Below are 144,179 nucleotides of genomic sequence, written 5' to 3'. Positions count from 1 at the left end.
CAATAGGTCGCTCTCCCTAAGGGCTATGAACCAAAATCCCGACCCAAAACACCTGGTGCAAAAACACGTAGGATGTCTGGCCGAAACCTGCAGGTCTTCGTTTCCGAAATCTAAAGTGCCTAATGTGTAGTTCTACTCAATGTGAACGCGTGGATATGCTGCAATGCAAAATCGGACAACGTATGCTCACCCAAACACCCGATGAAGCTCGTAGAAGGAACTCGCAAAACCGGACCGTACATGCGCAATGTAGGTATCGGTGCGTAGCTCTCGTCGGGGGTAACACGCTGCACTTCTCCGAACTCGATTCCGACCACCGAAGCACATGTAGCATCAAGACGAAGCTCACACTCTCTCTCTCGTACACAGTACGCTCAATCACAGACTTCAAAACTTTTTTTAAAATGACAAAAGGTTCTCCATTAAGGTCAAAAAGTGATATATATACCTTACAATTTCTCAAACCCTAAAGTTCCAAAATCAACCATCTACTCAATCTAACTAATCAAAACTGGGATACAATCTAGAAACTTCTGTAAGTCCCAATAATTACAAGGTGAAAAATCAGGTTTTCCTCAATGAATGAATAATTACAAAAAGAATAATCTTCCGAATAGTTAGATGCCGTGGGGTGTGTCTAGCTTCTAACACTCCCCCCCTACTTGCTCATGTCGTCCCTGACATGGCCTTGATCTGCTGCTGCATCGTATCGTTTCCCGCATCTTTAGCAGTGATTCGTACCTGGCATGTAGGTTCAGCATTGTTGGGCCAAAAATGTTAGTATTTATGGTGAAGAAACCTGTATAGAATGCTTCTTCAAAATCCTGGAGGTGATAGGATGGGAGAAACATTATCCTTTGATACAACGCATGTATCACCTCCTTGGAACGCTGACCTGACAGATCATAAGCGCATCTGTATGTATCTTGGAAGAAAAAGATGCTGTTAGTCACCTAGCCTGGCTTGAAGGTCTCGAACACTGCTAAGATGGTTCTGCAGATTTTCCTCATCATAATGCATGTAAGGTCAGGTGAGCCAGTGAACAACTTTATGGTGCCCGTTAGGGTTTTCACCATGTATTGGACACTTATACTCTCACCTGCCTTCAAGCCCGACAGCTTGGGGTAGTTCAGCCAAGTGGGTTGGCTTCTTTGCAAAATTTCCTGCGCCTTCCACGTCCTAATCCTTGGTAGAGGACAGAAGCTGAGGTTGTCTTTGATATTTTTAGGTGCCTTTACCAAGTGGATTAGGTATTGTGGGTACTTTGTAAGCTAGGCCTTCCTCCACTTTGGTTGAGAATCCACAATAAGCTTGACCCCTTCTGGTTTTGAGGTATCTGCATTGTAGAGAGGTACAACTGGCTCTTCTGTGATCCGCTTGTTTATGGTAGCTGCCTCATATTTCAGCAATGGATATGGGAGAGAGGGTTGAAGCCACTCGCGCCTAAGGTTGTTGGCATCGATCTTCTGAATGGTCATAGATTTGAAGACCCTCTGCTCCCACTCCAAGGCTTCCTTTGTGGTTTCCCTGAGCTCCACCTCTATTGCTTTACACAATTTTTCTTCCTCTTCTTGTGTAAGATCCTGTGGCTCTTGAGAGGATCCTGCTAGGATTTCCTCTTGCATAGGCGTGTCCACAGGATCTGCCACATTTTCTAGGTCAATGCCCTCATTGGCGGCTGGCCCTGTGCTCTCTGCCTCTCCTCCTTGCTGGCCTTTCAACTCCTCAATTTGCCCGAGGAGTTTTTGCTTTTCCGTTTCAGCTTCTCCGCCCATATTCACGAGGAGGTCATTAAGTTCAGCGTTTATTCTTTCCGCCTCCTCGAGCTTTTTCTTCATGCTTTCTACTTCTTCTTGGAGGGAGTTTTGGCCTTCTTCCATTCTTGTTTGCATGACTATAGAGCCTTCTGTCATCATCAATCTTTGCTTTTTCTCTAGAGTCAGCTCTTTCTGAAGTTCTTGCATTTGCTCTTCATAGAGTTGACTCTCAGTCATGATTTGAGTCAAGCTAGTAGCTCTGACTCTAGCAGGTGATGCTCGCAGCCTCTGGATGGTCTGATCTTTGACCTTGAGTTGGTCTTTGAGCTCTAAGACCTCATCTTGGCTTGCTTCTTGATCTATCTCTGCTCTTTCCTTGGCGTTCCTCATGGCTTCTACTTCTTTCGATTCTTTTGCCAGCTGTAGTGTCAGATTATCTCTTTCTTTCTCGGCATCTAACAATGACTTGCTGAGCTGCTGACACTCTTCTTCAGCTGCTTGCATTCTTTTTGCTGCTGCCTAATTTGCTTCTTTCATTGCTTGGCAGTTTTGTAGTGCCCTTGCCAAGCTGGCCTGTAGGTTAGATTCTCTCTCCTTTTGCCTTTGGCTTTGTGCCTGCAGAGAATCTACTTCCATTTTGATCTTTTCTTCAGTGGCCTTGAGAGTTGTCATCTCTTTCTCTGAAGCCATGGATTGTGTTCTCAATCCGGCTAGCTTTGTCATCACCACGTCCCAGTCATTGGAGGGTGGGTGCAGGTCCACTGTGTCTGTAGCAATTTCTTTTAACTCCACTAGCCTGATGCCTTGCATCTATTCTTTAGGCCCTGTCCTCGCCAAGTCGAATGCGACTGTGGCGGCTTCTTCCTTCGTATATCCTGCAGCTAGCAGGTCCAAAAATGCATAGTAAGAATCATCTAATTATTTTTGCTCAGTTTGAAGCTTGGTCTCTTCTTTTGGCTCAGGATCTTGTCTTTGCTCTTGCTCTTCTGCTTGCCTTTCTTCTTGTTTGTCCTCAGCCTCCTTATCTTCTTGTGGAGGGCTGCTAGGAGGTGGTGAGGGCGGTGGTGATGGTTGTGGGCTGGGTTTAGGGCTGGCTGGTAAAGATGCAAGTTTGCCCTTTAAGTCCCTGTCTGCTTTTGTTTTTCTTTCTCTTTCTTGGCTCTCTTGCTCATCCAGCAGTTTCTGCCGTATTTGTTGTACTTCTTCCTCTGTGAAAGGGACATGTGGAATGTTCTCTGCTGTAGCATCAAGAATCTCAAAATTCTTGATATAATCTTCAAATCGGTCCCTTTGCACTCTTCTGGACGATCCGGACATAGACTCTAGAGATGGCTTCCAGAGTTCGCTTAAATCACCCTTGAGGGCTCTCTCCACTCGAAAACTCTCCATCAGTCTCTCTAGTCTTGCTGCTTTCTGTGACCTCGTTTCTTTGGCCGGCACTTGAGCAAACTCCTTCTTCCCTTTCTTCTGCTCGGGCTGCTCCTCTTGGACTCGCTCTAGCCGTCTTTTCAGTCTTGTTGCCACCTTTGGTGCTCTTTGCGGCTCATCTGCCTTGTCTTCTTTTACTCTCAGCAGCCAATCATTCTGAGATGGGGGTTCAGGCCACCTTCCTTTTGCGTGTAGTGCCCCATAAATCACCTTGGTGATAAGTTCTCCTGGCACTATATAGGTTGGCTTCTTGTTGCCCATCTTTACTAGGGTGTCATGTATATATGCCACATAGTTGATTATCTTTGGGGTGCCTTTCGTCATTGCCAAAGTGAACGTTGTGGCAATTGCACCTGGCGACATCCTGTACTTTTGTGGCCTCTTCGTGCACATGTGGAAGTACTAGTTGTATAACTGGCTCATTATTGCCACTCTTGGGTTGGCAATGTCTTCAAAGGTGTAATTCCCCTTCTTCTCTTTGTACACCTTGACCTCATCCCTTCTTTTTGTTACACTATCCCCCTCGTTGGAGAGATCTAGTGCATCGGCTACAACCCGCTCAGTGATGATTATCTCTGTTTCTGGTCTGCCTTGTAAATCTGTTACCTTGGCCACTCCATCCTCTTTGATTCTTGTCACAAACTCCCAGACTCTTTTGATGTCCACCCCTGCCGGTATTGCTTCAAAGTAGTTGTGGAGATCAATCTTCTCCAAGTAGCTGGCCATCTTGCTTCGTACAAACTCATTGAGTTCTCTCGGTAGCATTGGTAGCTCTATAACATTGCCTTCAGTGTCTTTGAACACTCCTTGGTAGATTTTTAGGTCGTTGGACTCTAACAGATCCTCTTGTATCCATGTGCTAGTGGGCTTTAGTGTTCCTTCTGGAATGATGAAGGGTTCCACTTCTTCCAGATAATCCTTGATGGTCATTCTTTTCCTCTTTGTCGGTGACTTCGAGGCTACCATAGATTCTGTTGCACTCAGTAGTCCGAAGTTAGCGTTTTTTCCATATGAGCTGCGAAATTGAGTTTTACTTATCCAAATGACTTGAAAATTGAAAATAAACTTAAAAGGAACTTGTGAAGCTGTGCATGTGCTCACAGTGCAAATCTGGCCAAAAATTTTCATCTAGACATTCTACGCGTAGGATGTCTTTTTCATCAGAATTGGTTCATACTTGACATGGAGGTAGTGTAAGGCTCATGGAACATCAAAAAGTGGATTTGAATTTGAATTTGAATTTGGATTTGCTTGGATTTGAATTTGAATTTGAATTTGGATATGCTTGGATTTGAATTTGGATATCAAAAAGTGGATTTTTGGGCTGATTCAAGCTTTAGATCACAATTTGGGTAGAATGTCCATCATAGGTAGCAATTGATGTCCAAATGGGTTGAAAATTGGTATATGGGCTTATTGCACCATGGTATTGGCTCTCATGATGTCATTCCTTGCACAGAAGGCTAAATTTATGCTGGAGACATCCTACGCGTAGGATGTCTTTTTCATCAAAATGACATGAAACTTGTTTTGTGGGTTGTCTTTGGCCTATGGAACATGGCCATGTTCTTGGATTTGAATTTGGACAAGATTTGATGCTTATAAGGCTCTGTGTGGTGTTTTTGGGCTTGAAAAGTGTATCTTGAAGGTGTTGGGGGTCAAAAGTGATTAGAATGGCTTCAAACTTGATATATGGGCTCCTGATGATGAGGTGATTGGATCTGGAATGATAAAAATCCCTTACATGTCAAAAAAGTCAAATAGACATCCTACGCGTAGGATGTCTATTTCATCATTTTTCCCTTTTGACCACACAGATTGGTTGTTGATGTGTTAGTGAATGTGTTGTGAAAGTTCCATTGGATTTGGACAAGATTTGGTAGGTCTATGGCCCATTATTTCCTCTATGCCCTAACTTTGCGTTTTTCCATGCATATGAAGTCAAACTTGGTCCAAATGTGATGAATCTTGGTGGATAGCTTGTAAATGTCATTCAGAACATGTGCATGATGAAAAATGTGGGAGTTTGTGCCCAAAAGTTCCCTTGAGACATCCTACGCGTAGGATGTCTCCTGGTGATTTTTTTCATTGCTGGTGCTCCCAGTGCTTGCCCTTGGCCCCCTAAGTCCCTTTTGAGCCTAATTTCAACAAAAAAGTCAAATGGATAGAGAATAACTCCCTGTGTGGACTTCAGAGCCTCTGAGCCATTTTCTGACTTTTGGAGTGCTTTTTGGCGATGAAATTTCTTGATGTTGGTCTCCATAGCTTCCCGATCCCTTGGGGATCCTTGCTGTATGGTTTTTGTCGACTTTCGCTTCACCGGAGCTCCATTTGGAAATTTGTCGCTCTAGAAGCACCAATGGTTGCGTTTACATACCTTTGATGATTTGTGGTGGTCTACCACCATAGAACTTGGTTGTTGATGGTCTAGGAAGGCCACTCGTGAAGTTTGGTGGCAAACGGACTTGCGGTTTGGCCGCAAGTGCAATTTGACGCTTTGTGTGTCTGATGCTGTTTCTGAAGTTTAGTGCCGCTTCGGGTCACTTTTTGGTCATGCGGGTCATATAGACTTGTCGAGCATGTTGAGATGGTCCTACCCTGAATTTTGGTAGCATTTGGTCGCCGTTTCGCCGATTTCCCATTTGGTGGCCTCTCGTGAGTTTCTGGGAATTAGGGTTTTTTCCGATGGTTTCCTACTGCCCTTGAACATCCAAGACTGGTCTCCTAGACTAGGGTAAGCTGCCGATGAAGTCTTGTTGCTAGCGGGTTAGCCGTTAGGCCACCGTCTCTATTTGTAGGTCTCTACCGCCCGCTTTGTGTGTGACCCCTACGCTAGTTTTCACGACATAATGACAAACATGCGCGAAAAGCTCAAGGTGGTGAGCCTACCTCTCATGTCTGGAGATCGTCGGGTAGTCGTGCGCGTCGTAGAAGCTGCTGGAAGGTCGGTTCGCTCTAGGTGGCAGAAGCTCTCTCCACAAAGTCAATAGTGAGAATGAGCCAAAAATGAGGTGAAAATTTCTTATAATGGAGGTCCCCGAACCACTTTTCATGAAATTCGACATGTGCTCCTATCTTCTTGCGAGATGCGGTTTAAGCTCAAAAATTTCTTGATTTGGACTCCATTTACTATGTTTACCAGAAATTTGGCATTTCGGTCAAAACTTTGTCAAAACACGCTTTCCGCTCTAGTCTCATAATTGCACCCCCACTGTACCATAGGTTGTCCTATAGTCACTGATCATCCCCATATTTTTTGTTTTTCATTATGATTGTTTTTTACTTGCTTTTTGTATTTTTGAAGTTTTTTTTTGCCGAAAATTAGCAAAATTAAAAGGAAAATAGAAAATCAAACCCAAAAAATCCCCAAAAATCATAATAAATCAAAAACATCACCACAAAACATTATATACACTTGCATGCAATTTTTATGGCCGGATTTCTCCGTTTTATCAATATTTTGCCCGAAAAAATGGCTATTTCTACTTATATACACACACCTAGGGGCTTGATTTGGCGTTTGGCCCCATATACCTGTAGATACATGCTGTATAAGGGCATCTATACTTGGGTTACTCCATAAAATTTTGCAATCAAACAACAACCCTTAAAATAGTCAAAAATCATGTCCTTTTTTGCTGTTTCTGTTATTGGTTCCGCATTTGAGAATGCCTCCTCCCCTCCTAGTCGGAGTCCTCCCGGACGACAAGGTATCGCCTCGGAGTATGTGCCGTGCATAGGTTGAAAAAGTTGTGCTAATGCCGGTCCGATTACTGTGGCCCTACTTTATGCATACTCGGTCAATGCATGGAAAAAGTAATGCTGTGCAAGAGAAGGGAATAAGCAAGATGCTTATTGGCATTCGCCATCGAGGTTTCCTGTTCTCTTTGCAAGTAATAGCTGTAACTCTACTGCTCTCTGTTTAATTGTCTTTTTTGCAAAAGTACTTGCTTTGCCGACACTGTTGATAGAGCCGTAGTTGTGACTAAGGAGAGAATTGGCTGGGCCGTAATGATTATGGGCCGTATTGCTTTTGCTTTCCATTGGTATTTAGTTGCTGCCGGTTTTTGTAGATGGTGTGGCACTTGATTGTTTGCCACTGGTTTGTTGTTGATTGGCATCCACATAAGTCGATTTTCCTTTTTGAAATGCAACTGTATGCCTTCCTTTGTTGCTTGTACTGAAGGGAGTTCCGTTTGCTTTTGCTTTTGTATCCAAATGTGAGTGACATTTGGGTTATGGCTAAGCATTTTCTTTGGGATCCATATTTGTTTTATGCCCTTGGTTTGTGTTTGAACCATCTACTTTGTTGGAATTTTTTTGGTGCATTGTTGTTTGTCCGCCATGGCATTTCTATCCTTCCGCATCCATACTTGTTTTCTTTGTTTTGCTAACCTAGATCTTTGAATTGCGGTCGGTTACTTCATATGTCTGTAATTAGCATGGTTGGCTTTTACCTGATTGTTGGTCTCGGGTATCATGTCGTTCTTTGATGGCATTTTTGCTTTTGGCTTCTGTTCCAGTGATTGCATGGCTTGCAGCTGATCATTCTGGTATTGCTGAGCAAAGGCTATCACCTGTTGTTCATATTCATGCTGAATTTTGATTGCCATTGCTTTCCAATCTATCTGCACATTGTACACTTTTTGCCAAGGTTGCCCCAACATCATTGGGTGTTGTGTGCTTTCATCTGCCACCACATAGATTTGTGTGGCTAAATATATTGATGTATCTGTACATACAATATAGTCCATCCCAATGTTTTCAATGGGTGTGATGTGCTACTTTCCAGCACTTAAGGAGTAGGATGAAGTTGACCCGTGACTTTGAGCTGTAAGTATAATCCATAAGAGATCGAATTTGCTTGAGCCCCAGAATCAAGCAAGGCTGTTGATTCAACTTGATTGCTGTCCACTTGGACCGCAATTATTGGCTCCACTGTTTCTTCATCCAACTTCGTCAGGTCGAATGGCATTGATTCGCAATGGTGGTCCATTTTGTCGTTGTTGTCGCAGAAGTTTTCTTTTTGCAATGCGTTCTTGTGCTTCTGCTTGAGCTTCCTCTCGTACTCTCTGTTTTTCCTTCATTCTTTGTTTTCCTTGATGAATCTGTTGGAGCTTCTCCTGTGTGAGTGGTAGATGATATCTCTCCAGTCTACATCCACTAATCCAGTTTGGCATTTCTTCACCTGCTAATGTAGCAAGCTTGACAGCTCCACTTTGTGATAATTCACTAATAAAAAATTGTCCCATCCCTCGCTTTTTAAGTTTCTTGGCATGTTGCTTCAAGGTATAAACAAGTACGTAATCACCTGTTTTGAACTCTTTAGTGCGCGCATGTTTGTCAAAAAATTCTTTTTGTCTTCTCTTTTTAGCATAGATTGAAGCGACAGCTCGTAAGCGAAGTTCATCTAGCTTTTCAAGATCATCAATTCTTGAAGAGAGCTCATGCCCTGTCCATTCTAAGATTTTTGCTACTTGTAGAGTTGGAATTAAAAGCTCTATGGGTAGTATAGCATTTAGGCCAAACACCATGTTGTATGGTGTTGTTCCGATTGATGTTTTGTAAGCTACCCTGTATGCCCATAGTGTTGAGTGTAGCTGCTGATCCCAATCTGTTCTTGATTCTAACACTATTTTCGTGAGAACCGTGCATAGTGTTTTATTTGTGGCCTCAGCTTGCCCATTGGCCTGTGGATGGTATGGTGCAGATTTCCTATGTATGACCATGAATTGCTCTAGCAAGTATTCAATCACTTCATTGAGAAAATGTGTCCCACGATCACTGACAATTTCTATTGGTAACCTGTAACGTACAAAAACATTCTCATACAAAAATTGTGCAGTGGTGCGTGCATCAGCTTTTTGTGTTGCCTTGGCTTCGACCCATTTTGCGAGATAGTCTGTAGCCACAATGATATATTGGGTATGGGTGCGATACATAGGGGGTGATATAGGTCCCACAAAATCAATGCCCCATTTTGCAAATGCTCTTTCTCCGATCACAATTGGTAACATAAGAATGTGTGTCCGCATACATAGTTGGCAAATAAACCCCTAACTGTTTTAGTCTCTGGTGTGTCTTCACTGTTGAACAATGAAATGCACAACCCTGGACATGTGCCTCTTCAAGGTAGCACTTGAATTCATTCGGATTTATACATAATCGTAGGATTAGGTCCGATCCAAGATGATACAGCCGTCCTGCTATCAACTAGAAGTTTTTTGTTTGTCGAATTGTTTGATGTTTGGATCTACATTCCGTATTATCAAACCCACTTCCAAAGGAAAGAATGCTAACAATCTCCTGAGACCATTTCGGTACCATTTCAATATTAAAAAGATAAGCATCTGGTATGTCATCATCTACTCCTTCAGGAGCTTCCCCGTTGTGTATCCTTGAAAGATGATCTGCTCGTAGATGGGTTTTACCCTTTTTGACCACCACTGTGAAGTCAAATTCTAGCAATATAATAAACCAACGTACGATTCTCCCTGTATTGCAAGATTTATTTACTAGATACAAAAGAGCTTGATGATCTGTGAAGAACACAAGTTTGTTTGCAAGCAAATAATGCCGAAATTTCTTTATAGCATAAATCATTCCTAACCCTTCCCGCTCGGTTGTTGTGTAGTTCTTTTCCGCACTGTTTAACTGTCGGCTCGCATAGCAAACCAGAAAATCCATTGTCCCGTCTCCAGGTTGAGCTAGAATACTTCCAATGGCATATACTGAAGCATCAATGTGCACATGGAATATCTTTTCTCAATCTGGTGCTTTTAGTATAGGTGCTGATATAAGGTTTTCCTTCAGCTTTTGGAATGAAGTTTCACACTCCTCGGTCCACTCGAAATTGACTAGCAAACGATACAGAGGTTGTGCGATAACCGCATACATGTATATGAATCTTCGATAATATCCGCAGTGTCCCATGAAGGATTGCACTTGTTTCGCATTAGTAGGCCTGGGTAGGTCCACAATGACTTTGACTTTGTCTAGGTATGTGGTTATGCCATTTCGTGAGACAATGTGTCCTAAGATGTGGCCTTGCTTAACCATGAATACACACTTTTCCGGGTTAAGACAGATTCGATACGTCCTGCATTTTTCAAATACCTTTTGCAAATGGTCGATATGCTCCACTGGTAGAAGAGAGTGTACACAAAGATCATCCATGCAAATTTCTAAGAATATTCTTAGGTATTCCTTGAATGCGTGAGTGTGGCTGGGGCATTAGTTAAGCCAAACGGCATGAATCGATACGCATAAATCCCCCATTCTGTGGCAAACGCTGTTTTGTGTTGATCCTCCCTTGCTATTGCCAGTTGGTTGTATCCGAAAAACCCATCCAGAAAGAAATAAGCCCGTTTTCCGGCCACTCGCTCAAGTACATGTTCTGTGATTGGTAAGGGATAACTATCCCTTATGGTGGCCGCATTTACCTTTTTGAGGTTTACACACACTCACAGTTTTCCATTCTTTTTGGGAACTACCACAATGGGTGACACCCAATTTGTATGTTCGATTTCATAGATGAATTCAGCTTCCATCAACTTATCAATCTCTTCTTTGATTCGTTTAGCAAATGTGTCATTATATGTATAAGGACATTGTTTGCTAGGTTTTGCATCCGATTTCAAAGGAATTGTATGTTGGCATATCGATGGATCAACTCCTTTGAGGTCTTTATAGGACCAAGCAAATACATCTTTATACTTCTTGAGAAGTTGTGTTAGCTGTTCTTCCTCTTCAGGCTCTAAATCGTTAGCTATATAGACCGGCTGAGGCTTTTCACCTGGTTCTGCGAGGTCTATCTTTTTTGCATTTTCAGGCCCATCGTAAGATTCTTGGTTGGTTCTTTCCCTGACTGGTGGTGTTATGATGATTTTTCTGTCCTGGATAGTAAATTTCCGATAGTGTGATGGTACGTTCATGTTCCCCTTTTCTGACTCCCCTTTACTATCACTATCTTCTTCAGTAGTCCATATCTCTCTCAAAGACCGTTTTAGTTCTTGGTTTTTCTGTTTACGCTCCAATTGGTCCCGGGGCGGTCACTTTTTAGAATGTGTATGATATCACGTGAGTTAACCGGAGAGGATTAATAAAAGACCAAAATGTATAAAAATGTATACATACAGAGGGGGGTGCGGGTTTTTTAAATAGGCTCACAGTGTAAGTATAGTATGTGTATTGGGGTATTATTAATTACCTCTTGAACGCACGTGATATAGGGGTATTTTGATAAGTGACTGCCCCGGGAGTTTGGTCCACTCTTGGTCTTTTGTTGTTTCTTTTTTTGATTTTTGAGATTTTTGTGATTTTGTTTCGGTTTTAGCTTTTCGTACCTGTTTTATTTCCTCTCGCGTTCTTTCTTTTCGATCTTTTAAGAATCTTCCTGATATTTAATCTTTTACACAATCTTCTGCTTTGACAAGCATCAGATAGTGAGTTTTACCTTTTATCCGGAGCATCAGGTTCTCTCTCGCTTTCTTTCCTGCTCGTTTCCTCCTATAGCGTTCTTGGCGTCTAGGGTGTTCATTAGCAAAATCATAAAACTTGATATTCTCGATTTCATTTCCACGCTCACTTGAGGTGTCTGAACACTCATTATCTGCATCATCATTTAATTCCAAATGTTCAGAGGAGTTGTAAAACTCTTCTTGTTCTGGTGGTTCTACCGTCTCTTTTTCTTCTGGTATAACGCTTACCATGTAATAGGGTAATACATCATAGCCATCCTTATCGCAAAATTTTGTTGTTGGACTGTCGATAATGGCACAAATATCCAATGTTGCTAGTATGTGTTTCCATCTAGAGGTTCCAAGGAATCTTCAGGGAAAGGTTTCGAAATATACTCCTTGTCCTCAATTGCTCTTTCTAAGACGCATTCCTCTCTTCTTAAGCTTCCACAATGTGAAGCTCCGCACATCCATAGATCTTTTGGTTGCCCTAACCATGCTGGTAGTTCTGATCCTACTACTCTAGCAGAATCAAACTCTTCCACAGGTGTTTGGTTCACATCTTTGTAACTATGATCTTTCAGGTGTATTTTAGTTGTTGTCTCACCATGTCTGAGGTTTATGTGGTCATAACCCCAATCTTGGACCATCTTCAATTTTTGCATGAATGGTCGTCCCAAGATGATCTCATAATTGTTCTTTTTGTCGAAATCGACTATTGCAAATGTATGCTCATACTCGATCCCGCACGAAGTGACAATCACTTTTTCTAAGAGTCCTAGAGGCTTCTCCATGAACCCATCTACCAATTGCAGTTTCATTCTGGTAGCCCCCAAAGCTGGTTTTCCCCATTTTTTTCAGATTTCCTTGGTGGTGATAGCAACTCCCGCTCCACTGTCAAGAATAGCTTTGGAAACTACTCCTTGGAATTCTACTGGTAGCGTGGTGTTTCCATCTTCTCCCTCGCAATATTCTCCAACCTTGTTCAATGGCACTGGTCTAGTGTTTAGTTGAGGCCTGTCCAACTCTCTGATCCCTTCCTGTAGCTTCAAGGTGGGGTCTTTTACTCCCAATTTTTCTAGGCATTTACCTACTGTGGTCCACATGTTTGGCCTTAACCTTAGGAGTTCTGCTAACGTGATCGTGCATGCCACTGGAGTGGACAACAACTCAATCAATCCTTGTGAATCCATCACCTTGTTAGAAGAAAGTCTTTGAGATGGGATTGCTCTCACTTCCGATTTAGCTTCATAATCTCCTAGGTAAGAGGGTAAAGTTCTCAGCGAGTCTGGTTGGCTGTGCCCCGAACTAATTGATCCTTGGTCTCCCCCTTGTGAATGTATCTCAAAGTTCATTTGCGATCTTGCCTCAAATTCTTCAATAGGAGGTAAGGTTACATTCTTTTCTTTTCTCGTGCTATTCATGTGGTCACTCATCCTATTAGCCTCGTTGGCCTCACGAATTTGCTTCCACAGATCATGTAGACCGTTACAGTCCTTACCCATTTCTGCCAATATTTTAGGCTGGAACCCGTCACTTGTCCCATCGATGGTATTTGGCACTATGATAGGCTCCCCTCTGGATTCATAGGCATTAGTGAGTCTTTCCTTTGTTCCACATGTTTCTCTAAAGGTGGTTGGATAGGGGTTGGAGCTGGTGCCTCATGCCAATTTGCAAGTTTACCCAGTGGGTCTTCCATTAATGATTGAGCCATCTCGATCATCTTTTTACAAATATCCAACCTTTGTTTTTCTATTTCTTTGTATGGATAGGTCATCCACCTTTGCTCCTTGGTTTGGTTATTTTTAAGTCGAGCTTCATAAGCTTTTAGAAGCGCATCCAATTGCTCATTTACCTTGTCTGCCAGTACAGATCCTCCTGATCCTGCACTTTTGGGCTCTGCTATTTCCTTAGGTGCTATGGTTGCCGTGGTGTGTGAGCTTAAGCTAGCTAGATCCTCTAACCGCTCCAATCTGTCCTTTGTATGTTTCAACTCCTCGGATAGGGCTGTTTGCTCTCGTTCCTTCCTGGCTTTCCTACGCGCCTTTCTAGCTTTCCAAGTGCTTCTCTGATTTCTCATATCTGAACTTTGGGCATCGGTTTTTGGCTCTTCAACTATGGGTTCGTTCGTCCTTCTTTGAACTTGGGCTCGTGTTACCGCCTGAATAGGTATGATTGTTTCATTTTCCGATCCTCCACTGGAAGGTACTGTTTCTAACATGTTCAAGGTGGTTTTTGCTCCTTTGCTCGGGTTTTTAGGGCAATCGGGAATCAAATGAGTAATTCCACATTTTGGGCAATACACATTGACTCTAATGATTTCATCATGAGGACAGTCTCTCAGCCAATGGTCTCCACCACACTTGTATCAGGGTCCCTTGGGTTGTTGAGGTGCTCCTTGAGCTCCTCTTTGTTGGTAAGCATGTCTCTATCTGCCCATGCCTCCATTGGCTATGAACAACAATGTTCGTTCATCTAAGCTATATCTTCCTTCTCCTCCTGCCTGTGCAGCAATTGGTGGTCCTGTATTTCCTATCATGCTCCATGGTTCTTGTGTCGAGGGTTCTTCCGGTGGATAATAGACAGGGTTTGCCGCATATCCATTGGGATCTTCATAATATGCATGCATTGGCACCAAAGTCTTATCCTCTGATTTAGTTACTGTTGGTGTGTATCTTATACCAACTGGTCGTAACCCTGGTAGGGGTGGTTGTTGCCCCAACACCGGTTGCGGTCTTTCTACACCAACAGGTCCTGGTAGGTTGCCTGCTTGATATCTAGGCATCGGTGGAACTTGAGGGGAAGCTACCGGAGCTTGGGGAGCATAAGGTCTCTCTCTCACATATCCCTTGTTATAATAACATTCCTCGGTCCCATGGTTTGTCCATTTTTGTTCAATAGCACACCACTTGGGCTGTTTAGCCTGGGGTTTTGGCGTACAAGTTAATCTTTTTTAGCACTTCATCTGCAAGCTGCTCCTGGTTTACCGCTACTTCTCCTTTTGGTGCTATCTTAGAAGGCTTGCTTCCACTTTGTTGTGAAGACGAATCGTCATCAAGGTCCTTGAACTCTCCCTCTTTGTAGACCGCACAATTGTCCACAAGGTAAAAAGCTTCCTTGGTCAACTCATTCAACGTAGTGCTCCTCTTCATATGTAAGTCTTTCTGGAGATCTGCATTCCTTAGTCCTTGGATGAATATCAGCATAAGTTTGGACTGAGTTGGCAGTTCTTCAACAGGACAGAACTTAACATATCTTTTTAGTCTTAGGGCTGCCTTTCGTACAGATTCTCCATCTTTCTATTTGAATTTATGGATCTATGAGACGGTATTATGAGCTATTACCCTTTGTGAGAATTCCTCGATAAACTCGTCAAACACTTCCTCCATAGACTCAAAGTCTCTACGCTCTACAGAGTCAAACCAAGTGGCAGCATCATCCTCTAGGGTTAGACCAAACCCTGCAAATTGGGTGGGAAAGTCTAACGCCTCTTCGGCTCTTATTACACGCACAAAGGCTACTACATGATCTCTTGGGTCTCTGCTTCCTGTGTATTTCTTGTTTACCCATTTTTGCACTTGAGAAGGTCTAATTCTTCGATGGTCTACAAACCTCATCATTGGATCTCCCCGTCCTAATCGATATACCTCGTCAGGCCTTCTGTAATAGGCTGGTTCCTCTCCCAATGGTGCTCCTAAGCCATAGTTTCTAACGGTTCTCGCTAGAGGTGGTTCTTCTCTTCGAACTCGTTCTATGGTTGGTCCTCCAGGCTCTGTCGACCCTTGAGTCTTTGGCTTACTCTCTGCCTGATACCTTGAATAGAGTGGTGGTTCTTGCAAATCCCTTAGCCCTCGTGCGGCTTAATAACCATCTCGGTTTCAGTTTTGTTCCAATGTTGCACTCTGTCGAAGCCATGCCTGCAATGATGGCTGGTTTGCTGGTTGGTCTTGGCTGTTGAATGCTTGCGGTTGGGGGGAATGTGAGGTAGCTTCATACTCATCTGAAAAAGGATTCATTGACTTGCTTGGGGTGTAGGTGGCTCTTGTCACTTCATCAGGGGCATATGCTGATGCTTTTGGACCTGTTGCCCTTTCTACCTCCTCTGGAAGAATACGTTGGTATTCTCGCCCGTATCTATCAACAAAAACTATACCCTTCCCCGTAGCAGTTTCATAAGAGAATAAGTAAAGAACCTTGTCTTTGCTTAATTCCTTTACGTATGGTTCTTTACTGCAAAAGTAAGAGACTATACCCTCACTCTCATGTTTGTATATTCCCACGTTCTCGTTATAAGTTGGAACCCTGGTTGTTTTCTTATCATACATAAAAATAGCTCCGGGCCGATCAATGTTTGGTGGCGGTTCTTGAGTTTCTGAAACCATTTTCCCTTTCACCATGTTATCTCCATATCTGTTGTAATCTTCAGGGTTACTAACTATTAGATAGTGGTTCCCCTTTTCGTCTCGGAATCTATCTCCATCATCATATACTTGGATTATCTCCAATCTTTGAGCTGGTCTCTCTTCGATACAAATGCACTTGCATCCTCGATAATCAGAATAGACTAGGGCTCCCCTCGAGTTTGTTCCCTCTAAGAAGATCACAATGAACTTGGAATCATTCAAAGGATTTTGGGAGGTGCTTCCTCCTCGCATAGGTCCATCATAGGTGAAACCTCCTGGCTGTTGACTACCCATCATGAAGAAAGATTTGTCTGACGAAGTGTCAGTATCACTACCTTCCTCAATAATCGGTGCTACCGGATCTAGCCTTGCCTGAGTTACACTCTCTTCGGTGGATACTAAGCTACCTTGGTCACCTGCCACCTTCTGGTCTCTAACAATGTATCTTTCTGATCTTAAATTCATCAAACTTATCAATGCAATTTATCACAAATCCAACCACTCAACTAGCAAAGGGTCAGTTTTCGCACAACTTCTTGCTTTGTTGCTGAATATACCTGTACACAAGTGTTTTAATTTTGGAAATCGAGTCAAAACATTTATCTGCTAGAGGTTATCTTAGTAATGATTGGTATAACTGGAGAGTTAATCTCAACCACTACTATATTTTATACAGTGCTGATGTTCTGGATTAGGTCTTTGCTTCGTCAAATGGGAACACAAGGTCCAAATTCACTTCTGAAAGAAGTTCTGGAACCCTTAAGCCAAATAGAATCTCACTGTCTATGCCAGGTCAAATTTTCTTTGCAGTATGCCTCAATAGACATCCTACGCGTAGGATGTTTCCTGCTGTGTTTTGCCTGGATTTTTGCATTGTGGTTTTCCCTTGTTGTGATGAGCTTACAACTGCTTTTACTTTTTGGTTTGGACACCTATTAGCTGGTCAATGAGTCAGAAATCTGTTCCGACAGCCTGTTGATGATCTTGATCAGTCTAATCAACTCCAATTTAGACCAAAATTGACTAGGAGGCTTGCCTTAGGCTATACAACACCTGGAGATGCTCACTATCAAATTCTGGCTTCAATTTCTTGCTCCAGACATCCTACGCGTAGGATGTCTTTTTCATCAGAATGGCTTCAAACTCAAAGCCCAGGCTCCCCTTGAGTTGCTGGTATACTCAAAATTTGGTTTGGAGTCCAAAATCACTCAGAAGACATCCTCCACGTAGGATGTCTTTTTGGCGTGTTTGACCCCAGACTTGTCCCACAGCTTCCCCTTGATGTCAGTAACCCAGTGGTATGCTTAGATTTTGGTTTGGATTTCAAAAGTCCCAAATTTCAGCTGTTCTTGCCTTTTTCAGTCAAAAGTGCTAAAGTCCGCTTTGAACCCAATTTTCTCACCCAAATGAGGTGAAACCCCTTTCGGTCACTCAATATATCATGCAAGACATGCTCATGCAGCCATCTTATGGTTTTGGTCTCAAAATAATATTTTGGCACTATTTGGGTAGGAAGTCTGGCAATTTCAGTCTATCTGATCTTCTCCTGTCAAGATATGGTTAAATTTCCACTTTCCAGTTGAAATTGGGGTAAACCCTACCTTTTGAACACATTGGTCAACTCAAAATCCCAAAATTCCTCCCAGATTAGCCTGTAGACATCCTACGCATAGGATGTCTCTTGGCTTGAAATTAAATTTTTTTCCTGACATAAATGCTTCTGATGCTCTGTAGATCTACCAGAAACACTCACAGTAACTTTTGGACTTCAATTAGGCTTTCAAACACACTTTTGCGTCTTTTACAAACTTGTGATGACTTTACCAAGCAAGTGTATATGCATGAAATGCTCTAGATCCTGAATCATGATGTCCTACTTACTCTACTCCTACTTATCATGTGAAATGGTGTTAATGGTGTTTTTGGTTGCTTTTTGGCCTCTCCGGACTCTCAAGCTCTCCTCTCACCGCTTCTACCACTCCAACTCCTACTCCAGAACTCGACTACTTACCTAAAACTACCTTGGTCTACCTAATCTACCTAAGCCGAAGGATCTAGGCCAAACACACGCTTCCTAGACTCCCTCTAAGACCTAGAGAGTCCTCCACCCTCTGATCCTATCTAGATGTAAAGCAAGACTCTTGGCAGGCCAAAAATCCCAATCCTCAAGGATTAGTCTCGGTCACCTACCTAAGGTTTTCGTCCCCGGCAACGGCGCCAATGTTGGACGGATACGCCGCGACGGACGTCAGCACATCGAGAACTCACCTAACATGTAATGTCATCTAAGGACGAAGCTCGAACCGCAGGCGCGTGGAAGCAAGCATAAGGTGTCAACTTACACTCGACCGACTCCTAACTAATTCCTACAGAGGTCTCTACGAATTGTCTAAGTCACAGGCTTCAAGAATGCATAAGAGGAAACTTCCTACAATGCTTTCTAGAGTCGAACACCCATCAAACAATCTCAAAAAACCATAGAACTTGAAGGCGAACCTACTAATACCAATAGGTCGCTCTCCCTAAGGGCTATGAACCAAAATCCCGACCCAAAACACTTGGTGCAAAAACACGTAGGATGTCTGACCAAAACCTGTAGGTATTCGTTTCCGAAATCTAAAGTGCCTAATGTGTAGTTCTACTCAATGTGAACGCGTGGATATGCTACAATGCAAAATCGGACAACGTATGCTCACCCAAACACCCGATGAAGCTCGTAGAAGGAACTCGCAAAACCGGACCGTACGCGCGCAATGTAGGTATCGGCGCGTAGCTCTCGTCGGGGGTAACACGCTGCACTTCTCCGCGCTCGATTCCGACCACCGGAGCACACGTAGCGTCAAGACGAAGCTCACACTCTCTCTCTCGTACATAGTACGCTCACTCACAGACTTCAAAACTTTTTTTAAAATGAAAAAAGGTTCTCCATTAAGGTCAAAAAGTAGTATATATACCTTACAATTTCTCAAACCCTAAAGTTCCAAAATCAACCTTCTACTCAATCCAACTATCAAAACTGGGATACAATCTGGAAACTTCTGTAAGTCCCAATAATTACAAGGTGAAAAATCAAGTTTTCCTCAATGAATGAATAATTACAAAAAGAATAATCTTCCAAATAGTTAGATGCCGTGGGGTGTGTCCAGCTTCTAACAGTAGACCTATCATATAGATAGCCTAAAAAAATTGGGATCATTTGGCCATTGTTTGCTACTAGAAATTGAGTATTTTGAAAATGAAGGTTGTAGATTGGCAACTTTGGTAGAATTGAAGCTAAAAATTTTGACCAAGAGTCCTTGAATATACTTAGAAATTAATAAATTGACTTGTATACTTTTGAATGTACAGGAGCGATCGAGATCAAGCTCGAGCATTAGCCAGGTTAGAGTCTACAAGAATTAAAATGTCTTGGTACTGGCTCTAAAGGCCAGGTATTCCATTTCATTGACTATAGTGGAAGAAATGTCTGACACTTACTTTGACTCTAGTTCAAAGATGTCTTCCTTCTCTACTGACTTGGGGACTACAACCTCTCTCAAGTTCAAACACATATTGGCCTTGTATAAGATCAACACACATGGGGCTCAAATTTAGTTGGACTCTAATGAAGAGTTTGAGGTTAGAGTTACTTGAATGCAAGAGGTAGGTCCAAGCAAACAGGAAAACCTGAAAATAGAAAGGCACGCAGTAAATCTTGTTCCGGAAAGGTTGTAGAGTGCTATCATTGTGGCAAGAAGGGACACTATAAGAGGGAATGCTATGAAAGGAAAAAAGAGAAAACAAGAACATTGATGACAGCAACAAGGATAAGGACACATGAGTATGAAAGGAATGCAAACTCTGTCTAATTTTGGGTATGTGTCATGTTTGAGATTTTTAGATTTCTCATTGTGAACATTGTGTTTATGGGAAACATGCTCAAACACCGCACAACAAGTCTATGTCTTTGAAGTCATCACCTATAGATCTGGTACATTTCGATGTATGTGAAATGCCAGAGCTATCTTTAGGTGGTAGAAAGTATTTTGTCACTTTTATTGATGATGCATCACATAAAGTGTGGGTGTATGCAATTCATTTGAAAAGTGATGTTTTCGCATTGTTCCAAATGTTTCTTTCAAAAAGTTTCTTGCATATGCTGAAAATCAGACCGGCAAGACACTTAAAGGCTTACACTTTGACAATGGTGGCGAGTACACATCAAACGCATTTAATGCCTTTTGTGACTTGAAGGGAATTAAGAGAGAGTTGAATGCTCCTCATAATCCTTTCCAAAGGGGTGTTGCAGAGTGCTTGAATTGCACTATTCAAGTGAAAGTGTGAAATATGTTGTCACATGCTGCATCACCCCATGTTTTTTGGGTAGAAGCTATGCAAACAATTGTTCACATTGTTAATCGGTCACCAAATAGGGCTTTGGATGGAAAAGTGCATGAGAAAGTGTGGTCCAGCAAGCCACCTTCACATTTGCACTTGAAAGTTTTTGGTTGCGAAGCTTATGCGTACGTGCGGCAAGAAGATCGCAACAAACCTGAACCAAAGTCATGTAAATGTATTTTCCTAGGATATGGTGAGGATGATGAAATGGGGTATAGGTTGTGGGTCCCAAAAAGAGACAGTTTATTTACAGTAATGACGTAATCTTTCGTGAGGATCGCATGCACAAACAACCTACTCCTATTGAGGAAGTAAAAAGGGTTGTTTTTAGGGAAGATATACCTTAAGGACAACCGAGAATGCTCGTTGAATAGCATCCTGTTTGAGTTGGAAATGATGACCCAAATGGGGAAACTGAAGTTGCCATTGATGCAATACATGTTGAAGGGCATAATGGGAAAGCAAAGCAACATTTATAGGAGGAAAGAATGGCTGGAAAACCAATTTTTCATGATGATATGCATGATGATTTGCAGGTTGAGCAGCCTCTAAATGTTGATCATTGGGTGAAAAGATCCACCCAAGTCACTCGGCCATTTACAAGTGTGATGGACATGGCCTATGAAGTTTGAGAGTAGCAAAATTAGAAAATTAGATAAAGTACTTTTGTGAGATTACGTTGTGAGCATAGTGGGTGAACTTAATTGATGGTAGCAACATAAACATGGTACTTAGTTAACTTGGCATAAACAATACTTTTGCAAGAGAGAGAGAGTTTAGAGAACATGACAACTGTTGAGGACCGGATTTATGTGGAGCCGGTCCCCCCTCCAGTAGGCATTTGCATTATAGTTTCTCCCATCAAGAGAGACTTGGTACAATAGGGGGTTTCTATTTGACGAGCTAAAAAAACCGAGCATAGATAAATTTTGAGCATATCTGAAGACAAATTAGAGCAAGTGCAACAATTTTGGAAGAAAATAGTTATGCCATGCGTATTGTAACCACCACCATAAATCAACAAGTCTTCGTGAGAAATCAAGACTTTAGAACCATTGCCTTAACCAATAACCAATAGTTGAGATATGGGAAAACTCATCATCTCCATAAACTAAAGGGACTTCCATACTATGCTCCTAGCCCTCATGAAAGTATCAATATACCAAGGCAAAAAAAGGCATACCAAAAATTTGGCCCTAAATAGCGGACTCCCTTTCCTCCAAGGCTACCAGCTTAGCTTGATTTTCTTCAAAATTTACCCTTAAGCTTGAGCCCTTAAAGTATCAATCTCATCAAAAGAGTGCTTTTGTTGCTCACTCGGCTCAATTTTGTTTCTCTTGAGCTCTTTGATCATTTGTGAGACCTCCACAGCTACCATCAACTCCTTTTCAGTCGCCCATCACTTCTAATTTGGGCCTTTCAAAATCCATCCATACCATGAGCTCTACACTTCCCACATAAATCAATTTGCTCCTTTGGTTCAATCATTTTCCATTGTTTCTTGCAAAACAACACTAGTAATGCCATATGGAATCCAACATAAAAGAAAACAACATGACTTTATGCACTATTATCTACATAAATGATGAGCCAAATTACACAAAGCTATGTACTTTCACCTTATATGAGCTTCTAGTATGCTTTCATACTTGTGGTACCTGTGTGCCTAAGGGCACATGCACTCACATGCTTCCATATACAGTTTAAGCACCCAAGAATATGTTAAAGGTTGCAGGCAAGAGAGAGTTGGGCCACAAATTGAAGTGTCCGCCCACATTTCAAGGTAAACTAGGCACGCAAACAAATTGTAGACATCCAATGGCAGTCATGAATGGTTGTAAGCATAGTTCATTCATATGGCTGAGATGGCACTCCGATGCTTGAGATGCGAGCAAATTGAAGTGTCCGCCCACATTTCAAGATAAACTAGGCACGCAAACAAATTGTAGACATCCAATGGCATTCATGAATGGTTGTAAGCATAGTTCATTCATATGGCTGAGATGGCACTCCGATGCTTGAGATGCGAGCAAGGTTTGAATTCACTTTCCAAGGAAGATCAAAACAGAGAGGGGACTCCGAGGTGGGAGGAGGGAGGAAACATCTTGGGGGGGGGGGGGGGGGGGGGGGGGGGGGGGGGGGGGGGGGAACGCAACAATATGCACCTCCAATGAAGAACCAAGTGTATGTCATCTTCTTCCTGCTCTTTAATGTGAGCACATGCGTGACTTGATCAATGCATCCATATGTTTAAAGCCAAGCATTTAGAAGGTCACTGATGGTGGCGTTTGAGGCAGTTGTACTACTCTAGGAGGAGTATTATTCTTCAAGCCGATTACATTGGGTTTGTAGGCGGGGCAGGGGGGGGGGTTACAAGCATTATATGGTGTAGAGTGCAAAGATGGTTGTTGATGCCATGTCATACCATGCCATGTAGAAAAGTGTGGAGTGAAGGTGGTTTTTTTCAAGCGAGCTCAAGCTGGCAGGTCCAAGTGTGGGACAAGGGACCAAGCAAGAGTTTTTTGAATCAAGTGGAAAATAGCTTAGAGCTATTAATATAAGAAAAAGGAGGTGTCAAGACTGTCTCTGCATGAGAGAAAGCACCGACTACAATTTTTATGGAAAGGGGAGCAGCCAGTTGCATACAAGAGACACAGTTAAGGAGGTGACAAAGTGTATATAGGAGATAACGTGCTGGCTTAGAATAAGGGGTGCAATGTGCATAGAGCCACGCAAGTAGTACAGGGGGGTCTGATTGATGGTTGTAGAGTTGGAAGGGCCAAATGATGGCGCTACAGAAGGAAAACTTGTAACAGTTTTGGGGAGGATAGAGAGGAGGGAAACAGGCATCAACGCCCCCCCCTCCCTTTCTTCCTACCACGTTTTATGATGCAGAAGCAACCTTGCTTCGGACCAATTGGAGCTTGACGCCAACTTGATGCGCAAGTGGTTTTATGGTGTCCATAGCTTCAACAACGCCGACTGTGTAGAGGCGGATTTGCGGCTGGACATATATAGTCAACTCAGCAATGACTAGTAGTCCAACAAAACTCAACAATGCCCTTGCCATACAAATGCAAGTTGGAACTCGTGTTTTGCAGAAAAACTCAGTAAATGTTTTCATGCAAAACACGACATTATATACTAGTCTACTGCTGGAACCAGTCCGCACCGGTGCACAATGGTTGTGCAGCAATAAACCAGACATAGGCCACGTTGCCAATTCTAGAACAAAATGATTAAAGTGGATTTTTTTTTTCAAATGATATCAAGTAGCTTCCTCTCTCTCTCTCTCTCTCTCTCTCTCTCTCTCTCTCGGATAGTTAAACTCTCCACGTCGAATAGATCTTTAAGGTCTCTTGGGATCAATATTTTGGAAAAATCAGTTTTCCAAACATACAAAATTCCTTTTCTTGAATTTGCCAAGAGGACATTTTTTAAAATTAGGTTTCTTTTTTGGATTTTTACATTATTTTTCTCTTTTTTGGGGTGGAATTTCTCCTTTTTCCCTTGCCCTCAACCGGCATTTTCAAAAATGAAAACAACACGATATTAAGTTGAGACACATTTTTCCTGAACACTGCTTGGGATAGTTTCCTATGACATTAAAATTCTCTTCTTCTTCTCTCTCTCTCTCTCTCTCTCTCTCTCTCTTTCTCCCCCCCCCCCCCCCCCCCCCCCCCCCCCTCTGTAGTCAGCAACAACACCAACAACTATCTGTTTGTCTTGATTTCAGTTATTGCAGGCAATAGCAAAGATAACTGCTTTTACCAATGTGGTCCCTTTACCTCTCTCCCTCTCTCTCGCCGCTCCTCTGTTGTTTCAGGTTTGAAGGCTGCATTCGCTAAAAAGGGTTACATAAAGAAAAAAAGGGCCATTATACTCTCTAAGAAGAGGTGTCATAAAGAGATGGCATTAGTTTCAAATTTGTTTGACTAGTAGTGACATTTTTTTAAAGACTTGCTTGTTTATTTTGTTGCTCAAAAATACATGCTCGCCATCACGTATAACCCGGTACAATACAATCTTTGTGTTCCTTGTGACCTAGGTGATGCAATGAAGATGGAAAGCTTCATGCATCACGAGCATATCATAAAATTTGTAGAAATCATTAACTATTCCAAGGCCTCAAACACCTTCAAAGGTGGAGAAAGTTAGCAGGAAATGAGGGTAGGGAAGAGGAAGAAGAAACATTCCATGGGAGAAAGAAATAGTTCCTCACTTATCATCACTCTTCTTGTTAGCAATAATAATAGCACAGTAATGAAGGTGGAGAAGATGGCAAGCTTAAGCATTGAAGCATGTCTCTTGGTTGGATTTTCACTCCATAGCCAAGAGTGTTGGTATAGGCACTCAACTTCTCAACGAGCTTGGAGAAGGAGATGGAGTTCCTCTACTTTCACCAAGTGAGAATCTTTAACAAATGAGTGTGTATAGCCCGAAGCACATCCCTTGCTTGCTTTGGTTGACCCCTCCTTTTTGCTCAATCTTGAAGCTCATTGGACACCTCTAAGGCTAGCCAATCACATGCATAATGCATTTCAAGCAACATGGGTAGCATAAGGACAAGTGTCCTCCTTACCTCTTTGAGAGAGAGAGCTTGAAAATATCTAGATATTTGTTGAATTGAACTAAAATCTCATTGGACCCCGTTTAGCCAAGCCAATAGGATTCAAGCACACCATGTGGCTAAGCATAGGGAGAGCTTGACATGTGTCCAAGTGTCCCTTGAGAAAGGGGGTGGCCCTTGGATGAGTAGGAGGTTAAGTCAAAGATTCTTCTAACTTTGGGGATTTCCTCCTCCTTTGTAGGGTCTCTTTTTTACTCAAGCACCTTACCACCCATGCATGCGAAGCTTCTCAAGCACCTTCCTCATCAAGCATGTGAGGTCCCCACCCCGTCGTATCAAACAACGGATCTGATGGTAAACCTGGTGGCCACTAGATCTATAGCGGAAGCAAACAAAATGGTTCAGGGTTCAACTAGCGGACGACCTCTCATCACAAAGTGAGTCGAGTTCGAGTCTACTAGCAACGAGATCTAGCTCCACCTCGCAGGGGAAGCGTACTTAACTATCTAGCGATCCTAAGACCCACCTTCCAAGAGGAGAGAAACCCCGAGTGCCTTTTTCCCCATGTTTCAGAGGCACGTACTCTCGAGGATTCGCCGCTCTAGGGGCAATGAGTAATACCAATATCGAGTAAGCACTATGGGGACAGAGAGTTCCCGACCAATCAGGACCACCCATCTCGTAGGCTTTGGCAACCCGAGCCAAGCCCCCACTTTCCACCCCTACACTCACACTTCCTCGTGTGACCTAATTACTACCACAAAGATTGTTCAACATAGATATTCCTTGTTTAATTCCGAATCACATGGTTCGTTAAAACAGCCCTTCAGCCAGTATTGCAAACGACACCAAGACAGAATTCTAGTAAAAATTCTACTCAAACTTATTCATAAAAATTCCAATGTCCTGGAGGTACAACATCCCCCCTCCAGCGAGAGTTCACTCCTCCCGTTGTCGCCTAGATGCCCATACAACTAGGTATGTCCACCGCATAGAAAGCACGTCATGGACACTCCCACCCCATAGAAAGCAAGACGTGGGTTCCCACCGCATAGAAAGCATGTCGTGGGTATCCACCGCATAGAAAGCAAGTCGTGGATTCAAGAGTCCTTAACGAGGAACTCTGCCCCCTATGATCAATAGGGGGGTCAGGACTGATTCAACATTGGAAATAAAATGAACATGCCGAGCTAAATTTTTCCTAGCAGGCATTCTTTCCTATTGCAAACAGCATACCCATCAAACATTACCTTCCTACTTTAGAACTTAATGTACAATGATTTCAATGCCGAGGTTTCCGTCGGATTTCTCCAACATGTTTGGGGATATGAGCATTCCTAACTAGCGTATGCAGTGTTAATTTACACAACTTGAATAAAAATATGATCTACCTCTTCCACTTCTTCATCGATGGCCCGTGAGATGGCCGGTATTTGTTCCTCCATGGGAGCCTTCCCCTTCCCGTTGACATTGCTCGTTCCTGCCTCGCGATCATGGGCACCACCGAAGCGCGTCCTCTTAACCGGGGCCATTTCTCACTACTTTAAATGATTAGCTTGGAGAAAGAGCTAAGGTTCACAAGCATCATAACAGTCCAATGGGTAGATTAGTGACATCAATTAATCCCTCCTATATGAGAGTCTAGATTTCTTTCATAAAGCAATCATTAAGGATGGCACATAATCCTATGGGAACCGGCTCTAAGATAATTATTCGGCTTACATGATCAAGAATAATTAGCAGGCTTGGCAGCTTTCCCAAGACTCCCACAAAGCAAGAGGGCACCCCCTAGCTGCTAAAGCAGGTCTGGAGTGGGCTGGGACCTGTTCCCACACAGCCTCGGGCCCCCGGTGCCTCCCGGACAATTTTGTGAAAAATTGGTTTTAGGCTAAAACGGGCCATACGAGTCGGATTTTGATGCCATAAATTGCTATACTAAGCTCTAACTAAGACATACGGGTCTGAGTACCTGCCATATTTAGCAGCCCCCCGGGGTCCGAAAATGCATTTTTTTCAAATTCGGGGTACGGGTGCAGATTTTCGAGATGGTCGAGACTGGACGGGTCGGGTGACCAAAAACTTACTATTTTTAGAAAATTTTCACAAAAATTATTTTAATTCACATTTTGAAGCTTTATAACATTCTAAACATCATGGAACTGACAGAATCTGAAAAACTGCTAAAAATAGTAACTTATTCCATTGTATTCATTTCGTGGTAAAAGGGTGCTCTTGTGATCGGGTCAGAGACCTTACAAAGCAGGACAAGCACCTCAAGCACCTTAGTCATCAAGCACGACAAGCACCTCAAGCACCTTAGTCATCAATCATGACAAGCACCTGAAGCTTGGTCGAGGTACCCACCTCAACCACAACCCTAGCTTGCCTAAGGTCTAAGGAATTTTAACACTTACCTTTGGAGGTCTTTAATGAAGCTAACCCTAAGGTCTTTTAAGCTCCATTAGATGCACATTGCTCTTTGATAGAATACCTCCTTTTGGACCCCTCTTGACATGTAACCATCTCTCCTCTTGGTTCCCTGTTGACATAAGTTTAGAAGCACTTATTGCACGTTGCTCTTTGGTAGACCGTTGTTGAGAAATTTGCGGTCTTTCCAGGAAAGCACCGGGATTTTGGCTGTGAGAGTTTGTGAGAGAACTCCAAAAACTATATGAAGGATTTAAACCATAGATGCCGTGAAATCTAGGGTTTGGAAGGAAGTACAATCAAAGAAGCCCTACTCTTTCTCTCTTGCACTCACACACACAAAGAACGAACATAAAAGAGAATATGAAAACAACACAAAGATGAAAACATCAAGGCGATGGTCATATCGTATCATGGGTTATATGAAAGGGTTAATAGATGAGTTAATGGAGTTCAATATTTGCCAACCAAATAGGCAACGAATTGTTCTTTGGAATTGTAATTTTGTGCTTACCATAATATATATGTTTTGTCTAGTGATTGGGATTAATTGTGTGTACAAATCCTCTTGGTTCATAGCAAGATAACTACACTTACGTCAAAAGAAAAGTTATAGTCTACAAGGGTTAGTATGATGGGATCCGGTGAAAGAAGTATTTCATTGAGCCATTTTGGGCCAAAGAGAAACACTATATGTTGTTGAAAACCCTTACTTGACAAACCCTTCGGGAGTTATTCACCATTTTTTATGGAGAGAGAAGAACAGGGAAGACTTAAGGCCTTGATTGATGCACCAAGTTCAAGTCCTTCTTTGATTAGAGCTTATATTCCAATGATAGCTTACAAGATTGACTAGTCTTCCTCTAGGAGTAAGTGTAGGCTTACGCTTATCTTTATGGCTAAGTACAATTAGGCATTACTACTCTCACTCCCTCATGAATTCATCTCATGAATGGCTTGAATAGTTTTCAAGGAAGAAGAGGTCCCCTTTAATAGGTGAAGGGAACCCCCAAGGGTTTACACAACAAGAGAAGAGACAATGTGAATTCCGAAAACACTCTACTACCTTGAAAGGGCCTTCCCACTTAACTTGAAACTTCTTTTGGAAGGTGTTGTCCAGCTTCCTGTTATAGCGCAAAACCAAGTCATGATTCTTGATACCCTTACTTTTGACCTTTTCATTTATCTTTGCCAAAGCCTTATCCTGCATCTGCCCGTAATGTTCCAATGCACTCATCCTATCCAACTGAACCTCTTGTAACTGTAAGAGCCTCTCTTTGAATGCATCAGTAGGCGGCCCAATCAACTTCTCTAACATCTTTACTGCAAGCAACTCTACTTCCACAGGCAATAATGCTTCCTTTCCATACACCAAACAAAATGGAGTAAACCCTGTACCTGTCTTCACCCCCGAGGCAGTCACTTTTTAGAATGTGTATCATATCACGTGAGTTAACCGGAGAGGATTATTAAAAGACCAAAATGTATAAAAATGTATACATACAGAGGGGGTTGGGTGTTTTTTAAATAGGCTCACGTGTAAGTATAGTATGTATATTGGGGTATTATTAATTACCTCTTGAACGCACGTGATATAGGGGTCTTTTGATAAGTGACTGCCCCGGGTCTTCACCGAAGTACGGTAAGCCCATAATGCACTAGGCAATTCCAAATCCCAATTCTTTCCTTGGTGCTCTGTCACTTTCAAAAGAATTTTTACCAACTCACCATTGAATCTTTCATTTAAGCCATTACACTGCGGATAATAAGGAGTGGTATGCTGATGCCTAATCTTCATCTTTGCGTATAAAAAGTCTAGCAGACTAGCTCTAAACCCTGGTCCCTTATCCGAAAGTAGCTCTAGTGGCACCCCAAACTTGCAACATATTTCATCGTACACAAATTTTGCCACATCCTTTGCAGTGATCTGTTTTACTGCTATAAGCCTCTGCCCATCTAGAGAGATAGTCCACTGTAGTCAAAATATAGCTTTTACCCCTGCTTGTGATAGGTAATGGGCCTATTGCATCAATCCCCCACTTTTCAAACACATCAAACGTCATGGTTTTTCGTAGCTCTGGCTTCAACACTCTCTTCCCAAATGCTTGACACCTATTGCAAGACCTACACCAATGGTGAACATCCTTGTGCAAACTAGGCCATACATACCCCTCTTGCAAGATCTTATGCAAGGTGATCTTTAGAGCAAAATGGCCGCCACATGCCCCTTCATGATTCTCTTCCAACACTCTATAAAGTTCCTTCCGCCAAGGTACACATCTCAACACTAGATCAACCCCTTTCATGTACAAGAAATCACCAATCAATTTGTACCTGGATGCTCTACACACAAAACCATACTTCTTAGACTTCTGAATGTCTTTCGGAATGATTCCTGTTAGCAAAAAGTCCTCTTCTTGAGCCAAACTTTACCGGCCATGATAAAGAGGTAAAGTGGTCCTCAACACAAATAGCTCCCCAATCATGCTTTGAGCTGCTTAATGTGCCTCTCCATTTAGAGCATGCTCAATGTGTCTGATGCTCCATGCTTTGAACTTTTTTAACATGCCTTTAATTCTGAAACACATTTCCTTCAATGAGGTGTTCTTGCTCTTCCACACACCCAACACTTGCTTTGCACCTAACAAGGCATCACCTTTTATGCTCAACCTTCTAATCCCATTCTTCAAACAAATGTGTAATCTAGCTTCTAAAGTAGCATATTCAGCCTCATTGTTACTATGAGCATCCAATTTGAACCCTCTCTTGCATACTAGCTTCCCCTCTGGATCATAAAGTGCTATACCCCCTGAAGCCGCATCATGGCTCTTTCTGTATGAGCCATCAAAGAACAAAACATGTGCATTGCTGATCTGTGGCACTTCTTCGACTACCCTTCTCACTACCTCTTCCTTAACAAGAAGGGGATTCTCCTTATAAGTCAACAAATCAGCTAGTGTAGCTCTTGTACTGTCTTCCACTAGAAAAGAGAACTCAAACTCTTGCAGCTCAATTACCCATTTCTTGACCACATTTGACATGTTAGTGCCATTAATTATCTGTGGCAAAAAGGCATACTCCTCAAGAAAACAAAAGGTCGTGGTAGCAAGTAATGATGAAATCGTCGACAAGCAAATATTACACTGGCCATCACTAGCTCTACGTCCGAGAACTTTCTCTTTGCAACCAACTTCACTCTGCTTACACAATACACTGGCCTCATATAATGACTACCCTTCCCCTTTTGCAATAGCATTGCTCCAATGGCATCATCCCCTACTGATGGATTTACATAATTTTTTTTTTCCCAATCAGGAGCTTGAATGGCTGACAACCCCCCTAACACCTCTTTTACTTCTTGAAACACTTCTTCACACTTGTCATCCCATTGCAATGAATCATGCTTTGCCACCTGTTGTAATGGATAAAGAAGCTGAGAAGACAATGGAATAAACCGCGCCATGTACTTCACTTTGTGTATAAAAGTTGCCAATTGCTTCGTACTCGTAGGTGATGCAAGAAGAATAATAGACTTAACCTTTTCTGGATCAGCCTCAATGTCATTTTCTGACACCATATGGCCCAATAGCTTCACCCTTGGCTGTGCTAGATGACATTTCTTGGGATTTAGTTGTCCTCCACATTCATCATATCGAGCCAATACCATCTGCAACTTCTCATGGTGTTCAACTCTACTGCTGAAGACACAGAAGTCGTCCATAAAAGTTTTAACATAACTACCAATGAGTGGTTCCAATACCCAATTTGCTCTCTCTTGATAGAAGGATGGTCCATTTGACAATCCAAATGGCAATAGTTGTCTTTGTGCCTTCTTTAAGAGAAATCTTCAATTGAAAATAGCCTGAAAAACCATCACACACTCTGTACCTCTCATAACCAACCACTGAATCCAAGATTTGATCGATGAATGGAAGAGGATATGGGTTCTTCTTAGTGGATGCGTTTAAGGGTTTAAAGTCTACACAAATCCTCCATTTTTCATCCTTCTTTGGACTGACTACTACTTGACTCACCCATTCTGTGGTCTCCACTGGGACTATGAACCCTGCCTTCAATAACTTGTCCACCTATTCCCTCAAGGATTCCATTTGCTCTTGACCCATCTTCTTAACCTTTGCCTCACTGGCTTAGTACCTTCTTTTAGCTCTATATGCATCTCTTCACCCTTGAACCCTCTGATCTCTTCATATGAAGTAATGAACAAATCAGGAAAACTAGTCAGCATGTGCAAATATATCTCCTTCTCCATAGCTGAGAGGTCTCCACTGATCATTTATGTCATCAATTCCTGCTTCTTTGACAATTCAACCTTGGTTTGCATCAGCCCTTTAATCACTTCATAAGGCCCTTCACTTTCATCTTCAACCTCATTTGCAAATGCAACTAAACCAGACTCCTGGATTTCTTTATCCATCAAAAGAAATGCAACGTCAGCATCCTCATCACTACTGGTAGTGCTATCACTGTCCTCATCAGTCACTATGGAATAGTCTTCATCACTAGACTCATCCTCATCTTCAAAAAGCTCCTCCAACCATTTTCTTGTGTCCATATTATAAAGCCTCTTGGCACCCGTCTTTCCATAGAGGCTAATCGTACCACGTCGCCAATCTTGAACATCTCCCACTGCACGTAACCATGGTCTACCAAGTATAATAGGATATGCTCCCAACCCTGCTGGCATCACATGAAAATCTACCACTGCCTTTGCATCATACGCCTCCACTTCTAAGCTCTTTACAACACCCAAACATTTTACTTTTTGATGGTTTGCCAATCTGATTTGGAAGCCCGACACCCTAATCACTGTGAGATCCATCTTCTCAACGCATGAGTGTGTTATGACACATATTTGGGCTCCACCATCCACATAAACTTGTCCCAGATTTTTTCTTTTGTGCCACACATCTACTATTGGGAAAATGTCTGGTAGCTCATCCATCGCCAATACCTTTACTGAACCTCTCTCTGGCTCTTTCTCCATTGGGTTAACCATCCTCTTCCATTGTCGCTTTAGCTTAGGCACCATCTCTATAAGCTGCCCAAAAGTAACATCTACTTTCCTGCTTGTCAGATCCTCCTTCAAGTCATAGCTTAATTGCCCATCCCCTAGTGGAAAATCTGAAACATGAAACTTGCGACGACGAGCCCTTCTTTTCCTCTTGGCCTTGACATCCTCACTTTCATGGCTCTTTCCCTTCTTCTTACTAGGACCTGGGGCACTTCTTCCTTCCTTGTCCTCTGTGGTCCTCTTCCCAATAGGCATCACTAATGTATCCTCTAGCTTTGATGCCTTCTCCAAGGTGACTATACTTATCACTTTTGTCTTTCCCTTCTCCTCCTGGTTTAATCCATTGGTTCCTTCATCTCCCTTAATTTTGATGCCATAATCATTTGACCTAGTTAGCACCTGTCTTGGCAATGGATACATGTCTCCCCCCATCCTTGGTGGCTTATCACATTGTGGGCTGATGTGTCCCAACTCTCCACAATTATAACATGTGGGCGACTGCCTCCAAAACCTACCATTGCTTTGTCCAACACCATTCCTAGGTTTTTCTTCACCTCCTGGCTGATTTGCAAACCTCCCTCGACCTCGATTATTTCCCACTTGACCTAGCATGTTTAGGCTGAGATTATTCATTAAATCTACCACTTGCCTCATGTCTTGCCTAACCCATCATCTTGCACTGCTGTAGTGACCACTGCTGGCATAACCTGAGGAGTAACAGCAACCACTGGTTCATGATGAACCCCTGGCATGCGACTTTGCGAAGAATCCATAGGCTGAAATTCAGACCTCATGGGCAAAGACTCCACCCCTAACTAGCTCATTTTTCTCAGCTTCTACTCTTTGTTCCTTGCCACATCTAGTGCATCTTCATATGTCCTAGGCTTCTTTAGCTCCACTCTCCAACGTATATTCTCCCAAAGACCAGCCAATAACTTGTCCTTCATCATGTTAGGTGGGGGTACCTGTGGTGCTAAGGCCTTGCACATCCGCTCCCATGCCAATGAAAACTTACGTATGTAGGCATCTACTGGCTCACCTTCCTTTTGCACTAAAGCCTATACTTCTTGCCACACTTTGTCAGGATCTTCTGTCTTCACAAACTCCACTTCCAATCCATGCATTAGATTGTCCCAACTCAATCTTACAGGTAGATTAGCCACACGCAAATCCTCTTCAAATGCTTTGGACCAAACTCGTGCATCACTATTCAAACAAATTTGGAGAAGATGTAACATCTATGCTGGGTCATGAATCTAGTTGCTAATGCAGGCAACCTCCATCTTTTCCAAAAATTCTTCTACATCTTCATCACTTCTTCCATGAAACTCCAGATAAGAGAAAGCCATGGCTACCCAAGTTCAATGCTTTGAGAACCCCTTCAAACACACGTGCAAGATCCCAAACTTTTCACTACCCAATCCCCAGAAACTTCAATGGTGCTCAACTTTAGATAAGCACAAACACATGCACATCAAATGAGTTTTCATAGTTAATCATCGGAATTACAACACGCAAAGGGCATTCCAGTATCTCTCTTAATCTTCTTGGCCCGAACATAAAGACTATGCGAAGCTGAAAAAAAATCTTACTAGACACATGAACATTTGTCTGGATTCTTTGAATTAAATGAAAAGGAGTGAATTGAGGGCCATTTTGATCATCCATTAAAGTCAAAAATGCAGCTCCCAAGAAAGCACACCTGACTTATCCTCTGATTTTGCCAAAATTTCAGTAGCATAACAGCATAAATGGCTCAAAAGACCAAAAAAGCATCCATCATAACTTGGAAAAATTTTGGTAGAGTTTCCCCAGAAGTAGATCAGTAAGAACCCAAAATATAGACTGTATATGTATGCATAAACTGCCAACTATAGAACCCGAGCATCAATTAGGAATCACTAGTACATAGCCTATGGCGAGGTTACGAAAAGGGTGCTCCAGCTACCTATATCACCGAAAGGATCTCCACATTTGAGAATCCCCCAGCTCAATAAAACCTCACGCTAGTGACCCTCACACGAAGGCTTATGCAAATCTCGTATAGTCAAGTCTCAGAAATGACTATCTTCTAGACCAAGTCTCAGAAATGGCTGGGACTGCCAAATAAAACCAAATATGGCTCCAGAAAGGCATACAATGGCAGTTTCCACAAGTAACGTACGCTCCAGCAGACAATGCACTCAAACAGGCGCCAAATGATGCATACCCACAACAACTGCAAGTGACACCACTGCTAGTATATCACTGTACCTCAACTACCTGTACCTGTGTGAATCACTTGTACCTGTACCTGTCCCTGTAACCTATAAACTATAACCTATAGTCTGCAACCTATAATCCCGAATCTCGAAGCTTGAAGCTCGAAGCAGAAGGTACTCAAAAAAGATTCTCAGTGAGGGCACCAAAAGAATGTGAGCGGGATGGAAACACATAGAACGCCTCTATAATGACCCGACACACACACACACACACATACTCTTGGGATGATACACACACACACACACACACACACACCCACACACACACACACACACACACACACACTATGGGGCACAACTCGGCTTACACAACCCACCTGGCCGAGACAGGGAACACACCTATGGAGTGAGAGAAGAGAGACTACCCATTTACCCATTGTGGCCACACAGAGAGACACTCACACACACATACACACACAAAAAAATCAGCTCAAAAGAGGATAATTTCTGATGTTTAGATACAATTGAGCTTGGGCCAACACCAATGGGGCAAATAGCTCACACAAAATGGGTAAAATATGCCAGATATAATCACAAACTAGAGTAGAAGCTTCGCTCATAGGAGAAACTTACACAGCCAAAATAGTAAAAAAACAGTGAGGAATTTGGCAAAATGGATAGTGCCATCGCGTCCGCAACCGCCCAAAACCCCAATCTACAAATCCGACCTTGGATGAGCAGTTTACGGCCAAAACAGGCTCCAAAAACATCAAAAACACAGTTGCGGCTGTTCCTCCTCTTCTCTCCATGTTTTTCTAGTCTTCTCTCTGGTTTTTCAGTTCCCACACTTAGCTTTACTACTTGGGCACCCTTGGCCTTTTAGTTGACCTCAAACAGACCCCGAACAAGCCAAAAATTGACCTCGTAGTACTGCATAGTTGTCACCCTGCTACATCCATCCGCACACCTGGCACTCAACTTTTACCAATAATGCATCCTGCCACCACGTGAAGTGGCCCCAAAAGATGGTCCTCATGATAACATTTTTCATAATTCATCACAAGAAAACGCCCACGTTGTGTCTGTACTTATCCACGTGCAAATATTGACCCCATTCGACCTCCTGACGCCACTAGATGCCATCTGACGCACCTACTTACCTCATGTCGTCGACCCACGGATAGCTTCCTCGAGAAGTTTTACGCGCTAACACTCCTCATTATTATAGAAAAACCACACTGGTACTGGTAATCGTGAAAATCAATGCACTATGTACATGATGTCCTACCTATACACATGTGGGCCCCACGTAACCACTTGGCTCTGGAAAATGGGAAATCCTTTATTTTATGCACCATGCATGTGTATATACATATGCACAATCCCTTGCTCCAAAAAACTCTTGACAACATATAATGTCAAGGTGCTAAAAACTGAATGATATTTCATATGTGCATAGATTTTATCATGTACATCATGGATATATGCCTGAATTTCAGTTTGGATGTGATTTGGACAAGTTGTGACCATTAGAACTCCCTACAGACTTTGAAGCTGGATTTTGGCTTAGTTTTGAGTAAATGAGGCTCAAATGCGGTGAAATAAAGTAGATGCTCTTATAATCATGTGGTATAGGCTTAGAAGGGATCAAGTTAATCTCCAAGTTCATCTTTAGGATAGTGAGACATCATACGCGTATGATGTCTACTTTGTCAAAAATGGCTCAAACCTGTATTGTAAGTGGGCATTAGCATGGTATAGACTCCTGTGATGTTAGAATTTGATTTGGGGTGAGTTTAGGTAGATGCTCTTATAATCATGTGGTATAGGCTTAGAAGAGATCAAGTTAATCTCCAAGTTCATTTTTAGGATAGTGAGACATCATACGCGTATGATGTCTACTTTGTCAAAAATGGCTCAAACCTGTAGTGTAAGTGGGCATTAGCATGATATAGACTCCTGTGATGTTAGAATTTGATTTGGGTTTCTCATCATGTGCTTGGAGCCAGTAATCAATTATAGAGCTTTTGATTCCAAAACCTGGGTTTAGATGGGGATACACATGCAAAACTTGATGAGACTTGGGTCTTGGGCTAAGATTGATGGGGTAAAGGCATTGGAAGTGAGAAATTTACCTAGAATTATCAATTGGCCCTCATATACGTCTAATATCTCTCTTGAGATTTTTGGCCCAAACTTCATCTGTAGCATCCCCAGGTGGTTGGAAATCCTTTGATCATCTTAGATTTTGATTTAGGGATTAATCATGTGTTTGGGGGCATATAATGTTTCTTTTGCCCGGATTTTTTGCTTTTGGGCTCCCAGTGGTCACAACCTTGCTCAAATTTTTCCAAATTGAATGCATGGCTTTTATATAATATGGTGAACATGCTTCTAATGAAAAATGTGGAGTTTGGGATCTGTATAAGAGATGAGATATTATATGTGTATAATGTCTACTGATGCAAAACAACTTGAAACTCCATAGGTAGGTTGTGTATGGCTTGTGCATGATGTCCATGATCTCTGATTTGAATTTGAGCTTGTGAATTAGTGTCAAAGAGCGAGGTTTTTGCATATAGAATTCTGCTTTTATGAGTGATTGAAGGTCAAAAGACATCCAAATGTGATGAAAACGTGTTGGGGAGCTTATAATGATGTGTATAAAGAGTTAGAGTTTCCAATATCACAACATCCTGTCAATTCAAGACTTTCAGACATTATACGCGTATAATGTCTACTTTGGCATTTTTGGCTTAAACTTGTGGTAGAGGTAGCTCATGATGTGTGTATGGCTCTGATAGGTGTAAATATGAAATTGGGCTAGTGCTCATAAGCTCAAGGTCATAAAAATAGTTTATGCCACTTTGATTTGAAATTGACGTGACTAGTGATCAAACCATGCCCAAAGTTTCCCAAACTTGGTGTAGAGGCTATATGCGATATGCTTCACAAAATCTGGATGTTCAGAGTGTTGGCAAATTCCTCTGTGATAGGTATAGACATTATACGCATATGATATTTATTTTTTCAAAGTGTATTTCTGAGCATAGGCAGATGATGTATAGGCTATGTGCATGCTGTGTGTAAAATTTCACTTGATTTGAAGCACTTTTGATAAGTCCAAAGTCAAATTATGGGATTAGGATGAGACTTTGCATTTTTTGGGTCTTGAGTACCCTAATTGGCTCCAAATCTTATGAAATCGTATGTGCTCCATGTTACGGTATGCATAATAGGTTGGTGAAGTCAAGTGAGTGATTTCTGTGCAAAATCTGACTGTGAGACATCATACACATATAGTGTCTTCCTTGTTAAAAAGTGAGATTGATTCCTTGGGATGTTTTGTGCTTGTGCCCTAGGCCCTACGAGGAATTCCAAAGACCGAGCAAGATTTGTCGAGCGAACAAAAAATCGATCAAAAAATCTAGTCAAATAGGATAGCATATATAGCATTGTCAACTCTCGGTATATTTTGACAATACTCAATTTCATGTGAGGTTTCTTAAATTTAGCAAACACTATCTCTGCACTTTTTCTTCAACTACACTATCTCTGCATTATACTATCTCTGCATTATACTAGTGATGGTTGAAGTTGCTAGAATGTTTTTTGTAGTTGTATAGCTTCCATTTTGGTGAAGTTACAATAATTTTTTAACAATTGTGTAGCTTCCATTTTGGTGAAAAATGTTGTGATCATATAGACCAAAGAATGTGAAGTGTTTTCTTTGAGAAAATTATTGTTTGGTTATTTTCCTTGGTCATGTGATATGTTTGCTTGATTATCTGCATAGGTACCATTGAAAGCTCATGAAAATGATTGCCTACATTATATCACCTTCCACAATATATTTCTTTGAATATGAAATATATTAAGAGTAACTACACTCTTCAAACATGGGCTTTTGATATTGGTGAGTGATGCTCTTGATCACTTTTGAGGAGGCCACAGTCAATGGAGTCGGTGCCCCCTCCTATCAATACTCTTGATCGCTTTTGAATATGAAATATATTAAGAGTAACTACACTCTTCAAACATGGACTCTTGATATTGTTGATCAATGGCACTCTTGATCGCTTTTCAAGAGGCTAGGTTCAATGGAGTAGGCGGCCCCTCCTGTCAATACTTCAATGATATTAGCTCACCTACACTTAAGATGTGGGTCTTATCTTCATTCTTTCCCCAACTAATTGCACATCTCCATTACCTTTGAGTGACCATCCGTGGTTTCTCTCTCTCTCTCTCTCTCTCTCTCTCTCTCTCTCTCTCTCTCTCTCTCTCTCTCTCTCATTGCAAATTGGAACATTTTGTATCGTGAATATACCCCAAACATCTATTGTATAGAGAACTCTCTGGCTCTTTTTATCATGAACAAAGCCATCTTTGTGTATATATCCCACATTATACATAGCATGTTCTATGATTCTAAGATTTTGAGAGTTGTGTTTGCCAGAGCACTCATGTGTGTGCCTTCTTATGTGAGTACTCTCCACGCATGCATCCCTCATGAAAGGAAGTTCCTTGCATCTCTAAATATTTATTTGCATGCAGACTTTTCTTCCACAACCACCCATCATGCATAATGCAAGGATACATAGGTGGGCATCAAATGGGTTGATTATTTTTTTAGGTTCCATGGTCAACTAGGGCAAAGTCGTTGGTACTTGTCCTGCATGTATGTTTATTGGGAGGCTGAGTATATTTTGCAATATATGCTTGCTAGCCTTGAGCAAGACTGATGATGGGCAACAGGCATGTAGGCTCTAACACAGAAGTAAGAGAAGATACCCACCGTCACCAACCTATCAAATTTTTTTATCTCTCTCTCTCTCTCTCTCTCTCTCTCTATATATATATATATATATATATATATATATATATATATATATATTCAAAAACAATGCCATAGCATACCAAATGGGATCTTTAATGGAGAAAATCATGGGCACCCAATGATTCTAGATAGATACATTCAAATAAAGATGGAAATGGAGGCTGATGATGAGATATAAGCACAAACCTATAGCCACATTATAAGGAGAGTGGGAGGCAGATGAAAGGAGGGGGGCAGAAGGCTAGACTAGTTTAGGGTCCATACTAAGGTCCGCCATGTCATCTGCTTCTCGCAGATCCTTTTGAGAATATGAAAAACCCCCAAATTAGAATGCGGTGTCGCGTCTTGATTTGAAGGGGTTTCTACTTTTGTTTCCTACGATGGCATTGGCAGATGGCGTGCACACCACGGTCTAAAGGACCAAGAGCATGAGTTTGAGAATCATCTTCTTGGAAACTGCCATCCTCAAATTCTTTGGAGGCAATGTAGGTACTATGCTACAATATTCTCTCTCTCTCTCTCTCTCTCTCTCTCTCTCTCTCTCTCTCATCTCAAACGAAATGAAACAAGTAGATTCGTAGTTTCACATTCCAAATACTCAAAACAAACCAACTAGGCGTCCATCCCTAAGCATCCCACAAAGACAAGAGGAGAATTCATGGAAAAAAAGCTTGGTCCCATAACATCATTTCATACTGAACAATAGAACCCTTATAATCATAATTAAAACTACATGTATATAAAGTCCTTCTACATGTTGAAAACACCTTTGTTGGATATTCCAAGCCTCAAGGTTGCTGCAGCTGAGCCTACGTCCATTAAACTAACCCAAGGATACTTCACAAAGCCATAGTCTTTGGAATGGACGCATAAGCACTGCTTACAACACATCAGATTGTACTTTCGTACAACCCATGAACATTTCCACAAACACGACATGTGTGGTTGCATGAGATCATGAGCCATACTTCTTTGGGTGGGAATTCGTGAGTTCCATGGCCGACCGGGAAGCCTACCACTAGCACGAAGAGAAGGCAATGCTGCTTTACGATGGGTGTTGAAGAGCTCCCTCCCTCCCTCCCTCCCTCCCTCTCTCTCTCTCTCTCTAGTTTGTATGGAGGTCCGCCAAGTCAAAAAAATTATGAATATGAAAAACCCTCAAATCAAGGCGCGGCGCCGCGCCTTGATTTGGAGGGATCGTTTGGCATAGGGAGGAGCAAGCCACTGCATTGGCTGCCATCTCTCTCTCTCTCTCTCTCTCTCTCATTTTGAGGTCCACCAAGTAGGATATGAAAAACCCCAAAATGATTACACGGTGCCATGTATTGATTTGGAGGAGTCTATATGGATTAATTTTGACTCTAATGTAGTACTCAGGCATCCCACTTTCAATATACTGTAGGAGGAATCAAAGAAGGCACCTGCACAATTGGAATGTTCCCGAGGTACTTGCAAGCCACGGGCGTTGATGATTCTTGAGAGTTGTCTCATTCAGCATGCCTTGCAAAATGAGACGTTGGGATTAGCTAGTGATGAAAGAGCAGCACTCGTTGTCTTGTGGCGCCAAGGGCGGATCCTCCCCGGTCACATATTCCTAACAGCTGCCAAACCAGCAAGCTCAACATCACAACCACTACTAATGTAGCCTTCCTAATGCTGTTGTTCTGCTAGTTCATGATATGGATGCAAGGAAATTAGTCTCAACAAGATCTTACGACTAGTGCTCACTCGCTCGCTCGATGCTCATAACGATTTAGGATTAATCACAATTTATATAAGAGCACGTGTGTGTGTACTCTGTGTGTGTGTGTGTGTGAGAGAGAGAGAGAGAGAGAGAGAGAGAGAGAGAGAGAGAGAGAGAGAGCGCAACAATGCCTCCCCAATTATATAGAACGATGCACGCGATCTTTGTTCCCTGTCTGTGTGTCGCAAGAAAAAACATGTGCGCGCAAATAGAGACCACGCATACCCTCTCCCAACAGATGCGGACTATTGGAATCTCTTCCTCGCTCCAGAATAAACCGTCCACCCTGACACACTGCATTTGTTGCCCGCTTCACGTCCCTGCTTGGCTCTGCCATGTCCCAAATACTCTGAATTTTTGAACGGAGCAAAAACCCCTCAGATCAATCCGCGGTGACGCGGATTGATTTGGGGGGGTTTGAGATCCACGTTTTGAAGTACCCAATTGTAAAATAAAAAGTTAATGTAGAACCTACGACGTTAAAATACTCTTTTTCTTCTTCTTCTTCTTCTTCTCACTAAAGTGGGGTTCTTGACTTGTAATGAATCTTTAAAGAAAAAAGCTAGTAGGTGCCCAAAACGCTTTTTTTTGCAGTTTGTTAGGCAGTATCTTGTGAGATGCTCCCTCAGAAAAGATTAAGGAAAGGAAAAGAAGAGTGCTTCTCACACAGAGTAGGCTAGGTGTCGGCCAATTGAAAGGTAGGGGAAATCGACATGTGGAAGTGGCTTAAATGTTTGTTTTGGGTTAATTAACTTAGAGAGAATCAAAGTCCATGCGTTAGGACCTATGGGGTGCAGACGCAAAGATTTTTTGCAGCCATACAACAAGGCGAACATGCTCTCTCTCTCTCTCTCTCTCTCTCTCTTGCATCCCTCTCCAAGATGAAGAGACATAGGCTTGCCTTAGGCAGAGCAAGATGAGGTCTGAGTTTACGGTAGAGAAATGGTGGTAAGAAGGAGTTGAGGTGTTTGGCCACTGAGCAAGGAGCAGAGCTGCATAGGGAGATGGAAGTGAAGATACAGAGGGGTCAACCTTTGCAGTAGACAAGCATGCAAGTGGCATTGTGGTTTGTAGATGGTGCTTTGGTACCCTGCAAGAGCTGCAAGGCATGGGGATATCGTGTCGTGATGCAACTAAGAGGGGTGAAGGTGGGATGGTTGCAATGAGCAAAGGGCAGGGTGGGAATGTGCATGGGGGACTGCACCATAGAAGAGGTAGGGAAGGCAGGAGTGAGGGCTACTTGCTTCTCTATCTCCGCCACACAATGCTAAGTAGAGCATCGAAGATGCAAGGAAGGCAAGGGCAAAACCATGCTCTACTCTCTCCCTGTCACAACCAGAGAAGGAGTTGTGCAGTGAAACGAGCAAGTGACAATGTGTTTTCCTTGCGATGGTGAAGGTGTTATGGATGCAGAGGAGGGCATTCTGTGCGTGTTGATGCAGACATGGCAATAATGGTAGTGGGGGGCGATGATGAAGACAGGAGGTTCTTTTCCCTATGAATTCCCAGATATGAAAGGAGAACAGGGGATAAAGTAAAAGGTTTGGTTTTGGAAGCTAACTAAAAGGTATCTCGAGCACTAATTAATTAATTGGGAGCAAAGTGGAGCCAGTAGCTAGTATGTGGCCACGCTTATTTCAGCCTTAAGATTCCCTCTCCTTGGCTCGATGGAACTTCAAGCTGGTGTTTGTCCCTATTCCTTGTGCACATGCACAATAGATCCCTCCTGCCCTTACCCATTTTCTCTATGGCTATCTATCGTGCTCCCATTGCACATACATGCTCTTGGTCTCGTGATCTCGTTATCACCATCTCTATATAGCAACGCCTTGCAAAACTCTTGAACGCCACTCACCACATGCTCCTACCCCTCCTCCATTGCATGAACTTGATCTCTAACTGACAAACTCTCGTCAAGAGCCTCCACGTGCATGCGAAATAGCCTTGCACCCCTCACCTCATCACTATATGATATGGGGGTATGGCTTAGAGGGGACCTAGGGCCCAAATTTTGGGGGGGGGGGGGGGGGGGGGGGGGGGGGGGTGAAGGGGCTTTGATATCAACCATGAGATCATCCAATGAACTATGGGTTAACTAGGGCCAAGTGAACTAGGGGCGAGCTCGGGTGAACCATGACAGAGTAAACTAGGATGTGATTGCTTGCCATGCCAACATGGACAACGACATGCGCTAGCTCAATGGTAGTAGGGATTTTGTGTGGCTACCGAGTTCACCCCTAGTTCACCGGGCGATCAAACGGCTGATATCAAAGCTGCTCTAAGCCCCCAAATTTGGGCCCTAGACCCCCCCCCCCCCGGGGTGAAATTGTGTGAGATAGTGACAAGGCCTCACCTCATTGAGTTGATGTAATGCACACTTCACTCGTCATGTGAAAAATCCACCACCCTCTCTCTTCATTCCCACATTCGTCTCCACTTTTTCTCTTCCACTCACTTTTGCTCTAGAAGACAGAGCATCTTCAAAGATTTTTGTTAATCAACCTCAACCCAACATGCCCTACTGAATTGACACAGAGCTAGCATCAGTCTTGTGATGCCCCCCCCCCCCCCCCGACGCGCAGTGCTACTCATGTCCACATATGCAATTGAAGCATCTCTCCTCCCCAACACTTGTACAATGTACAACATCTACTATATATTAGGTAGGACATAGATAGCCCAATATTGTGCACGGCCCACGACAGGAGATGACGTGGGAAAGCGACAACCTAGTGTACATTATTGATTCTCTTATTTATTTTCTCGTTCATCAACCATGGAAGGGATGTGTTAGGTGAGACACATAAACCGTCTCTTCTGCCATCTGCAAACGTGCATATGAGAGAGAGAGAGAGAGAGAGAGAGAGAGAGCTCTTGTGGCGCCAACACACCTACAACAATGTGAGAGAGAGAGAGACATACACCAAGACCCAATATCTTCCCACACGTGGAAGGAGCAAGATAGAGAAAGACATTTTTTTTCTCTTAATCTTTTCCTTCTCTTTGAAACAAAGGGACCTTGTGAGGTTCCTCTTTAAGAAAAATTGGGTCCGGACCTACCTTAGCCCTACTTGAGGTCCTTCCATTTGTAAGAATCTACAAAGATGCTCACATGTCTCCCTAGGGAAAACTCTAGAGGGTGGCACCTTGGGGGGGGGGGGGGGGGGGGGGGGAGAGAGAGAGAGAGAGAGAGAGAGATATCATCTGTGACAGTGAGGCAAGACAGAGAGAGGGATTTTTTTCCATGGTCGACGTTGACTGTTTCTTTTTATTCCATCAATGCTCTACGACTTATGGGTCCCTACTATGCGCTTGGTTGATTGAAAATGGAAATTTTGCTTGGTCTATTGCAATGATATCATGAGATGGCCATTTTTCATCAATGCTTTGCAGCTTATCATTCTGACTCGTTAGTTTGTGCCTGGTTGATTGAACATGGCAATTGTGCTTGGTTCATCACAATGTTATCATGGGATAGCCATTGCCCTACGACTGTGCGTTTCCCTCCTATGCAAGAGCTACAAGGCATGACACAAATTAGACCAAAGGGAGTGCATAAACATCTGTAGAATTTGTGAGCTAGATTGTTATTTTTTTTGTTGAACTCTCTCTCTCTCTCTCTCTCTCTCTCTCTCTGGTCTTGCTCGATTTTTTGACTCGCTCGGGAAACCTTGCTCGGTGAATGGTAACACTCGGCCCTACTAGCTAGTTTTCAACTCAAAAAGTCACGTGTGCAGTTTAGAAACTCCTTGTTTGAAATTTCAGTCTCCAAAAGAGATTTCTTCATTTGAGGACGTCTTTTCGCAAAGATTCTTCTTGAGCTCCATCTCCCATGCACGTGGATGCAGAAGGGAACCTTTCCATGGATTTGATGTATCATTTAAACTCACAAATACCCTTTTTGGTGATTTGTTGCTCAAATAGTGTCTTTTGATGAGGAGATGGTCTGCGACAATTTTTCTTGATGTTTGACCTTACATGTTGGTTGTCGATGATATGTCGATGATGCATGTGAAGTTTGGTGGAAAAGGGACACCTTGCTTGGCCGTGATGACCAAATGACGCTTTGCCTATTTGAAGCCTAGCTCAATGTTCTGGTCCACTTTTTGATCATAGATTTGGAACGAGGTTACCTTGGCTTATAGACATGCTTGAGACGTAACTTCTTATGAAGTTTTGTGTCATTTCAATGATCCCTTCTCAATCAGATTCTATCGTGCCAAAGAGGTTAGGGTTTTCCTGGTTGACCTAAACCCGCATTGGAGGTCATAGAGGTGCTCTCTTAGGTTAGGGTTAACTTCCTGTTAAGTTTTGTAGCGACCGGGTCAGTGATTGAAGCGTTACGGCCCCGTTTTGATTTCTTTCCCGTGATGCCAGATTGCTGTTTTTTTGGAGTTTTTCGAGACAAAGAGAGTATAGAACAAGAAGAGTACATACTAATGTCTACCTCTCATGTCTGGCTCTGGTCGATGTATCGTGTGCGTCGTACGGAGTCGCAGAAGGTCCGTTCGCTCTAGGTCTCTCAAGCTCTCGCACACTTGTGAATAGTGAAAATGAGCTAATAAGTGGTCCAAATAAACGTATATCACGGTTTTCCGGACCACTTATTACCAAATTTAACAAGTGCTTTTATCTTGTTGTGAAATGTACTTTAGGCTAAAAAAATTCTTCATTTGGACTCCGATTGCTCTGTTTTTGAAATTTTTTTCATACCGTCCAAAAACTGGCCAAATCGGCTTTTCGCAACTTTTCTCATACTTGCACCCCGTCTTCACCATAAGCTGTCGTTCACTTACTGATCACTCCCGAATTTTTCTTTTGTCACCATGTTGCTATTTCATCTGCTTTTTCTATTTTTCTTTTTTTTTTCTAAAAAATAATAAAAAATAAAGAAAAATAGCTAACTTGATCCGAAAAATATCCATAAATCATAATTAAATAATAGCCAAATAAACCACTATATACATCTGTTTATAGTATTTTTGGACGGATTGATCCATTTTCTCACTTTTTTTGCATGAAAACTGTAATTTTTACATACACACACACACACACACACACACACCAAAATTCTTGCAACCAGACACAAAAACCCGCAAAGTCATGGAAAACAATGCTCTTTTTTACAGTTGGATTTGCATTGAGAATGCTCTCCCCCTTCCTAGTCGAAGTCCTCCTGGATGACGGTGTATCGCTCGAGGGTAGGTGCTCTGTATGGGAATCAAGAAGGTGCTAATGCTGGCGATGTAATGCAGCCCTATATGCATACTCAAGCAATGCATGAGAAAATTAATGCTGTGCAAGAGGAAGATATAAGCATGATGCTTATTGGCATTCGATGTTGAAGCTTCTTGTGAAAGTCTGATCCTGGTGAGATCGATGAAACAATAAGCTCTCCAATATTTTTGCTCTTTCTTTGATAGACAATAGAGTTGGTGAAACCTTGCGGTTCTTCATCATCTTTGTATCTTTGGCTGTTCGTTGTTTAAGTATCCATATCTGAGCTGTGGGTAATGTTGGATTGGAACATGTTTTTGGTTGTCTGATGAAGAAATGTACTTGAGACAGTTCGGTTGTTGTTTTGGAATCCATATTTTTGCCTGCCACTTTGGGCCATAAGTAATTGCTTCGGTACCCATATCTGCTTTTGGAGGAACTTTGGTTTCAGCTTGCAGTTTGTAGTGGATGTCTTTGGAGAGTTATCGGAAAATTGACCTTGCTCAAACCTTGCAACTTGATCCTTCCTAATCCATACTTGTTTGATAGCTTTGTTTTGCAGGGTATGTGGGGTTCATCGTGGAATGCTTCTGTGAATTCTCAATGATTGTTTATGACTCGTCGCACTCACGTCGTGGGTAAGAGTATTTGCCATACTGACCCTTTCTTGCGTTGTAGGTCTCTTTGGAACCCATTGTTGGACAATGGGCGTTTGTAAGGGCTGCTTACCTTTATCCACTTGGTGCATGTAACATTTAATGGCCTAATAACTTATGTGTAGCGGAAATTAGCATGAACATAGTGGGAATTTCATTAGAATAGATTCCTAATGAGAATTACAAGAGTGCTTGGGTGGAGAGAGCAACAAAAAGCATAACACCTAGTTAGATAGCATCAACAATACTTTCAAAAGAGAGAGAAATTAAGCTATTGACAATAGTTGAGGACCGGATTTTCATGGAGCCGGTCCCCCCTCCAAAAGGCTTTGTATTATGGTTTCTCCCATCAAGAGAGACATTGTACAATACAATTCTTTGTGCTCCTTCAAGACTAGCTAGTGCAATGAAGATGGAAACTTCATGCACTAAGCAAAACACTTAACAAACACAACTTGAATTATCCCCGTTCTCAGACCCAAGACCTCACACACCTTCGAAGATGGTGAGAGCTAGCAGGGTATGAGAGTAGATTGAGAGGAAGAAGGAGTATCTTACGAGAAAGATGTACATCTCCTCACATAATCACTCATATGTAGCATAGCTTAGCTTAGTAATTAGCTTGGTAGAGGAGATGAGCATGCATTGAAGCTTGGCTCTTGGTTGGATTTGCATCCACATGCCAAGAGAGTGCTGATGTAGGCTTCTATCTCACAAGCTTGGAGTAGGTGATGAGTTCTCCATTAAAACTTGGGAAGAGATAGTCTTCTCTTTCTTCACACATGAGCTTGTGTGAGTGTGTGTGTGTGATAATGCCTTGCAAAAATCAGCCCCCTCTCTCTCTTGGGCGAGCCCTCTTGCTAATTGCTCTTGCTGAAGCCTCATTGGCCCTCCCCAAGTCAAGCCAATTACAATTAAGCAGCATAAGTGATAGCCTTCTGACATGTGTCCCCCTTTCCCCTTTTGTGAGAGCTTTAGGTAATTAAATAATTAAACTAAACTCTCATTGGACCCCTTTGCCTCCTGGCCAATAGGAATCAGGCAAGCCATGGGGCTCCTGAATGCTCATTGGACCCCTTGGGAGACTGCCCAATAGTCTTCTAGGAGACTTAATTCTCATTGGTTTCTTTTATTAAATGTTTTTAAATTAATTAAACTAGATTTACTCTAGCTTAATTCTCATTGGTCCACTTCAAGGGTCATCCAATAGAAATTGGGCACACCTTGTGGGCATCTAGCCTAGGGAGCTGACATGTGTCCCTCATTCCCTTTGTGTAAAGGGAGCCTGTGTGTGTGTGTGTGTGTGTGGCTTTCTCTCTCATCCCCTACCTTTAGGGCTCGCCTCCTCCCATGTAGGGATGTGCAAAGACTTTTAGGGCACACACAAAGCATCCAATTTTCCCTAGGGTTGACCTTTGGACACAACCTTTGAATTTTGGAACCTTAGCATTTTGGAAGTCTTAATGGGCTGAACCTTAGGGTCTTTTTAGCCCATTGTTGCACATGGCTCTTTTGCAGATGGCCCCCCCTTTGGATACCTATTTTCCCTCCTTTGGATCCCTACTGTGGCCGGTCTGCTAGCTTAACCAATATTCTAGCTTTTTCTCCCCTAGCCTTCCCCACATTAAATGATCAGTTTAATATGAGAAAATCATTTAGGAGAATTAGATATTGATTATTATGACAGTGCACCAGTGATGGTTTGTCTGTAGCTATTGTAAAAAATGAAACTTGATGTTTTCCTGAAGCAGATTGGATACTCACTGTATTGTAGCTCTAGTCAAGTTGTACATTATACCTTCGCTGCCAAGGTTGCCCTAGCAATCTTCTACTACATAATTTTTTGGCGGATAAACATATTGGTTAACCTGTAACATGAGCACTATCCATCCCATTGTTCTAAATAACTGTGGAGATTTTGTTTTGTCTCCTGTAATTGATTGTCAAGTTGAAGTTGCTTGTAAAGGCTATAGGAGATCAGGTTACCTTGAGCACCTGAATCAAGCATTGTTGTCACCTCCACAATTTTGGGATCTTGCCTGTTCTCTGTGTCAAAGGCTGTTACTTGAATGGCATTAACCTTCAGAGGTGGTCCATGTTGTTGTTTTCAAAGAGGCCTGCATTTTGCTATTCATTCCTTGGCCTCTGCTTGAGCTTCTGCAACAATGTGGTGTTTCTCTTGTGTCTGTTTCTTTTCCTTGTGGATTTTTAGAAGCATGCTTGGGGTCAATGGTAGATGGATTTGTTTTTAGTCGACATCCATAAATCCAGTTGGGCATTTCTTCACCGTCCAATGTAGCAAGCTTGACAACTCCACTTGGTGATAAATCTTTGATCACAAAGGGTCCTGTCCCTCGCTTTTTACGTTTCTCAACAGGTTGTTTTAAGGTATAAATCATGAAATAATCATAGGTTTTGAATTCCTGTGATCCCACGTGCTTATCAAAAAACTCTTTCTGATTTCGTTTTTGCGCATAGATGGAAGCTACTACTTTCAAAGGAAGGTCATCTAGCTTTTCAAGGTTATCTATTCGTGAAGACATTTCATGGCCTGTCCACTCTAGTTTCTTGGCTAATCTAGTGTTGAGATTAGGAATTCCATAGGAAATATAGCATTAAGGCCGAACACCATTGTTGGATGGATACACCGCGACGGACGTCAGCACAGCGAGAACTCACCTAACAAGATTTGTCAGCTAAGGACGAAGCTCGACCCGCAGGCGTGTGGAAGCAAGCATAGGGTTTCAACCTACACTCGACCGACTCCTAACTAATTCCTACAGAGGTCTCTATCCAATGTTTAAGTCAGAGTCTTCAGGAGTGCATAAGAGGAAACTTCCTACAACGCTTTCTAGAGCCGAACACCCATCAAACAATCTCGAAACACCACAGAACTTGAAGGAGACCCTACTAACACCAATAGGTCGCTCTCCCTAAGGTCTATGAACCAAAACCCCAACCCAAAACACCAGGTGCAAAATCACATAGGATGTATGGACGAAATTTGCAGGTCTTTGTTTCCGAAATCTAAAGTGCCTAATGTGTAGCTCTACTCAATATGAACGCGTGGATATGCTGTACTGCAAAATCGGACAACGTATGCTCACCGAATCACCAGATGAAGCTCATAGATGGAGCTCGCAAAATCGGACCGTACGCACGCAATGTAGGTATCATCATGTAGCTCTCGTCGGGGCAACACGCTGCACTTCTCCGCACTCAATTCTGACCACCGGTGCACACGTAGCGTCAAGATGAAGCTCACGCTCTCTCTCGCACACAGTACACTCACTCACATACTTCAAACTTTTTAAAAAATGACAAAAGGTTCTTCATTAAGGTCAAGAAGTGGTATAAATACCTTACAATTCTCAAACCCTAAAGTTCCAAATCAACCATCTACTCAATCTAACTATCAAAACTGGGACAATCTGGAAACTTCTGTAAGCCCCAATATTTACAAGGTGAAATGTCGAGTTTTCTCAATAAATGAATAATTACAAAAAATGATAATCTTTTGAGTAGTCAGTTTCCGTAGGGTGTGTCCAGCTTCTAACACTCCCCCCCTCCTTGCTCATGTCGTCCACGGCATGGCTGTTGAGCTGCTTCTTTATCTTATGGTTTCGCGCATCTTGAGCAGCGACTCATATCTTGCATGTAAATCCAGCAGTGTTGGGCCGAATATATCAGTGTTGATGGTGAAGAAGCCGGTGTAGAACCCTTCTTCAAAGGCCTGGAGGTGATAGGATGGTAGAAACATTATCCTTTGATACAATGCATGTCACCTCCTTGGAAGGCTGACCAGACAGATCATATGCACATCTGTAAGTATCTTGAAAGAAAAAGATAATGTCTGTCACCTGGCCTGGTTTGAACGTCTCGAAGATTGCCAAAAGGGTTTTGCAGATCTTCCTCATCATTATGCAAGAAAGGTCAGGCGAGCCAGTGAACAATTTGATGGCTCCCATTAGGGTTTTCACCATGTATTGAACACTTTTTCTCTCGCCTGCCTTCAAGCCTGGTAGCTTTGAATAATTCAGCCAAGTGGGTTGGCTTCTTTGTAGTATCTCCTGGGCCTTCCACGTCTGTATCCTTGGTAGAGGGCAGAAGCTTAGGTTATCTCTGATGATTTTGGGTGCCTCTACCAAATGGATTAGGTACTATGGATACTTCGTCAGCCACGCCTTTCTCCACCTGGGCTGGGAGTCGGGCTGGGAGACGACTATCAACTTGGCCCCTTCAGGCTGGGAGATATCTGCTGTGTAGAGTGGCACTGTCGGCTCGTCTCTAATCCTCTTGTTGATGGTGGCGGCTTTGTACTTTAGCAAAGGATATGGGAGAGAGGGCTGTAGCCATTCCCGCGGAGGTTGCTGGAATCGATCTTCTGAATGGTCATGGATTTAAAAACCCTCTGCTCCCATTCCAAGGCTTCCTTGGCCGTTTCTCTGATTTCCGCCTCTATGGCCTTGCGCAACTTCTCTTCCTCTTCTTGTGTCAGATCTTGTGGCTCTTGAGAGGGTCCTACTAGGACTTCCTCTTGCATGGGTGTGTCCACAGAATCTGCCACATTCTCTAGGTCTATGCCTTCCATGGTTGCCGGCCCTGTGCCTGCCTGCTCTTCTGTCTGCTGTCTTCTCATCTCTTCTATCTGCTTTAGGAGTATCTGTTTCTCTGCTTCAGCTTCTTCTCCCATGTTCACGAGGAGGTCGTTCAACTTGGTGTTTATCTTCTCTGCCTCCTCGAGCTTTCTCTTGATAATTTCTAGCTCATCTTGCATTGCTTTCTACTCTTATTCCATGCGTGTTTGCATAACCACTGACCCTTCAGCCATCATCAACCTTTGGTTTTTCTCTAAAGTCAACTCTTTCTGAAGCTCTTTCATCTGTTCTTCATAGATCTGGCTTTCTATAGTGGTGTGAGTCGAGCTAGTAGCTCTGACTCTGGCAGGAGATGCCCGTAGCCGCTGGATGGTTTGCTATTTAACTTTAAGCTAGTCCTTGAGCTCAAGGACCTCATCGTGGCTAGCCTCCTGGCCTATTTCTTCCTTTTCTTTGGCATTTCGCATGGCCTCAACTTCCTTGGACTCCTCAGCAAGTTGTAGGGTTAGGTTATCCCTTTCCCTCTCTGCATTTGTCAATGACTTGCTGAGTTGTCTATACTTCTCTTCGGCTCCTTGCAGTCTTTGAGCTTCTGCCTGATTTTCTCTTTCCATTTCCTGGCATCTTTGCAATGCCTTTGCCAGACTGGCTTGCAGCTTTGCTTCTCTCTCTATCTGCCTTTGGCTTTGTTTTTGTAAAGTGTCAGCTTCCAGCTTTATCTGCACTTCAGTGGCTTTGAGAGTTGCCATTTCACTTTCTGATGCCATTGATTGTGCTCTTAACCTGGTTAGCTTTGTCATCCCAATCATTGGTGGGAGGGTGCAGGTCCACTATATCAGTGGTTATCTCCTTTAGCTCTACTAACCGTAGGCTTTGCATTTTCTCTTTGGCCCCCGTGCTTGCCAAGTCGAATGCGACTGTGGTAGCCTCTTCTTTTGTATATCCGGTAGCTAGTAGGTCTAGAAATGTGTTGTATGATTCATTTGGCTCTGGCTGCCCACTTTTAGGCTTAGCCTCTTCCTTTGGTTCTTGCTCCTGGCTTTGTTCTTGCTTTGACTCTTCTTGGTCTTCTGGTTTGTCTTGCTCCTCTTTCTCTTCTTGTGGAGGGCTCCGAGGAGGTAATGAGGGCGGTGGGTTAGATTCAGGGCTGGCCGGTGGAGTTGTTGGCTTTTTCTTGAAATCTCTGTCAACCTTTGTCTTCCTTTCTCTCTCTTGGCCTTCTTGCTCTTCTAGCAATTTCTGTCGGACTTGCTCCACTTCCTCTTCTGTAAAGGGTACATTCTTTGCTGTGGCATCAAGAATCTCAAAATTCTTAATGTAATCATCGAATCTATCTCTGTGCACCCTTCGGGATGATCCCTACATTGCTTCTAGAGACGGCTTCCATAGCTCGTCTAAATCTCCTTTGAGGGCTCTTTCTGACCTGAAGCTTTCCATCAACCGCTCTAGACGTGCCGCTTTCTGTGATTTCGTCTCTTTTACTGGCACTTGGGCAGATTCTTTCTTTCCCTTCTTCAGCTCTGGCTGCTCTTCTTGCACGGTTTCTAACCGGCATTTCAAACGGGTTGCTACCCTTGGTGCTTTGGGCTGTTCGTCTTCCTTATCTTCCTTGAGCCTGAGCCAGTCGTTTTGTGATGGAGGGTCGGGCCATCTTCCCTTGGCATGCAATGCCCCATAGATCACCTTCGTGATTAGCTCACCCGGAACGATGTATGTGGGGTTCTTGTTGCCCATCTTCACCAGATTATCATGTACATAAGCTGCATAATTGATGATCTTTGGCTTGCTTTTCTGCATTGCCCAGGTGAATGTTGTGGCAATTGCTGCAGGCGGCATCCTATACTTTTGGGGCCGCTTTGTACACATATGGAAATATTGATCGTACAGCTGACTCATGATTGCCACTTTGGGGTTGGCAATATCTTCAAAGGTATAGTTGGCTTTCTTTTCAGTGTACACTTTTACTTCGTCTCTTCTTTTGGTTACACTATACCCCTTGTTGGAGAGGTCTAGTGCAGCTGCCACTACTCTTTCTGTGATTAAAATCTCAGTGTCTGGCTTGCCCTGCAGATCTATAACTCGGGCCACTACATCTTCTATTATTGTTGTCACAAATTCCCATACTCTTTTTATGTCAATACCTGCCGGCACCGCTTCAAAGTAATTGTGGAGATCAATCTTCTCTAGATACTCTGCCATCTTGCTTCTGACAAACTCATTGAGTTCCCGCGGTAGCATTGGTAGCTCTATCACGTTTCCTTCGGTGTCTTTGAACACGCCTTGGTAAATCTTTAGATCATTGGACTCTAGCAGATCTTCTTGGATCCATGTGCTTGTTGGCTTTAGAGTTCCTTTTGGTATGACGAAGGGCTCTACCTCTTCTAGGTAATCTTTTATGGTCATCCTTTTCTTCTTTGTCGGTGACTTTGTGGCTGCCATAGATCCTGTTGCACTCAGTAGTCCGAAGTTACCGTTTTTTCCATATCAACTGAGAAACTCAGTTTTAACCATCCAAATGACTTGAAAATTGAAAATAAAGCTTAAAAGGAACTTGTGAAACTATGCATGTGCTCATAGTGCAATTCTGGCCAAAATTTTTCATTTAGACATCCTACGCGTAGGATGTTTTTTTCATTAGATGGGTGATACTTGACATGCTGGTGGTCCTTGGCCTGTACAACATGGCTATGTGCTTGGATTTGGATTTGGGCATCAAAAAGTGGATTTTTGGGCTGATTCAGGCTTTAGGTCAAAATTTGGGTAGAAAGTCCACAACAGGTAGCAAGTGATGTCCAAATGGGTTGAAAATTGATATATGGGCTCATTGCACCATGGTATTGGCTCCCATGATGTCACTCTTTGCACAGAAGGTCAAAAATATGCTGGAGACATCCTACACGTAGGATGTCTATTTCATCAAAATGGCTTGGGATTTGTTCTGTGGGTAGTCCTTGGCATGTGGAACATGGCCATGCTCTTGGATTTTGATTTGGACAAGATTTGATGTTGGTAAGACCCTGGGTAGTGTTTTTGGGCTCAAAAAGTGTATCTTGAAGGTGTTGGGGGTGTCAAAAATGATTAGAATGGCTTCAAACTTGGTATATGAGCTCTTGAAGATGATGTGATTAGATCTGGAATGATCAAACACCCTCTGTAGGCCAAAAATGTCAAATAGACATCCTACGCGTAGGATGTCTACCCGGATGTCTACTTCATCAATTTTTGCAGGTGACCACACAGATTGGTTGTCTATGTGCTTGTGAATGTGTTGTGCAAGTTTCATGTGACAAGTTTTGGTAGGTCTATGGCCCATTATTGCCTCTATGCCCTAACTTTGAGTTTTTTCATGCATATGAGGTCAATGTTGGTCCAAATGGGATGAAACTTGGTGGCTAGCATGTAAAGGCTATTTAGAAAATTTGTGTGATGAAAAATGTTGGGTTCTGTGCCCAAAAATTCCCTTGAGACATCCTACGCGCAGGATGTCTTCTGATGATTTTTTCATGGAATATGTCACTAGTGCCTGTCCTTAGTCCCCCTGAGTCCCTTTTAAGCCTAATTTCAACAAAAAAGTCAAATGGATAGAAAGAAACTCCCTGTGTGGATTTCAGAGCCTTCGAGCCGTCTTCTGACTTTCAGAGTGCTTTTCGGCGATGAAATTTCTTGATATTGGTCTCCATAGCTTCCCGATCCCTTGGGGATCCTTGCCGTATGGTTTTTGTCGACTTTGGCTTCACCGGAGCTCCATTTGGAAATTTCTCGCTCTAGAAGCACCCGTGGTTGTGTTTACAAGTCTTCGATGATTTGTGGTGGTCTACCATCATAGGACTTGGTTGTTAATGGTCTAGGAAAGCCGCTCGTGAAGTTTGATGGCAAACGGACATGCGGTTTGGCAGCGAGAGCTATTTGACGCTTTGTGTGTCTGATGCTGTTCTGAAATTTAGTGCCGCTTCGGGTAACCTTTTGGTTATGTGGGATACATAGACTTGTCGAGCATGTCGAGATGCTCATACCCATGAATTTTGGTAGCATTTGGACGCCTTTCCGCCGATTTCCCATTTGATGGCCTCTTGCGGGATTCTACGATTTAGGGTTTTTCCCGATGGTTTTCTACTACCTTGGACATCCAAGACTGGTCTCCTATGTTAGGGTAAGCTACCGATGAAGTCTTGTTGCTTTTGGGTTAGCCGTTAGGTAGCCGCTTCTACTTGTAGGTCTCTACTGCCCAAATGTGTGTGAACCCTACACTAGTTTTCGTGACAAAACGACAAACATGCACGAAAAGCTCAAGGTGGTGAGCCTACCTCTCATGTCTGAAGCCCGTCAGGTCTTCGTGTGCATCGTAGAAGCTGCTGGAAGTTCCGTTCGCTCTAGGTGGAAAAAGCTCTCTCTCAAATGTCAATAGTGAAAATGAGCTAAAAATGAGGTGAAAATTTCTTATAATGGAGGTCCCCGAACCACTTTTCATGAAATTTGACATGTGCTCCTAACTTCTTGCGAGATGCGGTTTAGGCTCAAAAATTTCTTGATTTGGACTCCATTTGCCCTCTTTACTAGAAATTTGGCATTTCGGTCAAAATCTGGTCAAAACATGCTTTTCGCTCCAGTCTCATAATTGCACCCACACTGTACCATAGGTTGTCCTATAGTCACTAATCATCCCCATATTTTTTTGTTTTTCATTACGATCATTTTTCACCTGCTTTTTGTAGTTTTGAAGTTTTTCTGCCGAAAATTAGCAAAATTAAAAGGAAAATAGCAAATCAAACCCAGAAAATCCCCAAAAATCATAATAAATAAAAAACATCAACGCAAAACATTATATACACTCACATATAATTTTTATGGCCGGGTTTCTCCGTTTTACCAATATTTGCCCAAAAAATGGCTATTTCTACTTATATACACACATATAGGGCTTGATTTGGCATTTGGCCCCATATACCTGTAGATTCATGCTGTATAAGGGCATATGTACTTGGGTTAGTCCCGAAAATTTCACAATCAAACAACAAACCTTAAAATTAGTCGCAAATCATGCCCTTTTTTTGCTCTTTCTGCTATTGGTTCCGTATTTGAGAATGCCTCCCCCCCTCCTAGCCGGAGTCCTCCCGGACGACAAGGTATCGCCTAGGAGTATGTGCCGTGCATAGGTTGAAAAATTTGTGCTAATGCTTGGCCGATTAATGTGGCCCTATTTTATGCATACTCGGTCAATGCATGGAAAAATTAATGTTGTGCAAGAGGAGGGTATAAGCAAGATGCCTATTGGCATTCGCCATCGAGGTTTCCTGTTTTCTTTGCAAGTAACAGCTATAACTCGGCCGTAGACCGTATCTCTTTTGCTTTCCATTGGTAGCTTGTTTTTGCCGGTTTTTGTAGGTTTTCTGCTACTTTCTTTGTTGCCACTGTTTTGTTGCTTATTGGCATCCACATAAGTTTGTTTGCCGGTTGCAAACACAGCTGTCTGCCTGCCGATGTTGCTTGTACTGAAGGGACCTTTTGCTTTTGTTTCGGTATCCAAATGCGAGTCACATTTGAGTTATTGCTGAGAATTTTCTTTGGGATCCATATCTGTTTTATGCCCTTGGTTTTTGGTTGAACTTCCTGCTTCGGTTGAATTCTTCCGTTGTATTGTTTTTGGTCTACCATGTCATTTCTATCCTTCCGCATCCATACTTGTTTCCCTTGTTTTGGTAACCTAGAACTTTGCACTGCGGTCGGTGACTTCGTATGTATGTAGTTAGCATGGTTGGATTTTACCTGTTTGTTAGCCTTGGGTATCATGTTGTTCTTTGGTGGCACTCTTGCTTTTGGCTCTTTTTCCAGTGATTGCATTGCTGGTAGCTGATTATTCCGGTATTGTTGAGCAAAGGCTATTACCTGTTGTTCTTGTGCATGCTGAATTTTGACTGCATTCGCATGCCAATCTATCTGCACATTGTACTCTTTTTGCCAAGGTTGTCCCAACAACATTGGGTGTTGTGTGCTTTCATCCTCGACTACATAAAATTTGTGTGGGTAAATATATTGATGTACTTGTACATGCAATATAGTCCAGTCCAATGTTTTCAGAGAATGTGATGTACTACTTTCCAGCACTTGTGGAGTAGGATGAAGTTGACTTGTGGGCTTGAGTTGTTTGTATAATCTGTAAGATATCAAATTTGCTTGAGCTCCAGAATCAAGCAATGCCGTCGATTCAACTTGATTGTTAGCCACTTTGACTGCAATTATTGGCTCCACTGTGTCTTCATCCAACTTCGTTAGTCGAATGGCATTGATTCGCAATGGTGCTCCACTTTGTTGTTGTTGTCGCAGAAGTCTTCGTTTTGCAATGCGTTCTTTTGCTTCTGCTTGAGCTTCTTCTCGTACTCTCTGTTTCTCCTTGATTCATTGTTTTCCTTGATGGATTTGTTGAAGCATATCTTGTGTTAGTGGTAAATGATATTTCTTCAATCCACACCCACTAATCCAATTGGGCATTTCTTCACTTGCTAATGTAGAAAGCTTGACAGCTCCGCTTTGTGATAGATCACTAATCACAAAGGGTCCCATCCCTCGCTTTTTAAGTTTCTTGGCATGTTGCTTCAAAGTATAAACAAGTACATAATCACCTGTTTTGAACTCTTTCGTGCGCACATGCTTGTCAAAAAACTCTTTTTGTCTTCTCTTTTTAGCATAGATTGAAGCTACAGCTCTCAAGTGGAGTTCATCTAGCTTTTCAAGGTCATCTATTCTTGAAGAGAGCTCATGCCTTGTCCATTATAAGCGTTTCACTACTCGTAGAGTTGGAATTAAAAACTCTATGGGTAATATAGCATTTAGGCAAAACACCATGTTGTACGATGTCGTTCCTATCGATGTTTTGTAAGCTACCCTGTATGCCCATAGTGTTGAGTGTAGCTGCTGATCCCAATCTGTTCTTGACTCTGACACAATTTTAGTGAGAACCGTGCATAGTGTTTTATTTGTGGCCTCATATTGTCCATTTGCCTGTGGATGGTATGGAGCAGATTTCCTATGTATGACCATGAATTCCTCTAGCAGACATTCAATGACTTCATTAAGAAAATGTGTTCCACGATCACTGACAATTTCTATTGGTAAACCGTATTGTACAAAAACATTCTCATACAAAAATTGTGCAGTGGTCCGTGCATCTGCTTTTTGCGTTGCCTTGGCTTCCGCCCATTTTGTGAGATAGTCCGTAGCCACAATGATATATTGGGTATGGGTGCGATATGCAGGGGGTGAAATAGGTCCCACAAAATCAATGCCCCATTTTGCAAATGCCCTTGCTCCCATCATTGGCCGTAGTGGCATCTCATCTCTCTTTAACGGCACCTTGGTGCGATGACATGTATCACAACGCTTTACAAACTCTTCAGCATCCATGTGCAATGTAGGCCACCTAGGCCACCATATTCCTGCGGTTAAGATAATTTTTTTTGTCTTATCGCCCGAAAAACTTCCTCCACTTATTCCGCTATGTGCATGTTCTAGAATCAGCATGTATTCACTTTCACTTGCACAGATTCTAAGTTGACTGTCCTTTCCTTGCTTATAGAGTTGGTTCCCAATTAACTGAAAATCGCGAGCCTCCAGCTCTATAGCCCTTTTCGGTGCTCTTGTTATGTTTTCAGGAAATGTCATGGTGGTTAAGAAATCAATGATATATTGACTCCATGCAGGTGCAATGTTTACTTGAAACAATGTCGCGTGATCCACTGGTCGTTTGGCACTACATATAGTACAATTGGTAACATAGGAATGTGTGTCCGCATACATAGTTGGCCAATAAACCCCTAACTGTTTCAGTCTCTGGTGTGTTTTCACTATTGAACTATGAAATGCACAATCCTGGACATGTGCTTCTTCAAGGTAACACTCGAATTATTTCGAGGATTTATACATAATCGTAGAATTTGGTCCAATCCTAGATGATACAGCCATCCTGCAATCAACTGGAAGTTTTTTGTTTGTCGAATTGTTTGTTGTTTGGATTTGTATTCCGTGTTATCAAACCTACCTTCAAAGGAAAGAATGCTAACAATTTTCTGAGACCATTTGGGTATCATTTCAATATTGAAAAGATAAGCATCTGGTATGTCATCATCTACTCCTTCAGGAGCTTCCCCGTTGTGTATCCTTGAAAGATGATCCGCTCGTAGATGGGTTTTACCCTTTTTGACCACCACTGTGAAATCAAACTCTAGCAATATAATAAACACGCGTACAATTCTCCCTGTATTGCATGGTTTATTTACCAGATACAAAAGAGCTCGATGATCTGTGAAGAACACAAATTTGTTTGCAAGCAAATAATGCCGAAATTTCTTTACAGCATAAATCATTCCTAACCCCTCTCTTTTGGTGGTTGTGTAGTTATTTTCCACACTGTATTACTGTTGGCTTGCATAACAAACTGGAAAATCCATTGTTTCATCTCCAGGTTGAGCCAGAATACTCCCGATTGCATATGGAGAAACATCAATGTGAACATGGAATATCTTTTCCCAATCTGGTGCTTTAAGTACAGGTGCTGATACGAGGTTTTCCTTCAGCTTTTGGAATGAAGTTTCACACTCCTTAGTCCAATCGAAATTGACTAGCAAACGATACAGAGGTTGTGCAATGACTGCATACATATATATGAATCTATAATATCCGCAGTGTCCCATGAAGGATTGCACTTGTTTCGCATTAGTAGGCCTGGGTAGGTCTACTATGACTTTGACTTTGTCTAGGTCAGTGGTTATGCCATTTCTGGAGACAATGTGTCCTAAGATGCGGCCTTGCCTAACCATAAAAATACACTTTTCCGGGTTAAGACATATTCGATATGTCCTGCATTTTTCAAATACCTTTTGCAAATGGTCAATATGTTCCTCTCGTAGAAGAGAGTGTACACAAAGATCATCCATGTATATTTCTAAGAATATTCTCAGGTATTCTTTGAACGCGTGCATCATTAACCTTTGGAAGGTAACTGGGGCATTAGTTATGCCAAACGGCATAACTCGATACGCATAAATTCCCCATTCTGTGGCAAACACTGTTTTGTGTTGATCCTCCATTGCAATTGCCAGTAGTGGTTGTATCCTGAAAACCCATCTAGAAAGGAATAATCCCGTTTTCCGGCCACCCTCTCAAGTACATGTCCTGTGATTGGCAAGGGATAATTATCCCTTATGGTGGCTGCATTTACCTTTTGGAGGTTTACACACACTCAGTTTTCCGTTCTTTTTGGGGACTACCACAATGGGTGACACCCAATCTGTATGTTTGATTTCATAGATGAATTCAGCTTCCATCAGCTTGTCAATCTCCTCTTTGATTCGTTTAGCAAATGTGTCGTTATATGTATAAGGACGTTGTTTGCTAGGTTTTGCATCCGATTTCAAAGGAATTGTATGTTGAAATATCAATGGATCAACTCCTTTGAGGTCTTTGTAGGACCATGCAAACACATCTTTATTCTCCTTGAGAAGTTGTGTTAGCCGTTCTTCTTCTTCAGGCTCTAAATCGGTTGCTATATAGACTGGCTGAGGCTTCTCACCTAGTTCCGCGAGGTCTATCCTTTTTGCATTTTCTGGCCCATCGTAAGATTTCTGGTTGGTTCTTTCCCTGACTGATGGTGTCATTATGATTTTTCTGTCTTGGATGGTGAATTTTCGATAGTGCGATGGTACATTCATGTTTTCCTTCTCTGACTCCCCTTTACCATCACTATCTTCTTCAGTAGTCTATATCTCTCGTAAAGACCATTTCTGTTTACGCTCCGGTTTGTTCCACTCTTGGTCTTTTGTTGTTTCTTTTTTCTATTTTTGAGATTTTTGTGATTTTGTTTCTATTTTAGCTTTTCGTACTTGTCGTTTTTCCTCTTGCGTTCTTTCCCTTCGTACTTTTGAGAATCTTCCTGATATTTGATCTTTTACACAATCCTCTGCTTTTACAAGCATCAAATAGTGAGTTTTACCTTTTATCCTGGGCATCAGGTTCTCTCTCGCTTTGTTCCCTGCTCGTTTTCTCCTATAGCGTTCCTGGCGTCTAGGGTGCTGATTAGCAAAATCATAAAACTTGATATTTTTTGTTTCCCCCCCATGCTCACTTGAGTTGTCTGAACACTCATTATGTGCATCATTTTTTATTTCCAGATGTTCAGAGGAGTTATAAAACTCTTCTTGTTCTGGTGGTTCTATCGTCTCAACTCCTCCTGGTATAATGCTTACCGTGTACTAGGGTAGCACATCATAGACATTCTTGTTGCAAAATTTTGTTGCTGGACTATTTGTAATGGTACAGACATCCAATGTTGCTAGTATGTGTTCCCATTCTAGAGGTTCCAAAGCATCTTCAGGGAAAGGTTCCGGAATATACTCCTTGTCCTCAATCTCTCTTTCTAAGACGCATTCCTCTCTTCTTAGGCTTCCACAATGTGAAGCTCCGCATATCCATAGCTCTTTTTGTTTCCCTAACCATGCTGGGAGTTCCAATCCTGCTAATGTAGCTGAATCAATTTCTTCCACTTGTGTCTGGTTCACATCCTTGTAACTATGGTCTTTCAGGTGTATTTTGGTTGTTGTCTCGCCATGTCTGTGGTATATGTGGTCGTAACCCCAATCTTGGGCCATCTTCAATTGTCGCATGAATGGTCTTCCCAAGATGATCTCATAATTGTTCTTTTTGTCGAAATCGACTATTGCAAATGTATGCTCATACTCGATTCCGCACGAAGTGACAATCACTCTTTCTAAGAGTCCTAGAGGCTTCTCCATGAACCCATCTACCAATTGCAATTTCATTCTGGTAGCTCTTAAAGCAGGGTTTTCCCATTTTTTCCAGATTTCCTTGGTGGCGATAGCAACTCCCGCTCCACTGTCAAGAATAGCTTTGGAAACTACTCCTTGGAATTCTACTGGTAGCGTGGTGTTTCCATCTTCTCCCTCGCAATACTCTCCAGCCTTGTTTAATGGTACTGGCCTAGTGTTTAGTTGAGGCCTGTCCAATTCTCTGATCCCTTCCTGAAGCTTCGAGGTGGGGTCTTTCACTCCAAATTTTTCTAGGCATTTGCCTACTGTGGTCCACATGTTTGGTCGTAACCGTAGGAGTTCCCCTAATGTGATTGTGCATGCCACCGGGGTGGACAATAACTCAATGAATCCTTGTGAATCCATCACTTTGTTAGAAGAAAGTCTTTGAGATGGGATTGCTCTCACTTCAGACTTGGCTTCATACTCTCCTAGGTAAGAGGGTAGAGTTTTCAACGAGTCTGGTTGGCTGTGCCCCGAACTAATTGATCCCTGGTCTCCCCCTTGTGAATGTATTTCAAAGTTCATTTGCGACCTTGCATCAAATTCTTCAATAGGAGGTAAGATCTCATTCTTCTCCTTTCTCGTGCTGTTCATGTGGTTACTCACCCTGTTAGCCTCGTTGGCCTCACGGATTTGCTTCCACAGATCATCTAGACCGTTATAGTCCTTACCCATTTCTGTAAATATTTTAGGCTAGAACCCGTCACTTGCCTCATCTGTTGTATTTGGCACTATGATAGGCTCTCCTCTGGACTCATAGGCATTCGTGAGTCTTTCCTTCGTTTCTACTTGTTCCTCTAAAGTTGGTTGGATAGGGGTTGGAGCTTGTACTTCATGCCAATTTGCAGGTTTACCAAGCGGGTCTTCCATCAATGATTGAGCTATTTCAATTATCTTTCTACACATTTCCAACCTTTGTTTTTCTATTTCAGCATATGGATAAGTCATCCATCTTTGCTCTTGGGTTTGGTTCTTTTTGAGTCTGGCTTCATAAGCTTTTAGAAGTGCATCCAACTGCTCGTTTACCTTGTCTGCTAGTACTGATCCTTCTGATCCTGCACTTTTGGGCTCTGCTATTTCCTTGGGTGCTATGGTTGTCGTGGTGTGTGAGCTTAAGCTAGCTAGATCCTCTAACCGCTCTAATCTATCCTTTGTATGTTTTAACTCCTCGGATAGAGTTGTTTGCTCTCATTCTTTCCTGGCTTTCATATGCGCCTTTCTAGCTTTCCAAGTGCTTCTCTGATTTTTCGTTTCTAAACTTGGGGCATCGGTTTTTGGCTCTTCAATTATGGGTTCGTTCGCCATTCTTTGAGCTTGGGCTCGTGTCACCGCCTGAATAGGTATGATTGTTTCACTTTCTGACCCTCCACTGGAAGGTACTGTTTCTAGCATGTTCAAGGTAGTTTTTTCTCCTTTGCTCGTGTTTTTAGGGCAATCAGGAATCAAATGAGTAACTCCACACTCGGTGCAATAACTCGGTGCAATATGCGTTAACTCTAATGATTTCATCATGAGGATAGTCTCTTAGCCAATGGTCTCCACCACACTTGTAGCAGGGTCCCTTAAGTTGTTGAGGTGCTCCTTGAGCTCCTCTTTGTTGGTATGCATGTCTCTATCCGCTCATGCCTTTGTTGGCTATGAATAACAATGTTCATTCATCTAAGCTATATCTTCCTTCTCCTTCTGCCTGTGCTGCTGTTGGTGGTCCTGTACTTCCTATCATGCTCCATGGTTCTAGTGTCAAGGGTTCTTCCGGTGGATAATAGACAGAGTTTGCTGCATATCCATTGGATATTCATAATATGCATGCATAGGCACCAAAGCCTTCTCCTCTGATTTGGTTATGGTTGGTGTGTATCTTATACCGACTGGTCGTAATCCTGGTAGGGGTGGTTGTTGCCCCAACATTGGTTGTGGTCTTTCTACACCTACAAGTCTTGGTAGGTTGCCTGCTTGATACCTAGGCATTGGTGGAACTTGAGGAGAAGCTACTTGAGCTTGGGGAGTGTAAGGTCTCTCTCTCACATATCCCTTGTTATAATAACATTCCTCTCTGTCCCATGGTTTGCCCATTTTTGCTCAATAGCACACCACTTGGGTTGTTTAGCTTGGGGTTTGGCGTACAAGTCAAATCTTTTTTAGCACTTCCTCTACAAGCTGCTCTTGGTTTACAGCTACTTCTCCTTTCGGTGCTGTCTTAGAAGAATGGCTTCCACTTTGTTGTGAAGATGAATCATCGTCAAGGTCCTTGAACTCCCCCTCTTTGTAGACCGCACAATTGTCCACAAGGTAAAGAGTCTCCTTGGTCAACTCATTCAACGTCGTGCTCCTCTTCATATGTAAGTCCTTTTGGAGATCTGCATTCCTTAGTCCTTGGATGAATATAAGCATAAGTCTGGACTGAGTTGGCAGTCCTTCCACAGGGTATAACTTAACATATCTTTTTAGTCTTAGGGCTGCCTTTCGTACAGATTCCCCATCTTTCTGTTTGAATTTATGAATTTGTGAGACGGTATTATGAGCTATCCCCCTTTGTGAGAATTCCTCGATAAACTCGTCAAACACTTCCTCCATAGACTCAAAGTCTCTACGCTCTACAAAGTCAAACCAAGTAGCAGCGTCATCCTCTAGGGTTTGTCCAAACCCTGCAAATTGGGTAGGGAAGTCTAACACCTCTTCAGCTCTAATAACGCGCACAAAGGCTGCTACATGATCTCTTGGATCTCTGTTTCTTGTGTATTTCTTGTTTACCCAATTTTGCACTTGAGAAGTTCTAATTCTACGATGGTCTACAAACCTCATCATTGGATCTCCACGTCCTAATCAATATACCTCCTCTGGTCTTCTATAGTAGGCTGGTTCCTCTCCCAGTGGTGCTCCTAAGCCATAATTTCTAACAGTCCTTGCCAGAGATGGTTCATCTCTTCGAACTCGTTCTATGGGTGGTTTTCTAGGCTCTGTTGACCCTTGAGTCTCTGGCTTACTCTCTCCTTGATACCTTGAATAGAGCGGTGGTTCTTGCAAATCCCTTAGCCCTCGTGCGGCTTGATAACCATCTCGATTTTGGTCTTGTTCCAATGTTGCACTCTGTCGAAGCCATGCTTGCAATGATGGCTGAGTTGTTGGTTGGTTTTGATTGTTGAATATCTGCGGTCGGGTAGAATGTGAGGTAGCGTCATACTCCTCTGAAAAGGGATTTGTCGACTTGCTAGGGGTGTAGGTAGCTCTTGGCACTTCGTTAGGGGCATATGTTGATGCTCCTGGACCTGTTGCCTTTTCTACCTCCTCTGGGAGAATACGTTGGTATTCTTGTCTGTATCTATCAACAAAAACTATATCCTTCCCCATAGCAGTGAGGCGGTCCGGGGCGGGCAACAAGAGAGGCGACCTCTAAACACCCCTCAAGGCTCCCGTGCTGCTCAATTGGGCCTGGGGCAACCACAAGCACAACACAACAACAAACCCACATCCAAACCCAAACAAGATAGGGGCACCACCTAGTTATGGTATGCGAACTAGGACGCAAGAGAGATTTTGGCACAACCAAGAAGATGCACCACACAACACACACAAACAACCTCACACCAAGACACACACAAACTGGACCAGAGAGAGCTAGAGCAAAGGGAAGAGAGAGAGAAAAGGATCTTGCGTAATACCTTATTTGTGACTTGCAAATGGAGATGGTTCGTTATGATGCTATCGTAGAACTTGTATAAACTCACTCAATGCTTAGTGATTGCTAAACATTGCCAAAACACACACTCACTGTCTTAGGGTGTGGGAGACCTCTCACCACAATACCCTCTTACAATGGACACAAAACTGGCAATGAAAAACACACTAAAACACTTTCTAAAATCAAGATCAACCGATAAAAACTCAAATACACAAGTCACCTTGAATTCACCAAACCGTATTGCACAAATCGAAGGACGAAGATTTGAACGTCGAATCACGCCTTTGATGCACCAAACCTCAATTTATTGATGATGAAGGAGCATATACAATAGTGGTTTTGAGATTTGTGGAACTCACGCTCTCTCACTTGCAATGTGTAGCTTGAAGGCTTCTCTCACACTAAGAGTGAAGCTCACGAGTGGTTGTTACACCTAAGTCTCTCCTCACGCATAGAGTGTTGGGGTGCTATGTGAGATGTTGGAGATTTTTTTACAAGAAGGAGAGGGGCCTATTTATAGGTTGGAGACCCCTCATTAAGATTATTGGAAATCCTAATTTACAAGATAACAAATCAGGATTATGATTTTTCTGAATATCAAAACATTGTGGGCCTTCCTTGTCTGCGTAAGTCATGGGTGTGGGCTCAAAAGAGAGCATTATTGATGGTAGATAAGGTGAAAGTAAGTAAGGAGAGAGAGAGAGAGAGAGAGAGAGAGAGAGAGAGAGAGAGAGAGAGAGAGTTACTATACACATGTTTTGAGGTGAGGTGTCTTTTATGGTTAGGTTAATGTTATTTTGTGTTAGTATGTTAATGGTTAGTGTTAGTAATCACTAGAAAGTTAATGATATATTTACAATGGGTAGAATGGGGTGGATGGTTGGAGTAAGATGGTTGAATGAAGTGAGAAAATCCTTGTGATGGTGAAGCTTGAAGAAGTTTTGGACTTACTTGTGTATGTTCTCAAAATGACTATCGATCTTCTTCTTCGTCTTCTCTTCTTTACGCCACCGCCGCCAAGGTTGATCATCGTGATGAAAATGGTAATTCCGTTGATGAGATCTTTTGATTTGCAGAGGTTAAGCATGGTACACATGCTGAATTTATGTATATATATAAGGAGTAAGATGGAATTGTACTTTGGAGATAATAGAGAGAGGCATAGAGATGGTGTATGTACATGGAGAGCTCATATGAGAGCTATGGGAGTAAGTGGGGAGGTTAATGGTGAAGAAGGTGAGAGAAACCATTGAAGGTGCAGGTTTGAGTGAGGGATTGAGAGAAATGTGTGTGTGTGTGTGTGTGTGTATGTAGAAGTGTGAAAAGAGGTGAGAGAAGACTATGGGCTACTTGTGAGAAAAGTGGGCAGACTGGGGTCCACTCAAAAAATCATATCTCACCGCTGATAGCTCCAAAAATCATGAAAAAATTTGAGGTGATTATTCAAAGCGTGAGCTACATTTTCTCTTTTGACCACCGCTCCAAATTCGGAGTGGAGATGGATATTAAAAATCCCACCAAAAGACCTGTTTTTTCTTCACAAAAAGTCTTCAGTGGCCCCCTCCTTTGTTGAATTTGTACAATGCATCCAAGAGTGAGCCCCTCCTTTGTCATATCATAATACAAAGCATCCAAGTTGCCCTTGACACATGCATGGAGGAGGATTATTGGTGAATAAAGAAATATATACATGGTGGGACTAGTGTATGGACTATTCATGGACTTTAGCTCAATGAGCACATGGTGTTAGAATAATGAGTAAAAATAATAATAAAAATATGGAGGAGTTATGGATATGGAAAGATATTGGAATCGTATGATATGGTCCCTCTTTGAATTATTTTGGGTGAAAGAGGAAAAGGTATGCAAGTAAATAATATAATAAACGTGACCAATGAGTAGAAATCAATTTTTTGTTTTCACGAGGGTGAGGGTGAAAATGTGGGAGTGATTTGTATAAAGGAAAAATATAAGGTTAGAGTATGTACATATTGGCAAAAAATATACTTATGGTGTAAGAGGATGAAAGAAGGCATACACAGGTTTAATAAAACACACCTAAGTATAAATATTTAAATAAAATACCAGAATAATTATAAAAATCTCTATATTTTGGCCATATATATAATGCAATATTTACACACAAATGGGCCATAATATATATTTTTTATTTTTTTTATTTTATTTTTTTGACTCAACTAGCTCAGTGACTAGCTAGCTGAGGATTTTAAGAAGATATGGGAAAAGCCCCCTAACTCACACACACCTATTTACAGTGAAATGGTAGGGATAGCCATAGTGTTTGGGTGAATTTGGTAGGGTGAGGTAGCTTACTATGGCAATTATGGAAAGCCAAAAAATGGCTATCAGCAGTTTCATAAGAGAATAAGTAAAGAACCTTGTCTTTGCTTAATTCGGTTAAGTATGGTTCTTTGCAGCGAAAGTACGCGACTATTCCCTCACTCTCATGCTTGTAGATTCCCACATTGTCATTATAAGTTGAAACCCAAGTTGTTTTCTTATTATACATGAAAATTTCTCCAGGTCGATCAATGTTTGGTGGCGGTTCTTGAGCTTTTGAAACCATTTTCCCTTTCGCCACGTTATCTCCATATCTGTTGTAATCTTCAGGGTTACTAACTATCATTGGTTCCCCTTTTCGTCTCGGAATCTATTTCCATTATCATAGACTCGAATTATCTCCAATCTCTGAGCCGGTCTTTCTTCAATAAAAATGCACTTGCGTCCTCGATAATCAGAATAAACTAGGGCTTCCCTCGAGTTTGTTCCTTCTAAGAAGATCACAGTGAGCTTGGAATCATTCAAAGGATTTAGGGAGGTGCTTCCTCCTGGCATTGGTCCGTCATAGGTGAAACCTCCTGGCTGTTGACTACCCATCATGAAGAAATATTTGTCTGACGAAGTGTCAGTATCACTACCTTCCTCAATAATCGGTGCTAGTGGATCTAGCCTTGCCTGAGTTACACTCTCCTCGGTTGACACTAAGCTACCTTGGTCACCTGCCACCTTTTGGTCTCTAAAAATGTATCTTCCTGATCTTAAATTCATCAAACTTATCAATGCAATTTATCACAAATCCAACCACTCACCTGGCAAAGGATCAGTTTCCGCACAATTTCTTGCTTTGCTGCTCAATATACCTGTACACAAGCATTTAATTTCGGCAATCGAATCAAAGCATTAAACTACTAGAGGTTCTCTTAGTAATGATTGGTATAACTGGAGAGTTAATCTCAACCACTACTGTATTTTATACATTGCTAATGTTATGGATTAGGTCTGCTAATCTGGAACAATACTTCCCTTGGATGTTGGTCAATTTATGTGAAAAAGTCTGAATTCTGTCTTTGCTCCGTCAAATGGACAAACAAGGTCCAAATTCACTTCTGAAAGAAGTTCTGGAACCCTTAAGACAAATGGAACCTCTCTGTCTAAGCCCAATCAAATTTTCTCTTTAGTAGGCCCCGGTAGACATCCTACGCGTAGGATGTGTCATAAAATCTAATATCTAACCAACCCAAATGATTTTCTCATATTAAATTGATCACTTAATGTGGGAGAATAAACGGGAACAAGTGTTAAGATATAGATATGTGCTTATAGATCTATCTCAACACGGGGCCAATAGTAAAGGGGCCCAAATGGGAGATGGTCTATCAAGAGCAAGGCTAACCAATGGAGCATAAGACCTTAGGGTTAGCTTCATTGAAGACCTCCAATAATGTGTGTAAAAGTCCTTTGACCTTAGGTAAGCTAGGGCTGAGCTTGAGGTGGGAACCCGGCCCAAGCTCGAGGTGCTTGTCGTGCTTGAGGTGCTTGTCCTGCTTGAGGTGCTTGTCATGCTTGAAATGCTTGATTAAGATGCTTAAGGTGCTTGACTGGCTCCATGCTTGAGGTGCTTGACTTGGTGCATGATTAAGGTGCTTGAGGTGCCTTGAGAAGCTTGCCTGAGATGCTTGTGGGAACACCCCCTACTTCAAGTGCTTAGTCATGCTTGATGACTAAGGGGCTTGCTCATCCAAAGTCAAAAAGATCCCTACAAGGAGGGGGGCGAGCCTACAAGGGGGGGGCATGAGAGAGAACACACACACACACACACACAAGGGAAGCCCCAGCTTGAAGAGGCAGCAAGGACACTTGTCAAGTTCCTCCTCATGTTGCCCTCATGGTGTGCCTGAAGCCTATTGGTTGGCCACCCAAGGGGTCCAATGATAATTTAGGATATTTAATTAATTGATTTTGCATTTATCAAGTCCTCTCTCTCAAAGGGGAAAGGGGGACACTTGTCCCAAGGCTACCCCTCTTGCTTGTAATGGCTCCTGCTTGTGATTGGCTAGGCCTGGAAGGGTCCAATGAGCTTCAAGCATGAGCTACAAGGGGGGGTTGACCCAAGAAAGCTAGGGGGGTGCTTAGGGGGTATACTCACCCACACACACTCACAAACACTCGGAGTGTGTGCTATGCAAAGGGCAAGAGCTCCCTCTCCAAGCAAGTAGAGGTTGAGAGCCTACACCAACACTCTTGGCTATGGAGTGCAAATCCAACCAAGAGCCATGCTTCAATGCTTGAGCTTGTCATCTCCTTCTTCTTCATTACTATGCTATTATGTATGCTAGCTCAAGAGTTATGATAAGTGAGGAACTAGCTCTTTCTCGTATGAAATGTTTCTTCTTCCTCTTCCCTACCCTCATTCCCTGCTAGCTCTCTCCACCTTTGAAGGTGTTTGAGGTCTTGGGACTGAGGCTTGGTATAGTTAAAGCTTTCTTCAAGTTAAGGTTATGCTATGATGGTGATGCATGAAGCTTTCCATCTTCATTGCTTCACCTAGGTCACAAGGAACACAAAGAATGTATTGTAACAAGTCTCTCTTTATGGGAGAAATCATAATACAAATACCTATTGGAGGGGGGACCGGCTCCACATAAATCCGGTCCTCAACTGTTGTCATGTTCTCTAAATTCTCTCTCTTGCAAAAGTATTGTCTATGCCAAGTTAACTAATTGCTATGATTATGTTGCTATCTTCAATTATGTCTACCCGCTATGCTCACAAAATCATTTCTTGAAAGTATTCTCATTAAATTCCGCTACTCTCAAATTGAATAGGAAAATTCCATTACATTGGTATCAGAGCATTTGGTTTCTCTTTTCTTGCTTAAGAAGAGAGTTCCTTAAGTAGCCTATAAATGGTTGATGTTGTTAATTATAATAGAGTAAGTGGAACTGGGATCTAATATCGGTTTTGTTAAGCCCACTATGTGGGGGATGGTGCACACCTCGGGAGCTTTGGACTTAATAATGGAATCTTTTTAGACTTGCCTACGGCTTTACCATTATTGAGCCATAAGAAGTCCGAAAGGAGCTAGCCCTTGGCAACTCTGCTATGTTAGACCTACTCCTCTACTCTCTATAATTAACCACTTTGAGCCGTGGGTGTAGATACTTAAGAGCCGATTTTCAAAGGCTAAGAGGAGTGGCAACTAAGGTTTTGTATTGCCAAAGCATACACTAAGTATAAACCTAAATTTTGTTAACATGGCTGACAATAATCAAGAGAGTAGAATGAACATTGATAGCTTTGATTTTGCACATGAAGGTGCTAATGATGATGCTCCCATGTTTGTGAATTATCTCGTCACTAGGTTGCAACAAGCTATGGGCAACCCTGCTTTGCAAGCCAAAGTTACTCAACAACTTCGTGCTTATGGAATTTCCCTTCCTCTCCCAGAGGAGAGAGAGCTTAGGAGGCCTCTTGAAGAGACCCCCAAAAGAAGACTCTCTCCCATTCGAGAGGAGGAATCCAAAGAGAAAGAAAGCAATGGCAGTCTAAGTTCTTCTGAAGATGTGGCTCCACGAAGACGGCAGTCTAGATGATCGCCTACTCCTCCCAAGAGGAAAAGAGCAACCTATAATCCTTCTCCTCATCACTCTGAAAGGCAAGAGAGGAAACAAAGGAAGAAAAGGGCTAGGAAGAGGTCACCCTCTTCTCCTTCTTCTTCACCTTCCTCCTCTTCCGATGAAAGTTATGGCTATTCTCCTAGAGAATACAAGAGGGGAGGACATCACAAATCATTTCCTGCATGGCGAAGGTCACAAAAGCTAAAAAAGTTCAAGGAGGGAGGAAAGAGTATCTCTTTTCTCACCTACGATGGCACCTTTGGTGCTACCGACAAAGTGTTGGCCTTCATCCATCAATTTGATGCGGCCTTTGGGGACGAGGGCTTCACAGAGTCCTCCAAGCTACGCCATGTAGCTATGCACTTCCAAAAATCAGCTCGTCAATGGTGGGCTAGCCTTCGTGGCAATGGAGAAGCCCCAAAGACATGGAAAACTCTACGAGTTTCCATCATGAAGCAATTTCTTCCAAGTGATACTAAAGATAAAGTTCTTACCGAATGGCGCGGCTTGAAGCTTCTCTCTCATGAGTCTATCAACAAGTATGTAGACAAGTTTTGGGATTTACATCTCAAAGCTACTGTCTTTCAAAAGATAGACTTTGCCGAGCAAAGACAGCAATTCTGTGCGGGATTACCTGAAGAGATGGCCGAATACATCAACTCTCAACGGCCCGGTACTATTACCGAAGTAATCCACCACACCATGGTTGCTTCACGCATCAATTTCCATCAAGGGGCTAGACGTAATGTCAAGCCCATGGAAAACAAAGATAAAAATGATGCAAAGGGGAAATCCAATGCTCAAAATAATTCCCAAGGCACTTCTAACAACAACAATCGATCCAAGGAGAAGGGAGTTTACAAAGGTAAAAACAAACTCTCTCCTGAAGAGCTTGAAGCTTTTCGCAAGGACCATAAGTGTTTCAAGTGTGGGGAGCAAGGACATGGCTATCGTTCTTGCCCCAAGAAGAATACTCGCAATGAGACTCCTAGGGCTTCCACCATCGAAGCTCCAAAAGAGGATGCTCATTGCAAAGGATCATCACTCTCCTATGCTTGGGGAAAGGTGAGAGAGCATGATGCCTTCATCTTGTTTGACCCTGGCTCTACTCTCAACTTCATATCAATAGAGTTGGCCACCAAGTTGGGCATTCAAGCTTTTGAGATGGGAGATATAGTAACAGTTGATGCAGCTTTCAAGGGACAACAAGCCTCCGTTACTCCCTTGATTGGGAAGTTGAGGCTTCATGTCCAAAGCTATGTCGACAAAGAAGACTTCTTCATCTCTCCTCTCCAACATCAGGATGTTATCCTAGGGGCACCATGGTTTGGTCGCATGGCTGCCAACATGAAGTTCCCTGAAAGGAGAATTTACTTCACCTACAGGGGAAAGAACATGTATATAGATGCTAGTGAGCGTGGTCGCACTATTCCACTTGTAAATCCTCTTTCTTTTGATAAATCAATGAAGAGCTCAGTTTCTGCGTACATGATTTATGTCAAAGAGTCTCTAAAAGCTAATAATGTTTCATCAAATGAAAATGATAGGAATCAAGAAGAGTTAGACTTGTCTACTTTTCTAAAAGGATTCCAAGATGTGTTCATCGATGATATCCCTATGGACCTACCTCCAAAACGAGGGGATGATGACCATCGTATTGAGCTCCTTCCAGGAAGCTCACCACCTAGCAAACCTCCTTATCGAGTCTCACAAGCTCAACAAGAGGAGATTATGAGGCAAGTACAGGAATTGGTAGACAAAGGGATGGTGAGGCCTAGTTCCTCTCCCTTTTGTTCTCCAGTCCTTTTAGTGCAAAAGAAAGATGGTACATACCGTATGTGTGTGGACTATCGAGCACTAAACCATATCACTATCAAAAACAGATTTCCCGTGCCTCGGGTAGAAGATCTGTTTGATAAGCTACAAGGCTCTACCTACTTCAGTAGAATTGACCTTAAGAGTGGCTATCATCAAATAAGGATAGTGGATGAAGATATCCTAAAGACCGCGTTTCGCACAACATTTGGTCTTTATGAATATCTAGTCATGCCTTTTGGCTTGACTAATGCACCAGCTACTTTCAATCGTCTCATGGAGAAAATTTTTAGACCATATCGTAAATTCACTGGAGTGTTCTTTGATGATATCATCATCTACTCCAAGTCTTTGGAGGAACATAAGCAACATCTCCAAGTGATTTTTCAAGCCTTGAGGGAGAACAAACTTTTTCTCAACCAAAAGAAAAGTGAATTCTTCCTTCAAGAGATTCAATATCTAGGTCATATTATCTCTCACGATGGTATTCGTATGGATCCATCAAAGTTAGAGGTAATAAAATCATGGCCTAAACCAAGGAATCTACATGAGCTAAGAAGCTTTATTGGTATGTGTGCATACTATAGACGCTTCATAGCAAAATTCTCTCAAGTAGCAGGACCACTACATGACTTAACAAAGAAGAACGTTAAGTTTGTATGGACTGCTAAGGAGAAAAATGCTTTTGAAAAACTCAAAGAGAAGCTTACTTCCCAACCAGTCCTCGTGCTTTCGGATCTCTCAAAGCCATTTGAGGTCCAATGTGATGCTTGTGGTGATTGCCTTGGAGCGGTTTTGCTTCAAGAAGGGCATGTCATAGCATATGAGAGCCGAAGGCTCAATAGTGATGAACGAGTCTTGGGCATTTATGAGAAAGAGCTTTTAGATGTTCTACATGCCCTAGACACATGGAAGCACTACTTATTGGGGACTCCATTTATCCTACGAACCGACCACCAAAGTCTCAAGTATTTCATGACGCAAACCAAGCTTTCCGACAAACAAATGAGGTGGGCAAATTTTCTTTCGCAATTTAATATCCATATTGCTCACATAGTTGGTAAGCACAATCAAGTTGCCGATGCACTTTCACGATGACCAAAAGTTAATGCGGTGTCTATGATCTATCCTCTATGATAGATGAGTATGCTACTGACCCTGACTTTAGAGACATAATGTCAGCCCTTGCTTTGGGGAAGAAAGAGGAACCATTCACCTTGCAGGATGGTTATCTTCTCCACGGCAATAGGCTATGTGTTACCCATTCCCTTCATGAGAAGGTTATGTATGAATCCCATGCTCCTCCATATGCAAGGCATAGAGGTATTCAACCTACTCTCCGAGGAGTAGAGACGTATTTCTATTGGGCTACCCTAAAAGTGGACATACAAGAGTATGTTTCAAAATGTGTAGTATGCCAAAAGACCAAGTATGATAGAGGGAAGCAACCTGGATTACTCCAGCCATTGCCTATTCCGAATTCACCATGGGAGAGTATATCCATGGATTTCATCTTTGGATTACCCAAGTCTATCCATGGGAATACAGGAATATGGACAATAGTCGACAGGTTTAGCAAGCAAGCACATTTTATTCCTGTCAAAAAGACTATTAAGGCACATCAAATGGCAACTCTCTTCATATCTCAGATTTTCAAGCACCATGGATTACCCACATCCATCGTGTCAGATAGAGATCCTAGAATGACCAGTAATTTCTGGAAAGATCTCTTTGAAAATCTAGGAACAAGATTGAATTTCTCTTCGACCTATCACCCACAAACGGATGGCCAAAGTGAGATAGCCAATCTTACGATACTCGATCTACTCAAAACTTATGTTACCGAAGTAGATCAACGCTCACAATGGGAAAAGTATTTACCGCTAGTAGAGTATGCCTACAATAATACTATACATACTTCTACGGGGAAAGCACCTTTCGAGATCATAGAGGGAAGACCTAAAAGTCCCTTGCTACTCAAAGTACATGGGAAGATCTTCGCCGCCGATGAGTATAGCCGTGACCTACAAGAATCTTTTCAAAAGATTAGGGAGGCTATAGCCATCTCTCAACAAAGGCAAAAATCTGCTGCTGATAAGCACAGAAGAGCCTTAATGTTCAAAGAAAATGATTGGGTCTTACTCAAGTTTCCTAAGGCTCGATTAAGGCAAACGACGGGCAAAAATCCTACGGGCCATCAAAAGTATTATGCTAAACTAGCAAAAAGATACTATGGTCCTTTCCAAATCTTGAAGCCTATCAATGAGACGGCTTATCAACTCAAGTTGCCCAACCATTGGCTTATACACAATGCCTTTCATGTAAGACTACTTAAGCCCTACAAAGGAGATCCACCAATTGAACCAATTATTGAAGACCCTCCCAAAGTCGAAGACCAAGAAGAGGTGCTACAACCCGAAGCTGTCCTTCGGCATGAAGACAAGGTACTACGACATGGTAAGATAATCCGACGGTATCTTATTAAGTTCAAAAATTATCCTTTTGAAGATGCTAAATGGATGCAAGGAGTACAACTTAAGGATAGTATGAACCTTGTCAATGCTTACAATGCTACATTAGAGTAAGCAAATGTACAAATTTCTTTTAAATGACTCATGTTTTTGTCTTATAAGACTAGTCCTCTTTTTAATTGTGCACAAATTTAACTAGTATGCATGCTTAGAATCATGTTTGTGATGACGAAGTCTCTCAAACACCAAGTAGAATTTGTCACTCTACTTTGGGAGAATGAAATGGACTAAAGAGCAGACATGCTTGCGACAGCTATGTCTCCCAAGCACCAAATGGATTAGTCATCCGTCTTGGAAAGATGTCGTAGGGTAAAAAAGGGATCCTCTACCCGCTAAGTACGATTGACTAATGACTAAGGCTTTATCTCTTCTACCTCATAGTCGAGGACGACTATGATTTCAAGAGAGAGGTAATGTCATAAAATCTAATATCTAACCAACCCAAATGATTTTCTCATATTAAATTGATCACTTAATGTGGGAGAATAAACGGGAACAAGTGTTAAGATATAGATATGTGCTTATAGATCTATCTCCACACGGGGCCAATAGTAAAGGGGCCCAAATGGGAGATGGTCTATCAAGAGCAAGGCTAACCAATGGAGCATAAGACCTTAGGGTTAGCTTCATTGAAGACCTCCAATAGTGTGTGTAAAAGTCCTTTGACCTTAGGTAAGCTAGGGCTGAGCTTGAGGTGGGAACCCAGCCCAAGCTCAAGGTGCTTGTCGTGCTTGAGGTGCTTGACTGGCTCCATGCTTGAGGTGCTTGACTTGGTGCATGATTAAGGTGCTTGAGGTTCCTTGAGAAGCTTGCCTGAGATGCTTGTGGGAACACCCCCTACTTCAAGTGCTTAGTCATGCTTGATGACTAAGGGGCTTGCTCATCCAAAGTCAAAAAGATCCCTACAAGGAGGGGGGCGAGCCTACAAGGGGGGGGGGGATGAGAGAGAACACACACACACACACACACAAGGGAAGCCCCAGCTTGAAGAGGCAGCAAGGACACTTGTCAAGTTCCTCCTCATGTTGCCCTCATGGTGTGCCTGAAGCCTATTGGTTGGCCACCCAAGGGGTCCAATGATAATTTAGGATATTTAATTAATTGATTTTGCATTTATCAAGTCCTCTCTCTCAAAGGGGAAAGGGGGACACTTGTCCCAAGGCTACCCCTGTTGCTTGTAATGGCTCCTACTTGTGATTGGCTAGGCCTGGAAGGGTCCAATGAGCTTCAAGCATGAGCTACAAGGGGGTCACAAACACTCGGAGTGTGTGCTATGCAAAGGGCAAGAGCTCCCTCTCCAAGCAAGTAGAGGTTGAGAGCCTACACCAACACTCTTGGCTATGGAGTGCAAATCCAACCAAGAGCCATGCTTCAATGCTTGAGCTTGTCATCTCCTTCTTCTTCATTACTATGCTATTATGTATGCTAGCTCAAGAGTTATGATAAGTGAGGAACTAGCTCTTTCTCGTATGAAATGTTTCTTCTTCCTCTTCCCTACCCTCATTCCCTGCTAGCTCTCTCCACCTTTGAAGGTGTTTGAGGTCTTGGGACTGAGGCTTGGTATAGTTAAAGCTTTCTTCAAGTTAAGGTTATGCTATGATGGTGATGCATGAAGCTTTCCATCTTCATTGCTTCACCTAGGTCACAAGGAACACAAAGAATGTATTGTAACAAGTCTCTCTTTATGGGAGAAATCATAATACAAATACCTATTGGAGGGGGAACCGGCTCCACATAAATCCAGTCCTCAACTGTTGTCATGTTCTCTAAATTCTCTCTCTTGCAAAAGTATTGTCTATGCCAAGTTAACTAATTGCTATGATTATGTTGCTATCTTCAATTATGTCTACCCGCTATGCTCACAAAATCATTTCTTGAAAGTATTCTCATTAAATTCCGCTACTCTCAAATTGAATAGGCAAATTCCATTACAAGATGTCTCCTGCTCTGTTTTGCCTGGATTTTTGCACTATGGATTCTCCTTGATGTGCTGAGTCCACAGTTGTTTTTACTTTTTGATTTGGACACCTATAAGCTGATCAATGGATCAGAAATCTGTTCCGACAGCCTGTTGCTGGTCTTGATCAGTTTAATCAACTCCAATTTGGACCAAAATTGATTAGGAGGCTTGCCTCAGGCTATACAACACCTTGCTATGCCACAATTAGTATCTGGCTTCAATTTCTTGCTTTAGAATGGCTTCAAATTCAAAGCACAGGCTCCCCTTGAGGTGCTGCTCACTTTGATATGCTCAAAATTAGGTTTGGAGTGCAAAATCACATAGAAGACATCCTACACATAGGATGTCTTTTTGGCCTGTTTGACCCCAGATTTGACCCACAGCTTCCCCTTGATGTCAGCAACCCAGTGGTATGCTTAGATTTTGGTTGGATTTCAAAAGTCCCCAATTTTAGCCGTCCTTGCCTTTTTCAGTCAAAAGTGCTAAAGTCTGCTTTGAACCCAATTTTCTCACCCAAATGAGATGAAACCCCTGTCAGTCACTCAATATATCATGCAAATCATGCTCATGTAGCCATCCTATGGTTTTGGTCTTAAAATAATGCTTTGGCACAATTTGGGTAGGATGTCTGGCAATTTCAGTCTATCTGGCCTTATTCTGTCAAGATATGGTCAAATTTCCACTTTCTAGGTGAAAATAGGGTAAACCCCACCTTCTGAATACACTGGCACTACAAGAGGCTATTCATATTAGCAACGCTCACACAGCGACGCTCAAAAAAAAATTTCCCGGCGTCGCTATGAGCGTCGCAAATTTACTTGTAAATTTGCGACGCTCATAACGACGCCGGCTGGGCTAAAAAAATAATAGAGAGCGCCCAAAAACTCAGATCTCAGATCTGAGTTTTTCGGCACCCTCAAGCAAGGAGCAGGTAACGCTCTCCCTCTCTCTCTCTCTCTCTCTCTCTCTCTCTCTCTCTCTTTCTTCTCCACACACACACACACACACACACACACACGAGGAGAGGAAGGAGAGCCAGGTATGCTCCTTCCCTCTCCTCACTCTCATGTTCCCTTCCCCTCTTTCTCTCTCCCTCTCTCTCTCTCTCTCTCTCTCTCTCACACACACACACACACACACATAGTGTTTTTGAGAGAGAGAGAGAGAGAGAGAGAGAGAGAGAGAGAGAGAAAGAGTACAAACATAAACAAAAACGCACACACACATACATAAACAAAGAATGCACACACACATTGAGAGAGGAAAAGAGAGAGAGAGCATGCATAAACAAAAAACGCACACATTGAGAGAGGAAAAGAGAGAGAGAAATGCATAAACAAAAAACGCACACATTGAGAGAGGAAAAGAGAGAGAAAACATGCATAAACAAAAAAACGCACACACATTGAGAGAGAAAGAGAGAGAAACTAATTTAACGTCGTAGGAAACTAATTAAAATTAAAAGACCTAAAGATCTAGCCGACGAGGAGTTGAACTCAAGACCTATTATTCAAGAGGGAAATGGCATAACCAATCTATCATACTTGGCATGGGTGATAGAAAGGTTATACCATTTATCTCTTTTTATTGGCACACACATCCCCACACGCGCACACACACAAGAAGAAGAGAGTTATAACGTCGTAGGAAACTATCCTAAAAGACGTTAAAGATTAGGTTAGATGTAGACTTACGTTAAATTAGATTTAGGTTTATTTAAGTTAAATTAGATTAGATTTAGGTTTATTTTTAGTTAGATTTACGTTTATTTATGCTAGATTTAGATTTACGTTATATTAGATTAGATTTAGGTCTCCATAGACTGCGATGCCTGCATGAAGCGGGTGAAGAAAGCCCTCAATGGAATATAGGGTATTGCTGCCTTCACTCATGGTGGGCTCCGTCGATCCAAAAGTACTGGTGAAATGTCTTCAGAAGATAGGGAAGAAGGTGGATCTTCAGGGCGGCAAGAGTCACTACATCTCCGACAATGACCATCTAGACAACCTCTAGTCATTCAACAACAACTTCAAAGTTAGTAACAAGAGCAAGAACGGTCCAAAGGTCCAATTGCTGTCGTCATATGTGGATGGAGATGAGGCAGCGTCACCGCCGGAAGTTAACTCTCACATCTTTAGTGATGAGAATGCCAACTCTTGCCGAGTTATGTGAAAAATTAGTTTTAAGGTTCTTATAATCCCTGTTAGTTTAGTTCTTTTTTTTTAATATAACATAATTTACGTTAGATTTAGATTTATGTTATATTAGATTAGACTTAGGTTTATTTAGGTTTACCCACACACACACACACACACACACACACACACACACACACACACACACACACACACACACACACACACAAGAAGAAGAGAGTTTTAACGTCGTAGGAAACTATCCCAAAAGACGTTAAAGATTAGGTTAGATGTAGACTTATGTTAAATTAGATTTAGGTTTATTTTTAGTTAGATTTACGTTTATTTAGATTTACGCTTATTTACGTTAGATCGAGTCCACGCAAGAATTACTTACGGTTTAGGGTTTAGAGTTAGACGAACAGTGAAAAGATCTACTGTGAAAAGATGTTAAGATGCTGTGAAGTGCTACAGCTAGAGAAGAGGCAAAGGGGTTTTGTCCACTACATGTAGTATCATGTAGACGTGGGTCTGTAGATTTCTTGTACCCACAAATATAGGTATTGACCAATAAAGACGAGATTATAACCCGGTGGTTCTGATCTCCGTGCACCTCTAGACCGAGGTGTGCGGGGATTGGACATGACTAGAGAATGTGAGGTAGAGAGAGAGAGAGAGAGAGAGAGAAGACGAAGAATGCCAATAGAATATTAAATTTGTTGTCCAGGTTATAAGATTTTTATCCTCATTATGAGTAGTGACGAGGATGTGGGACCGTCCAACCGAAACACCTATCTCTCAACGAGGGTCTTATGTCCTTGTAATCAATGCAAGCATGTTGTGCGACGGACAAGACGTGTTTCTTTGCAGCACGTTCACGAATTTGGCGAGTTCGATCCATCTATTATAGATCGAGTTGTTGCCAATTATAACTCGTCGGACTCTGACGCTGGCCAACAAGCAGCAATCTTGCAACCCAATAGGCGTGTTCGCAGGCGCTTTGGTCAAGCAGCATATGTGAGGCCACAAGATGTAGCCTCTGACAGCTCGGGGGATGATCATGCAGAGCACATTCCCAACGAGGCAATGTTTGAGCCCGAGATTGATGAAATGATCGAGACGATCATGGATTCAGAAAGGCTTATCTATGATGATATGAAAAGTGAAGCCGATACGCCATTGTATAATGGAGCACGTATGTCTAGATTGAAAGAAATACTGGTTCTTCTCAACATGCAGGCAAAGTTTGGATGGAGTGACACTAGCGTCACAGCGCTTTTCAGGTGATCTATTACAATTAGTTTACTTTAATAAAACTCTAAATGTATAATGATCTGATAGATTTTCACACGACTGTATCGTATTTTTATGTTGTGTAGATTGCTTAAAGAGCACATACTACCAGCTGACAATGTGATGCCAGATTCCCGAGATGAAGCAAGAAAGATTTTGCGAAACTTGGGGATGGATTACAATTCTATCCACGCTTGTCCTAATGACTGCATTCTTTTCAGAGGGGAATACATAGACATGGAGAAGTGTCCAAAATGTGATTCCGAAAGATATCGAGTAGATCTCCACGGGACAAAAATTCCACAAAAGGTTTTGCGACATTTTCCTCTGCTTCCTCGCATCAAGCATTTCTTCGAATGTAAGTCCATGGCCGCCCTAGCATCATGGCATGAGGAGAATAAATCTTCGGATGGTGTGCTACGAATTCCTGCAGATTGCGCAGCCTGGAAACATATAGATGGAACATGGTCGGATTTTGCCAGGGAAGCTCGAAATTTGCGCTTAGGCCAGGCTATGGATGGCGTAAATCCATTTGGTCAAAGATCAACATCTTACAGTGTATGGCCCGTTGTCATCGTCAACTACAACATTCCCCCGTGGTTGACTACGAAGAAGGGGCACCTATGGCTAAGCTTGATTGTGCCACGGCGATATAAAGTGGAGAATATGGATGTGTATCTTTGTCCACTATTGGGAGAGCTACAACAATTGTGGATTGGCATAGAGGTGGTGGATATGAGCCGACACACAAGACGACGGAATGCTTTGATCAGAGGCATTCTAATGTGGACCATGCATGACTATCCCGGGCTAACAGAATGCTCAGGTGATCTATTGACACTCCTCACTCAGACACTGTAAATCTTGTTTTTTCCCATAGTTGATCTATTATCATGTGTATACATGCAGGGCTTCAAACAATCGGATACAGAGCATGTGTCACATGTGGACCTAGACTGAATGCACGTAGGGCGCCCTCACTGAAGAAGCAAATCTACGAAGGTCATCAAGCGTATCTTCCAGAGAATCATGTGTTACGCGACGGCTTTTTGTGAAGAGAGCCACCAAGGATGTCTGCACAAGCATGGTTAGAGCAGAAGGAGATGTGCGATGACGGATTGCCTCCAGGGATGAAGGGATTATCTCTATGGTACGAGTTACCATACTGGCCCCGACTCATGATCAATCACTTGCTCGATCCAATGCAGATATTCAAGAATGTGGGTAATCTACTATGGGACCATCTGACCGGCAAGAAAGATACTTTGGGAGCCAGAGTTGACCTTAGAAATGTGGATCGTATGGAGCAATATTGGCCGCAAACAGCGTCTGATGGATCGATAAAACTCCCTAAAGCACCATGGATTTTCACAGGAGCCCAAGAACGCAAAGTAAAAGAGACCATTCGATCTTTGCGGACCCCCACTGGCGTAATGCACTCGCTCCGAACGTGTTTTACTAAAGAAGGAAAGCTTACCGGTTTGAAGTCACACGATTGGCATAAAATGTGTCTGGTACGTTCATAGTGGACTTTAATATCATTGCATAAAATGTGGACTTTAATATCATTGCTGCACATACTTTACAGTTTATTTTACCGGTTGCCATTGAGGGATGTTTGTCTCTCGACATCCGTAACACAATCTACAAACTTGCAAAGCTGGTGCAATGGATCTCACAAAAGGAGATCAACGTAGAGTCCATACCATTCGCCAAACTAAATGCTGCGGAGCTTGTGTGCATGTTTGAGAAACATTTTCCTACTACCATGCTAACCATTCAGGTGCATCTTCTTGTTCACATAGTTGATGAGGTGGAAATAGCTGGCACAGTTCATTCCAGATGGATGTTCTTCTTAGAACATTTCATGAAAACGCTTAAGGGATATGTGCGTCAAAAGGCACGTCCGGAGGGTAGCATGGCAGAAGGTTGGTTGGTATCAGAGTCCCTAGTGTACATTGGAGAGTGGCTAGACGGAATTGATAAAGCTCGGGACACGCTATGGCGAACCATAGATGATGAGCGCATATCTGGGATTGTCATGTGCAATCTCGGTGTTGAGAAGAAGATGACGGAAGATCTAGAGGCTAAAATCAACCGATTTTTCATGCTTCACAATCCACTGACGCAAAAGTGGATTTCACAATATGAGGATGCAAAGCAAGAGCGACAAAGGGCACGAATCGAGTGGAGACGGGGAAGACGACCACCGATGCACTATCCGACGGTTCTGGAGAGCCTACCAACATTCATGAGCTTAAGATGGTTGCACAACCAATTGAAAAGCACACAACAATGCGGTGTCGAAGTGACTGAGGAAGAGTGGGAGTACTCTCGGGGTTGCGCGACCAAGGTAAGTTTGCAATGTACGACTAGCTAGTGACTTTATTTCTAAACGTTTGAACGGCCACTCATAATCTTTGTTCGTTGTAGTATAAGTCATACACAGCAGCATGGTGTAAAGGTCGACATTTTAGGGTGGAACGGATCAACAAAAAGCGTTTTACTCAAGATTGTGGAATCATGGCAAAATTTGAACAGTCTAGTCGACGACGTTCCTCTGATGCAGATCCTGTGGTGGCGAAACTCACTTACTTCGGCACGCTACAAGAGATTTTGAGGATCGATTACAGAGGATTTTTTGTCGACTCGTTCGACGTGCAATGGTTCAAGATAATCCTGGAGGGTCGCAATGCTACTGTGCGTAGAGGAGAGTCTGGTTTTCTTGAGGTGGATTCTACTAAGAAATGGACTGACCTAAGAGACACTTTCGTACTACCCGAGCATTGTGAACAAGTAAGTATGTAAATAGTTAACATCCCCCTTTTACAAGTTATGTGCTTGAAAGCTCTCATGTAAGTTATGTGGCTCTGGCAGGTAATATTTCATCCTACAAAGTCTACATCAAACTGGTGGTACGTCATAGAGGTAGCCCCTCGTAGTGCAAGGACGTATGAAGGCTACCATGTGCCAATCACAACCGCATCAATGGAGGAGATCAGAGAAGATGCTCAATCAGAAGCTGTTGCGGTGGTGCCAGACGAGCATCAAGATTCTACTACTCTATATGGGGTGCATGCAGAGGAGCTACAAAATGAAACAGAGGATATGTGTTTAAACGGAGAGCTCTATATAGATATAGGAAGTTATGCTGAGTTATGCGAGGATGAGAGAGAGATCTCTTAAAGCCACAAATATTGTATTTGAACAATTTTGCTCCATGTTGTAAAAGCTCTCGCTCTCTAAGTACCTTCCATGGTGTATAACGCTCTTTTCTACTCGCGCTCACATCTTTTGATTGAAAATTCTGAGTTTTCGACTTGCCTCTTCTATCACTCAATTCTTTGCGTCATTGTATTTATATGCGTCATTACGTCATTGTATTTAATGGTCTTTGCGTCATTGTCTACTCTATTCATTCAATATTAAGTTTAAATATTCGTGTGTTTAATGCAGGTATGGATGATGAGGAGTTTCTTTCTTCTTTGTCACCGCAACAGAGACAGTGGTACGTGGAGCGTCATCTTTCTGGCGCATCATCGCGCGTTCCTACTCCATCCGCATCTCCCTCTCTTTCGGAGCATTCGGCGCGCTCCGAAGCTTTGGCATCGACGAGACGAGCTTCACCGCGGATGCCTCCACACCGCCTCGTGTTCGACGAGGCTCTTTACCCTCCCCTTCTTTGCCCGCCCCCACACCAGCCACAACATCGCCATCTACACCAGGTTTTGCGTGGCTGACTGTTCCTAGCAGCTACACACCTCTACCTACTCCGCCAGGAGCCACCCCACTTGACACTCCTCGCTTCGAGGCCCAGACGCCGGTGGAGACACCTAACGTCCGTACCCCCATCGACACGCCGCTAGAGACCCCTACTGGGACGCCCAGGTTCACGCGTCACTTGAGTGGCGGCATCATCATGGATGATGACGGCAAGAAGGTGATCTCGCGCATGCGTGGTCTTTGCTCTCAGCTGTTTAGACACTACATACTAAACAAATGGAGTGAAATACCAAGTGATTTAAAAAACAGAGTCATCAGCATACTTCATGATGAGTTTCCCGTTCCAACACGGGATCAGCGCTTCAATGAAGACCTGATGAAGATTCGAATGCGCGAATACTGCAAACACAAGCGTTCCGAAGTGCAAAAAGCAATCAAGCATGGGTGGAACAGGCCAGATTGGCTGGCCAAAGAAGATTGGAAGAATGCGAAGAAAGCAGCGCACGAGAATCCCGACAAGTGGAAGCAACAAAAGGATGCAGCCAGAGCGCGAGTAGAGGCAGGGAGCTCGCACCACTTGGGGAGCGGTGGATGGACATCATTTGAGGCCGATTTTGTAAGTGTTTTCGCATTGCTCTTTATGTTCGATAGTTTAGGGTTTATAAGTTTTTTAATTCTAACATAATGAAATCTTTGTATGTTTTGACAGTGGTCGATGACAAGACGTGATCCCACACCGTACGAGCGCGAGTACGCAGGCAGGAAGGGCTTAAACGCCCTGATGGACATTCTCAGTTCTCGCGGCGGCATGGTTAGTATTAGGGTTTACTCTTTTCTATTTTTTGTATTATTTTATAAATTTCGTTATATGTTTATACTTACTGAAAGCTGTCTTATTGTATTTTTTTGCAGAATTCGACAGATACGCCGCTTGGACGCGATGAGACGTCTGACTAGACGACGTTAGTTTAGCCGTAGCTAGATAGCATTAGTTTAGGGTTTCTCATAGCTTATGTATCATGAGACGGATTTTATATGTCTTTTTGAACCATGTATATTATTACATTTGTCACCGCAGTTCATTTTGCCAATCAATTCTTTATGCCTATGATGTTGTACAATTGTCATTATTACATTTGCCAATCAATTCATTTTGCCTATGATGTGTACAATTGTCAATTTTACGCTTGTCAATTTTGCAAACAATGCGTCTTGTGGGTGACTATTTTGGGTCTATTATCTACCCTTGCACTTTTTTTAAAAAGTGAATCAAGTACAATATGGTTGATGGGTGGCAGGGCATTCAATGCCCTGTCACCAAAAAAAAATTCTCTCGGGCGTCGCTATAACCGTCGCTATTTATCGCTCTGGAGCGTCGCTATAGACTTCTATGTAAACGTCGCTATAACCGTCGCTATGACCGTCGCTATGAGTGTCTCTATATAGCGACGCATATAGCGACGCTCTCGTAGCGACGGTTTTAGCGACGCCGGGGGTTGTAAAAACCCAGTGTATTTCCGTCGCTAACAGCGTCACAAGAGCACACAACCTCTTGTAGTGTGGTCAACCCAAAATTCCAAGATTCCCACTAGATTAGCATGTAGACATCCTACGCGTAGGATGTCTCCTGCTTAAAATTAAATTTTTTCCTAATAGAAATGCTCCTGATGCTCTGCAACTCTATCAGAAACACTCATAGTAACTTTTGGACTTCACTTCAGCTTTCAAACACACTTTTGCGTCTTTTACAACCTTGTGATGAATTTACCAAGCAAGTATACATGCATGAAGTGCTCTAGATCCTGAATCATGAAGTCCTACTTACTCTACTCGTACTCATCATGTGAAATGGTGATAATGGTGTTTTGGTTTCCCTCTCCGGACTCTCAAGCTCTCCTCTCACCACTTCTACCACTCCAACTCCTACTCTAGAACTCAAGTAATACCTAAAACTATCTCAGTCTACCTAAATCTACCTAAGTCGAAGGATCTAGGCCAGACACACGCTTCCTAGACTCCCTCTAAGACCTAGAGAGTCCTCCACCCTCTGATCCTATCTAAATGTAAAACGAAACTCTTGGCAAGCTAAAAATCCCTATCCTCAAGGACTAGTCTCGGTCACCTACCTAAGGTTTTTGTCCCCGGCAGCGGCGCCAATGTTGGACGGAGACGCCGCGATGGACGTCAGCACAGCGAGAACTCACCTAACAAGATTTGTCAGCTAAAGAAGAAGCTCGACCCGCAGGCACGTGGAAGAAAGAATAGGGTGTCAACCTACACTCGACCAACTCCTAACTAATTTCTATAGAAGTCTCTACCCAATGTCTAATTAATTAGTCACAGTCTTCACGAGTGCATAAGAGAAAACTTCCTACAACCCTTTCTAGAGCCGAACACCCATCAAACAATCTCGAAACACCATAGAACTTGAAGGAGACCCTACTAACACCAATAGGTCGCTCTCCCTAAGGTCTATGAACCAAAACCCCAACCCAAAACACCCGGTGCAAAATCACGTAGGATGTCTAGCCGAAATTTGCAGGTCTTCATTTTCGAAATCTAAAGTGCCTAATGTGTAGCTCTACTCAATTTGAACCCGTGGATATGCTGCAATGCAAAATCGGACAACGTATGCTCACTGAATCGCCAGATGAAGCTCGTAGATGGAGCTCGCAAAACCAGACCGTACGCACGCAATGTAGGTATCGGCGCGTAGCTCTCATCGGGGGCAACACGTTGCACTTCTCCGCACTCAATTCCGACCACCCATCGGTGCACATGTATCGTCAAGATGAAGCTCACACTCTCTCTCGTACATAGTACGCTCACTCACAGACTTCAAACTTTTTAAAAAATGACAAAAGGTTCTTCATTAAGGTCAAAAAGTGGTATAAATACCTTACAATTCTCAAACCCTAAAGTTCCAAATCAACCATCTACTCAATCTAACTGTCAAAACTAGGATACAATCTGGAAACTTCTGTAAGCCCCAATATTTACAAGTTGAAATGTCGAGTTTTCTCAATAAATGAATAATTACAAAAAATGATAATCTTCCGAGTAGTAAGTTTCCGTAGCGTGTGTCCAGCTTCTAACAACCATGTTGTACGGTGTTGTTCGTATCAAGGTTTTATAAGAAATTCTATAGGCCCATAATGTTGAATGTAACTTCTGATTCCAATTCGTTCTTGACTTGTAGACTATCTTTGTTAAGATCGTACATAGAGTCTTATTTGTAGCTTCTGCCTGTCCATTAGCTTGTGGAAGATACGGAGCAGACTTATTATGGACTATCATGAATTATTCAAGAAGATTCTCTATTGTTTCATTTATAAAATTTGTGCCCTGATCACTGACAATTTCTATAGGTAGACTGTATCTAACAAAGACATTTTTATATAGAAAATGTGCGGTAGTCATGGCATCATCTTTTTGTGTAGCTTTAGCTTCGACCCATATAATGAGATAATCTGTGGCCACAATGATATACTAGGCATGTGTCTTGTAAGCCGGGGGTGAGATTGATCCCACAAAGTCTATTCCCCACTTAGCAAAAGCTCTGGCTCCCATCATTGGCTGTAAGGGCATCTCATCCCGCTTTATTGTCACTTTGGTGTGTTGACAAGACTCACATCGTCTTGTATATCTGGTCGCATCCATATGTAATGTTGGCCACCATATTCCAAAGGGGAGGATATTTTTTGTTGTCTTTTCCCTTGAGAAATGGCCTCCACTTATTCCTTCATGTGCTTGTTCCAAGAAGTATAAGCTCTTTGTTGTGCACAGCCTAAGCTGGTTATCCTTTCCTCTTTTATAAAGCTGATTTTCAATCAAAGTGAAATCATGAGCTTCTATTTCTATCACTTGCTGCCATGCTCTGGTGGTATTTTCAAGAAATGTTTGCTTCTCCAAGAAGTCAACAATGACATATTGACTCCATTCTGGCATATTTGTTATTTGAAACAGTGTTGCATGTTCTATTGGTGGGCTTGATCTGCAGTTGGCACAACTAGTTACATAATCATGAACACCAACACGCATAGTTGGCCAATACACTCCCAATTGTTGCAAGTGTTGGAAAGTTTTTGTGGATGAACAATGAAATGTCAAATCTTGATTATGCGCTTCTAGGAAATAAGCCTCATATTCCTCTGGGTTTATGCACACATGTAGGATACCGTCGGAGCCTAGATTATATAAACCTCCGCCAATCAATTGAAAGTTCTTAGCTTGCTTAATCGTTTTTTGTTTACTGTTTGGTCAGTTTTGTCGAATTATCCGCCTTGTGATAGTAGCCTTACGATATTTTGAGATCACTTAGGTACCATTTCTATATTGAAGAGATATGCGTTTGGAAGATCATCATCCACTCCCCCTCGAGCTTCTCCATTTAGCAATCGCGAAAGGTGGTCTGCTCTGAAATGCATTTTCTCCTTTTTAGCCACTATTGTAAAGTCAAACTCAAGCAATATGATGAACCATCTTACAATTCACCCTATATTGCATGGTTTGTTGACAAGGTATAAAAGGGCTTGATGGTCTGTGAAAAACACAAACTTATTTGTGAGGAGATAATGCCAAAATTTCTTAATAGCATAAATCATTTCAAACCCCTCTCTTTTGGTGGTTGTGTAGTTCTTTTCAACACTGTTTAGTTGTTGGCTATAGTAGATTGGGAAATCCATGCCCAATCTGTTGGGATTCATGCCAACTGGCCGGACATCCCACTTACTAATAACCCATCTACTAACTTAACCTATATACACTTATTCTTTAATATACAAAAAAAGAATAAGGAGTTGCAACATGATAACGTTGCTCTGTGCACTCCACCCAAAGAAGATCTCTCTCTCTCTCTCTGCTCTTGCGCTTGCACTCACACACGCTTCTCGTAGCACCTTCAACTGGTATCAGAGCAAGGTTTGTGCTTGCCGTTTTGCGTCCATGTGTGCGCGCGCACTTTCAAAAGTACAAACAGGTTTTTGATTTTGGCATCGACAAATTCAGCATTCCGAGAGCGTTTCCACCAGGTTTAGGAGTTGTATTTTTCAACTCCACTTTTGCTAGAGGTACAGGTACAGGTACAGGTACAGGACACACGTGCACGTTGTATTTTTCAACTCCACTTTTGCTAGTACAGGACACACGTGCACGTTGTTCAAAGACTATTTTGAGATTGTATATACCCGTTTGATGGCTACTATGTGCTATTGAGACAGTGTTTATGGGCTGATTAGAAGCACTTTTGGGCATCAACATTGTCTTGGGTTTTTAAGGCATCCATCTCCTCACAGGTGCTTGCATACATACAGGACATCCAGGTTTCTTACAGGTTGGAGTGTTTTGCATCAGCATAGATTTTAGTGGGAGTACTTGATGCACATATGCATTGTTTATGCACTTTTGATAGTGCTTGAGCTCTTTTGAGAGCGGTTTTACTCCCCGCAGGGATTTGTTTACTGCTTGCACAGTTTGTTTGGCACTTGTTTGAGCACATATACTACACCTTGCAGTATTGTTGACAATAGATGTACGTTGAGTTGCGGAAATTGCCATATGTACCTTCTGTGGAGTCGATTTGGCTTGTTTCTGGTAGTCTCGATTGTTTTTGAGACTCGGTTCGAAGGCCCTTTCTGAGACTGGGCTGGTTTCTTGTCTGCATAACCTTTTGTGAGGGTCGATAGCGTGAGGTTTTCTTGAGCTGGGGGATTCTCGAATGTTGAGATCCTTTCGGTGATACAGGTTGTTGGAGTACCCCTTTTTTGTGGCCTTGCCATAGGACATGTATAGAGAGGGCTAGGTGCATTTGACGTCGTGTTGGCAGTTTTGGGTCAGCTTTTGACTTTTTATGCACAATTAGTGGTTGATACACCTGTCTTATGCTCTGAGAGCATTACTTTTGATGCGTTACTGATCTCTTGTGATAGTTTTGGATTGAGAAGCAAGAAGGATAAACAATCCGGTGACACTTCTAAGTCTGATGATTCAAACAAGGGCAAAGCAAAGTTAGAGGAGATCAATGTGCTAGAGTCTTCAAATGCTCCTATTGTAGAGGCTCTTCCAGTGGTTTTTATGCCACTTACCCCTGATGTATTGGTCTTCACAGTAGATCTACCTATCAAGGCTCTTGTTACAGAAGATGTGCAATATGCACAGAATTGGATAGTAGATTCTGGTGCGAGTTTCCATGTGACACCACATAGAGAGTGGTTCTCTACTTATTCTCACTCTTGTGGCAAAGTGAGACTTGGTGATGCTTATGAACTAGAAATTGAGGGTGTCAGAAATGTCAAATTGCATCTAAGGAATGACACACACTTTACTTTATGTAATGTCAGACATGTGCCCAAGTTGACTAAGAGATTGTTTTCTGTTGGCCAGCTTAATGTTTTGGGCTACAACATCACATTTGGCAATGGTTCGTGGATAGTACGCAAAGGTAATATTGTTGTATTCAGAGGTCAAAAGCATGGTACCTTGTATTCCATGCATGTGTCAGATGTTGGTCATGATTACATATCTATAGCCGAGCTACCATCTACTGAGTTGTGGCATTGCTGGCTAGGTCATATTAGCCAAAAACGAATGAGAACTCTAACTCGTTTTGGCTACTTACCTGTCTTGTCTTATGTTGACTTTCCTATTTGTGAGCACTGTATCTATGGAAAATAGACTAGGTCCGTTCACTTACCATTGGGTCAAAAGCGAGCCGAACCTCTAGATTTAGTACATATTGATGGTTGTGGTCCTATGTCAACCAAATCTCTAAGGGGGGCTAGCTATTTTGTGACATTCATAGATGACTCTACTCAAAAGGTGTGGGCATATCCTTTGAAACATAAGGATCAAGTTCTTCTTGTGTTCCAAATTTTTTTGGCACTTGTTGAGAATCAGTCTGGCAAGAAACTCAAGAGGTACGGACTGACAACGGTGGAGAGTATATCTCCAAGGAGTTTGACAATTTCTATGCTAAATGGGGGATTAAAAGGAAGTTTACTGCACCATACACACCAGCTCAGAATGGAGTTGCTGAGTGCATGAATCATACGATTCGAGAAAGAGTCACAACCATGCTTTCTATGGAAATCTCACACAAGGATTTTGGGCAGAAGCCGTCTTGACCGCAGTGCACATTATAAATCGTTCGCCTAGTACGCCATTGAATTATGAGATTCCAAAAAAGTTATGGTCTAAACATAAGCCCCACTATGACCATCTACGTGTTTTTGGTTGTGAAGCTTATGCTCATATGCCTAAACAACTTCAACAGAAGTTAGAGCCAAACACTACAAGAGGTTGTGTGCTCTTGTGACGCTGTTAGCGACGGAAATACACTGGGTTTTTATAACCCCCGGCGTCGCTAAAACCGTCGCTACGAGCGTCGCTATAGGCGTCGCTATATAGCGACGCATATAGCGACGTTTACACAGAAGACTATAGCGACGCTCATAGCGACGCTACAGAGCCATAAATAGCGACGCCCGAGAGAATTTTTTTTTGGTGGCAGGGCATTGAATGCCCTGCCACCCATCAACCATATTGTACTTGATTCACTTTTTAAAAAAAGTGCAAAGGTAGATAATAGACCCAAAATAGTCACCCACAAGACGCATTGTTTGCAAAATTGACAATTGTACACATCATAAGCAAAATGAATTGATTGGCAAATGTAATAATGACAATTGTACAACATCATAGGCATAAAGAATTGATTGGCAAAAGGAACTGCGGTGACAAATGTAATAATATACATGGTTCAAAAAGACGTATAAAATCCGTCTCATGATACATAAGCTATGAGAAACCCTAAACTAATGCTATCTAGCTACAGCTAAACTGACGTCGTCTAGTCAGACGTCTCATCGCGTCCAAGCGGCGTATCTGTCGGATTCTGCAAAAAAAGACAATAAGACAGCTTTCAGTAAGTATAAACATATAACGACATTTATAAAACAATACAAAAAATAAAAAAGAGTAAACCCTAATACTAACCATGCCACCGCGAGAACTGAGAATGTCCATCAGGGCGTTTAAGCCCTTCCTGCCTGCGTACTCGCGCTCGTACGGTGTGGGATCACGTCCTGTCATCGACCACTGTCAAAACATACAAAGATTTCATTATGTTAGAACTAAAAAACTCATAAACCCTAAACTATCGAACATGCATAAAGAGCAATGTGAAAACACTTACAAAATCGGCCTCAAATGATGTCCATCCACCGCTCCCCAAGTGGTGCGAGCTCCCTGCCTCTACTCGCGCTCTGGCTGCATCCTTTTGTTGCTTCCACTTGTCGGGATTCTCGCGCGCTGCTTTCTTCGCATTCTTCCAATCTTCTTTGGCCAGCCAATCTGGCCTGTTCCACCCATTCTTGATTGCTTTTTGCACTTCGGAACGCTTGTGTTTGCAGTATTCGCGCATTCGAATCTTCATCAGGTCTTCATTGAAGCGTTGATCCCGTGTTGGAACGGGAAACTCATCATGAAGTATGCTGATGACTCTGTTTTTTAAATCACTTGGTACTTCACTCCATTTGTTTAGTATGTAGTGTCTAAACAGCTGAGAGCAAAGACCACGCATGCGCGAGATCACCTTCTTGCCGTCATCATCCATGATGATGCCGCCGCTGATGTCGACGGAGTAAGGCAAGCCCTCTGGCCGGTGACGCGTGAACTTGGGTGTCCCGGCAGGGGTCTCTAGCGGCGTGTCGATGGGGGTACGGACGTCAGGTGTCTCCACCGGCGTCTGGGCCCCGAAGCGAGGAGTGTCTTGTGGGGTGGCTCCTGGCGGAGTAGGTAGAGGTGTGTAGCTTCTAGGAACAGTCAGCCGTGCAAAACCTAGCGTAGATGGCGATGCTGTGGCTGGTGTGGGGGCGGGCAAAGAAGGGGAGGGTAAAGAGCCTCGTCGAACACAAGGCGGTGTGGAGGCATCGGTGGCGGAATCCCCACAACAACCGCCACCGCCACCACTAGAGCGCCGGTGTCTAGACGAGTGTGAAGCTCGTCTCGTCGACGCCGAAACTTCGGAGCACGCCGAATGCTCCGAAAGAGAGGGAGATGCGGATGGAGTAGGAACGCGCGATGATGCGCCAGAGCGATGACGCTCCACGTACCACTGTCTCTGCTGCGGTGACAAAGAAGAAAGAAACTCCTCATCATCCATACCTGCATTAAACACACGAATATTTAAACTTAATATTGAATGAATAGAGTAGATAATGACGCAAAGACCATTAAATACAATGACGTAATGACGCATATAAATACAATGATGCAATGAATCGAGTGATAGAAGAGGCAAGTCGAAAACTCAGAATTTTCAATCAAAAGATGTGAGCGCGAGTAGAAAAGAGCGTTATACACCATGGAAGGTACTTAGAGAGCCAGAGCTTTTACAACACGGAGCAAAATTGTTCAAATACAATATTTGTGGCTTTAAGAGATCTCTCTCTCATCCTCGCATAACTCAGCATAACTTCCTATATCTATATAGAGCTCTCCGTTTAAACACATATCCTCTGTTTCATTTTGTAGCTCCTCTGCATGCACCCCATATAGAGTAGTAGCATCTTGATGCTCGTCTGGCACCACCGCAGCGGCTTCTGATTGAGCATCTTCTCTGATCTCCTCCATTGATGTCGTTGTGATTGGCACATGGTAGCCTTCATACGTCCTTGCACTACGAGGGGCTACCTCTATGACGTACCACCAGTTTGATGTAGACTTTGTAGGATGAAATATTAACTGCCAGAGCCACATAACTTACATGAGAGCTTTCAAGCACATAACTTGTAAAAGGGGGATGTTAACTATTTACATACTTACTTGTTCACAATGCTCGGGTAGTACGAAAGTGTCTCTTAGGTCAGTCCATTTCTTAGTAGAATCCACCTCAAGAAAACCAGACTCTCCTCTACGCACAGTAGCGTTGCGACCCTCCATGATTATCTTGAACCATTGCATGTCGAACAAGTCGACAAAAAATCCTCTGTAATCGATCCTCAAAATCTCTTGTAGCGTGCCGAAGTAAGTGAGTTCCGCCACCACAGGATCTGCATCAGAGGAACGTCGTCGACTAGACTGTTCAAATTTTGCCATGATTCCACAATCTTGAGTAAAACGCTTTTTGTCGATTCGTTCCACCCTAGAATGTCGACCTTTACACCATGCTGCTGTGTATGACTTATACTACAACGAACAAAGATTATGAGTGGTTGTTCAAACGTTTATAAATAAAGTCACTTGCTAGTCGTACATTGCAAACTTACCTTGGTCGCGCAACCCCGAGAGTACTCCCACTCTTCTTCAGTCACTTCGTCACCGCATTGTTGTGCGCTTTTCAATTGGTTGTGCAACCATCTTAAGCTCATGAAGGTTGGTAGGCTCTCCAGAACCGCTGGATAGTGCATCGGTGGTCGTCTTCCCCGTCTCCACTCGATTCGTGCCCTTTGTCGCTCTTGCTTTGCATCCTCATATTGTGAAATCCACTTTTGCATCACTGGATTGTGAAGCATGCAAAATCGGTTGATTTTAGCCTCTAGATCTTCCGTCATCTTCTTCTCAACACCGAGATTGCACATGACAATCCCAAATATGCGCTCATCATCTATGGTTCGCCATAGCGTGTCCCGGGATTTATCAAATCCGTCTAGCCACTCTCCAATGTACACTAGGGACTCTGATACCAACCAACCTTCTGCCAGCTATTTCCACCTCATCAACTATGTGAACAAGAAGATGCACCTGAATGGTTAGCATTGTAGTAGGAAAATGTTTCTCAAACATGCACACAAGCTCCGCAGCATTTAGTTTGGTGAATGGTATGGAGTCTACGTTGATCTCCTTTTGTGAGATCCATTGCACCAGCTTTGCAAGTTTGTAGATTGTGTTACAGATGTCGAGAGACAAACATCCCTCAATGGCAACCGGTAAAATAAACTGTAAAGTATGTGCAGCAATGATATTAAAGTCCACATTTTATGCAATGATATTAAAGTCCACTATGAACGTACCTGACACATTTTATGCCAATCGTGTGACTTCAAACCGGTAAGCTTTCCTTCTTTAGTAAAACACGTTCGGAGCGAGTGCATTACGCCAGTGGGGGTCCGCAAAGATCGAATGGTCTCTTTTACTTTGCGTTCTTGGGCTCCTGTGAAAATCCATGGTGCTTTAGGGAGTTTTATCGATCCATCAGACGCTGTTTGCGGCCAATATTGCTCCATACGATCCACATTTCTAAGGTCAACTCTGGCTCCCAAAGTATCTTTCTTGCCGGTCAAATGCTCCCATAGTAGATTACCCACATTCTTGAATATGTGCATTGGATCGAGCAAGTGATTGATCATGAGTCAGGGCCAGTATGGTAACTCGTACCATAGAGATAGTCTCTTCATCCCTGGAGGAAATCCGTCATCGCACATCTCCTTCTGCTCTAACCATGCTTGTGCAGACATCCTTGGTGGCTCTCTTCCCAAAAAGCCGTCGCGTAACACATGATTCTCTAGAAGATACGCTTGATGACCTTCGTAGATTTGCTTCTTCAGTGAGGGTGCCCTACGTGCATTCAGTCTAGGTCCACATGTGACACATGCTCTGTATTCGCTTGTTTGAAGCCTTGCATGTATACACATGATAATAGATCAACTATGGGAAAAAACAAGATTTACAGTGTCTGAGTGAGGAGTGTCAATAGATCACCTGAGCATTCTGTTAGCCCGGGATAGTCATGCATGGTCCACATTAGAATGCCTCTGATCAAAGCATTCCGTCGTCGTGTGTGTCGGCTCATATCCACCACCTCTATGCCAATCCACAATTGTTGTATCTCTTCCAATAGTGGACGAAGATACACATCCATATTCCCCACTTTATATCGCCCTGGCACAATCAAGCTTAGCCATAGGTGCCCCTTCTTCGTAGTCAACCACGGGGGAATGTTGTAGTTGACGATGACAACGGGCCATACACTGTAAGATGTTGATCTTTGACCAAATGGATTTACGCCATCCATAGCCAGGCCTAAGCGCAAATTTCGAGCTTCCCTGGCAAAATCCGACCATGTTCCATCTATATGTTTCCACGCTACTCAATCTGCAGGAATTCGTAGCACACCATCCGAAGATTTATTCTCCTCATGCCATGATGCTAGGGCGGCCATGGACTTACATTCGAAGAAATGCTTGATGCGAGGAAGCAGAGGGAAATGTCGCAAAACCTTTTGTGGAATTTTTGTCCCGTGGAGATCTACTCGATATCTTTCGGAATCACATTTCGGACACTTCTCCATGTCTATGTATTCCCCTTTGAAAAGAATGCAGTCATTAGGACAAGCGTGGATAGAATTGTAATCCATCCCCAAGTTTCGCAAAATCTTTCTTGCTTCATCTCGGGAATCTGGCATCACATTGTCAGCTGGTAGTATGTGCTCTTTCAGCAATCTGCACAACATAAAAATATGATACAGTCGTGTAAAAATCTATCAGATCATTATACATTTAGAGTTCTATTAAAGTAAACTAATTGTAATAGATCACCTGAAAAGCGCTGTGACGCTAGTGTCACTCCATCCAAACTTTGCCTGCATGTTGAGAAGAACCAGGAGTGCTTTCAATCTAGACATACGTGCTCCATTATACAATGGCGTATCGGCTTCACTTTTCATATCATCATAGATAAGCCTTTCTGAATCCATGATCGTCTCGATCATTTCATCAATCTCGGGCTCAAACATTGCCTCGTTGGGAATGTGCTCTGCATGATCATCCCCCGAGCTGTCAGAGGCTACATCTTGTGGCCTCACATATGCTGCTTGACCAAAGCGCCTGCAAACACGTCTATTGGGTTACAAGATTGCTGCTTGTTGGCCAGCGTCAGAGTCCGACGAGTTATAATTGGCAACAACTCGATCTATAATAGATGGATCGAACTCGCCAAATTCACGAACGTGCTGCAAAGAAACACGTCTTGTCCGTCGCACAGCATGCTTGCATTGATTACAAGGACATAAGACCCTCGTTGAGAGATAGGTGTTTCGGTTGGACGGTCCCACATCCTCGTCGCTACTCATAATGAGGATAAAAAACTTATAACCTGGACAACAAATTTAATATTCTATTGGCATTCTTCGTCTTATCTCTCTCTCTCTCTCTCTCTCTCTCTCTCTCTTTACCTCACATTCTCTAGTCATGTCCAATCCCCGCACACCTCGGTCTAGAGGTGCACGGAGATCAGAACCACCGGGTTATAATCTCGTCTTTATTGGTCAATACCTATATTTGTGGGTACAAGAAATCTACACACCCACGTCTACATGATACTGCATGTAGTGGACAAAACCCCTTTGCCTCTTCTCTAGCTGTAGCACTTCACTTCATCTTAACATCTTTTCACAGTAGATCTTTTCACTGTTCGTCTAACTCCAAACCCTAAACCGTAAGCAATTCTTGCGTGGACTCGATCTAACGTAAATAAGCGTAAATCTAAATAAACGTAAATCTAACTAAAAATAAAGCTAAATCTAATTTAACGTAAGTCTAATGACTAGAGGTTGTCTAGATGGTCATTGTGTCGGGGATGTAGTGACTCTTGCCGCCCTGAAGATCCACCTTCTTCGCTATCTTCTGAAGACATTTCACCAGTACTTTTGGATCGACGGAGCCCACCATGAGTGAAGGCAGCAATACCCTATATTCCATTGAGGGCTTTCTTCACCCGCTTCATGCAGGCATCGCAGTCTATGGAGACCTAAATCTAATCTAATATAACGTAAATCTAAATCTAGCTTAAATAAACGTAAATCTAGTTAAAAATAAACCTAAATCTAATTTAATGTAAGTCTACATATAACCTAATTTTTAACGTCTTTTAAGATAGTTTCCTACGACGTTATAACTCTCTTCTTCTTGTGTGTGTGCGCGTGTGTGGATGTGTGTGCCAATAAAAAGAGATAAATGGTATAACCTTTCTATCACCCATGCCAAGTATGATAGATTGATTATGCCATTTCCCTCTTGAATAATAGGTCTTGAGTTCAACTCCTCGTCGGCTAGATCTTTAGGTCTTTTAATTTTAATTAGTTTCCTACGACGTTAAATTAGTTTCTCTCTCTTTCTCTCTCAATGTGTGTGCGTTTTTTTGGATCGTATGCATGTTTTCTCTCTCTTTTCCTCTCTCAATGTGTGCGTTTTTTGTTTATGCATGTTCTCTCTCTCTTTTCCTCTCTCAATGCGTGCGTTTTTTGTTTATGCATGCTCTCTCTCTCTTTTTCTCTCTCAATGTGTGTGTGCATTCTTTGTTTATGTATGTGTGTGTGCGTTTTTGTTTTTGTTTGTACTCTCTCTCTCTCTCTCTCTCTCTCTCTCTCTCTCTCTCAAAAACACTATGTGTGTGTGTGTATGTGTGTGTGAGAGAGAGAGAGAGAGGGAGAGAGAAAGAGGGGAAGGGAACATGAGAATGAGGAGAGGGAAGGAGCATACCTGGCTCTCCTTCCTCTTCTCGTGTGTGTGTGTGTGTGTGTGTGGAGAAGAAAAAGAGAGAGAGAGAGAGAGAGAGTGAGAGAGAGAGTGAGGGAGAGCGTTACCTGCTCCTTGCTTGAGGGCGCCGAAAAACTCAGATCTGAGATCTGAGTTTTTGGGCGCGCTCGGTTATTTTTTTACCCCAGCCGGCATCGCTATGAGCGTCGCTATAAGCGTCGCAAATTTACAAAGAAATTTGCGACGCTCATAGCGACGCCGAGAATTTTTTTTTGGAGCGTCGCTGTGTGAGCGTCGCTAATATGAAGAGCCTCTTGTAGTGAAAGTCACACAAATGTATTTTTAATTAATATGGTGCAGATGGAGAGATGGGATATCGTCTCAGGCACCTGGAATCTCGTGGCGTTGATGGATTCTGGATTCTCCTCAGTCAATGCATGTGAGAGCTAGATATTCCTAGGGACGGCCACTTCCATAACACTGATGCAAGTATTAAAGCTAGTTCAAAGCTTATATGAGTGGAAGCTTTAGAAGTTGAGCTCAATGGAGACAATCCTTTGGTTGTTGAAGATGACAATCGAGCACGAAGAATTTTAGCCATCATCGAGCACGGCCGTGAAGTTTCTCACGTTGTACATAGTCAAAAAATAGTCGGAGCATGGCAGCTCTCGATGGTGGCCGCATCTGATGTAATGCATATGTCTTAGTTTTGGGGTCAATCGGTTGCAATGAGTCCTGTTCATCGTTGAAAAGTTGTTGCTCCTGCAAATCAAACCACTCCGATCCGTCCATGAGTTTATGGCGAACCTTGCACTAAAAAGAGGAGGATTCTTCAAAAGGAGTCATGCTCTTGAGAGGCTCTCTCTTGGTGGGAGTCATCCCCTATTTTAAAAAAATATCAAAGGGAAATGAGGTAGGTTTTCGCTTGCCTGCAATGATTATGAGGGTGGCCTGCACGTTGGCGCCCCCAGGAAGAGAAAGGGAAGCCGCCGCGAGGCGAGGTGAGGTCAGCCATGCTCATGAAGGCTCCCACTTGCACAACCCTATAAAGGGAGAGCACGCTGAATGAACAGGGGGCCATCAAGGGAGTCGAAGGGGCTAAAGGCCGCCAGCTCGACAGGCAGAGAGAGGGCCGAGAAGCTCCGGAACAGCACGAAGGGGGGCCTGCTGTGAGGAGGCACCATTGCAGAAGAGTTCAAAGCTAGGCCGAGGTCAACAGGGAGGCAACCAGAGGGCGCTACAAGAGCACAGGCCGAGGTTCAAACAGAGAAGGAGACTTGAGGTAGATCTACTTGTGCATCACATTGATGGAAAGAACCTCTAAAATATAATGTGGATGTGTGGAATAGCATGTCGAAAAGTGAAAGGATTTTTCCATGAACAAGAGAAACCTCATGAGCCACAATAACATCACAAACAGCTTATTAAGGAGCCACGAACACAACACTAAGGTTTCTAGACCCAATAAAAAGGTGAAGTTGACCACATGCTATCGAAGTGTCTATTTGGTCAATAGAGAGTATCATCACAAGCTAGCAAGATGGAACAAATCATACCCATATGGAGAAACCTCTTTCTCATTGTAGAAAATATTTAGTTAAATTCATCAGCGTCCTTGTGATCGTTTATGTACTCTCTCTTTCACCCTCAGTTTGATATAGAACAGAGCTTGTTACGCTTACCATACTAATGTGTTGAAGCCTATGCATGTACTTCTTGTGATAAAAGAAGGGATAAAGTTTGCAAAGTGTAACTCCAAATATTAGTAAGGATGTCTGGTATCTTGCATTTAGTAAATGAATAAAATGCTTTTGTGAATCCCTAACAAAGGGTTCAAATAACTAGCAATGACATTCGAATAGAAAACATGACAGTTCATGTTTTTGTAATAGAAAAAATCAGCACTTGATAAGATCTTCTAGAGTCATAGCATTAAAATAATCCACTGTTTTTTTGCATGAATTATTTAAGATATGTACTTGAAAAGGTGCAAATTATCTTGATGTTTTCTTTATGATTAATGGTGGTTTTTTTGTGTGTTTAGATAGTTTAACGTGTCAAATAAGAGTTACCTTGCAGGGACCCTTTTGAAAATGAAACCTAAATCGGTGTTCTAGTAACAATTTGGTGTTATTCAAAGGGTATGAGTATTCAAAGTAAGCCAATAAAAGCTCAAAGCTCATGTCATAATAATCAATATCTAATTCTCCTAAATGATTTTCTCATATTAAACTGATCATTTAATGTGGGGAAGGCCAGGGGAGAAAAAGCTAGAATATTGGTTAAGCTAGCAGACCGGCCACAGTAGGGATCTAAAGGAGGGAAAATAGGGATCCAAAGGGGGGGCCATCTGCAAAAGAGCCATGTGCAACAATGGGCTGAAAAGACCCTAAGGTTCAGCCCATTAAGACTTCCAAAATGCTAAGGTTCCAAAATTCAAAGGTTGTGTCCAAAGGTCAACCCTAGGGAAAATTGGATGCTTTGTGTGTGCCCTAAAAGTCTTTGCACATCCCTACATGGGAGGAGGCGAGCCCTAAAGGTAGGGGATGAGAGAGAAAGCCACACACACACACACAGAGGCTCCCTTTACACAAAGGGAATGAGGGACACATGTCAGCTCCCTAGGCCAGATGCCCACAAGGTGTGCCCAATTTCTATTGGATGACCCTTGAAGTGGACCAATGAGAATTAAGCTAGAGTAAATCTAGTTTAATTAATTTAAAAACATTTAATAAAAGAAACCAATGAGAATTAAGTCTCCTAGAAGACTATTGGGCAGTCTCCCAAGGGGTCCAATGAGCATTCAGGAGCCCCATGGCTTGCCTGATTCCTATTGGCCAGGAGGCAAAGGGGTCCAATGAGAGTTTAGTTTAATTATTTAATTACCTAAAGCTCTCACAAAAGGGGAAAGGGGGACACATGTCAGAAGGCTATCACTTATGCTGCTTAATTGTAATTGGCTTGACTTGGGGAGGGCCAATGAGGCTTCAGCAAGAGCAATTAGCAAGAGGGCTCGCCCAAGAGAGAGAGGGGGCTGATTTTTGCAAGGCATTATCACACACACACACTCACACAAGCTCATGTGTGAAGAAAGAGAAGACTATCTCTTCCCAAGTTTTAATGGAGAACTCATCACCTACTCCAAGCTTGTGAGATAGAAGCCTACATCAACACTCTCTTGGCATGTGGATGCAAATCCAACCAAGAGCCAAGCTTCAATGCATGCTCATCTCCTCTACCAAGCTAATTACTAAGCTAAGCTATGCTACATATGAGTGATTATGTGAGGAGATGTACATCTTTCTCGTAAGATACTCCTTCTTCCTCTCAATCTACTCTCATACCCTGCTAGCTCTCACCATCTTCGAAGGTGTGTGAGGTCTTGGGTCTGAGAACGGGGATAATTCAAGTTGTGTTTGTTAAGTGTTTTGCTTAGTGCATGAAGTTTCCATCTTCATTGCACTAGCTAGTCTTGAAGGAGCACAAAGAATTGTATTGTACAATGTCTCTCTTGATGGGAGAAACCATAATACAAAGCCTTTTGGAGGGGGGACCGGCTCCATGAAAATCCGGTCCTCAACTATTGTCAATAGCTTAATTTCTCTCTCTTTTGAAAGTACTGTCGATGCTATCTAACTAGGTGTTATGCTTTTTGTTGCTCTCTCCACCCAAGCACTCTTGTAATTTTCATTAGGAATCTATTCTAATGAAATGCCCACTATGTTCATGCTAATTTCCGCTACACATAAGTTATTAGGCCATTAAATGTTACAGCTCAACTCTCATTTTTAAAAATGGGACTTGAATAAGTCCCAAAATTCCTAAATTGGTGTTATCAACTAAGCTTGTTGAAAACTTTGAAGAAATCTAGGTTTTAAATATACCTCCACATTGATATTTTGACCTTGTATTCTAGCATAATCTGGAAGATGGAAATATTTTGATTTAATAAATTTATAACTTGATGCTAGTGGCCCAAGCTTGTGAAGAAGTTAATGAGACTTTTGAATAATCAACACAACGTGGACTGTACTTGTAGGGTATCCAACTTACATTTGAATTGGATGTTTTTTTCGTATAGATTGTGATCTAGTATGTGTTAAGAATTGTATCATTAATATTATTTGGATGAATATAACATAAATTATTCAAAAAATTTACAATAATCTCCATCATTCTATAATATCTTTTCCTCTCTAAGGACAATGTGTGCAGTTGTGGTACTTGCATATCAATGATAGAGTGTGTGAGATGTAAAATGTTTTGATCCCTTTCCTTTTATAGCTTCGTCTACAACTATGAGACTTTATTTTGTTTTCTTATTTGTATTAGTAACAAATATATCAATTAAGAAACTTATTGATATCGAACGAGTAACCATGATATTTCTCAATAATTAGTTGTTTAACTATGCTTAATGAATTTTTACTAAAATGAAATTAGGGACAGACAAACTTACTACAATTACTTGATCCATTGTAAGTGATAAATAACTAGATGAAACACCCTTTTCTATATAGGAGTTTATAAACTACCAGATGAGGATGCCAAAGAGCTGGCTACTATATAGGAGTTCATAACTTACTAGATGAACTTACTAGATAAGGACGTCCAAAAATAGGTTTCTATATAGGAGTTTATGACTTACTATATGAACTTACTAGATCAACATGTCCAAGAGCAAGTTGTTATATAGGAGTTTGTGATTTGCTAGATGAATTAGAAAATTGCTAGCTTCGTTGCTACATTAAATGTGAAAACTCCTACTTGTAACTAGGAATTATTGAGCATGTACTCTAACTTGCTATCTAGAAACACGTCCAAAGCTCCTTGTGCATCTCTAGAGGGAGCGCCATACAAAGGACAGAGAGAGTTGAGAGGCTTGAGAGTATCGGCTTACAACAAGGGCGTGAGAAGGGTGAGCTCTGAGAGTCCTATAGGGGAGCGAAAGAGAGAGAATGAGGGATCAGGGCGGGTCTTGATCATAGTCTTCGACTGGTTATCAAGTCCATCAGGAGGTGTAGCTTGTTGAGGTTCCCATGCGCAACCTGGTCACCATTTTGAGGGGAAAGGGCGATTTATGTGTTAGCAACCAAGTCAAGTGGAGGCTCAGAGCAAGCACGCGGCAACAGAAAGAAGGCTGCCATGCTCAGTAAAGGGCCCATGTCGAGGTGAAGGGAGCCCGAGCTCAAGCAAGGAGGAGCGAGAAAAAAGGAGCGCTATTGGGCAGTTTTTTTCTGAGGTTGCGGCCCGAAAGGAGTCACAAAACTGAGGAGGGGTCAACTGCTGAGACAAAGAGAGAGGAGCCGGGGCTGTATGCAAGGTCAAAACCAGGAAGTTGAAGGGAGAGCTCCAAAGCAAGCTCACAGGACACGGAAGGGGAGGCTCTCATCTCGGGCTGCAGGGACCGACTAAGATATGGAGGGCGCCAAGCTGAGCATGGAGAGCTGAGAAGGCTCCCACTAGCAGAAGGCTATGAAAAGGGCACGAGGTCACTCAGAGAGCAAGGGCATGCGGGAGATGTAGGACGAGGAGGGACAGAAGGATTAGGAGAAGCGAGTCTCTCCAGTAAGCACGTGGAGCCGCCACCAGGAGGGAGGGCCAGATAACACAAGGGACTTTCAACCCATTTCCTAGATTGAAAGCACACTGCATCTAGGAAATTGTGTGTTTTAGGTAGATGTGAGCACCATGGTTTTCCAGGGGCAACTAGGAAATACAGAGGACATAAGGAAAGGCAACGAATCTAGGAAAACTAGCTGGGACAATGCTATCGTCTATCTGGGGAAAATTATTAGGGCCTCCAATCTGGATAAGGTGGACGGACAAATAATATGAAGGGAAAATTACCAAAATACCCCTCTAATTTGCGGAAATTCTCAAAATACCCCCCAAATTTAAAAAATTCCCCAAACACCTCCAATATTTTATCACAAATTCCCAAAATGCCCTTCAATTTTGTCAAAATTCCCAAAGTACCCTTGGTCCCGAGATTAAATTTCTTGAAAGACGAAGAAATTTGTAGCTTTTCAGAAGAAGATTGATTGTCTATCAATACAAGATGCTAAAACTAGAATTTGGGTATGTTACATAGGCTTTGGAGATGAATTTCTTCATTATTTTTAGACATAATTGCCCTTTTTGCAAGGTAATTTGTCACAAATTACATGCTAAGCACTCAAAAACGGATCTAAATTGTAAAAAAGGAGTGAAGATTAGAAAATCTTGCATAGTCCAACCAAAGTAAATGCAAGGGTATTTTGGTAATTTTTGAAATTTGAGGGGTATTTTGGGAATTTCCACGAATTAGAGGGGTATTTTGGTAATTTTCCCTAATATGAACGTCCTAGAAGGACTCTTCTTGAATCTTGGCGAAAAAAATTGGCGCCCCTTTTTCCTGCAAGAAAACAGAACGCCTGCGCGCTTCGATTCGAGCTCGAGGCCAACGTTGCGCGCGCGCAAAGGAAGGACAGTAGACGAGCTCGCGCCCCACCAGGTTAGTAGTCGTTTCCCTTCGCCAGCTGTGTCTGCCTTGTCGGGCTGCAGAGCTGAGTACGAACATATATTGATCGACTACTTATATCAATATATGCAGACCTGCACCAGCATGGCTCGAGCATGAACGTCCGCCCTGCTGCCGCTGGCTTGATCTTGGCGCGCTGAGCAATATTGGCTTTAGTCTGAAGGTAAGCTTATTTCCATCAAACCTGAAGATAAATTGTTTCATAAGTTGAGTCATTGGTATTGTTAATTTCCTGCTCACGAGATTCAAGGCTTGAATCATTTTTGTTTTGCTCTTAAGTGTTGAAAGTATGGAGCTCTTCCTCTTATAATGCTTTTAAATTACCTGCTCACGAGATTCAAGGCTTGAAGCATTTTTGTTTTGTGATGCTTTTAAGTGTTGAAAGTATTGTTTCAGCTATGCCTGGTTGTGGAAATTAAGGCCAGTAATTACATGCGTGAGAAGTCCCTCCTTGTGGTCTGTGAGAGCATTGATAAGGCATGGCCATTAGAGCCCATAAAAGATACCTTAGTCGATAATGTGGAGGCGTGCCGCAGCCTTTGCTGCCTTAAGAATGCTTTGATTTAGTATAATAGTGGGAGAACTTAAATATTGGTATGAATTCGAAAGCTTTTTTGAACGCTTTGAGAAACACAGCTACTGAAGGGCGGTTGTTGCAAGCCACATCAGAGTAAGCACGGCTCCCTATCCCATGTATGCGAGCCTCAAGAGCCTCATAGAAATAATGTGTGACGCGATGGAGCCCACTGCCATTGGCAGATGCCCCATTTATCCTGAGTGGTTGAAGCGTCTCAAATGCCCTCATGCGCAGTTCACTAGGAGCTCCTTGAAGTCGAAGTTTTTGCTCATCATGTCCGTTTTCGTCGGCACTGCCTCCGCATGGCCCTTCTTGCCTTTTCTACGCACACTGCCATTGCGACCGGGGTGTGGTTTGTTCTCCGCAAGGTCATTAATTTGCTTCCCTACTAGCTCTTTCAACTTGGCATTGATGACTCTTTCACAAGTTGGTGTTTGAGTTTTGTTTAGATAGAGAATCTCATAGTGTCCCTCCATATCGAGATCCCTGTTCTTCACAAAGGAAACATGCCTATTAGAAGGTTCAACCTGGGTATGTGAGGTTGGAGTTGAGGGATCTGATCTATAATTATGGGGCTTGTTCGTCGGAAGCTCACCACCAAGAATGTTTAGCACGGAGTCATGCCCATTTACGATCCCACTATTGGACGATGGATCTGTGGGCAAGCAACATATCAATAAGAAAAGAAGTGTTAGATGAAGAAAGCATGGGTGTGGAGGGCTTGCTTGGGTAGGGATGGATATGTCTGGACGTGAATGAGACTGCGTCCAAGCTGGTAGCGTCTTCATTTATTAGCCCTAATACCATGTCATTGATGTTGACCTTTTCGCCTCTAGATGAGTACACGGCAGGTGTGGAACTCTCACCAATGATGTTGTAGAGGCTATCAATGATGGATTAGTAGGCCACACAATCCTATGGCACCAAGATGCGTTTGTCCATAGTCTCATCCATGAGAATGTTGTTGATATAGTCAAGAAGGGGAAGGTCCAACATGAGGGTATCGTCTTCCGAGTTGCCCATACTCTACAAACCCTCCTCTGTTTCATTGGCTAATGTGTGCAATGCATTGTCGGGACTATGAAATGCGTAGGGTTCCTCATTAACGGATTCGTGGAGAGCTGACAGAGAGTATGCGGGGCTTCCTTGCCGATCTACATGCATCCATGCCTCTTGCTGCAAACTCTAAGCATGCCGAATCGTCCATGATGTGCGCATTTCGACGGGCCAACCTGTGTGTGTGTGTGTGTGTGTGTGTGTGTGTGTGTGTGTGTGTGTGTGAGAGAGAGAGAGAGAGAGAGAGAGAGAGAGAGAGAGAGAGAGAGTCATGTGCGCTCTTCACTTGCGCTACATGGACATGCTTGTGCTATAGTTTAGCATGAGTCATTAGACTAGGAGTGAGCTTGGCACTTTGTGAGCCTCAAGCTGGATGTGCATGTCCAAGTCGGTCCTAGTTGCATACCCCCTCTTGCACAAGACAACATTTTAGCACTTTGTCATGTGCTGTATGAAAAACGCCTCTTAATTTGACACTTGTTATTTTAAGTGATTTTTAGCCGGTTTAGGTCTTGGTCGTGGGGTCTCTCTGATGACTGCTCGACCCAGTTTCCAACACCTATATAGATAGCCCATTGGGTGCCAGGATTAGCAGAAGAGGAAGTAGAAGATAGCTAGCGTTTTCAACAGAAGATGGCCAGCATTTGTAGCCTCATCTTCGTGGCGTTTCCAACCCAGATCAACCAGCATTTTCTTCAGCTTTCCATCAGCGTTTTCAGCCCTAGATGGTCAGCGTTTTTTAGCCAAGACGGTTAGAGTTTCTAGTTTTGAAGGGCCAACAAAACCGCAACGTAGCCTCGTCGTGGTTGCAGACCCCTTACCATCAACACCGCTAGCAAATTCCGGCACTCAGCCATAGCGTCCTCATCGTCGTCGTCATCATCGTCGTCGACATAGATCCACAGTCCCATCAAGAAACTCCTCGACGACATCACCGTCGTAGACATAGACCCATCAGTACCTTGTCGTCGACATAAACCCGATCAGTACCTCGTCCTCGACATCATCATTGTTGACATAGAACCAGCAGTACCCCGTTGTCGTTGTCATCGTCGTCGACATAGTAGCACGAGTACCCAGTAGCATTATTGTATGAGCATTGTGCAAGAATAAAGAAAGTACTTGCTTTGGCAACAGAGCAAGGCGTCCCTTAAGGGTTTGGACTTGACATACCGTGTCGTCTCTTTTCTCTCTCTTTCTTTGAGTTCAATTCAGTTCTTTCAAGTGAAGTAAAGTGTCCCTTGTGTTTGTGCGGAGTACTAGTTTCGAGCTAAATCTAGACACTTCTGTTGCACCTGAGAGAGATGCGTTCACTTTCGCTACGTGGACATGCTTCTGCTATAGTCTAGCATGAGTCATTAGCCTAGGATTGAGCTTGGCACTTTGTGAGCCTCGAGCTGGACGTGCATGCCCAGGTCAGTCATAGTTGTATATCCTCTCTTGCACAAGACAACATTTTAGCACTTAGTCATGTGCTGCATGAAAAGCACCTCTTAATTTGGCACTTGTTATTTTAAGTGATTTTCAGCCTATTTATTCTTGGTCGTGGGGTCTCTCTGATGACAGCTCGGCCTAGATTCCAACACCTATATAGGCAGCCCATTGGGTGCTAGGATCAGCAGAAGAGGATAGCTAGTGTTTTCAGTAGAAGATAGCCACCATTTTCATCCTTATCTCCGTGGCGTTTCCAGCCCAGATCAGCCAGCATTTTCTTCAGCGTTTTCAGCCCTAGATGGTCAGCATTTTTCAGCCAAGACGGCTAGAGTTTCCAGTTTTGAAGGGCCAGCAAAACCGCAACGTAGCCTCGTCGTGGTTGCAGACCCCTTACCATCAACACCGCTAGCAGATTCTGACACTCAGCCATAGCGTCGTCGTCGTCATCATCGTCGTCGACATAGATCCACAGTATCATCAAGAAACTCCTCGTCTACATCACCGTCGTAGACATAGACCCATCAGTAGCTCGTTGTCTACATAGACCCATCAGTACCTTATCGTCGACATCATCGTCGACGACATAAACACCATCAGTACCTCGTCGTCGACATCATCATTGTCGACATAGACCCAGTAGTACCCCGTTGTCGTCATCGTCGTCGACATAGAACCTCTTAGTACCCATCAATATTTAGTAGTACTTAGCATCAGTAGCATCAGTACCAGTACCGAGCATCAGTAGCATGAGTACCCATTAGCATCATTTTATGGGCATTGTGCAAGAATAAAGAAAGTACTTGCTCTGGCAACAGAGCAAGGGGCCGGTTAAGGGTTTGGACCTGACATACCGTGTCGTCTCTTTTCTCTCTCTTTCTTTAAGTTCAATTCAATTCTTTCAAGTGAAGTAAAGTGTCCCTTGTGTTTGTGTGTTGCATCTGGAGAGAGAGAGAGAGAGAGAGAGAGAGAGAGAGAGAGAGAGAGAGAGCATACTCATTCGATAGATGTAGAGACAAAGAAGTGTTTTATATTTGTGCATGCACATATCTCCCTCTTAACGTAGTTTAAAAGACATAAAAATGTGTGTTACACAGCTCAACATGGCCTCTTCATCGAAAACATTTAGATGTACATGCAATTACAAGTGCGGACATTCCAAGCATGGTTTTGTAGATCTAGGAAAGAGCACCTATCATGCTCATCTTCAACAAGATCTTCGAGGAAACATACACCCGTCAGTACGAAGAGGCCAAGAGTCAAGGATTTCTACAAATACTCCATCTGTTCCTGTCTCCACAAATACTCCATTTGTTTCTTTGGCTAACTTGCCCATACATGAAACAAGCTTAGATACAAGCTTAGTCTCAAGAAGAATATGGTGTAATTGCAAGGCATATTGCAATGGAGGAAGGATGGTTAGTAGTGCCACTTTTACGAGGCATCTCCGGGTGTCTCAGAGGTATGACTCGTATTGGAGCAGCTTTGGTGGGGAAGAGTCAAGTATAGGTATCTTCACTTCTTCTTAGCCTCTTTGGCTTTCAACTTAGGACATGACTTGATCAAGTGATCATTGGCTTTACAATAATGGCAACACATCTTCTTTTTTCCCTTATCACCAGAATTGCCAGACGAAGTGCTGCCAGCAGAAGCATTAGGAACAGAATTTTTGCAACTCGCAGTAGAACCATAAGAAGTGGCTGCATTATTGTTACCACCCTTTCTTTGAGAAGCAATAAAAGCCTGTTCAACTGCACGCTGCCTAGTACTGTTTTTTCTGGAAAGTGACTCTTGCAACAGCAAAGTCCATAATGCATCAAAATTGACAACTTCAGGATTTCCTTGGGTCATAAGTCTCCAAGTACTAGCAAAAGTCTGTGGGAAGGCATCAAGAACAGTCTGCACAAGGGAACTGTTTGAAATGATTTCACCTGCAGAAATAAGCTGCTCATTGATATCCTTGACACTAGCAAGGAAAGTGTCGATATCATCTTCCTCATGCATAATCTTCGACTCCAGCTCTTTACACAGCAAAGCAATTTTAGCCTCATTGCGGCTTCCATAAAGACCTGCTAAAATATCCCAAGCCTGTTTTGAAGATTTTGCTGAACGAATGTGAGGAACAATGGTGCGCTTCATAGAAAACGCAATCAATGCATGAGCCTGCGCATCCTTAATATCCCAACGAGCTTGTTCTGCCATAGGCAAAACAACTTTAGCAGTTGCAATCCTTGGAGCAAGACCTGCAAAATCCTCAACATCGCCTACATCCTCAGAACCAGGACGTACATCAATGCCCTGCACAATGTTCCAGACACCCTTTGACACAAGAACATGTTGCATCATATAAGCCCACATAGGGTAGTTGTCCCCATCCAGCCTGTCCTCAACAACAAACATCTTGAACACATCTGTGTTGTTGTTGTCAGCCATGGTAAATGTTGCACCTGATGTGAAAACTGCTTGAAAATAGGAGAAACGGAGCGGGAACAACCTGTGCTATATAACACAAACCGTAGAAGACTATAAGGCACATGTTATGCAGAAAACGGCACTGACGGAAATTCTGCACAAAATGACGAAATAGCCTGTGCAGTACTGCCTGTAGTGGGAACGGAGGTCGAAATGAGCCCAAATCAAAATTCTGAGCAAACCAAGCTCTTCGAGCTTACTCAAAATATTTGTCGACCTGCGAACGCTCGCCAAAGCTCACTGAAATTGGAGAAAGTGAGCAGGCGTGTGCTGGAGCAGCTGGCGACTAAGCCCGGAGGATGTGACTTGCTCTGATACCAATTGTTGGAATTAGGGTTGCAGAGAAACACACACAACTTGGAGAAGACGAAGGAAGCTCAAGGCACACAATAGAGAGTGTGTTACTTAGTGTGCAATGGAAAGATAGATAGCCCTAGAGTGATGGGCGTATATACAATGCACGGGGGAAAAAACCTCCTAAAGAGGGAAAAAATGCCCCGGCGGTCCTAGTGTGTTCACACACATCACTGCCACATGTATATGGTAACAAGGTGATCGTTATAGCAAAATGTCCGCCACAAGCGCCTTCATGATTCTCTTCCAACACTCTGTAAAGCTCCTCCCGCCAAGGTTACGTCGCAACACTAGATCAGACCCTTTCATGTATAAGACATCCACAATCAATTTGTACATGGATGCTCTACGCACAAAACCATACTTCTTAGACTTGTGAATGTCCTTCGGATTGATTCCTATTAGCAAAAACTCCTCTTCTTGAGCCAAAATTTCCCTGCCATGATAAAGAGGTAAATTGGTCCTCAACACAAATAGTTCCCCAATCATGCTTGGAGCTGCTTCATGTGCCTCTCCATTTAGAGCACGTTCTATGTGTTTGATGCTCCATGCTTCGGACTTTTTTAACAGGCCTTTAATTCTGAAACACATTTCCTTCAATGAGGTGTTCTTACTGTTCCACACACCCAACACTTGTTTCACAACTAACAAGGCATCACCTTTATGCTCAACCTTCTAATCCCATGCTTCAAACAAATGTGTAATCCGGCTTCCAAAGTAGAATATTTAGCCTCATTGTTACTATGAGCATCCAATTTGAACCCTCTCTTGCATACTAGCTTCTCTCTGGATCGTAAAGTGCTATACCCCTTGAAGCCGCATCATGGCTCTTTCTGTATGAGCCATCAAAGAACAACACATGTGCATTGCTGATCTGTGGCACTTCTTCAACTACCCTTCTTACCACCTCTTCCTTAACAAGAAGGGGATTCGTCTTGTAAGTCAGCAAATCAGCTAGGGTAGCTCTTATACTGTCTTTCACTAGAAAAGAGAACTCAAACTCTTGCAACTCAGTTACCCATTTCTTGACCACATTTGACATGTTAATGCCATTAATTAATTGTGGCAAAAAAGCATACCTCGTTAAGAAAACAAAAGGTCGTAGTAGCAAGTAATGACGAAATTGTCGACAAGCAAATATTATACTTGCCATCACTAGCTCTACTTCCGAGAATTTGAAGTCATCCATAAAAGCTTTAACACAACTACCAATGAATGATTCCAATACCCAATTTTCTCTCTCTTGATAGAAATATGGTCCATTTGACAACCCAAATGACAATACCGTTGATCCGAGCCTATCACAAATTTTTTGTTTATTATATATTTTTGGTTTTCCTTGCTTCTAGAGGTTTACAATAAAAGAAAGAGTGAGAACAACCTCTTGGAAAAATTCAAAAAAAATGACTTGATGGGAATTTTTCCTTGACTAGTTCACAAGAGGTGAAAGGTAGAACCTAAATGGTAAAGGGAAGGGAAATATGTAAATGTGAAAAAAAAAGATATGATGTGTTTGTGGAGCCATGCATCCATGATTCAAGGGTCATGAGGGGCTCATATCATCATGGATTTGGAGCCATATGATGATTCAAACAGATGGGACCCAGATGGAAGACTTGGTGGAGGAAGGAAACATGCACATGATTTTGGTGGATTTTTTAAAAATACGTCCACTCCGATCCAAGAAAAGTTGTCTCCATCAAAGTTGTAGCTTATGAGCTGGAGATTCTGACCATATTTTTTTAATAATTTTTGCATGTACGGTCTAGAAGATATGGCCAAAATGGTGGACGCCATTTTTTCCAACTATGGTGGAGACCACCCCCTCTACCTTTACACACACACCCTTCCTTTTCCACATTGAGTCCTTCTCTAAAAATCAGCCATTAGTCTCCTCACCCTCCCCTCCTTCCTCCTCTCTCTCAAGCTCATAAAACCATCACAAATTCCTCTTCTAATCACCTCTCAAATCATGCTTAATCTTGTTGTAATTCATAAGTTGTCATTCAATCCCTTCCTATTATTACCAGATATGCATTGATTTTATGTAGATTCTTTATATTTTAAAATAAGGAAGCTCTTGGACTCAAGCTATGGAGGAAGGAGTGAAGACAACACAAGTGATGATGGAGCCAATTAGTTGCAAATTGGTCAACAAATCACTTGGAAGGAGCTTCTTCATTGGTGGAATGTCCCTAATCAAGCTTCATTTGTACAAATTGCACTTGGATCTTAACCTCACTCCTAATCACTCTCTTGCCTATATAAAGAGCCCCCCCCCTTTGTAATTTCAAGTCTCCCTCACCCCCATTGAGTCTTTGTATCACTCATCATGAGCCCATAAAGCTCATTCATTCACTCTATTCTTGCACATTCTAGAGTGCAAATTGTTTTATGCTAGTAACCCCCCTCCTCTCACTTATGTTAATTAAGAGAGATCTTTTATGTGTGTGTGAGAGTGCTTGATGTGATTTTGGATAAATCTTGAGTTGTTGTTTAGTAATCTACATGCTATTTGTGTTGGGAGTGCTTGAAGTTATCCATTTCTTGTACACACATTGAGGTTAATGCTTCATTCATAGCTCTCTCTCTCTCTCTCTCTCTCTCTCTCTCTCTCTCTCTCTGTTTCCTTAGCGGTCCTAGTCCACGCTTCCAAAACTAGGTGGTACCCTCATCTCATTTCCCTTGTGGCGCAATGGAGTTTGTTTTGGTGTAGAGGCCGCCATTCCAAATTTCCTTCGTCATAAATTGGTGCCCCCACTGAGGAGTTCTCAAGCAACGCTCTGTCACTCCTATGAAGGAAGGTCCATCAAATTCTCCAAGACTTCCACTATGGTCTCCCCAAGAAGCTCGAGAAAAGAAGCGTCTTTATCAACAAACGGCACGTATGTGGGTAAAGAGAGTTAACTACATACACACTTCTTTACTTCAAGGAAAATCTTGTAGTCATCAAGTCCCTAGGTCAAAGCATTGTGTTGAGTGCTTCGTGGCTAGTGTGAAGACACTTCTTTTGAAGCATCGACTTCAGGTGGTGAAAGCACTCTCAAACTCGGGTATTAACAAGTTTTTGGAGGGGGAGCTACATATCAATGGTGTGAGGTATTGGCAAGAGTCTACATATGGTGATGCACTCCAACTACTACTAGCAAGAAGGCTCAAGGTGGTTGAGAAGGTAGCCATTGAACCCTATGAACTCTACAAAGCTGAAGATGGTCACACCAAAGCTAGGCTAATCACTGTTGAGAAAATTCTTCGCATCTCTTAAATGGTGGGATCCAAGAGAGCTGAACTTCAATGAAGTGCTTCATGGAAGTTTGTATTTAATGCACCAATGAATAATCCCATCTTCTACAACTTTCAATCAGTTCATAATATTAGGGTGAATGTGCGCATTGATAGAAAGATTTTTTTCCAACAAAGATTGGTCTTCTATTTTGGAGCTGAGAGGTTGAGAGAGATATTGTTGTCCCCTGACCCTAAAATATTTCCTATTTTGGAGTATAATGTATCTTTTGATTTTCACATCTTCATCTTGCTTTAAGCATACTCCATGAATCATAGGGATTTATATGGACCTTTCCAACCTCTTGCTAGACAAACGGTGCATATAGTAGCTAGCACAAAGCTTAGGTTCCAAAACATCATAGGGAACTTACTAGGTCCTCGTCGTCTAGCTGAGATTAATGCATCTATCAATCCATTTATTCTACCCTTAATAAGATATGATTTGGGCCTAGACGTTTTCATCTTTGTGCTGTATTGAGAGGAACGCAACCCATTTTATCATGGCTTTCCCTAATTTTTTTGGGCGTAGTGGAGAAAATGCTGGGGATTTTTTGGATAACTTGGAGATGGCTTTTCTTGTCTCTGGGAGGGATGACGAAGCATTGAAATTGAGAGCTTTTCCTTTGGTGCTCAAAGAAGAAGCTAGGGTATGGTTCCAGGCTCTAGATCCAACCCAAAGAGTTGAATGGGAGGGATTGAAGGTGACTTTCCTACGAAGATTTCAACAAGCCAATTCGGCAGAAGAACTATGGCAACGGCTTCTGGCCCTTCACCAAGTTGACCCTCATGGTTATGCAACCTATGAGGAAGGTTTTCTGAAAATTTGGGGGCAATGGTCAGACTCACTAAACCCTGGTGAGCGAGCTCCCAATTGCCGCCAAAAGGATCGATTTATCTAAGGTTTTGTACCCCTTGCTAAGGGAGAAGGTAAAGAGAAAAATTCCAAATACTTTTGAAGATGCCTTAAGAATTGCCAGAGAAAAGAATCGAAAGATTCTCTATCAAACCCAAGCTGGCCAGATAGCTTTGGGAGGCAATATCACAACTATAGAAGCTTCTCACGTACCTCCAAATGTGCCTAATGCACCAGGCCTCAATAGAGGTCAACAAGAAGATATGCTCCAACAAATAAACAATCTCACAAACTAGCTAGAGGGTTTGAGAGTAAATCTTGTGCAGGGTGCAAGAAGGCCTATTGAGGGGAATGGTGGGAATCGGCCACCAATGCGACGTCAAGCAAGGGAAAGGTTGTGTTACAATTGTGGGGAAAATGGCCACGACATGTATAATTGCCCTCATCCCAGAAGATATGACTACCCTGTCAGAGGTCCTCGACAACAAGTAAGTCCTCCCCGTGCTAGAGCTCAAGCACAAGAGAAACTGCAACCTCAAATTTTGCAGCCACCTCGTGCTCAAGCTCAAGCCTCTGCTACTCAACCAAATGTGAGCATCATAAGGATGGAGGAGGTCGTCAAGGGCAGAAGCAACTAGGAAGAAATAGTTAAAGGGAAGATGAAGATAGATGAAGTGGCTACAATGCCTATCAAGCGTGTGCATGTCCAAGATGAAGTAAGTAAAGAAACAAGCAAAGATGCAAGCAATGAAGCAAGTTCATCTCGGGCAACTAAAGATGAAGCCAAGAAGAGAAAGACCCGTACTAGGTCTCAAATTGACATCTCTGATTTCCCTATGGGATTGCGGACACAACCTTATGACTTGACAGCTGATGTGAGTTCTCAAGGACCAAAGATTACTTGGCCACAACTACTTCATATCTCTCCGAAGCTGCGACGACAGTGGTGAAAAATGGTGAGCATGAGGGCAAAGTGAAGTAAGCTAGTAAGTGTAATCAAAGCCTATGGTCTCAAGGATATAGTGCCTTTGGTGGAGGCTCAAATCAAGGGGCAACGGATTCCAGAAACTTACATTGACAGTGGAGCAGAGGTTTGTGTCATGACAGAAAAGCTAATGCATCAATTGGGTTTAGAGGTAATGGAATCATCAAACTTTAGGGCAAAAATGGCCAATAATGTTTCTGTCACTTGTGTGGGTGTAGTGAAAGCTTTGAGAGTTTCTGTTTTTGGAATCACTAAAGAGGTTGATGCTTATGTGATGCCAATGAAGGGAGAAGGATACCCCCTTATTTTAGGACGACCTTGGCTCATGGGTATAGGAGCTAGGCAAGATCGGGCAACAGGAGACTTGGAGTTGAGGCCTCGTGTGGGTGGCCATAGTCGGAAGGTGGTTTATAACTTGAATAATGGGTGACAAGAGTACCTTGAACTAGAGACGTCAGCTGATGAGTGGAGCTCAAGTGGATGCTCCTCATCCATGGACGAGGAAGAGAGTTCAAGTGAAGAGAGTGATAGCACTCTCAAAGTCATGGGCGTCACCATAAAGGAAACTACCTCATCAGAAGACAACCCAAGGATCCAAAATGAGAATGTGTGGGATGCCAGCCTAGAGAAGATGTTATCCAAGGATATAAAGGAAGAAGAAAGGGAGGGTTATGTAAATGTTTTCAAGAAGCATGCATCATTGTTTATTTCTAATTACACTCACATTACAGGTGTCACTGCAGTGAAGCATCATATCCATCTAAAAGAAGGGAGCAAGCCAGTGGTACAAAAACTAAGAAGATTAGGAGTTGTGTAACAAAATGCACTATTGTCCGAGGTGAAGAGACTCTTAGAAGCAGGATTCATATACCTAGTAGAAGATTCATAATGGGTCTCCCCAGTAGTGGTGAGGCCACAGAAGAATGGTAAATGGCGAGTGTGCGTGGATTACAAGCCACTAAATGATGCAACAAAAAGGGACCACTTTCCTCTCCCATTTCAAGATGAGATTCTAAATGAAGTAGCAGGCCATGAGCGATACACAGTGTGTGATGGCTCCTCCGGCTACTTTCAAATACGCATTGCAGAGGAGGACCAGAAAAAGATTACTTTCATCACACCATGGGGCTGTTTTGCATTTCGAGTCATGCCTTTTGGTCTCACCAACGCTCCAGCCACCTTTCAACGATTCATGAATATGGTCTTCCAACCTTACTTTGGTAAGTCCATAAGGGTTTTCATAGATGACTTTTGTATTTACAGCTCCAAAAGTATGCATCTCGGCAAGATTGATGAAGGATTTACTCGTTTAGCTAAGCAAGGTGGACAACTAAACAAGGAAAAATGTCACATTGGGGAAAGCAAGGTTACACTATTGGGTCATGTAGTGTCCATTGATGGAATCGAGGTAGATCTTGAAAAGATAGAAACATTGCTAAATCTACCTCCCCCAACTTCCATCAAACAATTAATCTCTTTCTTGCAAAAGCTAAGATATTTGAGTAGATTCATACACTTACTCTCCCAAGTGATATTTCCTCTACAACAGCTGACTCGTCAAGAGACGCTTGTTTGGAGTGAAGAAAGTGATGGGCATTTTAGAGAGATAAAAAAGTTTTTAGGGTCACTCTCTGTAATCCTCCAACCTTGTTGGGAAGAAACATTCTTTGTAAACCCTAGTGTGGGAGAAGAAGCTATTGGTGCTGCCCTCCTACAAAAAGATCCAAAAACATCCTTTATGAGGCCTGTGTATTTTGCTAGCCGCCTCATGGAAAACACAGAGAAGGCCTACACCCTGATGGAACAGCTAGTGTTAGCCCTCATGTTTGCGGTAACCAAATTTCGGCCATACTTGCTGCCAAAGAGGTTTGTAATTATCACTGTGGAGGATATGTTTCCCTATGCACTACAAGATATGGAAATCTCTGACAAAATAGCAAAGTGGGTGGTGCGACTTCAAGAGTTTGATTATACAATACAGGTTGAAAGAACAACTCGAGCATGCTTAGCCGACATTTTAACAAACAAGTGCTATGAAAAAGTTTTCCGTTTGAAGAGAAAGGAACTTCCACCACCGCCAGCTCTAGAGGCTCTGGTCAATGCTTATAGCCTCTACTTTGATGGAGCATACACGAGAACCAAGGATAAGGCAACTGCAGGCATTGTGGTCTTATCCCCATTGGGAGAGAGGATCCATGATGAAGGTATCACTCTAGAAGATGTCCACTCCAACAATGAAGCAGAAGATCAAGCTCTAATTCATGGCCTTTGTTGGTGCTTGGATAATTCAATTGAGAGATTAAATGCTTTTGGTGACTCCATGCTTTTGGTAAGGCAAATGCAAGGTACATGGGCTTGCAAGAATGCTAGTCTCTCTACTAAAATGAGAGAAGCCAAAGCTCTTATGAGGAGATTTAGGGAGGCACAAGTACATCATGTGCCAAGAGACCAGAACAAGGATGCAGACCACCTAGCATCATCGAAGTTAAATGAGTCAATAGTGGGAGCAGTGTCCATCCAACTTCCACTTCAGCAAGGCAAGGAGGACTTAGAAGATATTGTGCACCTTCTGGAGCAAGGAGAGGCTCCTAAACACTTGAATGCGGGGGAAAGGCGATGGTTAACTAGGAAGGCTACGAGGTATCGCATAGTAAATGATAATTTGTATTGTCTTGGTAAGGATGGTGTGCTTAGGAGAGTGCCTTTGAAGAGTGAAATTGAAGAGAGTTTAAAAGCTTGTCACGATGATGTGTGCGGAGGACACTTTGCACACGACATCACTAGTAGAAAGGTTCTACAAGCTGGGTTTACTTGGCCAAGTCTTCATCGTGATATCAAATACTGGTGTCAAACATGTGATGAATGTCAGAAAGCAGGACCATGAAGGCTCATAGCTGAACCTCAGAACCCAATAAAGGTATATGGGCCCTTTGAGAAGTGGGGAATTGATGCCATAGGGCCTCTACCACGCACTCAGTCAGGTAAAGAGTACATCATTATGGGAGTAGACTACATGACTAGATGGGCTGAGGCTATGCCAACCAATAGAATTACTGCTAAGGATGTGAGTCAGTTCATCTTTGACCACATCTGTTTCCGGTTTGGCACCCTTCTTGAAATACTATCTGATAGAGGACCAGGGTTTAGAGCAGACTTGGTAGGAGAACTCATGCAGAAGCTAAATATTCAGCATCAACACTCTACTCCTTACTACCCTCACTGCAACGGCTTGGTGGAAAAGGTAAATGGAATCATTTGCAAAATTCTCACCAAACAGGTAAAAAATATGAAAAAATTTGAGGTGAAATTTCAGCTCACGGGCTATAAATTTTGTTTGTAATACCTTTCCAAATTCGGGGAGCATGTGATCTTTAAAAATTCAGCAAAATTGACTGTTTTTTCCACTGCACAAGGTCCTTGTGAGGTCCTTCTTTGGATGATTCTTTTGAATACCTCCAAGAGTGAGCTCCCCATGGTGCATGCATGCAGGCCACATACCCTTGACCTTATTTGGTAGGTCTATAATTGAAGATATTGTTGAGATCATGATATAAGTGAATAGTACAACTAAGAAAATCAAATATTGAGGGGTCTAAAAAAATATGTACATGTCAAATATAAATAATATAGGTGAAAAATATATAAAGGGGTCAAAATAAATATCTCTCATTATAAGTCTACCATAAAAAGATGAATATTTTTTGTGGTCTAATTTATGAGAGTAATAGAGAAAAAATGTAGGAAGGAAAAAATCACAATTGTGAAAAAATATACACATAAATAGAACTAGTTTTTTTGGATTTTTGTTGGGATGGAGTTACACCAAAAATAAGAGAAGCTTGCATGAAATTATTTTTATATGGAATAAAAAGTATGCAAAATGGTAAGAAAAAATATGGTAATGGTGAGTCAATCTACATAGCATAAATAACACACGCCTCAGTATAAATATTTAAATAAATACCAAAATAATTATGAAAAATCATTTTATTTACGCTCTATATACAATAAAATATTTACACACAAATGGGCCATAATATACTTATATTTTTTATTTTTTTGGCTCAACTAGCCCAGTGACTAGCTAATTGAGGATTTTTAAGAAGATATGGAAAAAGTCCCCTAACTCACACACGCCTATGTACAGTGAAATGGTAAGGATAACCAAAATTTTTGAGTGATTTGATAGAGTGAGATAGCTTACTATGGCAATTATGGAAAGCCAAAAAATGGCTATCATTAGTCCCTCCCTTAGATAATGGTACATTCATGTACCATTTATCCGATTATACAATATGTAGATTGTGTAACGTCTGTCTTTGTCTGCTCTCATCTTTGAAGAATCTTTGTTGTATGATTAAGAAACCTTGTGTGATATGGAAGGATCTCAGAGCCAATAGCAGGATGTAATGAAGTAACGGAGTAAACCTCCTCCATTGAGAAAGTTTCTATAAGCACCCCCCAAGATCAAAGATCTTGAAATATCTTTCCCAAAGAGAGATGTATGGTATGGAATCACTTACTGATTTCGGTTGAAGAAACTTGTAGATTTTATTGTTGTCCATCATTGCATCTATCACTATGAATATGACATAAAAGATTGGTTGCTCTTCCTCCTGTGTAAAGTTGATGTATCTGCTACGATCTTCAAGAGCTTGTATGAGCAAATTCCTAAACTGTAGCTCATAAAATTCATTCAACCTGGGTAGGCTCATCAAGTCAAAAATTCTATGACCTTCATGATTTAGGAAAGCTTGATCCATGCTTCCAACTTCTATTGGAAGATATTGCAAATAGTTTACCACATAAGTAGATAATAGATGAATGTTTCTATTGCTTCCAACACATTGGAAGAGAACTGATTGATGAAATATCCACATGTAGCAATCAACAAGTTTTTCATCTATGATGAAGACCAGAAGCATCACAATGTGCGACCTCCATACACCAAAGAACCAAATGTAGAAGGTTTGGAAACATCTCTTCATCACCAAGTATTCATGTCCTCTTCCACTTAAGTGGGTACGGTGCCCCCGATGAAAGGTGTTGGGATGGAGTTACACCAAAAATAAGAGAAGCTTGCATGAAATTATTTTTATATGGAATAAAGAGTATGCAAAATGGTAAGAAAAAATATGGTAATGGTGAGTCAACGTACATAGCATAAATAACACACGCCTAAGTATAAATATTTAAATAAATACCAAAACAATTATGAAAAATCATTTTATTTAGGCCCTATATACAATAAAATATTTACACACAAATGGGCCATAATATACTTATATTTTTTATTTTTTTGGCTCAACTAGCCGAGTGACTAGTTAATTGAGGATTTTTAAGAAGATATGGAAAAAGTCCCCTAACTCACACACGCCTATGTACAGTGAAATGGTAGGGATAACCAAAATGTTTGAGTGATTTGATAGGGTGAGGTAGCTTACTATGGCAATTATGGAAAGCCGAAAAACGGCTATCATTAGTCCCCCCCTTAGATAATGGTACATTCATGTACCATTTATCCTATCATACAATATGTAGATTGTGTAACGTCTGTCTTTGTCTGATCTCATCTTTGAAGAATCTTTGTTGTATGATTAAGAAACCTTGTGTGATATGGAAGGATCTCAGAGCCAATAGCAGGATGTAATGAAGTAACGGAGTAAACCTCCTCCATTGAGAAAGTTTCTATAAGCACCCCCCAAGATTAAAGATCTTGAAATATCTTTGCCAAAGAGAGATGTATGGTATGGAATCACTTACTGATTTCGGTTGAAGAAACTTGTAGATTTTATTATTTTCCATCATTGCATCTATCACTATGAATGTGATATAAAAGATTGGTTGCTCTTCCTCCTGTGTAAAGTTGATGTATCTGCTACGATCTTCAAGAGCTTGTATGAGCAAATTCCTAAACTGTAGCTCATAAAATTCATTCAACCTGGGTAGGCTCATCAAGTCAAAAATTCTATGATCTTCATGATTTAGGAAAGCTTGATCCATGCTTCCAACTTCTATTGGAAGATATTGCAAATAGTTTACCACATAAGTAGATAATAGATGAAGGTTTATATTGCTTCCAACACATTGGAAGAGAACTGATTGATGAAATATCCACATGTAGCAATCAACAAGTTTTTCATCTATGATGAAGACCAGAAGCATCACAATGTACGACCTCCATACACCAAAGAACCAAATGTAGAAGGTTTGGAAACATCTCTTCATCACCAAGTATTCATGTCCTCTTTCACTTAAGTGGGTACGGTGCCCCCGATGAAAGGTGTTGGGATGGAGTTACACCAAAAATAAGAGAAGCTTGCATGAAATTATTTTTATATGGAATAAAGAGTATGCAAAATGGTAAGAAAAAATATGGTAATGGTGAGTCAATGTACATAGCATAAATAACACACGCCTAAGTATAAATATTTAAATAAATACCAAAATAATTATGAAAAATCATTTTATTTAGGCCCTATATACAATAAAATATTTACACACAAATGGGCCATAATATACTTATATTTTTTATTTTTTTGGCTCAACTAGCCGAGTGACTAGTTAATTGAGGATTTTTAAGAAGATATGGAAAAAGTCCCCTAACTCACACACGCCTATGTACAGTGAAATGGTAGGGATAACCAAAATGTTTGAGTGATTTGATAGGGTGAGGTAGCTTACTATGGCAATTATGGAAAGCCGAAAAACGGCTATCATTAGTCCCCCCCTTAGATAATGGTACATTCATGTACCATTTATCCTATCATACAATATGTAGATTGTGTAACGTCTGTCTTTGTCTGATCTCATCTTTGAAGAATCTTTGTTGTATGATTAAGAAACCTTGTGTGATATGGAAGGATCTCAGAGCCAATAGCAGGATGTAATGAAGTAACGGAGTAAACCTCCTCCATTGAGAAAGTTTCTATAAGCACCCCCCAAGATTAAAGATCTTGAAATATCTTTGCCAAAGAGAGATGTATGGTATGGAATCACTTACTGATTTCGGTTGAAGAAACTTGTAGATTTTATTATTTTCCATCATTGCATCTATCACTATGAATGTGATATAAAAGATTGGTTGCTCTTCCTCCTGTGTAAAGTTGATGTATCTGCTACGATCTTCAAGAGCTTGTATGAGCAAATTCCTAAACTGTAGCTCATAAAATTCATTCAACCTGGGTAGGCTCATCAAGTCAAAAATTCTATGATCTTCATGATTTAGGAAAGCTTGATCCATGCTTCCAACTTCTATTGGAAGATATTGCAAATAGTTTACCACATAAGTAGATAATAGATGAAGGTTTATATTGCTTCCAACACATTGGAAGAGAACTGATTGATGAAATATCCACATGTAGCAATCAACAAGTTTTTCATCTATGATGAAGACCAGAAGCATCACAATGTGCGACCTCCATACACCAAAGAACCAAATGTAGAAGGTTTGGAAACATCTCTTCATCACCAAGTATTCATGTCCTCTTCCACTTAAGAAGGTACGGTGCCCGCGATGAAAGGTGTTGGGATGGAATTACACCAAAAATAAGAGAAGCTTGCATGAAATTATTTTTATATGGAATAAAGAGTATGCAAAATGGTAAGAAAAAATATGGTAATGGGGAGTTAATGTACATAGCATAAATAACACACGCCTAAGTATAAATATTTAAATAAATACCAAAATAATTATGAAAAATCATTTTATTTAGGCCCTATATACAATAAAATATTTACACACAAATGGGCCATAATATACTTATATATATATATTTTTTGGCTCAACTAGCCGAGTGACTAGCTAATTGAGGATTTTTAAGAAGATATGGGAAAAGTCCCCTGACTCACACACGCCTGTGTACAGTGAAATGGTAGGGAAAACCAAAATGTTTGAGTGATTTGATAGGGTGAGGTAGCTTACTATGGCAATTATGGAAAGCCGAAAAACGGCTATCACTAGGTTCTTCTATTATTTCAAACATTCGCATCCTTCAATATCCAAACATCAATCTAAAAATCTCCCCAAGCTTTAACCTAGGCTTTGATACCAGTGTGGGGTCTCTGCCCCTTTTTGAAAGAAGCAAAGTACCTTTGATAGGTCTCCAATCCTGAAAAAGAAAAACTAACGGACATTGCCTTAGCTACTACGTAGCCACGGGCATGAACCGTTAGTGAAGGATTGGTCGTATCTCGCTATGGCGGAGCGAGACCACTATAACCCTATCTACAATCTATCTATAATCAATTATACATAAAAGTATAAACCTTAGAGTGATTAACCTGTGCGCTTTTTTTTCCATGTTTCAGAAGCACAGCCGCCAAGGTTTGTCTCTTTTAAGATTTACGACTTTAAAAAAAAAACAATTTCTAGCGTTGAAAAGTTACCCGACTCATCGTGTCCACCCATCCATAGAATGATATCGTCGGGGTATCATTCTCCCACTTTCCACACCACACTCACCCTTCTTTTGTTATCTAATTACTACCACACTGTTTGAACATACATGTTCCTTTACTTTATTTATGATAGTGGTTCATTAAAATAGCCCTTCAAACAATATTACAAATAATAGTCAAACATGAAGTCGTCCAATTTTAAAACAACAACCCTTGGATTAGGTTCACTTAAGAATCTCTATTGGCGCTATTATGTCCGATCGGTATATACATTATTTATAAAAATCCTTGTCCTCGTGAGCGTCCCATATCGCTCGACAAGTACTCATTGTGCTAATCTGGACGTACTCTCGTCACAACAACAACGGTGCCAATATGGACGTCATCCTCACGCCACGGAAAAACAAAACCGCAGTATCCAGCTGGGCTTATCTGGGTGTACTCCCACCGCAGCATCAGCGGTGCCATCCTGGGCATCATCTCACGCCTCGGCAACTGCCACATAATACCAGCGCTAATAAGTAGAGAGACTTGAGAGAAACCATACCAAAGGTTTTGGACAAACATTCTTTCCTATAGCAACCAGTTTAACCAGACAATCTTTCGTACTTGTCAAACATATGACGAGTTTCTTGGGGTTAAGCCCCGTGGTTTCGGTCCGTGTTTTCTTTTCATAAGGTAAATAATATATTCCTATGGTATCGCATATGTAATGATGCATAACTTGAAACTGGAATACTAACCTGTACCATAGCTCCAATTGGTCCGATTGGTGGAGATATAACATGTTCCGCAGGAGTTCCACCGTTACTTGTACCAGCTTCATGATCATTAGCGCCTTGGGTTCGAGCACGCTTTGGAACCACTTTTTTGGACTACACTTATGTTATACACTTAGAACTTTAAATTGGTCAATTTCTCTACTAATCTCCTTGTTTCCAAAGAGAGTCTGTAATTTGAACCCTCATCAATTCGGATTCACACTTAGTGTTGTTTTTCTACATCTAGTTTGTATACATCAAATATTTGCTAATCGGAATTGATCAAAATTTAAGTGTGTAAACTACGAGTGTAAGTTTAGGACTGCATTACTTTTATGCATGACATTTCTAATCTAATTCTAACTTCCATTTCTATACTTCAACTAACTCAACCTTTTAGTATTATTCAAAATTCTACTTAATCTAATTGACAATAAAATTGTTGAATGAGAATTTTATCATGTATAATAAGAATATGATAAGTTCTCTTATGTATTAAATTTCAATTAACCATGCATAAGTTAATAGTGAAGATGCACTAACTAGAGAGAGGAGGTATACTTAGAGAGATTAGAGTAAGAAAAAACATACATACACATCTTTTCTAAAGTTAATTGAATCTTACTATCCATTAGAAAGATTAGAGTAAAAGAAAACACACACATCCTTTTCTAAAGCTAATTGAGTCTCACTAATCTATTAGAGAGATTAGAGTAAAAGATAGCGCGCGCGCACACACACACACACACACACACACACACACACACACACACACACATATCCTTCTTAAAGCTAATTGAATCTTACTAATCTACTAGAAGATTAGAGTAAAAGAGAACACACACACATCCTTTTCTAAAGCTAATTGAATCTTACTAATGTATTAGAGAGATCAGAGTAAGAGATAGCACACATACACACATAGCTAATTGAATCTTACTAATCTATTAGAGAGATTAGAGTAAGAGATAACACACACACACATATCCTTCTTAAAGCTAATTGAATCTTACTAATCCATTAGAGATTAGAGTAATAGATAGCGCGCACACACACATAACTAATTGAATCTTACTAATCTATTAGAGAGATTAGAGTAAGATATAGCACAGACACATATCCTTCTTAAAGATAATTGAATCTTACTAATCCATTAGAGATTAGAGTAATAGATAGCACATACACACACATAACTAATTGAATCTTACTAATCTATTAGAGAGATTAGAGTAAGAAATAGCACACATACATCATTCATAAATTTAATTGAATGTTTAATTTACGCACCTTATTAGTCCACTAGAGTTTTTGCTCTCTTAGTGGTTTGTGGACGCTTTCTCTCTAAGAGAAGTGACAGCACTTCGTGAGCACTATAGAGGCAATCTCTATGTCTAAAGTGTGAGCATGATGCTCTATTTACAGCAGAAAAGAAAACGTCCAACTTTTTTTTTCCAAAAAAAAATTTATTTTTTTTCCAAAAATCATACCCGCGTTTTTGGTACCCTTGTGGTATCCATCAGCTTGACCACTTTGTCATTATCATCAAAAGATAAGGCCACACAGGCCCCCCTCATTAAGATTAGTCAAGCCTAGCCTCTCCTTTTCATGTGACAGTGTGTCCCACTTTGTCCCCCGCTATGTGAGTCCAGGTGAGTCCATGTGCCTTCATTTGTCATCTTTGTGTATTCTTTTTTTTTAATAATTATTTTACTTATTTCCTTAATGATAATTTAGTTTACATTTTTAAGTTAAACTTTACAGTCTTATATTAACTTTACAGTAGTAAAAGAAAATTTTACAATTAGTAAATAAGTCTTGCAATAAGTTAGTTAGTGATTCATATAGGTAAACATGTCAGAATTTTGTAGCGTAAATTTTAAATTCTAGGTTTTCTCAACCTACGATTCATAATTTGAACTTGAATATCTTAAATAATGAGTGATGGTTAAAGAAAATTCAACTGCGTAATAGAACTTGTGTGAAATTCGAAAATAGAGACCTTACACGCCTCCCGTAGGCCTTGGCATCCAAGTCAAGCCGGGAAAAAGAAATGGTTCACACAATTTTGAGCTACAAAAATATTGGCTGAACCAAAAATAGACAAGGGAGAGCTTCACACTCCCTAATAGGGGGGGGGGAGATAGCCCTGGAAAAGAGAGAGCGAGGAAAGAAGAACACAATTGCAACCAAGATTTGAAGGGAAAACGTGTCCAACCCTTGGATTCTTCTTACTGTCGATCTCTCCCACCCCCCTTCTTCTCTTGTTGTTCATTTTCTTTCCCCGATTGTGCGGTGTCGGTGTGTGTGAGTGTTTCTATCGAGCCATGACATGTAATGTGTGAAGAGAGAGCGAGTCAAAAGTATTGCTTGGTGTGTGGTGTGTGTAATCGAAGCAGGTGTGGTTTCTCCAAACACTTGGGTTTGTGCCGTCGGGTTGTGTCAGTTGCTTGTGGTTGAAATTGTGAAAGTTTGAAGTTGAAATTGAGAGGAGCAGGGTGTCGTGAGCACCCGGTTCCTCTCAATTTTTTTGGGCTACTGAGAGGCAATTTTTTTGTGTGTCAGGTGTGTTTTCCATTCCCTCTATCCAACATTTTGCATATCAAACCATCATAGGTTTTATTTGATGTACGTTGTTTGTCACATATAATAAAAAAGATACAATCCTCAATTGGGTGAAAATAGTTCTTATAATGAAATGTATGAGGAGGCTACAATCTTTGATTGGGTAAAAGTAGTCCTCAATTAAGTAATTGCATTGAAGATTTTATAGTTTTGTTTTATACATAACGTTAGATTTTGCTTTATGCATAATGTTAGATAGAGACTCCATTGTGTATTGTGAAAAAGATGGCAGTTGCCGGTCACGTGGTAGTAGACGGTTTTTTCAATTTTTGGGGCGTGTGTTTGAAGGTCTAATAGAGTCAAAAAGTGTCATGCTAGCAAGGGTGGTAGCTGGGGACCGGATCTACAAATGGGGTTTTACGGCTTGGCAGTAGGATTTTTGGGCAAGGAGTAGCAATCAATTATAAATGAAAAAAAAAATATTGGAGCATTTTCTAAATGGTTCTTTTTGGGGACATGGACCCTTGGAGGTCCTAGTCAAGCTCGGCCAGTCAAGCTCGGACCGCCACATGGCATTACCTACACCCACATGAGGGTGCATCAGAGGCGAGAGAGGGCTTTATATGGTGCATGATGGCCTCCCGTTGAGCATCAAAGTGGGCATGAGAGCTTCTCAAGCTCCCAGCCATGGCGGGTCTGTGCGGTGGTGGCATGGAGGCTGCTCGCGGCCGAGCGCGATGATGCAGTGGTCGACTATGTCGTACGGCGCTGGACAATGCCATCTGTGTTTGTTGGATATCTTGATGATGTGGCCAGCCTAGTGGGGTAGTGGTTCCCGCGGCCATAAGGCCCACTTTTTGTATATTGAGGAGAGAAAAAGAGGGTGTTTGTCAAACCCCCCCCCCCCCCCCCCCCCCCCCGGGTCATAGGGTGCTCACACGTACCTCCCTTAGGCTTTGGCGTGCAAGTCAAGCTAAGAAAAGCAGTGGTTCATGCAAGTTTGAGCTAAAACAAGAATGGTTGAACCAAAAATAGAGAAGGGAGAGGTTCACATGCCCTGATAAGGGGTTTTTTTTTTTTGGGGGGGGGGGGGGGGGGGGGGGGGTTTGGGAGACAGCCCTAGGAAAGAGAGAGCAAGGAAGGACATAGTTGTAACCTATATTTGAAGAAAAAATACGCCCAACCCTTGGATTCTTCTTGTTGTCAATCTCTCCCACCCCCTTCTTCTCTTGTTGTTCGTGTTCTTGTCCCGATTGTGTGGTGTTGATGTGTGTGAGTGTTTCTCCCGAGCCGTGATGTGTGTGGTGCAAAGAGAGAGGGGGAGAGAAGTTTTTCCTGTGTGTGGTGTGTCTAATTGGAGCAGATGTGGTATAGTGGTTGTGGTTTCTCCAGAAAATGGGGTTTGTGTCGCTGAGTTGTGTTGCTTGTGGTTGAAATTGTGAAAGTTTGAAGGTGAAATTGAGAGGAGTGGGGTGTCGTGAGCACCATGGGCTATTGAGAGGAAATTGTTTTGTGTGTTGGGTGTGTTTCTCAATACCCCTATCCATCTTCTAGTGCCCCTAGTGAGAAGCATTTGACTGCTCTTTGGATTTGATCACAGAGAAGCGGTTTTTCATCAAGAAAAGATGGTAGCAAGAGGTTATGGTCCAATTTTTACCAAAGAAGAAGATCCGAAAGAATGTATGGTCAACTTTGAGTTGTATATGCAGCCATTGCATATGCCTACCGAGGATAACAAGATGTAGCCGATTCTGCTGATGTTGCAAGGAAGGGCAAAGACATGGTTTTATGCTTTGGAAGGTGAACTGAGGTTCATGTGACCGGCTTTGCAGACTTGATTTTTGTAGAACTTTCAAAAAGAGGTATCAGCTGTTGATTTAGATGCGACATTGAAGAATTCAAAGCAAGACGTGAACAAGAAGTTCGGAGCTTTTCTCACCCGTTCTCGTGTTGTGACACGTACATAGTGGGAACGCATGCTACAAGATCTATCTTGTAACTTTTTAGATACATAATTATATTTCCTATAATGTACATATGCATATGTAAGTATAACAATAAGCTTTCTATCTCATCCTATTATTTATCTCAAGGGTAACGTATTCTTACTTTACCATCAAAAAGTACTATGGGAAAAGCGTCAATAGGTTTGCCTCTTTAACTTGGGGCAAAAAGCATTGATTCTTTCTTTCTACCATCTCATTATTATCTCACACCCTATGTAGATTATATATCTAGGGCAATTTCCAATCTATATATATTCTATGTATTTTTCATATTTTTCTTATATTTCTTTTTAAATAGCTACTAGGAGGGAATCAAATCCTAGTGGGACACTAGGTGGCATGATTTCAAAGATACACTTATTTTAATGTATTATTGCAAGCAAGATTACAAAACTTTGTCAAGGAGCAATGTCATGCTTTCATATGGCATGAGGTGTCCATTGGAATCAAATAAAAGTCTAGGCTAAGGGGACCACAAGAAGACTTTTGCTGCCAAAACTGTACCCTATTTTGATGATTTGTTTACACAAGGTTCCAATCCGAATTGGAAAATACATATAAAAAGGAGGTCGTAGGTAATGAGCTACAGTTTCTGCCCATATTTTTACTTTTTTATTTGGAGCCACGATTGAGGAGATATGATCAAAATACTGGACCCCAGACTGCCCACATCATACAGGGACAGCGAATTTCTTGTAACTTTTCTAGTTTCTGTTTACACTGGCTCTTCTCTTCTTGTGTAAACCCTTGGGGGTTCCCTTCACCTATAAAAGGGGACCTCTTCTTCCTTGAAAACCATTGAAGCATTCAAGACATTGATGAGAGGAATTCATGAGGGAGTGAGTAATAATGCCAAATTGTACTTAGCCATTAACATAAGCCTAAGCCTACACTTTCTCCTAGAGGAAGACTAGCCATTCTTGCACGCAATCCTTGGAAGATCAACTCTAATCAAAGAAGGTCTTGGACTTGGCGTATCAATCAAAGTTTAATTCTCCCCTCTTCTTCTCTCTCCATCAATAATGGTGCCGAAGGGTTTGTCAAGTAAGATGTGTTCTACATTGATGTTTTTTTGATTTCTTGTTGTTTTCTTTTTCATCTCTAATCCAACATATATATATATATATATATATATATATATATATATATATATCTAATCTCATCTCCTTAACCAAACGTATCTTTCTCTCTCTTAGTAATTCATCCTCTCTATAAATTTTAGGTTCTCCTTGCTACAAGTACATCTCTCCTTGCAGTATCCTTATTGCCTACGGGCAAGAATAGGGCTTGGGAGGGAAACTCTCTTGTCTTCTCCTCCCTTCTCTTCTTCATATCTACATTTTACACATACTAGAGTTATCCTCGATGAATAATCCACATGATGATAATTTCTATCGCTTTCACTGTGTACGATCTATTAGAATTAACGTATGGATTAGCCATAAAATACACTTTCAACAACGTATAGTGTTTCTCTTTGGCCCAGAAAGGCTCAATGAAATACTTCTATCACCGGATCCCATCATACTACCTCTCATAGACTATAACTTTTCTTTTGACGTAAGGGTAGTTATCTTGCTATGAACCAAAAGGATTTGTACACACAATTAATCCCAATCACTAGACAAAATATATATATTATGGTAAGCACAAAACTACAATTCCAAAGAACAATTCGTAGCCTATTTCTTCAGCCAAGATTGAATGCCATTAACTCATCTATTAACCCTTTCATATTACCCATGATAGGATATGACCGTAGTCTTGATGTTTTCATCTTTGTGTTGTTTTGACACTCTCTTTTGTGTTCTTTCTTTGTGTGTGTGAGTGCAAGAGAGAAAGAGTGGGGCTTCTTTGATTGCACTTCCTTGCAAACCCTAGTCTTCATGGCATCTATGGTTTAACTCCTTCATATAGTTTGTTTTGAGTTCTCTCACAAACTCTCACAGCCATAAACCCGGTGCTTTCCTGGCAAGACTGCAAATTTATCGGCACCATTTTGAAGAATATTGCCATGTAGTTGGCAACAAACAGAGGTGAGTACTTTCAAGTTGGAAAAATTCATGGCATGTTTGCATCCCAAGGTTTGAGAAAAGGTGGACTTTGATGGACCAGAGAATTATAACAGGGCAGTTGCTTTTGCGCAGGCAAAGAGAAAAAAAATCAAGAAGAAAATTGAGCAAGACACATTGGGGTATGAGTTGATGGCCCCTAACCCTACTCCAAGTTCAAGGGAGAAAGTTCAAGTGGAAAATCAAGCAAACCAAGGAGCGGCATCAATCTCTCAACAATTGGTACGTATTGTTCAAGATTTGAGTGATCAAATGCAAGAGTTGTGTTTTATGGATAGAGGGTAGCCAAGGGTAGGAAGAGCCAGGGCTAGGCAATTGCCTGGTCAAGGTCGAGGGCAAGCACATTTCAATGGTCAAAGGGAGCAGCAAGCAGTTCAGAACCAGACACCACTCGCCCCACCAGGTAATGGTGAAGTGAAAAGAGTTAACATTGTTGGAGTTGACCAAAAGGAGGTCGATGATATGGCCAATAAAAGAGCAAGATGCAAGAGGGAGACCAAGATAGGGCAGGAAACCAGAGGTAGGAAAGGCAAAGAAAAAGTTAACGAGAGTAAAGAGCAGCTAGAGTCAAGCAAAAGAAGATGGCAACGGAAGATCAAGTAGATAGATTTTCAACTAGGGCGAGGTCATCTCGAATATGATCGGGTGAGTGATGTTCAAAACTAGAAGGCTAATATCACCTTTGGACAACTGCTTGCATTGAACCCTAGGTTAAGGAGGCAATGGTCAACTAGTGTTAGTACGAGGCTACCTTGTGCAAGAGGTGTGGTACATGCTATGCAATTCTAGCCTTAATGGTAGGGAGCCCTACAGATGTGCTTCCAATGGTGTAGGTTTGGTTGAAAGGAAGAAACAAGTGCAAGCCTATATTGATGGTGGTGCCCACGTTTGTGTGATAACAAAATTTTCTATGAAAGATATTGGTATCAAATATGTGGTCAGATCCAATGTGCGGATGAGGATGGCCAACCATGCCAAAGCTTGATGTTTGGAAGTGGCCCAGGATGTGAAGGTAAATGTTATGGGTACATAGTGCCTCATTGATTTCTTTGCTATGAAAGCAAGTGAAAATTCTTACTCAATCATCTTGGGGAGGTTGTGGTTGTTGGCCATTTGAGCCAAATAGGATTGGGAAACAGGGTTGTCCTTCTTTGAATGCTGTGTGTGTGAGTGCAAGAGAGAAAGAGTGGGGCTACTTTGATTGCACTTCCTTCCAAACCCTAGTCTTCATGGCATCTATGGTTTAACTCCTTCATATATTTTTTTTTGAGTTCTCTCACAAACTCTCACAGCCATAAGCCCGATGCTTTCCTGGCAGGACCACAAATTTCTCGACATATTTTTGGTAAACCCGACGCGAAATTGCCAGAGTGAGGGTTTGTGGGTAACCATGGGTGATCATTTTCAGCAAACAGGGTATGCATTTTGACCCAACAACAATGCAAATGTTTCAAGCATTTGCAATGTTCATGCAACAACAACATGTCATTGAAAGAAGGGAGATTTCAGCAACGAAGGCCATACAAGCAGTCGTCAATAGAATGGATCAGCTCAATGGCAAAGATGTAACCAAGTACTTACACGAGTATGTGAAGGAGATGGAGCTGCATCGCGTGTCAGAAGGTGAGATGATTCAAATCTTTGAGCTAGTTGTTGCTCTAGAAATTAGAGAACATGCTAGGGGAATTAAAGATGGGCATGGGAGAAATTGGGAAGAACTCAAAGTAGCTTTAAATGAGTAATATTTCATGGAGGACTCTAAGAGAGTGACCAAAAGGACATTCTTAGAATGGGTAGTCAAGCCAAATCAAGGACTATCAATAACAAAGCTACTTAGGGAATTTGAGCGGTGCTATGCACAACTCACTAGGACAGAAAGGGCCACACTAGATGCAGAGAAGACAGATCTTTTCTTACAAGATGCAGGTGAATATTTTCAAGAAAATTGGACCTTCTTCTTGAAGATAAAGATGCTGAGCAAGGACTAAAGACCTACTGGAACTAGGTTGAAGGTGCTGTCTCATTGCTTGCCAAACGACAAAGAAGAAGGGACAAGATGGTAGTAAACACTACAAGCCCTTCCACCTCAACTTCTGACAAAATGGTAAAGCCTACTTTTATCGCTCCGAAGTTTGATGAGTCCATGCTAGATGAGCTTGTGAAGGGAATGCATGACTTGAAGGTGAAGCTTGCAAAGCTTGAAGAAAAAGGCCAATCGTCAGGGCCACTTTCTAGGCAAAGACAATAGCCCAAAGAAGGGTTTGTTAATAGATGTATTTGGTGTGATAGTACAGACCATGTAAGAAGGTATTGTGATGGTTTTAGTGATGCTTTGTCAAAAGATGTTGTCTTTTTTAAGGATGGTAAAATCCACTTAAGAGAGACAGGTCTACCCTTGAGAACTAACTTTGGGAAGGGGGGAATGCAAACCTTATTTGAAGATATGGCAACTAAGCATGCCACCTCTTCAGTTGAGGCAGCTACTTATGGAGTAAAAATTGAGCATCTTAGTGAGATGAAGAGGTGAGTGACCATCATGGTCAAATTTGGCCAAATGTCATGCAATTAGCTAAAAAGGGAAAGGTTACAAAAGAGATTCTACATGAAGCAGGTGATTGCATATGTTTTGAAACAAGATGGAATGATCCAGTGGACTCATTGTGAGGCATGCCTACATTACAAAATGCCAACAAAATGAGGCTATTGTAGAAGAAAAGTGCAAACGTGAGAATGCTGATGAAGGACCATCAAAAAGAGCTTCTAGAAGTGGGGGAAGAAGTGACTCAATGCCTTCCTAAACAACCCCGACACAAGGAGCATCTCCACCTGAAGTACTCATGGAGGAGTCTACAACACGAAAGAAGAAAGAGCCAACAAAAGGTAAGACAAAAGGCCCAACTTATAAACTACAATCTGATATTGAGGTTGCTAAAGATTTAAAGAAAGTCTTGGAGGAAAGGATTTTGAATAGCAAGATTGAGTTCACTCTGGGAGAAGTCCTTGGCATTGCAAAGCGTGAATTCCACGAGGAGATCATTGAAATCATCAAGAGAAAGAGGCAAACTCTTGCTGAGGTTGCTCATCCACAGGTTGACGGAGAAACCTTGAAGACACAAGGGATCCAGTTGCAAAATAAGGAGGATGATGGAGCTGTGGTAGGATGCTACCAATCTAGTGGGAGAGTGAAGCAAGTGCATTTCTCAAATGATGAAGAAGTTGAAGGTATTCCTAGGAGTTACTATTCACGAAGTCATTGGGCAAGGGCTACTACAGAAACTAGGCTAAGGCCATGTGTTATTCAAGAATGGGCTCTTGTTTATGATAGCAGTTTGGACAACCAATACACAACTATGCGAAAGAAGGTTAAGCGGTGGTTTGGCCCTTATGTGGTTAAACATGCTTTTCCTAATGCTACCTACAAATTATGTGAGATTGATGGTATAGAGTTGAAACTTCTAGTTGCAGGTAAGCGTGTCAAACTATATCAAAGAAGAAATGAGGAGCTTCAACTTGCAGACAAAGACTTCAATATGGACGAAGATAAGGATTTAAATGATGAAAATAATGGACACAACAAGAGAGAATCACCCTAGATGCAATCAATCATATGGTGTATGGTGAGCATACAATCACACAAGTTTCTTGGATGAGGAGAAATTTGATACCATTAGTAAGAAATATCCTATTGCAACCAGAAAAAAGAATGCTACACTTTTTGATAGTCTTTTTACGTCCAAAATGTGGTATCTTGAAATGTATTTTGCAGTGGTATGTCCACCAACATGGGTAGGGAAAAGAATGTCTTGATTTTATATAAAGAACATAAAGTATAGGCCTCTCTCCAAATGCAATCAAAATGGTAAGATATTAGCATTGTGTAAGTAGTTGACAATAGTAACAAGACTAGAAATAGTGCCATGCTATAGTAACAATGGGTGGAATCACAAACTAAATGCAATCAAAATGGAAATTCACTAACATTATGTAAGTAGTTGAGAATAGTTGAAAGACTAGCAATAGTGTCATGTTGTAGTAACGGTGGGTTGAATCACAAACCAATTAGGAAAACTTGATGGGCAAAGCGCAAATGTGATTGAGCTATCATATGTAGCAAGCCGTGTAGTACACAAGGTCGATAGATGTCTCTAGAGCTACAAGAATTGAATTGGCAATGTTTGACTACTCTCGGATTGACCATGCTTAATTATGCACAAGTCTTTGAAAATAATGATGATCCACATATATACATATATACATAGAGACATTCAAAAGACAAAATAGAGAAATGATATATAGTGTGAGTGTTTTTTTATGTGCACATGGGTGAGCTTGAAAACTTGCATAGGATTGGCCGTTTGAAATCATTGGTAAGATCAAGAGAGACCCACATAGGTAGGTCACACGAGCTCGTTTAGTAATTAACCACTAGAAAAAAAGAAAAGATGGGGATTATGAATCTAGCAAGAGTGGGTTACATGAGTCACATGGTATAATCAATTTATTAAATGCATTAAAATAAGAATCTAGAGATAGCGAGCGCGTAGAAAAGTTTAGTTAATTTGTTCTCTACTAATTGTAGTGTTTATGTTCCTTATGTTAATGTAAAAAGTGCAGTGAGTATCAAACAATGCAATGTTTCCCAATTTGGCCTAATTGCACCTACTACTTACAACTTGTGTGATCATATGTTTAGTCCTAGTATCAACAAATTGTTTTGTGGGAAGAATCCCTTCCTTTCTTGCAAAGTGATTTTCTCTTGAAGTATTGAATTTGAGTGACAATGGGATAACAAGAAGCTTTCGTAAAGCTATTGTAAGCCAATTTTTGGCTCTCCTAGTTAAGCCCCATTGTAGCAGGCTGGCCATTCATATCATCTTGTTTTTTCCTATTTCCATGACGCTACTCATACAAGCTTCTATTTTCCATGTACTTGTATGTGAGCAACCTCCCCGGGGGATTCACCATGGAAAACCTATCGCACCACGTAAGTGCAGGGGAGGGGTTTTTTTAAAAAAAATAACATAAGGGTATAAGTTAGGGGCAAGCCCCCACTAATTTATCTCCCAAGCCCCATTGTAGCAGGTTGGCCATTCATATCATCTTGTTTTTTCCTATTTCCATGAAGCTACTCATACAAGCTTCTATTTTCCATGTACTTGTATGTGAGCAACCTCCCCGGGGGATTCACCATGGAAAACTTATCGCACCACGTAAGTGCAGGGGAGGGGTTTTTTTTTACAAGTTACATAAGGGTATAAGTTAGGGGCAGGCCCCCACTAATTTATCTCCCAAGATTAAAAATAAGGGAGGGGGGTATCATACTTTTTATGGGGGGGGAGAAGAGAGAGAGAGAGAGAGAGAGAGAGAGAGAGAGAGAGAGAGAGAGATTAGATTATATTATCGTCCACGGAGGTCATATATGACCTATGGGACCAAAAAAAAACAAAACATTACAATGGATAGGGTTGTCATATACATCTCAGTTAAGGACTGAGGGTCCAATGGGGGATAAACAAGAAAAGAGAACAAGAAAAAACCTAAGAGGGAGCAAGTGGGAGGGAGGCTGGTTTAGGAGTTCGAAACTCCTGGATGATGGCTTTACCTCCTCAGTACACTACCCATTTTCCTGCTGGACATGCTTCGCGTACCTTTTGAAGTTCTACTTTTTTTTGTTTGAGTTGAGCGGGTGTAAGATCTTCCGCAAACCAAAATTTAGTGTCTTGGAAAAGCCTTGATTGTTGAAGGAGTCTGATTCGATCCGATTTAGTCTTGAGAGTGAGGATGGCATGGTTGGTTCGATACTCGTGTGTAGCTACGGTGATTGCCTCTTCATCCCATTGTATCATGGGGAGTGCCGCTTGAATTAGAGGAAGTGCCTTACCAAATTCGATGTCCCCCTCCCCTTTCCAGCCGCTTGGAAGCCCGCCGATGCAGACATTGAGGGCGATGTCATCTTGCCTTTGTCGTTCGCGTAGCGTAGAAGCCACACGGGCTTCAACTTTGTTAGAGATGACCTCTTGCACGTGATTCTTGACAGCCTTTGTGAGGGTGGTTTCTACATCTACCTTCATTTTCTTGAGCTTGGCTTCCATCTGCTCGATCTCTTCTTTCTTGTCTTTCTCCATTGTGGTGAGCCGAAGCTCAATGGCAACAATTCTCTGTTTCAGCTCGTCGTTCTCCTTGCGGAGCCTTTCAACTTCATTTTGGAGCCGGCTAGTGCTGTCTAGCTTTGGGGGCGTTGCCACAACCCCGACGAAGGTAAGTTTGTTGCGGGACGAAGCCCTAGTAGCCATGCTCATGTGATTGTGGCTTCTTGTGGTGTGACTCTGGTTGATGTTAGAGCTCGAGGCTTTTGAGGCCAGTAGAGCTAGTCAATGTTGAAAAATCGAATCGATGGCAGGCAAAGCTTCCCTCGCAAAAGACTACCCCTGTGATGCCAGTCGACGCGGAAATGGTGCACAGAGAGAGAGAGAGAGAGAGAGAGAGAGAGAGAGAGAGAGAGAGAGAGAGAGAGAGAGAGAGAGAGAGAGACCCGCAGGTCCTCGCAGAGTGTGGGAGAGCGGAGCTTGCTGTAGTGCAGACGGGAGGCGAGCTCGTGAGCTTAACGCCCCTCCACAGGCCACCCGTAGTCCTGGGAGGGACACACAAAGAGAGCTAGGGTTTCTTCAAAGCGCAGGAGACTCGCAGAGAGAGAGAGAGAGAGAGAGAGAGAGAGAGAGAGAGAGAGAGAGAGAGAGAGAGAGAGAGAGAGATAAGTTAGAAAAGGAAAGAAGTTGCATAAAATATGACCTGGATTGATTACTTGTAACGATCGGTCACCGATGTACACTAGAACTTGGATGAATCTTGGGTAAGTTTTTTATCAGGTCACACATCAAATTTTGCATCAAGCTGGTCATAGATAAGGGCTGATTTGGAGTAGGTCAAGGGTTGATTTACATCAGCATTGGATGGGCCAAAATTGGATAAGTAGCCAAAGTGCACACTGATCAAGCACATAGCTTGAAAGTTAAACTAAGACACATTGAGGGTACATCTAGCTATCAACAAAAGTGGTTACTTAGTATGTTGACACTCACTATGATGCACGCTCTTTGACTAGTTTTACTCAATTTTATTGTCCTATAAGCGTAGAAAGGGGGGTCATATCCCCTAAAACAAGTCGTATATAGGGATTTTATCAAAGTTGTTTGCTCGCAGGTGGCATCCTATTTTGTATATAGAGTGAATCCCGCAGGCCAACCTCACACTTTTTGTCTAAGAATAACCCCATAAAGAGGCGAGGTTAGGGTGCTTGATTTTCCCTATTTTTTAAATCTCTTCCTGAAAATCCCTTAACTTATCCTTCTCCTCAATCTTATAGATAAGCTTCTTAACCGATACTATAGTATGATCAGCCTTGTGGACTATGCCAAAGCCTTTAATACCTATCCTCACCTCTTCATAGAAGCCCTTGTTGGTGGCCTCCTTGAGCTCTCTGTCGAATATCTTGCAGAGGCCTATAACTTTGCATAAGGAGACATTGATGATGAGTGACTTATCTTCTTGCTAAATAGGATAAGTGGGATATGCTATTCGAGGATGTATAAGTGATCAGTAGTTTGTGCATGACACTATTGTGCATTATATCCTTCATGTGCTTCTGTGTTTCAATCATACGCAATGAGCCCCTAAAACATGCAACAAGGGATAATTTTGCAACCATAAGAACAATGACTATTTGGAGAGACTTTACAAGCTTTGGATAGTGGCCTTATATAGGCTAAATGTAGAGAAGTGGAATGAGCTACCACAAGTAGCATATGGCTATCAAGTGTGTAGCATCTGTTTAGGGAACAAGTAGAATGTGTGTTGCTTATACGGTGTGAGCGGGATGAAAACACACACAACGCCTCTATAACGACCCGACACACACTCTTGGGAAGATACACACACACACACACTATGGGGCACCACTCGGCTTAGACAACACACCTGGCCGAGACAGGGAACACACCTCTGGAGTGAGAGGAGAGAGACTATCCACTTGCCCACTCCACACAGACACACACACACACACACACACACACACACACACAAAAAAAAAAACTCAGCTCAAAAGAGGAGGATTTCTGATGTTTAGATACAATTGAGCTTGGGCCAACACCAATGGGGCAAATAGCTCACACAATATGGGTAAAATAAGCCAGATACAATCACAAACTAGAGCAGAAACTTCGCTCATAGGAGAAACTTACATAGAAAAACAGCAGGAAAAGAGTGAGGAATTTGGCAAAATGGACAGCGCCATCGCGTCCGGAACGGCCCAAAACCCCAGTCTACAATGTCAAAGTGCTCAAATCCGACCTCGGATGAGCAGTTTACAGCCAAAATAGGCTCCAAAAACCCAAAAAAACACACCTGTGGCTGTTCGTCCTCTCTTCTCCACGTTTTTTCTGGTCTTCTCTCAGTTTTTTCAGTTCCCACACTTAGCTTTATTACTTGGGCACCCTTGGCCTTTTAGATGACCTCAAACGGACCCCGAACAGGCCAAAAACTGACCTCGCAGTGCATAGTTGTCACCTTTTTGCATCATGCGCACACCTGGCACTCAGCTTTTTTCCAATAATGCATCTCGCCACCACGTGAAGTGGCCCCAAAAAGTGGTCCTAATGATGACCTTTCTGCGTAACTCTCACAAGAAAACACCCACATTGTGTCCGTCCTCATCTGCGTGCAAATATTGACCTCGTTCGCCCTCCTGATGCCACTAGATGCCATCTGACACACCTGCTGACCTCATGTCGTCGGCCCGCGGATAGCTTCCTCGAGAAGTTTTACACGCTATAAACTCCTCATTATTGTAGAAAAACACAGTAGTACTGGTAATAGCGAAAATCAATGCACTATGTACACCCTGTCCTACCTGTACACATGTGGGCCCCACATAACCACCTGGCTAAGGAAAATGGGCAATCCTTTATTTGATGCACCATGCATGTGTATGTACATATGCGCAATCCCTTGCTCCAAAAAACTCCTGACATAAGTTGCCCATCCCCTAGCCTGCTAGATCATTCATGATCAGCAGCAGCAAAGAGAGATATGAGACTCGCCGCATCATAGGTCTCCTCATCCCGCACCAACACTCCTTGATCCACAGACAGCTCATCTTGCTCCACCATCATCAATCTAGCATGATACAATTTAAGACGCAACCCAGTTACCCTTGACTTATGTAGAACACCATCCAGGTTAGCCAGCTGATATGTGCCATTTGGAAAACACTCCACTACCTTGAAAGGGCCTTCCCACTTAATTTGAAACTTCTTTTGGAAGGTGTTTTCCAGCTTACTATTGTAGCGCAAAACCAAGTCATGTTTCTTGATACCCTTACTTTGACCTGTTCATTTATCTTTGCCAAAGCCTTATCCTGCATCTGCCCATAATGCTCCAATGCGCTCATCCTATCCAACTGGACCTCTTGTAGTTGTAAGAGCCTCTCTTCGAATGCATCACTAGGCGGCCCAAGCAACTTCTCTAACATCTTGACCGCAGGCAACTCTACTTCCACAGGCAATAGTGCTTCTTTTCCATACACCAAATGAAATGGAGTAAACCCTGTACCTGTCTTCACCGAAGTACGGTAAGCCCATAATGCACTAGGCAATTCCAAATCCCAATTCTTTCCTTGGTGCTCTGTCACTTTCGAAAGAATCTGTACCAACTCACCATTGAATCTTTCATTTAAGCCATTACACTGTGGGTAATAAGGAGTGGTATGATGGTGCCTAATCTTCATCTTTGTGCATAAGAAGTCTAGCAGTTTAGCTCTAAATCCTGGCCCCTTATCTGAAAGTAGCTCTAATGGCACCCCAAACTTGCAACATATTTCATCATACACAAATTTTGCCACATCCTTTGCAGTGATCTGTTTTACTGCTATAGCCTCTGCCCATCTAGAGAGATAGTCCACTGCCGTCAAGATATAGCTTTTGCCCCTGCTTGTGATAGGTAACGGGCCTATTGCATCAATCCCCCACTTTTCAAACACATCAAACGCCATAATGGTTTTTCGTAGCTCTGGCTTCAACACTCTCTTCCCAAATGCTTGACACCTATTGCAAGACCTACACCAAAGGTGAACATCCTTGTGCAAACTAGGCCATACATACCCCTCTTGCAAAATCTTATGCAAGGTGATCTTTAGAGCAAAATGGCCACCACATGCGCCTTCATGATTCTCTTCCAACACTCTGTAAACCTCCTCCCGCCAAGGTACACGTCTCAACACGAGATCAGCCCCTTTCATGTATAAGACATCACCAATCAATTTGTACCTGTATGCTCTACGCACAAAGCTATACTTCTTAGACTTCTGAATCTCCTTTGGAATGATTCCTGTTAGCAAAAACTCCTCTTCTTGAGCCAAACTTTCCCGGCCATGATAAAGAGGTAAATTGGTCCTCAACACGAATAGCTCCCCAATAATGCCTTGAGCTGCTTCATGTGACTCTCCATTTATAGCACGTTCAATGTGTTTGATGCTCCATTATTCAAACTTTTTTAACAGGAATTTAATTCTAAAGCACATTTCCTTCAATGAGGTGTTCTTGCTCTTCCACACACCCAGCACTTGCTTCACCACTAACAAGGCATCACCTTTTATGCTCAACCTTCGAACCCCATGCTTCAAAAAAATGTGTAATCCGGCTTCCAATGTAGCATATTCAGCCTCATTGTTACTATGCGTATCCAATTTGAACCCTCTCTTGCATACTAGCTTCCCCTCTGGATCATAAAGTGCTATACCCC

General features: G+C 42.1%; 1 pseudogene; it reads right to left on the bottom strand.

Moving 5' to 3' along the window:
* Nucleotides 1–138,922: 138,922 nt before the first annotated feature.
* On the bottom strand, nucleotides 138,923–139,684 carry LOC147426982 (uncharacterized; annotated as a pseudogene).
* Between the last annotated feature and the right edge of the window lie 4,495 nt (nucleotides 139,685–144,179).

This window comes from Adiantum capillus-veneris, chromosome 24, assembly GCF_014529385.1.
Source record: "Adiantum capillus-veneris isolate H3 chromosome 24, ASM1452938v2, whole genome shotgun sequence".
NCBI lineage: Eukaryota > Viridiplantae > Streptophyta > Polypodiopsida > Polypodiales > Pteridaceae > Adiantum > Adiantum capillus-veneris.
Note: the sequence above shows the minus strand (reverse complement) of the source record. Positions and strands in the feature narration are given on the sequence as shown.